The following is a 144,179-nucleotide window of genomic DNA, read 5'->3' on the forward strand; positions in this document are numbered from 1 at the left end:
GCATTCGGATTGTTATTAGTTTTTTTGTTAGTGGAGAAGTGAATGTAGTTTGTTTTACTGATGTTAAGGGATAACTTATTTAGTTTGAACCAGTTTGAAACATTGCTGATTTCATTGTTGAAGGTTCTTGTAAGAGTGTTGAAATCAGGATGGGAAAGGAAGATATTGGTATCATCAGCAAATTGAACATATGAAAAAATAAATATGATTAGTTTACCACTGTGCGCTACTATACCCATTTTGGTAGCACTAGCGCACAGTGTTAATAAATAGGATTTAGTTTACCACTGTGCGCTACTATACCCATTTTGGTAGCACTAGAGCACAGTGATAATAAATATGATTAGTTTACCACTGTGTGCTACTATACCCATTTTGGTAGCACTAGCGCACAGTGAAAACAAATAATATGATTAGTTTACCACTATGCGCTACTATACCCATTTGGTAGCACTAGCGCATACTGATAATTAATAGGGTTTAGTTTAGAACTGTGGGCTAATATACCCATTTTGGTAGCAGTAGCGCACAGTAATAATATATAGGAGTTAGTTTACCACTGTGCGCTACTATACCCATTTTGGTAGCACTAGCGCACAGTGATAATAAATAGGATTTAGTTTACCACTGTGCGCTACTATACCCATTTGGTAGCACTAGAGCACAGTGATAATAAATATGATTAGTTTACCACTGTGCGCTACTATACCCATTTTGGTAGCACTAGCGCACAGTGATAATAAATAGGATTTAGTTTACCACTGTGCGCTACTATACCCATTTTGGTAGCACTAGAGCACAGTGATAATAAATATGATTAGTTTACCACTGTGCGCTACTATACCCATTTTGGTAGCACTAGCGCACAGCGTTAATAAATAGGATTTAGTTTACCACTGTGCGCTACTATACCCATTTTGGTAGCACTAGCGCACAGTGATAATAAATATGATTAGTTTACCACTGTGCGCTACTATACCGATTTGGTAGCACTAGCGCACAGTGATAATAAATATGATTAGTTTACCACTGTGCGCTACTATACCTATTTGGTAGCACTAGCGCATACTGATAATTAATAGGCTTTAGTTTAGAACTGTGCGCTACTATACCCATTTTGGTAGCACTAGCGCACAGTGATAATAAATATGATTAGTTTACCACTGTGCGCTACTATACCCATTTTGGTAGCAGTAGCGCACAGTAATAATATATGGAGTTAGTTTACCACTGTGCGCTACTATACCCACTTTGGTAGCACTGGCGCACAATGATAATAAATATGATTTAGTTTAACACTGTGCGCTACTATACCCATTTTGGTAGCACTAGAGCACAGTGATAATAAATATGATTAGTTTACCACTGTGCGCTACTATACCCATTTTGGTAGCACTAGCGCACAGTGAAAACAAATAATATGATTAGTTTACCACTGTGCGCTACTATACCCATTTTGGTAGCACTGGCGCACAATGATAATAAATAGGATTTAGTTTAGCACTGTGCGCTACTATACCCATTTGGTAGCACTAGAGCACAGTGCTAATGAATAGGATTTAGTTTAGCTCTGTGCGCTACTATACCGATTTGGTAGCACTAGCGGACATTGTTAATAAATAGGATTTACTTTACCACTGTGCGCTACAATACCGATTTGGTAGCACTAGCGCACAGTGATAATAAATATGATTAGTTTACCACTGTGCGCTACTATACGCGTTTGGTAGCACTAGCGCATAGTGATAATTAATAGGGTTTAGTTTAGAACTGTGCGCTACTATACCCATTTGGTAGCACTAGCGCATACTGATAATTAATAGGGTTTAGTTTAGAACTGTGCGCTACTATACCCATTTTGGTATAGCACTAGCGCACAGTGATAATAAATATGATTAGTTTACCACTGTGCGCTACTATACCCATTTTGGTAGCAGCAGTAGCGCACAGCAATAATATATGGAGTTAGTTTACCAATGTGCGCTACTATACCCATTTTGGTAGCACTGGCGCACAATGATAATAAATATGATTAGTTTACCACTGTGCGCTACTATACCCATTTGGTAGCACTAGCGCATACTGATAATTAATAGGGTTTAGTTTAGAACTGTGGGCTACTATACCCATTTTGGTAGCAGTAGCGCACAGTAATAATATATAGGAGTTAGTTTACCACTGTGCGCTACTATACCCATTTTGGTAGCACTAGCGCACAGTGATAATAAATAGGATTTAGTTTACCACTGTGCGCTACTATACCCATTTGGTAGCACTAGAGCACAGTGATAATAAATATGATTAGTTTACCACTGTGCGCTACTATACCCATTTTGGTAGCACTAGCGCACAGTGATAATAAATAGGATTTAGTTTACCACTGTGCGCTACTATACCCATTTTGGTAGCACTAGAGCACAGTGATAATAAATATGATTAGTTTACCACTGTGGGCTACTATACCCATTTTGGTAGCACTAGCGCACAGTGTTAATAAATAGGATTTAGTTTACCACTGTGCGCTACTATACCCATTTTGGTAGCACTAGCGCATAGTGATAATAAATATGATTAGTTTACCACTGTGCGCTACTATACCGATTTGGTAGCACTAGCGCACAGTGATAATAAATATGATTAGTTTACCACTGTGCGCTACTATACCCATTTGGTAGCACTAGCGCATACTGATAATTAATAGGGTTTAGTTTAGAACTGTGCGCTACTATACCCATTTTGGTAGCACTAGCGCACAGTGATAATAAATATGATTAGTTTACCACTGTGCGCTACTATACCCATTTTGGTAGCAGTAGCGCACAGTAATAATATATGGAGTTAGTTTGCCACTGTGCGCTACTATACCCACTTTGGTAGCACTGGCGCACAATGATAATAAATAGGATTTAGTTTAACACTGTGCGCTACTATACCCATTTTGGTAGTACTTGCGCACAGTGATAATACATAGGATTTAGTTTAACACTCCGTGCGTTACTATACCCATTTTTGTAGCAGTAACGCACAGTGATAATTATTATATAGAATTTAGTTTACCACTGTGCGCTACTATACCCATTTTGGTAGCACTGGCGCACAATGAAAATAAATAGGATTTAGTTTACCACTGTGCTCTACCCATATTGGTAGGACTAGCGCACAGTGATAATAAATATGATTAGTTTACCACTGTGCGCTACTATACCCATTTTGGTAGCACTAGCGCACAGTGATAATAAATATGATTAGTTTACCACAGTGCGCTACTATACCCATTTTGGTAGCACTAGCGCACAGTGATAATACATAGGATTAGTTTACCACTGTGCGCTAATATACCCATTTGGTAGCACTTGCGCACAGTGTTGTTAAATAGGATTCGTTTACCACTGTGCGCTACTATACCCATATTGGTAGCACTAGCGCACAGTGATAATAAATATGATTAGTTTACCACTGTGCGCTACTATACCCATTTTGGTAGCACTAGCGCACAGTGATAATAAATATGATTAGTTTACCACTGTGCGCTAAAAAATAATACTGATACGGCCTACTATTGAGTCGTAGACCTAGGCCTAAATATTATTAAAATGCTATTGGGTTCTTAATGTAATTACTAAGTAGGCCTAGTATTTATTAATTAATGTCAATAAAAGTTCGTATTAGTGTAGATTCTTTTTACTGTTGTGAGAGCCTGTGAAAGTAAGCTCGCGGTTTGTAAACTCTACAGTATTATGTTGTCACGCATCAGTGAGCTGACTTACCGAATACCGAAGAGAGTCGATTGAGGCCGAAACGAACCGATGGAGGAACTCTCGTACGGAAAAAAAAATCGCACCCCGGCCCTACAAAACAGCAGTTGCACGTAAGTAAAGTTAGTTGTTATCGTAAGTGGCAGTAGGCCTAGATTTCGAATAAGAACCGAAATGTATTTATTATAGTTTTATACGTTTTCTTATTGTTACGGCTTAAACCATAAAGAAAATACAGTTTGTCATTGCCGATAAAGGAGGCTTAAAGGCTAGGCCTAGCTATATAATAGTACAGTATTAGTATTATTATCTAAGAAGGCTCATCGTGTGGGCCGCGGCTAGTGAGTGAACCTAGGCTAGACCTAGGTCTAGGCCTAGCATTTTTTTTTTACAAATCTGTAAGTTGAAGTTCGCATAACTCGAATTTTTATACCAGTCCCATTAGATTCGACCTTTTTAGTTAGGCGGAGTCGACTGAATAGGCCTAGGCCTAGGCCTATCCTATACATTATAAATTTACAATGTCAACAGGCATTAAATTAAGATTTTTAATTTTAAGAAACTGTTAACCGCCCAGTGTGTAGGCCTAGTGATCTTTGAAAAGTTCAACACCATTAATCCTCCTGAATCATTGTACTACGTAAATATAGTGGATTAGCTCTGTCTAAGTATAAACAAACTAGGCCTAGTAGGCTAGTTTGACAAAAAAAGTGCAATGTGCCTAAATATGGGCACATCAGATTTGTTTTGTCACATACAGTTAGTCAGACATTCCTACTTATCTATTGTATAAACGTATACTTATTCAGTGGAGTACAAAGTTTATATTTTAATTACATACAATGTATATTCATACAATACATAGGCCTAATACAATAATGTATAAATAATCATACATTTTTCATTTTCGATTTTGAATTCACCCTCAAAGTAATTTTAATTAAAGCTTTCTCTTTATAATCTTTTTTTAGAGGATTCTACAACATGTCTGAAAGCATGTCAGCTGAAGAAGGGGGTAAATGAATGAATTTTATGTTGGCTATTATTGATATTGTACATGGAAACGTAGTAGCATTTTAATCCAGTTTAAAGTTAAACAATGTGGAATGTATAAATAACCAGGTCATAGTTAATCTAAGCTGAGTGACCCCGATAAACTAGGCCTATAAATGTAAAAATTATTTTATAATGTCATATTTCCACGTTAAATTGAGTTTATCAGTAATTACTTAAAATGTTCTAATTATGATACATCTTTCTATAGGTAGTGAAGATGAAGATGATGATGATGGAGATGAGTCGGCGTCGATGAGATCCAGATTGCAAACAAATGAAAGTAATAACAGAAAAGAAGGGATAAAACAATAGTCCTAATATTTTTAAGACATTTGTAGGTTATAAGAAATCGTTAAACAATGATAGTACCGTACATAGGAAGTATTTGATAGACTGAGTTGCTTTAGTAATAATAGCGAGTTTTAGTTCTTCGACAATTAAATTTCTGGAACAATTTAACGTGAAAGTAATATACATGAGTTGCGCATGCCTAATCCTATTCATAATGTTTAAATTCTTGTTTATCGTTCCACAGAAACAAATACCCATGTAAAGCAACATTTAATAATAATAACTTATGCTCTCCATTAATTTAACGATAAGCAACTGCAATTGAAAAAATAGATTGCATTTAATACAAAACATATCAGTATTTTATTGCGAAACACCTCTTTTTATTAAACTAATAATACATTACGAATTAGATGGTAAATACCTTCTTTAGAGTTTTATTATTCCTTTCACAAACAGCTTCTTCATTATTATTGCAAACCAGATGAACAATCAAATCAAAAATGTTGTTTAAATAATGACTATTTGTATTAATACCGTGTTAGTTAACTAATCCCCTTGCCACTGTAGTTGATATAATGTATTGAGAAGATGACTTCATTTAAGATAAATAGCTGATAAGATACTCTTATTAAATTTTAGATCTTTCAGAGGATGAATTCAGGCAGCTGATTGTGGACTTTGCAAAATGGTATGATGGCCTTGGATTTCTTGGAATGTTAAAAATTTTATACAAAGACATTGCTAATGATAATCAAACTTTGGAAAGAGCAACTGATGTGACAGAATTGTTGTCCCGTTTAGTTGGGCCTGCACAATTGAATCGTACAAATCTGACACTTTTGTATGACACCGTAAAAATAACTAAACAATCTGGTTTTAAGTCAACAATTAAAGAGAAACTGTATCACTTCCAGAATATTGATAAACTCAAGGTAACATCGTTCACAAAGCACAGAATAAATATTCTAAATTTCGGCAAAGTACTTACTGATTCCGATATAAACACCTTTGATACAATATGTAACTTTCCAATACTTAAGCAGTATAAAGACAGTTGGAGCTTAATTACGGATCTTGAGAAACGAGGAAAACTGGAGGAAGAAAATATAGAGGCATTTAGACAAATCTTACGGCAAAATGGAATGGACGCGGCTGAGAAGTGTTTTATTGATGGTATGCTACAATTTAATTTATAATACAAAAGGTTTAATAACAGAATACATTTCTGTGTAAATAAATTACCTCCACTAAAAATTAAATGAAATAAAAAAATAAGATATAAAACAATGCACAATGTATAGGCCTAGCATAAGCAACCGAAATTCAGGTTATAAATTCATTAAGCGTAGCATCTCTACATTGAGTTCGATGGACAGTTCTTGAGACAGAAATTAAATATTCGGCAACTAGATAAGTAAAATCTCTATTATTGCTAAATGGAAAGGTGTATACTGCAATAATCATTTAAAATTAAAGTACTGTATATTATTGGGGATTGCTAATTAAAATGTGAACATTAAAACTGTTTTTGTTTTACTCTAAAATATGTATATTTTGCAGATGAACCAGGTCAATTGAAACACCCATCAAAACAAAAGAAAAGACCAAAAAGTAGCAAAGGTAAGTTTTATTCATTACCTTCTTAGACGTTGGAATAATATTTGTCTAACTAAAAATGTTATAATTTACAAGTAATTCTCTGTTGAAAACTGTTTATAAGTTCAGAATATTTTGGTTTTTGGTTAGTATTCCTCTATGATAGGTACACTTTATCAATTCTAATGTAAGTTGTTAAGAATCAGTGGTTTTGAGAATATGATAGTGAGTTGATTTCAGACAATAATCCAGTATAATAATGATATTATAACTTTATTAAACTGATTTTTATTAGCCCATCAGTTATCATAGTTCATGTAGGCCTGGAGGCATTAATGGTTAAATTATAACTGTTGAAGATTTATTTTATATTATTATTAAAATGTCAAGTATCAAATTTTATTTTGGTTTTGGTACAGATAAACTCGGTACATCAAACAAAAAGACTCAATCAGAGACAGAAGATATGTATTCAATTATTAGCGGCAGAAAAAGCCAGTTACTATTTTAACTCTGGTATTTTATCTGTTTTAATGTAAGCAATTACAGTGTAGTGCTTGAATGGACAACACTGATATGGCATGATTCTTAGGGAGAAGCTTGTAGTTAAAAACAGCCTAAGTGGCTTAATTAGTCTTTAGGTCGACGTAATTCAGATCACTGAAATGTTAACGATTTAAATGAAAATGGGTTAAAATTAATGCTAAAAGTCATTGAAATAATTCAACGATTACAATGTTGAGTTGGACCAAGTTCAATTTAAATCATAAAAATTGACCAATCAAAATGATTCACAAATTACGTCATGAACAAAACGCGTGCATGCATACTTCTTTATTGTCACAACGCGACAATTTTTCACCTTTTTCGTATACTTTTGAGGTCAAACTAAATTATAAAAAAAAGTTAATGTAATTGTGTAAATGTTAGAGATATTACCATAAACATGTCCTAGGCTAGTTTGTGACATCAAAAACCCTAAACTTGATACAGTCAATAGAAAACCATTCATTTACAGTATTTTAAAATGTTGTTATGTAATATTTGTACATGGGCATATTATTTACATTCAGATAATGTATTTTATCTATAATTACTGATAAGAGAGTTGTGAGTTAAACCATATGCATTTTAATATTGACTAATATTCAAATAACAAATATAAAACTAAATGTAATAATTTTTCTTTCTAGGCAATGAAATGTGCCCATCTCAACCTAAGCAGCAAAAGATCAGATCTAAAGGTAAGTTTTTGAATTCTTAAATCAATTTGATTATAACTTACCGTTTAGTTCCTATTCTTGAAATGTTGTAAATAGGCATACCACATATATCTATTTCTGAAAAATTTCCAAAACCTTAAATACCATAATTTAAAAGTTTAAATTTAAACAAATATATAGTAATAAAATGCTTTTGATGAACATTTTTTAGATGAGATTATTCGAGAGTACCTCTTTGAACAACAAAGGAAGTTTTGCATCAAAGCAAATGAGTTTACACCAGCAATTATGCAGTCACGCTATAAGGTGGACATGGCTCATATGTTCACCGATCTTGACATTATGAAAGAAAACAAAAACAAAATTTATCCAAAACCGATAAAACTAGGTGAGCTTTTATCTGTTATCAAGTCTAAACCTGCTTGCAAAGTTCTTATAGATGGCGAAGGTGGTATTGGAAAGACGACATTACTCAGATATCTGTCTTATGGATGGGCGAAGGAAACAGATCTCACTTTCCAAGGCAACATTTTATTTCTTGTTAATATCAGAGACATAAACACTGGTGAAGATATCCTAGATGTAATGGTGAAATGCATAAACTTAAAGCATTTCAGTTTGAAGACTGAACTTCCAGCAAATCCAAGAATAATTAAAAAATTCATCCTTGATCATGAAAATGAAATAGTTTTGTTTTTGGATGGGTTAGACGAATTAAAGATTGGAGTTGATGACCCGATAAAGCTGATCAAAGGAGAAGAATTAGGTAATTGTGTAGTGATACTTACTTCACGGTCAGAAGACATAGATGAATACATAAAAGAAAGTGATGTGCATGTTAAAGTTAAAGGATTTGAAAGAAACAACATAGAGAAATACATTACAAAGCACTTTCAATATTTTGAAGCACCAAATTTAGGAGAATCTTTAATTGAAGAGCTTCAGAAAAATGTAGTACTTACTTACTTACATTAAAAGTACTTTTAATGTGCAAAAATCCAATGCTGCTTCTCATCATTTGTATCATGTGGGAGGAAAAACGAGAAATTCCAACAGAAAAAGCAGCTCTATTTGAAGAAGTATTTCGAAGTATTTTAAATCAATACAACAAAAATGGAAAATATCAGAAAATTCATAACTTTGAAAGTACACCAAACGAATTAATTGACGCAATTCTTGTACTAGGAAGAGGGTTTTATGAAAGTCTCAAAACCAACCAGTTGTGTATCAACAAAAGAAGCCTAAAGGGAAGTAAAGATGCAGTCACATTGGCTTTAAAATTGGGGTTTGTGTATCAAGATTCACCACATTCCAAATATGGGTTTGAAGAAACTTTTGCAGCTCCTCATAAGTTATTGGTAGAGGCGTTAGTAGGATTTTATTTTTCTAAAGTAAGTCTGAAGACCGCTGAAAGTCAACAAAGTGCACAAATGCAACACAGAAGGAATATAGAAAACGACTCACTGTTGGAGGAATGCGAATGGCGTAGTATAATAGACAATGATTACTTGAAGGTTGCAAGGGAGTTTACAATTGGCTTCTTAGGCTCAAAGGCTGATACATTCTTGAATCATTGGATAACAAACAGTTTAACAACATATCGCAGCTTAACTACACAATTATGCATCGTAAAGGAGGAGCACAGAGTTGGTGTAGTGAATGCACTTAGTGGTTATCTAAACATGTCAAATTTATCAATAAAACCGCAAATTGATAAAATATGTGCATCACTAATGAGATGCGTTCATTACATGATTCCAGATCTAAGAGAAGATTACAATTTTTTAGAACTTTTAAAAAATATACACGGCATAGGTCCTGTATTTTCTAAACAATTACAGGATTGTTTTACAGAAACAGAAAAACTTGTTGAAATCATTTGTAATGAAAAGTCATTAGAAGAAAAGGGCATAATGCTAGCTCATATTATGATCGCTGTACCAAAGCAAGGTAAACTTCTGGAAAGAGTTCCTGAAACGTACGATGATGATGTTATTGAGCATCTAAACTCAGAATGTCAGAAACTAAATTTCAAGTACAACATAACAGATATTACTTTGGAACACAGTCGTCCAACTTCTTTGTTTTTAATCCACTTGTTGAGTTATTCACCAAGACTTGCAAATTTGACTTTAAACAAATGTTCAAGTCAGGTAGTACATGACATGCTCAAAGAAGTCACTAGTAGGGGTTGTAAATTAGCCTTGGAAGAACTGTTTATCTATGATTGCAACCTTGGCAACATTGATGGCTGTTTATTCGCTTCTTTCTTAATGCTCACCCCAAAACTTAAAGGTTTGGATATGATAAACTGCAGTATATCGGGTGAATTTATGAATAATATGATTAACAAGTGTTGTTGTAGTGGACATAAATTGCTATTAGAATGCCTTATCATAAGAAATAATCTATTGGAAAATCTTTGTGGTTCTTCGTTTGCTTCGCTGGTGGTTATAGCCCCAAAATTAAACGATATCGACATGCACAACTGTAAACTGTCAGGTCATGTGCTCAATGATATGGTACAATCTTTGCCTGGAAAAATTATAGGGTTATCTTCACTCTGTTTGAGTGGGAATAACCTTAGTCAGGTTGATGTTTCTTCTTTAGTTTCCTTAATAAAAATGAGGCCTATCTGGTTTGACATTGATGTTAGTGATTGTAATCTCTCTGGTGAGATTATTAATGCTATGACAAGTAATTTATTAAAACGAGGAGTGAAGTTCGAATTTCAATCAATTAATTTGAGTAGGAATAACCTTAGCCAGGTAGATGGTGGTTCTTTAGCTTCCTTAATAAGCAGTAACTCGACTACAGACTTTGATGTAAGTTATTGTACTCTGTCTAGTGAGATTTTCAATTCTATGGCAAATGATTTGTTAAAACGAGGAGTGGAGTTCAGATTCTACAAACTCAATTTGAGTGGGAATAACCTTAGCCAGGTGGATGGTTCTTCTTTAGCTTTCTTATTAATCCAATGTATCCCATTCCCTGCAGAGATTGATGTTAGTTACTGTACGTTGTCTGGTCAGATTATTAATGCTATGGCAAATGGTTTAATCTCAAAACAATTCGATTTCTATACACTTAATTTAAGTGGCAATAATCTTAGCCAAGTTGATGGTTCTTCTTTAGCTTCTTTGATAAGCACTTCCTTGTACCCTGGGGATTTTAAATGTAGTGACTGTAATCTATCTGGTGAGATTATTAATGCAATGACAAATTATATTTCAAATCAAGAAATGAAGATACATTTAGGATCACTTAATCTGAGTGGGAATAACCTTAGCCAGATTAATGGCTTTACTTTAGGTTCCTTAAGGAGCATTGACAGTTTTAATTTTAGTAACTGTACTCTCTCCGGTGAGATTATTAATAATGTGGCTACAGGGTTATTGACGCACAGAGGATTGTACTCGTTTAATGTCAGTAGGAATAATCTTAACCAAATGGATGGGGTTTTTTTAGCTGTCTTAATAAGCATTACTTCCAACCATGCAGATTGTAGTGACTGTGCTCTATCTGGTGAGATTATAAACGTTGTGGCAAACTATTTATCGAAACCAGGGGAGAAGTTGAAATTATGTTCACTTAATTTTAATGGAAATAACCTTAGCCAGGTTGATGGTTTATCTTTAGCTTCTTTGATAAGGATTTCCTCGTCCGATGCAGAGTTAAATTTTAGTGACTGTACTCTGTCTGGTGATATTGTTAATGCTATGACAAATGATTTATCAAAACGTGGAGAAAAGTTAAAATTACGTTCACTTAATTTAAGTGGGAATAACCTTAGTCAGCTTGATGGTTCATCGTTAGCTTCCTTGATAAGCATTTCCTCGTCCCATACAGAGTTAAATTTGAGTAATTGCACTCTATCCGGTGAAATTATTAATGATATTGTAACCGAGTTATCAAAAGGGGGAGAGAAGTTAATATTACCCTCACTTGATTTCAGTGAGAATAACATTATTGATTGACGATGAAAGAATAAAAGATATAATCCTAGGCCTATCAGAGAACCAAGCAATTATTACCCCATACTTTTTTATTTTAGTGATTGTGTTCTGTTTAGTGAACTTGTTATTGCAAAATGTTCAAATGAAATATTCAGGTCGGCTCTGGTTTGTGGTAATCATAAGCAAAATCAGTAGATGTTAATTTTCTTCATTACTGTTTGTTATTTCTCCTTAACATCACATGTGTACATGTAGTTGATATAAAGTTATAGTATTTTGTTGTGTATTATTTTAATTATAAGATAAACAGACCTTAGTGGACTTCATCAAATTGATTATCTGTATTTATATATTATTAATAAGACTTTATCACTTGTTAGCAATGTTGCAAATAATTAAATGACGGAAAAACTACAAATAAATACATGACATTAATACATTTTTATTTCTTGAAATTTTGCTCTAGTGTACTTTTAATTTTTCCAAATACAGTATTACTAACATTTCAACAAACATATCGCATCGAAAACACGTTGCTGGTCAACGGAATGGGTTATGTGAGGTTTTGTCAGGTTTTGGTAGTTTTTTAACTTTACAGTTTAGTATCCTTCGGGTTTGAATGTTGATATATGCGCTTAAGAAATCTTATCATTATCTAATTGTTAACAAGCAGTCGCTTAAAATTGAACAAAACGAGTATGATGGTTTTTGTGTAAGTTCACTTTCAAACGAATAAAAAGTTATAATAATACAATATTATAGTTATTTATTACTATCAGTTATTAGACATTTTGAAAATGTGGTTTTTCAGTATGCAGCCCCCGAGAATCCCATTGATTTTGTTTTTACCTTTTCTCACCTCCATTTACAATGATACAAAATGGAATAATCATATTCAACAACACCAACCGGAAATGTATTATTGTTATTAACCGATCCACATCGGGGAAGAAGGAAAGACGCCATTTTATTACTGACCCTGATTACAATTCACGAAGGTAAGTGTTGAATGTCGAGTGAATACGTTTATATATAAATATTTATATTATGAGATTTTGATACCAAATACCAAAATACATAGAATGTACATGTGTAGGTGACTATACTATACATCGGGTATTGTTAATATGCATAGGATATACTGAGCCTATTCTAACACTATTAATTTATGAACTTATTAAATTGATATACATTTTAAAATTGTACACCTAACTGTTGTTGATCATGATGATAATTGTCGTATAATCTTTAAAATTGTAAGGATCAGTCATATAATACTATAGTTTAACACGTCCTAATCATTGAGCTATAAAATAAATCTACGTGTCACATCCTACATTAACTTCAATCTTATAACATTCCAGGCTGGATCTTACATACTGCACTCAATGATTTTTTTTAAATATTAATAATAAAGTAATGATTGCTCTCAGTTAAAATTAAATATTAATATGTTTAAAGATAAATAATATTAACAGCTGCAGCTATAAAAACAATAAATATTTACATACTGTACAGTAAACCTATGTGTTCGTATGAGGCATTTATAGCTAAGACTAAAAAAATGTTACTTTAATTATAGAAGTGGAATATTTTAAAAATTAAGCAATTCTCTTACAGGGGTTTATAAAACACTGAAAGCATGTCATCTGAGGAAGCTGGTAAGCTATGAACCTTTCAGTGTGTGTTTTCTGACGGCATAATATATTTGTAGGCCTATATGAAAATAATAACAGCTTAGTTCAGTAAGCTAAAGTGGAATGTAAATTCCGTTTTTCTCTAAAAACTCTTCTCTAGGAACTATTAAGGCCTAGTGTAATGTTTTTCAAGTTATATAAATATATATATTTTTCCTTATTATCCTATTATGATAAAACAATTCATTCATTGTTTATTATGCTTTGCTAAATAATTTATCACATCTGTACACAGGTAGTGAAGATGACGATGATGAAGAAGATGAGGCGTCATCGTCGAGATCCATACGCCAACCAGACCAAGGTAAATATACGAAGGAAACACTGAAATGTATGATACCTCCTGAATAAAGATATCAATATTATTGCCAGTGGCTACTGATTGATTCGGAGTGATAATATACATGTGTTTTGTCTACCTACTGTACGTTGTAACTAAAGTACTAAGTACCTGTACTAAATTTACAAAAATATGTTGACTGATTTACTTTTTGTATTTACCATGGACCTATGTTCTTGGTATTGACATTTAAAAAAGTTACATATAAATGACGGATCCAGGGAAAATGAAAATATGTATGAATAATATTACACTATTATATCAATAATAACTAGAGGGCATTCTGAGAGTGCACACTTCTCCCCCTACAGTACACATTTCCATCCTAAAACTCCATTATGTTAAGAGGCCTACTGTGTGTTGAGCAGGCTTGATTGCACTAAAAAGTATTGAATAGGAGTTTGGTGTATGTATATGCAGTTAGCTTCTTGCTTAGAATCATCTTTTTATTACTTTTATTTTTATTTTTTATTTATTTAATTTTTATGAAATTATATTTTTATTTTTTGTGACGTGCAAAACAGCTTATAATGTATTATTATTGAACTGTAGATCTCTCAAAGGATGAATTCAGACAGTTAGTTATGGACCTTGCAACATGGTGTGATGGACGTGGACTTCTTGGAATGCTAAAAGTTTTATTCAGAGACATTGTGGATGTAAATCAAGATCTGCAAAGAGCATTGAATGTAACAGAATTGTTAACTCATTTAGTTGGGCCTGGAATATTGAACGAAAAAAATCTCACAATTTTGTACGACACAGTGAAAGTAACTAAACAATCTGGTTTTACGTCAACAATTAAAGAGAAACTGTATCACTTCCAGAATATTGATAAACTTCAGGTAACATCGTTCACAAAGCACAGAATAAATATTTTAAATTTCGGCAAAGAACTTACTGATGCCAATATAGAGTTTCTTGATGGAAGATACAACTTTCCAGAACTTAAGAAATATAAAGACAGTTGGAGCTTAATTGCGGATTTTGAAATTAAAGGGATACTAAAAGAAGAAAACATAGCATCATTTAGAGACGTTTTGCGGCAAAGCGGAAAGACGGTGGGAAAGAACGTGGCTGAGAAGTGTTTTATTGATGGTATGCTAGAATTTAATTTAAAAATGTTGTCATTACAAAAGAACTGATATTAAGTGGTCCACTTTAAATTACATAAGATAAGAAAATCATAACTAAGTAAAAACAATGCACAATGTATAGGCCTTCAGACAGAAATAAAATATTTGGCAACTGGATAGTTAAAATCTCTACATTGAAAAGTGTATACACTAATACAGTTCACTGTAATTCTCAAATCATTTAAATCTAAAGCATATGTACCATGGAGGAATACTGACCACAAATCTGACAAATATGAACATTGAAACTGTTTTTTTTAAGGTAAAGCGAAACAGAAGAAAGGACCAAGACGTAGCAAAGGTAAGTTTTATTCAATTCTTGGCAGCTGGCATTTATATTTTTATAAATTAAAATTATGATAATTTATAAGATATTGCCTGTAGAAAAGAGGGTTTATAAGTTGAATAATGTTGATATTTGTTATTGTTTCTTTTGCTTATCTGAATATTGAAGTGTTTCTTCAAAATACCAGACTAACAAGCACAAATGTGTGATACTCGGGGTACCTCAAACGGTCAACATCCCTTTCTTCATTCGAATAGGTATGTCTCTACACATGACATAAATATATCATGGAGTAAAATTAAAGTTGCTGGAGTGAAAAGGTCACCAATAGACTATTCCTGTTGTCCTATTCAGTGTGACCAGTGTGTTATGTGATCGGCAGAAGTCTTCTATTCTGTGCGCTAACTTTGATTGTATTCTATGATTTGTAAGTGTATGCTTAAAGCGTAAAGAACTAGTAGGACTTGAAAGTTGGCTCAATAGTGTCCAGATGGAAGAAGATGAGAAGATGAGTCCTAGCCTCGGGTACCCCGAGTAAAAAAAAATGTTTTAGGCCTAATGTAGGTCAAAGTAGCAATGGAAGTGACGGTACATATCTCTTGTATGTTAACAACATGAGATAGATTTTGCCACGCACTTCTGACGCAATTTACAGTGATGGCTGTACGGTACGGATATCGTAAATCTCGCGATTGTTCTGGAATCATAATGTCCATCCCTAATAAATACGTTGTTGAAATATGGTTCTCGGTCATGTTGTCCTTTAACTTGTGTATTTTATCTGTCTAAATGTAAAGCAATTACAGTGTACGGTAGTGCTTGAATGGACAGCACTGATATGGCATGATTCTTAGGGAGAAGCTTGTTTAGTTAAAAACAGTTAAAGCCTGTTTTCCGGTGGATGATTGACAGCAAAATGGGTAAAAATCAATGCAAAAATCATATAAACAATTCAGCGATTGCAATTGTTGAAGTTGAACCGAGTTTAACTTAAATCATTAAAATTGACCAATCAAGTGGTTCGCATATTACGTCGTGAACAAAATTCGTACAATATGCATTGATACAGTACTTCTTGAATGTTCACAACTCGACAAAAAACAAGCTTAAGTCAAGTAAATTACAAAAAAAGTTAATATAATTATGTAAGTGTTAGAGATATAACCATAAACCTGTCTGGTTAGTTTGTAGCATCAAGAACCCTAAACTTCAATAGAAAACCATTCATTTACAGTATTTCAAAATATTTACATTCAGATAATGTTTTTTATCAATAATTACTGATAAGAGAGTTGTGAGTAAACACTATGCCTTTTAATATGGCCTATTCAAATAACAAATATAAAACATGTACTAATTTTTCTCTCTAGGCAATGAAATGTGCCCATCTCAACCTAAACAACAAAAAATGAGATCTAAAGGTGAGTTTTTGAATTCTTAAATCAATTTGATTATAACTTACCGTTTAGCTCCTATTTCTTGAAATGTTGTAAATAAGCCTACCACATATATCTATTTCTGAAAAAATATGTCAAAAACCTTATAAATCTTAATTTTAAAAGTTTACATTTTTAAACAAATATAGTAATAAATTGCTTTTGATGAACATTTTTCAGATGAGATTATTCGAGAGTACCTCTTTGAACAACAACGAAAGTTTTGCATAAAAGCAAATGAGTTTACACCAGCAATTATGCAGTCACGCTATAAGGTGGACATAGCTCATATGTTCACCGATCTTGACCTGATGAAAGAAAACCAAAGAAAAATTTATCCAAAACCAATAAAACTAGGTGAGCTTTTATCTGTTATCAAGTCGACACCTGCTTGCAAAGTTCTTATAGATGGCGAAGGTGGTATTGGAAAGACGACATTACTTAGATATCTGTCTTATGGATGGGCGAAGAAAACAGATCTTACTTTCCAAGGCAAAATAGTATTTCTTGTTAATATCAGAGACATAAACAGTGGTGATGATATCCTAGATGTAATGGTGAAACATATAAAATTAAAGCATTTCAGTTTGAAGACTGAACTTCCAGCAAATCCAAGAATAATTAAAAAATTCATTCTTGATCATGAAAAAGAAATAGTTTTGTTTTTGGATGGGTTAGACGAATTAAAGATTGGAGTTGATGACCCGATAAATCTGATCAAAGGAGAAGAAATGGAAAATTGTGTAGTGATACTCACTTCACGCTCAGAAAACATAGATGAATACATAAAAGAAAGCGATGTGCATGTTAAAGTTAAAGGCTTTAATTCCGAAAACATAAAGACATACATTACGAAGCACTTTGAATATTTTGAAGCACCCGATTTAGGAAAATCTCTTATTGAAGAACTTGAACTTAATAAATACAGAAGGAACAAACACCCGGAAGTGTATTCGATGTGTAGAAATCCTATGCTTCTTCTGTCAGTTTGTATTATGTGGGAAGAAAAGAAATATCTGCCAACAGAAAAAACGGTTTTATTTGAAGGAGTATTTCGAAGTATTTTAAACCAATACAACAGAGAGGAAAATAATGATCAGAATATAGATGATTTCCAAGATACACCAAGTGAATTAATTGACGCAATGCTTGTATTAGGAAGAGGACTGTATGAAAGTCTCAAAATTAACCAGCTGTATATCAACAGAAAAAGACTAAAAGGCAATAAAGACACGGTCGCTTTGGCTTTAAAATTGGGCTTTCTGTATAAAGATTCACCGACATCTAAAGACGACTTTAGAGATGCGTTTTCATCTCCTCATAAGTTACTATTAGAGGCGTTAGTAGGATTTTATTTCCATAAATTAAGTCTACAGACAGGAGAGAGGTTAAGTAGGTCTTCTGGTAATATGAATAAAAAAGAGATTATGGAAACCGACTTACTGCTGGACGAGGGAGAATGGGATAGTATAATAGACAATAATCACCTGAAGGTGGCAAGAGAGTTTGCAATTGGATTCTTAGGCTCTAAGGCTGATATGTTCTTGAATCATTGGATAACAAATAGTTTAACAACATATCGCAGCTTAATAACACATTTAAGTATTGTGAAAGAGGAGCACAGAGTTGATGTAGTGAATGCACTCAGTGCTCATCCAAGCATGACACATTTTTCAATAAAGCCGCATATTGATAGAGTACGTGTGTCACTAATGAAATGCGTTCATTACATGATTACAGATGTAAGAGAAGATTACAATTTTTTAGAACTTTTAAGAAATATTCACGGTATAGGTCCTGTATTTTCTAAACCATTACAGGCTTGTTTTACAGAATCTGATAGACTTGTTCAAATCATTGGTAATGAAAATTCATCAGAAGAAAAGGGCATAATGCTAGCTCATATTATGATCGCTGTACCAAAGCAAGGTGAACTCCTGACAAGGGTTCCTGAAACGTGCGATGATGATGTTATTGAGCATCTAAACTCAGAATGTCAGAAACTAAATTTCAAATACGATATAACAGATTTTACTTTGAAACAAAGTTGTGCAACTTCTTTGTTTTTAATTCACTTGTTGAGTTATTCTCCGAGACTTACATATTTGACTTTAAACAAAAGTGGGGTAGTACATGACATGCTGAAAGAAGTCACTATCAGGGGTTGTAAATTAGCCTTGACAAAACTGTGTATTTATGGTTGCAACCTTGGCAACATTGATGGCTCTTTGTTCGCTTCTGTTTTAATGCTCACCCCAAAACTTAAAGAAATGCAAATGACCAGTTGTAATATATCGGGTAAAATGATGAATAATATGATTAACATGTGTCGTAGTAGGGGACATAAATTGCTATTAGAAAACTTTATCATAATCGATACTCCTTTGGAAAATCTGTGTGGTTCTTCGTTTGCTTCGCTGATGGTTGTAGCTCCAAAATTAAAAGTTATCTGCATGCACAACTGTAAACTGTCAGGTCATGTGCTCAATGATATGGTACAATATTTGCCTGGAAAAATTTTAGGGTTATCTTCACTGTGTTTGAGTGGGAATAACCTTAGTCAGGTTGATGGTGGTTCTTTAGCTTCCTTAATAAGCATTAGGCCTTTCTGGTTTGGCTTTGATGTTAGTGATTGTAATCTCTCTGGTGAGATTATTAATGCTATGACAAATGATTTATCAAAACGTGCAGTGAAGTTTGAAGTAGTTTCACTTGATTTCAGTGAGAATAACCTTAGCCAAGTTGACGGTTCTTCGTTAGCGTTCTTGGTGAGCAGTTCCTTGCCCATGTCAAAGTTAAATTGTAGTGACTGTAATCTCTCTGGTGAGATTATTAATTCTATGACAAATGATTTATCAAAACGTGCAGTGAAGTTAAAATCATGTTCATTTGATTTCAGTGAGAATAACCTTAGCCAAGTTGATGGTTCTTCTTTAGCGTTCTTGATAAGCATTACCTTCCCCTTTCAAACTTTAAATATTAGTGACTGTACTCTGTCTGGTGAAAGTATTAAAGCTATGACAAATGATTTATCAAAACGGGGATTGGAGTTAAAATTACCTTCACTTAATTTAAGTGGGAATAACCTTAGCCAAGTTGATGCTTCTTCGTTAGCGTACTTGATAAGCATTTCCTCGCCCATTACAGAGTTAAATGTTAGTTACTGTACTCTGTCTGGTGACATTATTAATGTTATGACAAATGATTTATCAAAACGGGGAGTGAAGTTAAACTTATGTTCACTTAATTTCAGTGGGAATAACCTTAGCCAGCTTGATGGTTCCTCTTTAGCGTACTTGATTAGCATTTCCTCGTTAGTTACAGAGTTAAATGTTAGTGACTGTACTCTGGCTGGTGACATTATTAAAGCTATGACAAATGATTTATTGAAACGTGAAAAAAAGTTAAGATTAGGTTCACTTAATTTAAGTGAGAATAACCTTAGGCATCTTGATGGTTCTTTGTTAGCTTCCCTGAAAAGCATTTTCTCGTCCGATACAAAGTTAAATTTGAGTAATTGCACTCTACCTGATTCATTACAGGCTGGCTGGCTTAACCTGACCATTGGCTACCCCACGAATCATGGGTTGATTTTAATAGCCCTGATCTGTCTTGTTAGTTCTGGTTTATTGATATTTCTAAACACATTAACTTGTCACTGAAAGGTATAAGTGACACCAAAAGACACGCCTACTTTGGTATGTTTACTGAATAAGTAATTCGTTCTCAAGAATGTGACCTTCTCAAGGTTGCATGCAGCTTTACCAAATTTTAGATGGGTTTTCATTATTTTGTCTATCTAATACTAGTAGATAGAAAGCTAAATTTATTAAAGATGTATTGTCCCTTGAAACACAAAAATTGAAAATCAAAATATTTAAATTGGCCATATCAAAGTAATATTAAAGTTATTCACTTTAAGTCGAAAATTTGAGCCAAAAACAAGTTTACGTAATAACCAGGTAAATTAGTTTTCATTTACTTTTCGTTTGGAAAATCGTCGCGAGTTAAAGTAAACAAAGATTTCAAACCACGAGTATGCATTATGCATATGCTAATTAGGATTGTTTACAACTCGTCACGGTTGAGAATGTATTTTCACACAGATCGCGAAGAAGTTTTATGATTATGCATACAGAGTAGCCAAACAAGCGCGTTTCATTATGGGATATGTTTATTTCTTTATTCTGACATAAAATCATAGGATAAACACAATAAAGTAGCGAGACGGCAAACTTACTTCCATTGTGGTCCTAAACAAATATAACAGAAAAAACAAGAAAACCACACTTAATTGTATTGAAGAGGAGCTTTGAACAAAATATGTTTTTTGAACAAAAAAACGTCTGTATTTCAGTTAAATGATTTTTTTTCCGACTAATTTTTGGTGAAAGTTAATAACTGTTATGATACTTCAAAATGACCCACTTTTTTTCGAAATCTTAATTTGTTGTTTTTTTTTGGGAATTAGTCAAAGGGACAATACATCTTTAATAAAAAAAAATAGTTTCCTCTATTATTTATTCTATTATTTAATTATGTGATCCCTATTGTTAATATATAAATCTTTCTTGCTTACTTATATTTGAGATTGTGTGTGTGTACCAATCTATAAAAAAAAACCAATCTCAATAATAATAACTTTTAAAATGTCTTTCTCATAATAAAAATTGCTCGCAAAGCACTTTGAAGTGTCAAATCTTTCAAATCATTTTGCTTAAATCATTAACTTGCGAAATTGTCATCTTCATGTTTGATTTTGACAACGTCATCATACCAAAAAATTGAAACATAGTTATTAGATCCCATAATTTCACTGTATATACTGTACTATAGCTATTCATTAGTAGTCATAACTCAGCATATAATTAATAAGCGTATAAATGCATCAGGTCATATATGGCATATATTATGTATAATATATACATCAACTTTTTTGCGCTCGTTATTTTAACGTACGTACCTATAAGGGCCCTACCAAACAATAAACACTTTAAAATGTTATCAATCATCTAAGACACTGTGAAACAGAGTAGGTTTAGTTTTACGAAGGTCAAGCATTTTCAATATTGGAACCGACAGAAAACGTACAAGGAGAACGTCCTTCTAAAACCTTTTTACCCGAGTCATTATCATTCCGAGAACCATCGTCTACACTTCCTAGAGGGGGAGAGAGCAAAGCGAGCTCACCCTCTAGTATTAGTAATTAGTTGTGCTACCCAATATTTATAATGGGTAGCATAGACTTAATGTGCATGTCATACCAAAATACTATACTTTTTTTTATCAATGTGTAACATATTTATATCGGTAAGTTGTGCTACCCACTATAAATATTGGGTAGCACACACTTATGTGCATGTCATACCAAAATACTATCCTTTTTGTTAATGTGTAACATAATTATATCGGTAATTAGTTGTGCTACCCAATATTTATAATGGGTAGAACACACTCTATGTGCATTTCATACCAAAATACTATCCTTTTTTATAAATGTGTAACATATTTATATCGGTATATAAGTTGTGCTACCCAATATTTATAATGGGTAGCACACACTTATGTGCATGTCATATACCAAATTAATATCCTTTTTAATAATGTGTAACATATTTATATCTGTGATTAGTTGTGCTACCCAATATTTATAATGGGTAGTACACACTTAATTTGCATTTCATAGCAAAATACTATCCTTTTTATTAATGTGTAACACATTGATCGGTATAAGTTGTGCTACCCAATATTTATAATGTCAGTCTATAGGTACAGTCATAACATGTTTATAATCAACATTTTATACGACTGCATTTATTGAGAATAGAAAAATGTACAGTGAATGAAAATTAAAGTTTTAAAACTCTTTTAGTTAGTTATAAACTTTTGAATATTGATTGTAACTAAAGATACAGTATACAAAAGTAACAAGGATTCATCATTAACTGCTATGTTTAATCCATGTGTTACCTTGACATATGAAACCCAAGAAAATAATGATAAATTTAGCATGTTTCATTATAAATATAGGGAAAATTATCAAACACCATTGATGAAATTGATGAAATCAGAGCTTCTAAATTGTAAGCTTCTGATTGGTGTATTACCTGATAGTGACCCGCCTATATACAAGATGATGTTGTCATTTAATTAGCAAATTTTAAGACCAACCTGAAGGCCTAAGTCATTATAAACATATTTGGGTAATTGGTTTATGCCCTAGGCTAAAAAGTCCAACAGTCACGTTAAGCCAGGCTTCGGCCTGTAATGGTGATATTGCAACTGATTTATCAAACGGGGAGAGAAGTTAATATTACACTCACTTAATTTTAGTGGGAATAACCTTATTGGTTGACGATGAAAGAAAAAAAGATATAATCCTGAAGAGGCCTATCAGAGAAACTAAGATATTATTAACCCATATCATACCTACTTTTAAGATAAATAGACTTTATTCAGCTTCATCAAATTGATTATCTACGGTAACGGTATGTTATTGATTAGACTTGATCACTTGAACTTTTGTACTGTAGTAATGTAGTAGTAATCATAAAATGATGTTGGAATAAATACAAATAAAGACATTAATAAGTTGCTTTTCCTGAAATTTTGTTGTAGTTTATGTACTTTTTCATTTCCCTAACTAAAATTTCAACAATCATCGAAAGAACTTTTGTAAAATGGAATATCCAGTTGTCTGGAAAATAGAAAGATACATTGTCTTACTGAATTTTTTTAAATTGTTTTTGTTGAATATGAAATGTTAATGCTGCATAGAGTAATTTATATTTACTTTAGACAAAAATTGGATTAAAAAAAATATTTACCTGAAAAAATGTAATCTAAAGCAAACAAGACCAACAGCCATAAGTCGCGTGCTCTCAGAAAAAAATGAACTTCCAAAAAGTAATGTACTTTAAAACTTTGTCAGACCGACCGACCGACAGACCGACCGACATAGTGAACTATAGATTCGCGTCCACGAGACTAAAAATAGTCAAATTGACTGGAAGTCAATGGGTTTCTGGTTGAATTAGGCCTAAACCGTTTGTTTAGTCTTTTTATAAGTAAAACATTTTTTAGCCTTTTTTTCTACGGAAGTGATAAACTTATTTTATTTTTTTATGTTTTTATTAATCTTCATTTTTTATGGTTTTAGGGGACAATAATACATCTTTAACTACCTACTACAAGGCCTACATTTTTGGTATTTTTTTTTTTTTCCAAATTATCAATGTTTTTTATTGACTGTACTCTATTTGGGGATATCATTAATGTTAAGGATTTATCAAGAAAATGAACCAAAGTTAGGATTACATTCACTTGGTTTCGGTAGAAATGACCTTAGTCAGGTACTGATGGTGCTTCTTTAGTTGTCTTTGTAACATTACCGTCTTGGTTTATCTGGAAGGATTATCATTGCTATGGCGAATGCAGACAAGACGAGTCCAACTTATGTTCACATGTCTGGGTACAACCAAAGACTTTGGAAAAGAGTGGGGTTAGTCAGGGGGTATGGAATCCTTTCTCCACCAAAAATAATCTTCCAGAAACTACTTTTTCCATCAGTTCACCTTTCGAAAAGAAAATCCGGCTCGGATCACTTCTGATTCAGCCTATGCTTAATTTAAGTGGGAATGACCTTCACAGGATCACTTCAAAGTTGAGTGAATGTACTCTATCTGTTGAGATAATTAATTCTATGACAAATGATTTATTAGGACGAGTAAAAATATTCACTTTATTTGCAAGAATAATCAAGTTGATGGTTCTCAGCTTTTCTAATAAACAAATTCTGTAAAAGTGCTTAATCATAATAAGACATAATTCGCTAATTATGAATTAACTCATGTTTAAAAATTCGTAAATTATCAAATAAAATAGCACAAAGAAATGTGTGTGTGTGTGTGTGTGATTTTAAATCTAAATATGTAAATTCGATTCCTAAAATTGTAGAGCGTATTTTAACGCCACCATGCTCCTTTCATTAAAATGTTTTATCCTCTGCCAATTCAATCATAATAATAATGTAGGCTGGTATGTCGTTTATATGAATGTCGTGTATATTTTTTGTTAAAAGCAAACTTTGACTTTATTTCATATCTTGATAATATAAGGAATGAAAAAAAATATGTTGCCATTTTTTCTAAAGAAATTTAAAGGACCAAATTCAAGATGGCCGCCAATACTCAAATAACCCTATTTAAAACCAGAATATCACCAATAACACAAATTATGAATGTGGAACAAGTCCGTTTTGATGGTATTACACATTATACAATCTTAACTATGTATAGCGATAATCTGTCGGCCATCTTGGATTTCAAAATGGCCGCCACTAAAAAATAAATTTAAATAATTTTTGTTGTTTCAACACAATGTTCTAAAATAGTCACTTCTCATAGGATTGTCTAAATATAAGGCTGTCTAAAGTTGTCAATGTTCTCTATATAATAGATATATAATACCCCTACTATGACCCTTGAATTACCTAATCGTTCAAACTTGGAGTTGCAAAAGTATGGAACAACTTACATTGATATCAAATATTCAGCAACAATTAATTCTAAATCTAAATTATAGATCTCATTTCTTTTCATAAAAGTGAAACTTGTATTTCAATGTTTGTATCTCAGACAGGACCACAATATAAAACAAGTGTATTTATACCTTACTGGCAATTATACCCGCCACAGGGCGGCTTTCTAAATTAGTTTAAAGCCTTCTCAGACCCCAGTGTCCCTATACCCGCCAACCTCCACCCCTCTTCAATAACATCCCACACTCTTTTTTAAAAACAAATTCTTCCCAGGACAAATGTCAATTCAACTTTAGGGTTAGGGGTATACATAGCTATGATAGGCCTATGTTTTAAGTACGTTGTAAACTGTGTAAATGAATAGGTGTCATATTGGCTGATATATATAATTTAGATACTGCGGCCCCCAGCCTTCTTTCTCCTATCACCATCCCAGCCACAAAAACAAACTCCTCCCATGGACAGTTCAAATGTAGTAACTTTTCCTAGTACAATTCCAATCACGTTATACTTCATTACGCCAGTATTTCCGCCCCTCTTCCTCCCTCCCAACACATCCCAGATACTGGGTGATTGTGTTTAAGACGTTTCCAGTACAAATTATGTTAGCCATCACTACCAACTCATAATCCCTCAGTGCCTGTTTTCAGATGTAGTTTAAAACATTCCCAGTACAGTTTCGGTCTTAGTGACAGGCGTACATCCCCACCCCCTTTCCAGGGCTAATTAAAATACTTTATAACAATTTCCTACCACACAGTTCTGGTCAATTTGATAGCTTACTACCCCTAGCCTAAGCAAAATTAAATTCCCGGTACAATTGCGGTCATTTTGATACCCCATATGCATGGTTACGTGCTGAAACAGAACTAACATCGAAAGTGAGGAAAAGTGGGCCATTTTGACCACATTTTGGCCCCTAATGCTTGGTTCCCACTAGAGACGCAACAAAACGACGTAACGCAACGTAAGTGATTGGACCAATCACAAGCGATGCATTTATTTGACGGTAGTGGGAACCAAGCTTAACTTAGATCCTAGATGGCGGATGATGTTCAAATTAGAACTTTCCCGGTACAATTCTGGTCATTTTGATACCCAATATGTAAGGTTATGTGCAGTAACAAAAATTTGTATAACGAACAAACAAACAAACGTACAAACTCTCTAACTTATAATATAGATTGTGAAATCCTGTATAAATATGGTGTTCAATAATAAATGCGTTATTGCCATGTAATTCAATGTCTGAAACTTCAAGGCCATGGTCACCAGTATGGTTGGTAAGTTTTCAACCTGTCAACTTTTGGCAGAAGCTTGAAGAAAGATACAGCTCATTCACAAGCTTCATGGGCAGCATTAACTCCCACTTCTCATCTTCTACAATCTCAACCGATTTCATTAGATGTACCTTAAAGTTGACCACCATTATACACTGGTTTGATGAGTGCACATGGTTGTGGTATAAAAACTCATGTACTAGGGAAATACAAGATAATGCCTGGTGATGACTCTTGCCCGAGATGAGTGGAGGTGGACAGAGATGACATCAAGAAGCAATTATTTCGACCTGGTGAATTATATGGCTTTTAAACATGTAGCATTGTGAAAATAGTGTTGCGGCCAGTGCATTTGTTGTATTGTATCACCTATACAACAGTGACACAAATATCTTAAAAACTCTGCTTTCTCTCTACAACTTCTGACACTTTTCTCGAAAAAATTCAGACAAAGAAAATGATTCTAAGTGACGTATCATTTTGTTTGAAAAACGCTGATCATAAAGATATTAACTTGAATACAGAGAGATGTGGTTAAACTATCCCTATATGTCAGAGACACAAGACAACGATATCTGCACACATGGAAAGTACACATGCTTTTATAAAATATTTCTTTGCTCATGACCACCTGAACTATGGCCGGTTACTTCAGCTGTATCACTTTCAACAGATTACTGATATTGGAGTTTATGAGACGACATGTATGTGTGACAAAGGGAATTGCTGGATTTACATCAATTGATCAAGGTCATTGAGCATGGTATCATTGGAATAACACAAATTAATAATTTCATCAGAGCTGGCAAATCTAGTTGATGAGTTTGAAAGCCAACATTTAAAGAGAGATGATATCTTGATTAATGAAGAATGCTGCAAATCCCACAGAGGTGTTTGTTGGCCATGGCATGATGACATTGGACAGAAAATGTTTGAGGCATTGGTAAAAGTTTTGTAGAAGGCAAACTATATGGGATCCTAAGAAAAGGATGAATATTGGCAAAAAATATATATGACGGTGAATACAGGTGACAAACTTATCAAAGTAAAAGAGGACTCCAATAGAGATTCTTTGTCGTATCACATAGTCAGCTGGTACAATACTGTATATAAGAACGTATGAGCATTTGGGGGTGAAATGAGGTATTGATTGCAGTACTTTTGCCAATTTGTTTCTGAACAAGCTTGTTGGGATCACAGATCAGTCTGTTGAAGTTTGATGGATACAATAGTAGAGAACGAAGGAAGGTCAACTTACTATATTGCATGCATAATATATGCATTCAAGACAGCGCACTGATTAGAAATATTTCATTTGGCAGAGTTAGTTAATCACCATGTTGTTGTAGGCATATCATTTGTGTCATTTCAATCTAATTTAATTTAACTTACACACGTTTTAATAAGAAATTTAACCCTTTTTAAAAAAATGGCGGCCATTTTGAAATTCAAAATGGCCACCATTTTGTGTTAATAACCGTGTTGTTGTCATAGGCCTATCATTTTATGTGATTTCAATCAACGTCATAACTTGCACATGTTTTAATAAGAAATTTAATCCATTTTTTTAAAATGGCGGCCATTTTGAAATTCAAAATGTCAAAATACTAATGAATATAGGTTTATAATAATTTTTATATAGCAGAGAACCCATATAGCATTAATTTTAACTTAAAATATTATTCATAATGGGTGTTACTTTGTCCAATATGGTACATTTATTGGATATTTTACGTATTGGCGGCCATCTTGGATTTGACACCCTTAAGCTTTTTTAAAAAAATGGCAACATATTTTTTTTATTACTTTACATCCTAAAGACACTAAATCAGCTGGAATTTTGCTTTTTAACAAAAAAATGACACGAAATTACATAGTGGCCTACACTATAAGCTGAAATATCTAACATGCGTTTTTCACCTACATACACAATGATATAAAAATGGAATAACCATATGCAACCAATAGGAAATGTATTGTATTAATTAATTGACCCACACAGAGAAGGAAGGCAGTCGCCATGTTATTACGGTATTTCGTTGTACAAAGGTAAGTTTGAATTCAAACTTTGCATGGGGGTGTCACTACAAGGGTACAACTGTTTGGGTTTTTAAGGAAGAGGGGTTTGAATTGATAATCAAACACAGCTTTAGAGCATGGATAATATACTTATTCTACCATGCTTAGAGCTTACCATTATTATTTTAACAATATTATTTATTTCGATTGCACATCGTGGCAAACGTAATGTTATAGTTTTTCTATAGTGTCACGATTTGTAAACAACTGTGTATATCTATATCAGTCATGGTGACGTGTCATCCATCATCATCTATCATTAGGCCTATGTGATCTTTGTTTGTTTATGTTGGTATTTTATTGTAATTTTAAATAACGTGTGACGAAGGCTTAAATGTTCACTCTAAATATATGCAATATATGACATAAACGAACTGCATATGAATCTAAAAAAGTTCATTAGCGAAAACTATATATATATGTAACCTTTACTATTACACGACGTGCAAAACACAAAAGACTCAAATACAGGTACAAAATATAGTGTGAGAAATTGCTTTATTGATGTTGCTCACTTAAGGCTCTGACTGCGAATGCTCTTCCAAACCATTTGCATTAAGTTTAATCATTATCAGAACAAAGAAATTACACTTAATTACTAAAACAGGAATTAAAGCTAATTGATTAATGGCCGAAACAGATATCAATGACCAAAAGATTATATAATGGTTAATCCTATAAACAAATAGTGGACCACAGGCATTTCCAGATTACCCTATGGGGAGTAAATGTGGTGTCTATTCACATTTTAAGTCAAAAACAAATCAACAAAATACTTAATAGCATTCCAAAATGCTGTAAATCAATTAAAAGTAAAATAATTAAAAAGCTAAAAGTAATGTATGCCACATTCACCCCTCCTTTGAGGAAATGGCACCTGACATTTCTTTACAAAATTTAACAGCACATTTAACATAACACTATGCTATTAAAAAAATAAAATAAAATAAAAGATAAACTTTAAATATATTACTTCTTAAAATCATAGTTGAAATCCCGGTATAGCATGATGAAATACAATTATAATGAAATATTGTTTACGGTAATCTAATAACATACTGTATTGTTTCAATTTAAAAAATACGGAAAATAATACTTAGGTTAAAACTATTGATAAAAGATATAGGCCTACAGTGAAATAAAAATAAATGATATAATTATAAAAGACACACTATAAAACGATATACAATTTGTCACAGATAATTAAAACTCAAGCAGAGATAATGACATTGACTGTGGTTGATGGGTTATAGGTGTAGTTAGACTTTCACTTAAAATGTGTTGATTTGATGTAAAGCCATATCTGTCAATATTTTTACGGGTTCGAACTGGTCTTAGTGGTGTATTTGTTGTATCAGATAAAGTTTCTGTGTCACTAAGATTTGTACTAGGGATGTTGTTGCTAGGTATTATATTTTCTGTATCTGGTGTTTCTTTCTCAATTTCAGTTGGTACCCCTTTCCCTTCGGCTTCTGAATTGTCGTCAACCGGTGGAGGGTCGACAATAAGATCAGCCTCAACATTTATAGGAAGAAACATACATTTTGTTAACAGATTGCGGTGAACAGTTCTAAGCTTGTCATTTTCTGTATTTGAAACGGTATAAACTGGAACATCTGGGTGTTTAGAAATTACTATATAAGGAGCTGATTCCCATTTATTTGCTAGTTTCTGTGTACCTACAATGTGTTTACGTTGCACTAATACACGGTCACCAGGTTCTAAGACAGCATCAATTGTTCCTTTATCATAATTTTGCTTTTGTTTATGTCGAGCTTTTTTAAGGCTATCTGTTGCAGTAGTATAAGATAATTCGAGGCGATTTCGCAACTGCATGGTTTACATATTCTTCATAGGAAGCTGGGTCGGAATCGGATTTAAGGCCGAGAATGACGTCAATTGGTAATTTTGGGTGACGGCCAAACATTAAATAAAAGGGAGCATACCCTGTTGAATCATGACGAGTTGCATTGTATGCATGAACCATAGGGCTCACAAATTCTTTCCAGTTCAATTTTTCTTTGGAATCTAAAGTACCTAACATGTTCAACAAGGTGCGGTTGAATCGTTCAGTTTGTCCATTACACTGAGGATGGTAGGGTGTGGTTCGGGATTTTTTAATGTTACATAATTTGCAAAGTTCCTTAATTAAATTGCTTTCAAAGTTTCGACCTTGGTCTGTGTGAATTTTGGTGGGAATACCATAATGCAAAATAAAATTTTCCCATAATAATTTTGCTACGGTTTCGGCTTTTTGATCGCGAGTAGGGTAAGCTTGAGAATATTTAGTGAAGTGATCCGTTATTACCAGTATATTTTCATACCCGCCTTTGGACCTTTCTAATTTTAGGAAGTCCATACCAATTATCTCCATAGGCTCTGAACTAGTTATATTAACCATAGGGACTCTAGTGCTAATTGGCGTCTTTCTAAGAGAACAATTCTTACAACTTTCAACCCAACTTTTGACAAATTCAGTCATTTGGGGCCAGAAAAATCTACGTCGGACAAGATCGAGAGTACGTTCTATGCCTAAATGACCACCATTATTGTGCAGGCTTTCCAGGGAGAGTTTGCGCAACTCACAAGGTAACACTAATTGATAGGTTATGTTCCCATCTACACATCTAGACCTATAAAGTAAATCATCACGCAAATGTAACTTATTCCATTGTCTCAAATATAATTGAATTTCATATGGGTACTTATTTCTCTTATTTAGTTGATTGTGATGTTCAAGTAAGTATATTACTTGAGCGATATTAGGATCATCCCTTTGAGCATTAATGAGCTCCTGTTTAGACAAATGGGGTAGCCTAAAGGAACCTGTTGCAAGGGGAGTGTTATTGTTGGGATCGAGTGTTGAATAGGAACAGTTTACATCTACGGGTGGAAGAAACGGGGTAGGGTCAGTTAAATGTCCATCGCAAACAGCTTGTACTACTTGAGGGGAGAGAATTTTGCAGGGGTAAGATGAGTTGGGTAATTTTAACGGAGTAGAATCAGAATCAGTTCTAGATAAAGCATCAGCTGCATCGTTATTTTTTCCAGGCACATATTTAATGGCAAACTCAAACTGCGATAAAGCAGCAACCCATCGTTGACCGGTGGCATCTAATTTGGCTGTTGTCATTACATATAAGAGGGGGTTATTATCTGTATAGACTGTAAATATGTTGCCTAACAGGTAATCTCGGAATTTGTCGGTTACTGCCCATTTCAATGCAAGAAACTCTAACTTATGGGCTGGGTAGCGAGATTCGGAAGGGGTTAAACTTCGGCTTGCATAGGCGATAACACGTTCATTACCATTTTGTTCCTGACTGAGAACTGCACCTAAACCTACTCCTGAAGCATCGGTACGAACTGTAAATGGTAGAGCATAATCAGCATAACTAAGAATGGGAGCTGATGTTAAAATAGAAATTAAATTATTAAAGGCCTCCTGACAATCACTAGTCCAGATAAAAGGTTGGGTTGGGTAATGGTTTTTTCCTCTTTTCTTTCGTTTAGGGTCGCCCGAAGTCAATCTATATAGTGGGGCAGCAATTTTAGAATAATCCTTAATGAACCGACGGTAATAACCAGAAAAACCTAAGAAACGTTGTACATCACGTCGATTAGTGGGAGTTGGCCATGTTTGAACTTGACTAATTTTGTCTGGGTCAGTGGCAACACCATGAGCTGAAATTATATGACCTAAATAACGAACTTCTTTTTGAAGTAGATGACATTTGGATGGTTTAAGTTTAAGACCATGCTTTCTTAAGCGTTGAAGCACTAGTTCAATACGGGCAAGGTGTTCTTCAAATGTTGAAGAAAAAACGAGGATATCATCTAAATATAAAAGTAAAGAAGAGTAGTTCAAATCGCCTAAACATGTTTGCATTAGTCGCTGGAAAGTAGCAGGGGCATTTTTTAAACCAAAAGGCATCCGATTACATTCAAAAAGACCCATTGGCGTAGTAAATGCTGTTTTAGGCTTGTCACGTTCCTCAACCTCTACTTGCCAATACCCAGAAGTAAGATCAAAAGCGGAAAAATATTTGGATTTACCTAGTGCGTCTAATGCATCTTCTATACGAGGTAAAGGAAAAGCATCGCGTACAGTCTGTTGATTCAATTGCCTATAATCAATACAAACTCGGATCGACCCGTCACGTTTTCTAATTATAACAATTGGTGAGGCATACGGACTAGCACTTCGTTTTATCGCACCTGACTCTAACATTTCATTTAAAACTTGTTTCACATCTTGGTACTGTGATGGAGGTATACGTCGGTATGGGAGACGAAATGGTGGGCTATTACTGTCTATTAAGGGGATGGAGTGTTTAATTGTTGATGTACAACCGAAATCTAAAGAATCTTTTGAAAATACATCAGAGTAATTGTGTAACAAATTTGTGAGTTGAGATTTTTGATGTGGATTGTCAAAATCTGATTTGGATAAGTCAAGTTGTGATAGAGTTTCATTATCTGTGACCCTTAAATTACTCATATTACAATTCACTGCTAGCCCTGGACTTAAGTTATTGGTTTCATTTATGCTGAAATCATTATTATCAAAGTCATGCAAATTATGTACGAAAGATACCTGTGCAATTTTACTGTGCGGCGCAATAGTAATTGGCCGTGAAAATCTATTACATAATCTAATTGGTATCTTTCTGTCGGCGGTGACACAAGTTATGTGGGGTACAATATGAATTGATAAATGTGAAGAACTTAAATTGTCTACTACACATGTATAATTATAACCTGCTCTGTAAACTGGTGGACCTTGGCACACCAAACTAACTTCTTGGCCAGGCTGTAAAACATACGGTGAACGACCAATATATTTAGCATAACCAACCGTTTTATTTTGGTCACCTATACTACTATTGCATATTATAGATTCAACAAATGCAGTGTGCCATGAACTGTTTTCATTCTTAATCCTATCCATAAATTCATTCCCATACTTTTGCTCTTGGTCTTTTTTAGATGCTCGAATAACATTTGTGCCCAAGAGTACAGGTACTCTGGACCTATAGGTATCATTGGGGACTACAAAAGCAGGCACATCTTTGTAAATCATATTTAAAATTTTAACTGTTATAGGAATAGTACCAAGATAATTTACATTTTGCCCATTAGCAGCTTTGATATTTACATTAACATGATTTAAATTTAGTTTGCATAATTGTGGATGAGCTTTCCACAGAGTTTCAGTAATTGATGTTACCTGGGATCCGGAGTCTATTAACGACCTATAGGTGATGCCATTAATTTCTACAATATCTTCATTAGCCTCTCCTATAAGAGAACTACGAACAGAGGAAACATTATTAGAAGTAATTACATTGTTAAGGCTTACTTGTGGTGTTGGTCCCACGGTGCACCTCTCCACCGTGGAACATTGTAGTTTAACGGCGGCATTCTGCATCCAACAGCAATATGACCTTCTTGTCCGCACTTTCTGCACCTTATAAGTTCTTGATTTTCATATTGTTGTTGTTGTTGTTGGGCGCTCATGAAATCAGGTCTTGCTTGGGCTTGTTGTATAGACAGCAGTTGTGTAAACTGTTCTTTTAAATCGTTCATTGATTTTGTCAAATTGTCTAATTTCGTTTTTTCTGGACGGTCAGCTTGATTTGACTGTTGTTGTACATTTTTTGTAGTCTTGTTCTCTCGTTCCATAAGACGAAGCTCTGCTTTTACCTCTTTGAATGTCATAGATCTTGGTCTCATGGGAGCAAGTCTCTGCGTTACATGCGCATCTCTTACTCCCCTCATAAACTGTTGCGTCAGCATATGGTCACCATCAACCATTGGATGTTGCACCCTTTCTTCCACCTCTCTCAGGACTGCTTCTAGCTCTACGGCATATATTGAAGGAGTCTCTGCTGGATATCGGACTCTTTCATAGAATTCAGCGAGCGGATCCCCGGCAAAAAACGACTCACCAAATTGCGCTTTCAATTCCTCAAAGGCGTTCTGTGGGGTCTGTTCCGTTTGCGGAAGATTTAAAACAAGTTTTCTTGCCGCTCCCCCTAAATACCGCACTATGGTATTAAATTGTGCCTCTATTGGCATCTGAGTAACATTCACTAAGTAGTTAATGTCTCTTACCCAGTCATCAATGTCAATTCCGCTTCCTGCTCTTCCGGTAAACACTGGAACATTCTTTACTTGGTGATACAACGAATGACCAGTACCTGTGTTTTGTGTAGGCCTAGATGGCGAGTTCAAATCAGGGTGCTGCATTGTCACCTCCTCCATCTCATTTTCAAGTGTTTGCCTTCTTGCACGTCGTCTTGCCATTCGATTTTACAGTAAACCGACAATTTTGCAGCCAACAAATTAATAAAATAAATATATTGCGCTCAAATTTGATTTTACTGGTCCTGGCAGGATCGCCAAATATGTAACCTTTACTATTACACGACGTGCAAAACACAAAAGACTCAAATACAGGTACAAAATATAGTGTGAGAAATTGCTTTATTGATGTTGCTCACTTAAGGCTCTGACTGCGAATGCTCTTCCAAACCATTTGCATTAAGTTTAATCATTATCAGAACAAAGAAATTACACTTAATTACTAAAACAGGAATTAAAGCTAATTGATTAATGGCCGAAACAGATATCAATGACCAAAAGATTATATAATGGTTAATCCTATAAACAAATAGTGGACCACAGGCATTTCCAGATTACCCTATGGGGAGTAAATGTGGTGTCTATTCACATTTTAAGTCAAAAACAAATCAACAAAATACTTAATAGCATTCCAAAATGCTGTAAATCAATTAAAAGTAAAATAATTAAAAAGCTAAAAGTAATGTATGCCACATATATATATATATATAAACAAATCAGGCAATGAACATTAATTCGAAACCGCCCGGTGATATACTGAAATTTAATTAATTAATTTGAAACGATAAAGATGAGGAAATCTGTGAGAATGAGAAAAAGTCGCCCCAACCGAGACTCGAACTCGGACCGTCTGCTTGATATGCAGTTGTCCTAACCATTAGACCACTGGGGCTTTCATGGTATTGTTCGAACTCGATTGGATAGCGACTCTTTAACATTCTCGGCGTGGTACGGCGGAACAGCACTAGTCCTCAGTTATACGCACGCGCACCAGAGATCAAATTGATACGCCCTCATCTTACAGTATTTTTATTCACGAGGCGGGATCTCCGAAGAGATACTTTTATATATATAAACAAATCAGGCAATGAACATTAATTCGAAACCGCCCGGTGATATACTGAAATTTAATTAATTAATTTGAAACGATAAAGATGAGGAAATCTGTGAGAATGAGAAAAAGTCGCCCCAACCGAGACTCGAACTCGGACCGTCTGCTTGATATGCAGTTGTCCTAACCATTAGACCACTGGGGCTTTCATGGTATTGTTCGAACTCGATTGGATAGCGACTCTTTAACATTCTCGGCGTGAATATATACTGAGGCAATCAATATCTAACAAATTTTTATAATTTCAAAACATGTTACAGATGCATCAGCTAAGTTTTCCCTTTTAAGTGATTGCATTTGCCTTTTTAATTCTCTTTCAGAGGATTTTAAAACACTGAAATGATGTCATCTGAAGAAGGTGGTAAGTTATAAATATTATTTTGTTTTTTATTTGATAATGGTGGTGTGGAGAAATAGGTATTAATCAGTACCGTAGTACAGTAGATGATCCAAATCGTAAGAGTATTATATAATTATTGATCATCCCTATTAATTAAAATGTTATAATATATCTTGACTCTATAGGTAGTGAAGATGATGATGGTGATGATGAAGATAAGCCGGAGTCGTCGAGATCCAAAATGCAACCAAACCAAGGTAAATAACAGAAAAAACACTACAAATAGGCCTAATATATTAGGCAACAAGGCCCAGTTATGTGATAAGTTGATACTGACAAAAAAATATCTGAAGAGGATCACGTCAAAAAGGCACATTTTTTTTATTCCGAAATAGAAAATGATGATCCCAGTGATGACTTTGCTAATAAATTATATTAATAATTGTTTGAGTATTATAGTTATTAAACTTTAAAAAATTATATTAAATTAAATATTAACCTAACCTTTACTGTTAATTGAGTATAGTATAGTAGTATAATTACACCAAAGTAAAGACAAATTGAAAAGAAAGAAGGAACTTAAATTTGTTTGGTATATCTATTCAATAAAAATCTTACACAAACGTCAAACGTAACAATGAAGAGAAATGCAAAACAACTATAGTTATATCCCTGATTACCAGGTAATACAATAAGAATATTTTTAAATTATAAAGATAGCTGATAAGATACTGTTAAACTGTAGATCTTTCAGAGGATGAATTCAGGCAGCTGATTGTGGACTTTGCAACATGGTATGATGGCCTTAGATATCTTGGAATGTTAAAAGTTTTATACAAAGACATTGTGGACGATATTCAGACTTTAGAAAGAGCAACTAATGTGACAGAATTGTTGTCTCATTTAGTTGGGCCTGCACAATTGAATCGTACAAATCTGACACTTTTGTATGACACTGTAAAAATAACTAAACAATCTGGTTTTAAGTCGACAATTAAGGAGAAATTGTACCACTTCAAAAATATTGATACACTCCAGGTAACATCATTCACAAAGCACAGAATAAATATATTAAATTTCGGCAAAGTACTTACCGATTCCAATATAAACACCTTTGATACAATATGTAACTTTCCGGGACTTAAGCAGTATAAAGACAGTTGGAGTTTAATTACGGATCTTGAGAAACAAGGAAAACTGAAAGAAGATAATGTAGAAGCATTTAGACAAATCTTACGGCAAAATGGAATGGATTCAGCTGAGAAGTGTTTTATTAGTTATGGTATGATATACATTTATTTATACGTACACATATTAAATCTTAACCTAATATATTGACCTATATAAAAAATAAGGAATAAACAATTATTAATAACTGCTGTGATAATAAATGAATTGTACTTTTTCTTATATTTTATTAATACACTACAAAGAAATTGGACAAATCTGTTTCACATAACTTGTTTTGTTCGCAATAGGTGAAGAAATGAGCCCTGTATCACAAATACCAAGTCAGCGGTTTAGTTACCAAGGTAGGGAAATGCAAGCTTAATATTCTTACGTGTCGTTACTATTTTATGCAGTCATGGAATTATCAAATCATAGTAACTATTTACTTTTTATTTTTAAGAATGTTTTATTCTATTCTATATTTTTATCGTAATATCTAAATAACTTAAATTGTATCTCTTTTTATATAATTAACATTCTAAATACTTTATAATAATGTATATTGTATACTTGTTTTAATTTCATTTTCTGTCCACAAAAACTCGTTAAATAAATCCTTGCTATATATTATTTGTGTTTAACCTAGCAAACTAGTTTAAACCAACCAATAAAAGCATTCAACCCGCCCATATGTTCTGTGATTGGTTATTCATTTAACAGCAAATTAAAACAAATTGCTAAAGGTAATTGCATTTTTAAATGTGTACAATATTAATGAAATGCTAATATAGTTAAACGAGACAATTTTGTTTTTAGTAGACGAAGCAATGAACCCAACCGAACCTGGAAGACAAAAGGTCAGAGACAAAGGTATTTAACGTTTACATCAATTGTCGATATTTTCTTTTTATTTAGGCCTACATAATATATACAAACAAGAGTTATTACAGTGTTATAAGGAAACCATGAGGTAGTTTTCAAGAAATATAGTCTCCATTGATTATGTGATAAATCCATCGAGAGCGAATTTAATTTTATTATTACATATTTAATTCAAATTCTGCCAAATCTGTCTCAAACGCAATATGTAGACCTACCAAGTATTTTAAAAATACTAATCATATTTTTTTTGCCTTTCTTTAAATGAATAAAATAATATTTCCTACTTCTGAATGAATATTAATTTTCAGATGATATCATTAGAGAATACCTTCTTAAACATCAAAGACAATTTTGCATCAAAACCAATGAGACTGTACCTGAATTTAAGCAGTCACGATTTAAAGGAGACATGGCGAATATGTTCACAGATCTTGACCTAATGAAATTAAACCAAACAGGTTCCAGCCCGATACAATTAGACGAGCTTTCATCACTTATCAAGTCGACACCTGCTTGCAAAGTTTTTATAAACGGAGAAGGTGGTATAGGAAAGACAACATTACTCAGATATCTGTCGTACGGATGGGCGAACGAAACAGATCAAACTTTCCAAGGCAAAATATTATTTCTTGTTGATGTCAGAGATATGGAAGCTGGTGAAGACATCCTAGATGTCATTGTAAAACGCATCAAACTAAAGCATTTCAGTTTGAAGACTGACCTTCCAGAAAATTCAAGAATGATTGCAAGCTTTCTTCTCAATCATGACAATGAAATAGTCTTGCTTTTAGATGGATTAGAAGATTTAAAGATCAGTGTTAATGATCCAATAGGTTTGTTTAAAGGAGAAGAATTGGAAAATTGTGTAGTGATACTTACCTCACGCTCAGAAAACATAGATGAATACATTAAAGAAAGTGATGTGCATGTTAAAGTAAAAGGCTTCAACGGGGAAAACATAACTAAATATATTACGAAACACTTTTCGTATTTAGGAGCATCGTATTTAGGAGAATCCCTCAATACAGAACTTGATCGTAAAAGATACCGACCTATTAGACATCGAGAAGTGCGTTTAATGTGTAGAAATCCCAGGCTGCTTCTGTTAGTGTGTGGTATGTGGGAAGAAAATACCTATCTTCCAACTGAAAAATCAGTTTTATTTGAAGAAATATTTCGAAGTGTTTTAAATCAATACAACAAAGACGAAGAGAATGGTAAAAAAATAGAGGAATTTAAAGATACACCGAATCAATTAGTAGACGCAATGTTTTTGTTAGGAAGAGGACTATACGAAAGTCTTACAATCAACCAGCTATATGTCAACAAAAAGAAGCTGAAGGGTAGTAACGACATGGTCACATTGGCATTACAATTAGGGTTTGTGTACAAAGATTTACCAAATTCCAGATACGGTTTTGAAGAAACTTTTACAGCTCCTCATAAGTTATTAGTAGAAGCATTAGTAGGATTCTATTTCTATAAAGTAAGTCTACAGACTGGAGAGAGTCAACATAGTACAATGATACAAACAAGAAATATAGAAACCGACTTACTTCCGGATGAATGTGAATGGGATAGTTTAATAGACAATGATCACCTGAAGGTGGCAAGAGAGTTTGCAATTGGCTTCTTAGGTTCTAAGGCTGATACATTCTTGAATCATTGGATAACAAATAGTTTAACAACATATCGAAGCTTAATAACACATTTAAGTATTGTGAAAGAGGAGCACAGGGTTGATGTAGCGAATGCACTCAGTGCTCATCCAAACATGACAAATTTGTCAATAAAGTCGCATATTGATAGAGTACGTGTATCACTAATGACATGCGTTCATCATATGATCCAAGATGTAAGCGAAGATTACAAATTTATAGAACTTTTAAGAAACATACGCGGTATAGGTCCAGTATATTCTGAACCACTACAAGCTTGTTTTGCAGAAACTGATACCATTATTAAAGTTATTTGTAATGAAAGTTCATCTGAAGAAAAGGGCATAATGCTAGCTCATATTATGATCGCTGTACCAGATCAAGATAAGCTTCTAAGAAGAGTTTCTGAAACGTGCGATGATAATGTTATCGAGCATCTAAACTTAGAGTGTAAGAAACTAAATTTCAAATATGACATAAATAATTTCAGTTTGAAGAAATGTTCTGTAACTCCTTCACTTTTAATTCACTTGTTGTGTAATTCTCCGAAACTTAAAACTTTAAGATTAGACGAATCTGTTACGAGTAAAGTAGTTAATGAAATGTCAAAAGATATCACTAGTGTGGGTTGTAAATTACCCTTGAAAGAACTGGTTATCATTGGTAGCAGCCTCAGCAGCATTGACAGCTCATTATTAGCTTCCTTCTTAATTCTCAACCCTACACTTAAAGTTATGAGCATGGTTAGATGCAGTATATCAGGTGAAATTATAAATAATATTATCGAAAAGTGTTGCAGTAGTGGACAAAAATTGCTATTAGAGAAACTTGACATCAGCGATAATGTTTTGAACAATCTTGATGGTTCTTCGTTGGCTTCGTTAATGATTGTGGCTCCAAAATTAGAAGTTCTCGATATGCACAACTGTAGGCTGTCTGGTCAAGTGTTCAATGATATGGCAAAATCTTTTTCTGGGAAAGTCTCACTGGAATTAAAAAAGTTGATTCTCTATGACAACAATTTAAGCACAATTAAAGGCACGTCTCTGGCCTATATTATGACAATTGCTTCCAAACTTCAGCATTTTAAAATCTCAAGTTGTCATCTATCTGGTGGCATTATTAATGCAATTGCAAATGATTTGTCAAGACGACAAATGCAAATTACTAATGTCATGCCCGTACAGCAATGCAATAATGTACAAATGGATCTTATGTATCTTAATCTCAGTGGAAATAACTTAAGTACTATAAACGGTACATTATTGGCGTCATTATTAGGTTCTGTATTTCAGGTGTTATTTCTTGACATAAGCTTTTGTTGGTTATCAGGACACATACTGAATGATATGATGGAGAAGTTAATTAAAACAACAAATCAATTCAAATTGAGAGACCTCAACATAAATGGAAATTGTCTTACTAACGTTACTGGTTATTCCATGGCTTCTATGTTTACCACTTTCTCCGAGCTTGATACGCTTACAGTCGAAGAAAGTGGTTTATCAGGTGTTATTATCAATGACATGGTTAGCCAATGTGTAGACAATAAAGTGTCGTTAAAATTGAAAGGTTTGGATCTTAGTGGTAATAACCTAAGTGAAATCAGTGGATGTTCACTCGCTTTACTATTTGCTATTTCTCCTGAACTGAAAGTCCTTAATATGCGTAAATGTAGTTTATCAGGTGCTGTTATTGACAATATGATTATAGAGTGTATTGATAGACGAGTAACAACAAAATTAAACATCCTTTTAATGAGTACTAACAACCTTAGGCATGTGAATCCTTCACAATTAATCTCTGTAGTAGACATTGCTCCAAAGCTGGAGTACTTTAACCTCTATAACTGTGCTTTACCAAATGATATAAAACAAATCATTTCAAGTAAGTTTTCTAGAAGAGGAGTATATGTAGACGTCAAGAAAGAAATAACAAACAACAAAACAATGAACATAGTATTCCAGAACAGTAAAACAATCCCGTTTGTCGTCTCTTCCAGCCCCTCAAAAGGCATGTTAATAGTGCAACCATCAAGGTTAACAATGTATTACCAGGGGACAATCGAGTAGTAATAATTCTTGCCGTAAATGGCATAGAGTATAACTTACTCGATTATTTTTTCAATCTATAAGTAGTGTGGACTTGGAGAATAATTAATACCATATTTTCATAAATCAGTTATATACTTGGCATTTAACGAACATTTTAACGAACCAGATTGATAATGAAAAATGTAAAAGAAATGTTTTAAAACAATTAATGATAGAGAAAGCAGTAAAAGTAAAAGAATAACTTTATTATAAATGGAATGGGACTTGCGATTGAATGGTTAGCAATTAAACGTCTGAAAATACCGATATAAGGAATCTAATTTTTACTTATTACTTATACATAATAAAATAAAATGACCTGCCTAAAGAAAGTTGTAACATTTATTACAATTAAGTGTAAATTTAAGTGAACACTCCAAGCGATCAATCAGTTTCTCGTTGTTAGATGAGTATGAAATAATAATACAATACAATGATGAAATGGTTGTGTTATTTGTGTTTTATATACTTTTAATAATCACAAAATATAAATGGTTTGATGAATAATAATAGGCCTAAAGTATTAGTGTATCACTTTTAATTAAGTATAAATGTATATCGCAAATCATTAATAATATTTTCAATAAATACAATCACAATATTGTATCTTGTTGAATTTAATTTTCTTTGTAGTGTGATGACATCATTGTAGTTTTTTATGCAATGGTTTTTAATTGACCCATGTAACCAACACTTCAGCAAACACATTGGTATCGAAAGCACACTGCTACTTCCTAGATACCTGTTACTTCGAAGAAGTAGGCCTACATTTTTGGTATCTGATGTTTTATTATTATTATTTTATTTCATGAAACTGATGATGGTGATTGCACGGCAGACTTATCATCCTACATTATTGTACTAATTTACAAAATGTTACTTGACTTATTTAACTTGACCAGGTACAGGTTACGTTTGATTCCGTAATTTCCAGTTCAACAATAAATGGCAACACCATCCGTTGTTGGTGTGGGTTCACCTTCACACTAACAATTTAGCTTAAAATGTAGGCATTTCACAAGAGGGGGTTCAATTCTTGCACTTGACTGCACACATACGTTTACAATACTAGAACAAAGGAATAACCATATTCAACGTCACCATTAGGAAATGTATTATGACAAAAACCTAATTATAATATTCATTGTTCGACCCGCATCAGAGAAGGAGATAACCGCCATTTATGACAACGGTGCTTGTTTCACAAAGGTAAGTTAGGTTTGTATGCTAAGAATACGTACCGTTTGAAACAACAACAACATGTATACCTCAGTAAAGTAAACAGTTGTTATTAGTAGCTTAGTAGTTTAGAGTATATAAACCATTCAGATCTCACCCATTTTGTATTTAATCAAATAAATAATTTTAATAATAAATAAATTGTATATGTCTATACTATTTTTATGAACCTAAGTTGGCAGTTTCAGCTGAATAAGTTTAAAAGATTTAATTTATTTCAAAAACTATTATGTGATTGTTGATAATTTAAATTTGATAATTTTTCGATATTTCAAATCATGAACGTGGAGATTTTTTTACAGTTACTTCTGAATTAGTAATAATGTAACAGACAATAAACATCAGATTCCCGTACAGAGACAATATACAGCACATACAGTTTCTGTTTCTTGAATACAACCTTTCTCCTACTATGCACCATGTATGCACTATTCATTGCCTGTTTTTGTTCAATTTCGTTATGTTAACGCTAGACATGTACCGTGTAAGAGAATCTGCTGTAATGAACCACTGTAGGCCTATAATACTTGTGCGTGCGAATCGGGAAATAGTCAAAGTGTTTACAACATGAACGTACTTTGACCTATTATGATGTGAAATCAATAATCAAATATTTTCACTAATGGGGTACAAAGTACCAGTATGTGGCAGTTAGATACTAAAATAGTGTCTAGTTATAGTCATTTTTTAATTTCAAAATGTTTAAATTTGTTAACGATATATCCCGTTCTGAATAATGTAGTTTTATCTTTCCAATTTAAACTTCTTTTTCAGAAGATTCTAGAATATTGAAAGCATGTCATCTGACGAAGGTGGTAAGTTTTACTGTTTATATTGCATTATATTCTAACTATAAAACTATATCATTTTACGTTTCTGCATTGTATCTTTTATCTATAACTTGTTTTAGAGTTATTGTTAATTATAATTATTTAGATAGTGAAGATGAAGATGGGGATTCGGCGGCGTCGTCGATGTCCAGATTGAAACTAAACCAAGGTAAAATAAAAGAATAAACTTGAGAGAAATGTTCAATAGAATATGAACCCTTTCATTCCCTCATGACTATAAGAGGAACACCAGTCCTACATGCCAAATTGGCAGAAAAGCAGTAGCTTGGTGGTTGCTATTTAATCCAGGGTTCAATCTTGACCTAGTGACAGCGTTATAACTCACGACTCTTTCAACTCTACTCCCTAGCCTCAAATGAGACTTAGTTTATAAGCACGATAAATTGTAATTGGCGAGTTGTTCGCTGTTGGATGCTCATGGAATAACAAACAAAAAGTATGGTGATGTACATTTATCACCACACAGTTGTTAGATAAAATTATCAAATTTCTTGAATTAAACCGTAGGTCTATCTGAGGACGATTTCAAGCAGCTGATCGTGGACATTGCAGCATGGTATGATGGCCTTAGACACATTGGAATGTTAAAAGTTTTATTCAAAGACATTGTAGACGATACTCAAACTCTGGAAAGAGCAACAACTGTAATAGCACTACTGTCTCATTTAGTTGGCCCTGGAAAGTTGAATCGAAACAATCTTACCATTTTGTACGACACCGTAAAAGTAACTAAACAATCTGGTTTTACGTCAGCAATTAAAGAGAAACTGTATCACTTCCAGAATATTGATAAACTTCAGGTAACATCGTTCACAAAGCACAGAATAAATATTTTAAATTTTGGCAAAGAACTTACTGATTCCAATATAGACTTCCTAGATGGAAGATACAACTTTCCAGGACTTAAAATGTATAAAGACAGTTGGAGCTTAATTACGGATTTTGAAATAAAAGGGATACTAAAAGAAGAAAACATAGAAGCATTTAGGCAAGTCTTACAGCAAAATGGAATGGAGTCAGCTGACAGGTGTTTTATTCATGGTAATAATACAGTCCAATTTAACATTTCTAGTTTAAATTTTTTTTCAATAAACAAAAATGTCATTAGTTTATGACGATAATTATATGAAAACAATAACAATTCAAAATACCTAAGTATTACTTTATCTATGGTAATTCTAAACTTCAATAAATAATATGCTTATTTTACTTAAAACGTAATTTTAATATATAATTTGTTAATAATATTATTTCATGTAGATGAAGAAATGGGCACATCACAGTCAAAAAGACAAATGATAAGATACCAAGGTAGGCTTATTAAACGTTAGTTTTATCTTATTGAGATTTATGTGATTTTGGAATATTTAAAACTGTTCTATTTAAAGCAAACATTATTTTGTTTTTGTAATATGGTTATCGTTATTATCTTCTTAAAGATGTATTGTCCAACAAAAACATGAAAAATGAAGATTAACTAAATCAGACGTTGAATAGGGTATTTTGTAGTTTTAATAAAGTTGAAAAAAATTTTTCACATATAAAATTTGACTATATTTTGCTTTAAATTACAGTTTTTTTATGTAAATAATTTTTTTTTTCGATTCAAATTTTGTTCAAAGTGGATAACAATTATGTGACAATAAAATGGCATATTCAACAAAATAAAATGTTAAAAATTATTTTTTTCAGGGGGACAATACATCTTTAAACTGGTTAATAATGTATAATACATTATAGTAATATTTCATTTTGTTTATGATGTGGACGAGGAGTGAAACTCATTTGTACTATGCTTTCATTGTCAATCAACTTGTTAAGAACGCAGGCAAAATCAAACGGAAAAGAATAGTTTTGCTTTTGAATGTTAAAATGGTAATATAAATAAGATATAAAACATACATTGTTTTAAACTTGCTTTATCTAGACGAAGATATGGGCCCTTCCCTACCAAAAAGACAAAAGATCAGAAACAAAGGTAGGCAATATTAAATATACAAAATTATTGCGTTTATATTGAATATTTGAGGTTTTACATGACATAAATCTATTTTGGTGATATTTATTAAACAACAACATGTATCGATGAATATAAAATATTATCTTCAGATAATTTTATTTATCTGTTGTTTTCTATAGAAATGTTCGCAATATATGTTAGTAATACTTTTCATTTCAGATGAGATTATTCGAGAGTACCTCTTTGAACAACAACGAAAGTTTTGCATAAAAGCAAATGAGTTTACACCAGCAATTATGCAGTCACGCTATAAGGTGGACATGGCTCATATGTTCACCGATCTTGACCTGATGAAAGAAAACCAAAGAAAAATAGATCCAAAACCGATTAAACTAGATGAGCTTTTATCTGTTATCAAGTCAACACCTACTTGCAAAGTTCTTATAGATGGCGAAGGTGGTATTGGAAAGACGACATTACTTAGATATCTGTCTTATGGATGGGCGAAGGAAACAGATCTTACTTTCCAAGGCAAAATATTATTTCTTGTTAATATCAGAGACATAAACAGTGGTGAAGATATCCTAGATGTAATGGTGAAACGCATAAAATTAAAGCATTTCAGTTTGAAGACTGAACTTCCAGCAAATCCAAGATTAATTAAAAAATTCATCCTTGATCATGAAAATGAAATAGTTTTGTTTTTGGATGGGTTAGACGAATTAAAGATTGGAGTTGATGACCCGATAAATCTGATCAAAGGAGAAGAAATGGAAAAGTGTGTAGTGATACTTACTTCAAGGTCAGAAAACATAGATGAATACATAAAAGAAAGCGATGTGCATGTTAAAGTTAAAGGCTTTAATCCCGAAAACATAAAGAAATACATTACGAAGCACTTCAAATATTTTGAAGCACCCGATTTAGGAAAATCTCTTATTGAAGAACTTGAACTTAATGAAGAAGAAGAAGAATGTGGGGACAAACATCCGGAAGTGTATTCGATGTGTAGAAATCCGATGCTTCTTCTGTCAGTTTGTATTATGTGGGAAGAGAAGAAATATCTGCCAACGGAAAAAACGGTTCTATTTGAAGGAGTATTTCGAAGTATTTTAAACCAATATAACAGAGAGGAAAATAATGATCAGAATATAGATGAATTCCAAGATACACCAAGTGAATTAATTGACGCAATGCTTGTATTAGGAAGAGGAATGTATGAAAGTCTCAAAATCAACCAGCTGTATATCAACAGAAAAAGACTAAAAGGCAATAAAGACACGATCGCGTTGGCTTTAAAATTGGGCTTTCTGTATAAAGATTCACCGACATCTAAAGACGACTTTAAAGATACTTTTGCAGCTCCTCATAAGTTACTGTTAGAGGCGTTAGTAGGATTTTATTTCCATAAATTAAGTCTACAGACAGGAGAGAGTTTAAGTAGGTCTTCTGGTAATATGAATGAAAAAGAGATTATGGAAACCGACTTACTGCTGGACGAAGGAGAATGGGATAGTATAATAGACAATGATCACTTGAAGGTAGCAAGAGAGTTTGCAATTGGCTTCCTGGGCTCTAGCGCTGATAAATTCTTGAATCATTGGATAACAAATAGTTTAACGACATATCGAAGCTTAATATCTCAATTACGCATCGTAAAAGAGGAACACAGAGTTGTGGTGGAGAATGCACTCAGCGCTCATCTGAGCACGTCGAATGTATCAATAAAGCCGCATATTGATAGAGTATGTGGCTCACTAAAGAGATGCGCTCATCATATGATCCAAGATGTAAGCGAAGATTACCAATTTATAGACCTTTTAAGAAATATACACGGTATAGGTCCGGTATTTTCTGAACCACTACAAGCTTGTTTTGCAGAAATTGATACACTGATCAAAGTTATTAGTAATGAAAGTTCATCTGAAGAAAAGGGTATAATGTTAGCTCATATTATGATCGCTGTACCATATCAATCTAAGCTTTTGGAAAGAGTTCATGAAACTTGGGGCGATAGTGTTATTGAGCATCTAAACTCAGAATGTAAGAAACTAGATTTTAAGTATGATGTAACAAGCTATAGTTTGTATCAAAGTTCTGTGACCTCTTCATTTCTAACTCACTTGTTGAGCAAGGCGCCAAAACTTGAATTTTTGAATTTAGACGAATCTATTACAAGTGTAGTAATAAATGAAATGCTAAAAGAGATCACTAGTAGGGGCCATAAATTAGCCTTGAAGAAAATATTCATCCGCGATAGCAACCTTAGCAACGTTGATGGCTCTTTACTAGCATCTTTATTAATGTTCATCCCAAAACTGAATAATCTTTGTATGATAAAATGTAGTTTATCAGGTGGAATTATGAATACTATGATTAAGAAATGTTATAGTAGTGGACAGAAATTGCTATTAGACGCCATTGATATAAGTGATAACCTTTTGGACAATCTTTGTGGTTCCTCGTTAGCTTCATTGATGGTTATGGCTCCAAAATTAAGAAATCTCGACATGCACAACTGTAGACTACCAGGTCATGTGTTCAATGATATGGTAAAATCTTTTTCTGGGAAAATCTCATTAGAGTTAGAAACATTGAACATCGATGATAATAACTTAAGTACAACCAAAGGCACTTCATTGGCTTATATTATGTCCAGGGCTCGTAAACTGAAGTTTCTTCAGATTGAAAGGTGTAATCTATCAGGCAATGTGTTTAATGATATGACAAATAGTTTATCAGGTATGGATGCAAAATTAGAATTACGTTCACTTAATTTTGCTGGAAATAACCTTAGCCAATTGGATGGTGCTTCTTTAGCTTCCTTAATAAGCATTACTCCCAAACTCTCAGACTTTAGATTGAGTGACTGTACTCTGGATGGTGAGATTATCAATGCCATGTCCATACACTGTTGTAATAGTGTACAACTGGAATTAACTTCTGTCGATCTTAGTAGTAATAACTTGAGCACTATCAATGGTACACTGCTGGGGTCATTATTGGGTTCTGTTTTGCAGACGCTAATGCTTGACATGAGTAGTTGTAATTTGTCAGGACAGATAATTAATGATATGATGGAGAAGTTAAGTCAAACATCAAATCAGTTGAAATTGAATGACCTCAACATGAATGGCAATTGTCTTACTAACGTGACTGGCTATTCCATGGCTTTGTTATTTACCACTTTCTCTGAGCTTGACACGCTTAGAGTACAAGACAGTGGTTTATTAGGTATTACTATAAACGACATGGTTTTACACTGCGTAGACAGTAAATTATTGTTAACATTGATAATTTTGGATCTTAGTGGTAATAACCTAAGTAAAATCAGTGGGTGTTCACTCGCATCACTATTTGCTATTTCTCCTGAACTTACAGTTCTTAACATGAACAAATGCAGTTTATCAGGTATTATAATAGACAATATGATAATAGAATGTACAAATAGAAGAATAACAATGAAGTTAAACGTCCTTGGTATCAGCTGTAACGATCTTAGAAATATCAATCCTTCACAACTACCTTCTTTAGTGAATATTGCTCCAGAGATATACTACATTAATCTCTATAATTGTAGTTTTTCAGATGATATGAAACAATGTATTTCAAGTGAATTTTCAAAAACAGAAGTGGATGTAAACTTTGATGAGGATGATGAAGCTAATGATGACTAATAGGGTTCTATCGATATAGAAATCGATAAATCGATATCCTTGAAGAATAATAAAAACCTACAGTGTGACTATTATAATATTATAACCAAATTATAATCAAGATACAAACCAAGGTGTATCTACTATAAACAAAAATGAACTATTATGGGTTGTGTTGGCTTAACAATATTTGTAAAAGAACCGTGTGAGATAATAATTGTTTTTAGGCCTAATAGTTTTAAGGTTTCAAAATGTAAATCAGTAGCGTACTCCTTTTCAAGTCTACTTTATTATTGATACTGTACTAAAGTCGCATATCTTATCAATCGGCAAAATATCGTGTAAATAAAAATCACTGTTGAACACAGTATATATTTGTATTGAAGTGAATTTACGTGGTAGTGTCTGAGTGAATGGCGAGAGCAATGACATTTGTTCTATACCATACTACATTATGTTTTACTTCCAGTAAAACATGGTTCCCGCTAGGACGCAAGCTAGTTGACCAATCACAATTGACAGTTCGTTCGAATGATGATCCGTAGCTTGAAATTGATCAAATTACTTGCGTTGCGCTAAAGCTCTGTCTACACTATCAAACTAATTTGAAAAAAAAAGTGTGATGTACCCAAATATGGTAGTATATGCCCAGATATGATAGTGATATGACATCATCATGTCCATATACGGGCACATCACATTTTTTTGATAGTGTAGACAGAGTTTTGCGTCCTTGCGTTGCGTCCTGGTATAGTGGGAACCAAACGCAACAAACACGGGACACTTTTAGGTTGTAAATGATCAGCTGTGTATGTGAAATGAAATCGACCACCAGAAAAAAAAAAAGGTTTAAACTGTCTACATATTTTGTTTATATTATACTGTATAATCAATACATTACATTGCGTTTTAAAAAACTCTTATTTTGTTCAGATAAAAGTGATATGTGATTTTCAAAACGTGAAAACAGTTGATAAAACAAGGTGCCGGGCATATAGTATAGGCCATGTACTCAAACAAATTTAATTCAACGGTATGTGTAAACTACCACTTAAATACATTACTTTCTAATATAGGGAAACCAAGACTCAAAACAACCTTCTGCTTGATAAGCAGAATGGTCTTCCGTCAGACTGCACTGGTGTAGTTATACAAGAGAACCTATGCAATAAACTCCTATACTTTACAGGAAATTCATTTAGTATTGAAAATCATATATTATAGTTTAACCTCTCTATGCGGACACTGCATATTAGTAAACACCTCTTATTGTGGAAACTAATTCAAAGGCCTGTTCTTCCATTCTAACGAATGCATTTGGTACCTCATGTAAACAGACACATTTGATGTGTATTGGAATAAGTTGAAAGTCAGTGTTCTGAAAAAGTTCTATATCATCAATTAGATTGAATTACATAATATGCTTGACTTTTACTTTTATTCTAATTAACGCCATCCTATTAAACATACTGTAATATGACACTATCATACATAGCAGTGTACGTCATAATACATGCATCTAATTAGAAAAAGGAAACAATGTTGTGGAGCTGTGATGTTGCTCTCTAGCTGAAGAAATAGCTGGTAATTGTATGAACTAGATCGATAGAATTTTGATAAATAGTTTGACCTCAAGTCAAAATTAATTAAAGCTTGGTTCCCACTAGGACGCAACAAAAGGATGTAAGCTTGAGTTGACCAATGACAAGCGACAGTTCCAATGAAATTAATTGTAATTGATCACTCACTTGCATTGCACTTACTGTATGTGTTGCGTCCTAGTGGGAACCAAGCTTTAAAAAAAATATGGTCAAACTTGAATATGAAATATATTTGTTTATAATCTATTATGTAAATTTATGATATTTGCACCTTTGGCTTTAACACATTTAAAATAATGAATTTTAAAATTCACAACCATGTAAAGCCGATTTTCTTCCATTTTAAAAGTAATTTATAAATTGTATCATCTTACTATACATTATATAACTTTACGTAGTTGGTGTCTTGTCCATGCCAAACTCTTCCGCTAATTTTATGTAGACAAATTTGGTTGATTTTAAAATAAATGCGTGAATTGCGTATTGCAGTAAAAGTGCACCAAATCCTTTATAGAAACCTGTAATGCCTTCCTCGTAACGTATAACCGTAAAACAATCCCAGAATCCATAGTACTGCGTTGTGATTGGAAGCACTGACAGCCCGTCATCTGTGTTATCAATAATTGTTCTCGTGCCTTGGAGCAGTAATCGGTGGAGGACAGTCTCCACGGGATACAATGCTGTATCTATGATAAGATGTCCAGTAAAAGCTGAAAAGAGTTCAGGAAAGTAGGCGTCAAGCATTGATCTTGCCGCAGGTGTTCCCTCGTTGTTTTCCATGTACTTTTTACGTTGTCGCTGATGAATAAAATATAACATTGTGTACTGGATTGCTGATGTGAGAATGTATCGAACAAGTGTTGAGATGGTTGACGGTACTACTAGCGAAAGAAGTGGGATCATACGTGTTGTCTGAGGTACGCCCCAGCCTGTAACCCGACAAAATCCTTCACGAAGACAATCAAATGGTCCTGGACATTCACTCGCAATTTCACTCTGAAAATAAACAGTATGTAACATTTAAGTACATTTCATTCAAGTTTATACCGACAAACAATACAAAAAAATATAGCAGAAAATCTCAAATAAAATGGTAATAGAAAGCATAGAATAAATATAATTTAAACTACTAATGAGTGTGCAATGAGCAAATAAGAATCCAATTGGTGATTATTTTCTTGCTTTTTTTATACATGTATTTAAGCAAATTGCCAAGGATAACTTTAAGCGAATTCATTCACTATCCTTCCTAATGGAGTCTTTGGCAATGGTTTAAATTGTCATTGTCATTAGAAAAAATCCTGACACTGACAGGACTTGAACCCAGGACCCTTGGATTGGTAGCCGAGCATCATAACTACCAAGTCACAACTCCACTCTACTCTTTCAGTTATTACTGTATATTCACTGTTAAAGCAGTAATTTAAATTATTTTTAGGGTAGTATGATATAGTACCTGCACTGTTTCAACAAGACTGGCAGCATACACCGGTAGAGTCACAACACAGCTAATTGCTTTCAGGATCACATGACCAATGAAATGCTTCAATGAACTATGTGAATGCACGTCTCTGAAAAACAGGGTTAAAGTTTAGCACTCTTTTGCATTGGGAAGAATATGTAGTTTCAAGTAAATTTACACCACTAGTTAAGCATTGTGTACACTATCAAATTGTATGTGAAAAAAAAATATATGGACATGATGATGTAATATCACCACAATTTCTGAGCATATCGCTACCATATTTGGACACATCACACACACTTTGATAGTGTAGACAGAGCTTTAGTTAATCACTATGGTAATGAGTCAATAGATTTGTAATATTGTTATAAAAATGTATATGTATCAGCCACACATTGTAAGGTTACAAATTTGATTACAAAACTGTTTTATTGCAAAATACATTGAAAGGCAATAATTATGAAGAGGTAAACTGTATAGGGATGGACTGTTAAATTAAAATCTGTCAATTATTTTATTTTTCAATTTTATTTAGAGAGGAAGATTTCCAATAAAAAAATTTAAATTGATAAGCCTTACTTTGGGAAAGGTGTCGCTTCACTGATTACAGTCTCTGTTACCATGCCGATACCTTGTACCATTATTGTACTTGGGATTCCCTTCCACAATGCAGTGAATCCCTGTTAAATAATACAAATAATAAATAAACAATTAACTGTAATGATAAACAACAAGGTACTTTTTTACAAGCCAATGAAAAAATACAAAACAAATACAGTATGCTTGCTATTATATAACATCAAAATTTAGAGTAGGATTGTATAATAAGCTCTGTCTAAAACTCTATGTGACAAAAATATGTGATGTGCCCATATATGGACACAATGATTGTCATATCACTACCATATTTGGGAACATCACATTTTTTGTCACATAAAGTTTTAGGCAGAGCCAAGTTTGATAGTGTAGACAGAGCTTTATAATAGTGCCATGACAAAACTTGTTCAGTTTGGAGGCTCATTTTAATTAATGAACACTGGGACTAAACATTCAAACAATCTAGCTTTGATCCTTCAGTTACCACTTTATCATAAACCTCTGTCTACACTATCAAACTTTATGTGAAAAAAAAGTGATGTGCCCAAATATGGAAGTGATATGCACACATAATGGTAGTGATATGACATCATCATGTCCATGGTCACATCAAAACACACAGCTTCTGGGAATAACAGAAGTGTGGAAGGAACAAAAAGAACAGGCAGAAAAAATTTCTCTGTTGATGCACAAACTTCAATGACATTTAGCCTCCTAATGGTTCTCTTTCTTATTGGTGCTCTGTACTATTGGTTTGAAATAAGAATAAAGACATGTGCAGATGGGTAAACATTCTTGGGCTTAGTAGTAGTAGACCATTGCTGTGTAATTGTAAAAACGTTTTATAAAAAGTAATACCTGATTTCTTTGCAGAGTTGTCATAACTTGAATTACCGTGAAGGGGGTTAAGTGGTAACGAAAACTCTGACAATTAACCTGAAAGAAAAAAAAAATTAAAAAATTAGTATCAAATTGTTCATATTGTTTAATAATAAACTCAGGAATAAACATTTTAATTAATTTACCCAAAAGTGAAGCTAAAATAAATTCAAGATAATTAAAATAATTTAAAAACAGATGTATGGATTCTGTACATTTTCATCTTTAATCGGACTACAGTATAATGCACTTGTCAATTGTATGACCCACTATACGATCCCCAGGAGAGGTGCATCATTTTTCTGATGTGCGTCATACCTTATGAATAGCATGACACACCCGTGCGTCAAAATTGTGACTTACCTTTACGTGACCATGACGCACCCATTTTGACGCACTGTGATCATGTTGTTTATGATATTTTGAGTGGTAAAGTGACAGACATTGACATCATTCATTGATGTGACGTACCTTCTAGGTTTTTTGACGCACCCCTGCATCAGTAATTATTTGTAAATGACGCACCCATGACGCACCTCTCCCGGGGGTCATATAGTGGGTCATACAATTGACAAGTGCATAAGAGTGGATGTGCTACTGTTTTACCTGGCATTGTCTTCTAAAAGCAATCAATGGATGTGACAGCACATTTTCAGTTAACAGACTTGCAATGCCGATTCCAAAACCTGCATACCGTTGGAAGTTTTCTAAATAAACAGGTGAAAAATGTTTATTTTTATTATATCATATTTCATTAATTTAAATATAGGATTAGCCTAAACTAAATGAAATTTATTAGGCCTAGGCTAGCCTAGATTACAAACTCTTCTGTATTGAAATTACAATAGTACTACTATTGTAATTTGTACTTGTAGTTTGTATAACACAGCACAGAGCAGAATATTGAATAATCAGTCAGTATTTAAGTACGGTACAATAATAGGTGTAGCGTGTGGATTAGATGTAGCTGCTATGCTCAATTTGAGCCACTTCGTAACCATACAGTAATATAATACTAGGCCCCTAGGCTAGGCTACCTAGTTACAACGATCTAGGCCTAGCTAGGCCTAGCCTAGGCCTACACTAGCCAACGAAACCCGTCGCACGATGTTTAGGCCCTAGAATATAAAGCATACCTATTTCATGATGTTTTGGTGTCGCTTTCCTGACAGCATCCATAACGTTTTCTTGGGCTAGATGTAAAGGGTCTGTTTTTAGAGTAGCCCGGTTAAATACAGTTTGTTCTGAACCAGGAATCCTCTTTACGCCCATATTAATTATAAAACAAAAAACAATCAGCGGCTAGCCGGCCGAAAGTTAAGTCGAGAAAGTCGAGCGAGGCTCGAGCGAGCATGCATAAGCTGCTATGGGCAGCCGTTGAAGCCAAATAACAATACTACTGTACAATAAATTGATTTGTAATAAACAATTGTAAGTTTGTTTATTGTTTTTATAAAATCTATTATATTTATATATTCTATAATAGTTTAAATAACATCAACAAGAACACGCATACATGGTTTCCATCACATTAAAATTATTATTATTTTGCCAGAACAATGCGTTTACAAAGAGTGTGTACCATCTTGGCTGCTGGTGCCTCCAATTTGTATCATCACTGGCTTTAAGTGTTTTTATCTTTTTATCTTGTCACGTTTAGTATTTATTCCAAATAAAATTATACTTAATTCTGTGTCTGTGTTCAAATTTTGGCATTTTGACTGGCATTATTGATTTTTGTATTTGAAAAAAAACATATAATGACAATCGTGGATGTATCTTTTCTTGTTGAAATTATCTTGGTATTTTCTTAACTCTAAAATATAGACCGTGTAAGTCTATTTTGTGTAGGCCTATGCTTGTTGCTGCAGGAAAAAGAATGCTGTAATAGGCCTTAGCTATATATCTTATCCAACTGCGAACAAACTGTCAATACAGCAGTCACGGTATATTCTAGATACTATCTTTTGAAAAGTGCAGTTTTTCAATTTTTACTTGATTTAAATGTTTAGAGAAGAACGTTTAAGCGTTTAAATTCATAAGATCAGTGTTTGTGAATTGTTAATAATTATTATGATTTTCATTTTAAAACTTAAATAAATTCAATTTCAATTAATTTTATTTCGGAATATTTTAGCCATATTAAAAAAAAAACTCTAAGCTTAAATATATAGAATACTTCTTCATGGACGGAGCATATGTTTTCAAACACAAGCAAAAAGCATACTCAAATAGATATTTTTTGTTACAAGAAACAAAAATTAATAACACAACAGATATATTTTAGTTTCGATACAGTGTTCGATTCTGAAAGTTCATGGAATGGCGGAAGACATTTTGTTTACATCATTGAACATGTATTGCTGATGTACGGAGATAGGAGTGGATAACTGTGAATATAATAGGTCTATATAGGCTTACTGCAGGAAATCAACAACCAACCTACATTCGTAAAGTACTGGTTGTTGGATATTGTTACAGGAAAAGGGTTGTTTTATTCAATAGCAAGTGTATTCAGAATACCATCACATTATTTGCATACACTTTGTACACAATGGATAAAGTTTTGACAGGTACAAATATCACGACAGACGATATGAGAGATAATTTGATTTTTGTTCTATCAGTGTATATACCATTGGATGTTGTCATTATTACTGGGAATGCGCTTGTTCTTTTTCTCTTTCGACAAACTCGACATTTTGAAGAGCCACAATTTGTTTTACTAGCCAGCTTAGCATTTGTGGACCTACTCACAGGAATTTTCGCCGTACCCATGTTTATGTGGGGTCACATCTCAACAAGAAGATCACTGTACCTACCGAGCAAATGCCACATACAGTACCTTCCTTCAACGATCTTTATTTCAATTTCTTTTTGGCACCTTTTGTTAATCACAGTGGATCGTTACGTATCTATAATGAAACCGCTACATTATCATAAACTTATAACTCTCCACAGAATCTACTTTTCTATTGCTTTTTCGTGGATTTTGGGTTGCTTTTACGGCACCTTGCCATTTTTCTGGGAAACTAAAAGAATTGAAGGAATTTTCTTATGCTATCAGCCAAGTCGACGTCACGCTTGGATAGCTCAAAGTTACGTAACTTTAGTCATAGTGTCTATTGGTACTCTCCTATTGATAATAATGTACTTCATAATCGTGTTAGAAGCAAGGAAACATAAAGCAAACATAGACAGTATTTCCTTAAGCACACGTAAGATTGTTCGTAAAAGATTCAAAGCGGCTAAAACGAGCGCTTTGATCGTCTGTGCATTCGGTATAACGTTTTTGCCTTACGCTCTGAAACCGGTCGTATATTCTGGATATCAAAGATCTGATATGTATTGGTATATTCTGCTTGCAGAGGTTCTGGTGAATACGAGTTCGGCAGTGAATCCGTTTATATATGTGTGTCGTCTGCGGAAATTTTCATATGCTCTACGCCGTCTTTTTAACAAAACGTCTACCAGAGCTACAAAATCAACAAGCGGCACTTCTTTTTAGTAAACATTTGTTCTTGCACCGGCATCTACACTCGCTGTGACATCTACCCCATTTGTTTGTGCAATATAATTATGAAACGATTTAACAGTTTTGTTTATGACCAAGTATACTGTAATGTGCTTAACATAATAGTATATACTGTATAATATGCTTTGAAGTATTAACATTTTAAGTTATACAATGCCTTAGCGAAACTGTTCACTTGGCAAACAAAATAAAAAAATTAACATTCTAAACGCATATTTTTAAACTTCTGTATGTTTTTTTTTAATCTACGCAATTTCATCTTCATCCTGTTCAATCTACATTGACCAACAATGATTAAAATAATCGAATGCATATAATCATGGCTTTTGTTTGTTTTTTTTTAAAGGCGATTGGACTTTTAAAACATTCTCATGTAGTAAGCCTACATCTCATAGCTTCGTTAAAAAGACAAAAACAACAACAAAAACAAAGCGCCTCAAATATTTGGAAAATCCAAAATAGTCCACAAGTTCCTTTCTTTTCTGTTAGAATAGATTGGATAAAAAGATATAAACTAGTAATTATTAAGATCCGAGTTTTTACTTTTAGTATAATTCTGATTATTTCCTTCTGAATATTTAATGTTTTCAGATTGATGAGATTGTTTTAAAAAAAATACTAAAACAATGCTGAATAAAGGATACGTTGTATTACAAAATAGGCCCTTATCTCATTATCAGACATGACACCGTACAAGAACCGGCTGTCTGTGAACCAACCAGGCTTGGCAAAGTTTATGGTAGTTTAGAAGTTGTAAACTGGTACTAGTTATATAAGGAAACGAATTATTTGACTTCAGAATGAACAAACTATGTGGATATTATAGTTACATAGTACAAAAGTAGAAAATTAAAGTAGGACAGTGATATTTTTCATTTAAAACCGATAACTACATTATCATTCCTCTTTCCGAGGGGATCGGTTGCTGTTAAAAATAGTCTTAATACAATTTATATCATCTACCCAAATCATACTTTCCAGATCCTAAAGAAACAAATATGATATCAAGTGTATAATTCTTGTTCTACGGTATTATTCCTAAGCACTCTTTCAAGCTATTGACCTTGAACTAATATACGCGTCGAAACAATTATTTTAATTTATTAATATCATTTTAGATTGTGTAGGCGGTAAGTATAATAGAGTAGGTGGTGCTATATAAAACAAAACAATTGTAATACAGTTACAAAATAAATGTTTATGACATTAAAAATGTATATCATGCGAATGTATACAATTATATTAATTTTATTTGTGGACGCAACGAATGCTTTTAATCGTAAGCTAATTATGATACCGATTTATACCATAGCCATTACTCAGTTATGAATATACAATGCTATTAAAAATTACGAGGTAGATGTCTTCATATTTAATTAGCAAGCAATACGTCATTACGACGCGGAAACCCCAATGCGTGTTTCATTAATTCAACTGAATCGACGTATCCATTAGCAACAAGAATATTTTATCATAGATAATACATACAGTTCTGTTAAGACGGAAACGTAACGAGTAGCTGCTATTCTTTGACAATTTTAAATTATAACAACAACATGGCGAAGAAAACGATTTGTACATTGTTCCTGTTACTAGCTGTTGTTTTCGTACATCAGTCTAATTGTTTGACACAATCGCAGATAAATTATTTGAAACAAAAATTGAATGAACGCTACAACCAAGTGGGTTATTCGGAAAACAACATCGGCTTTGAATACAGTGCCTCTGATACGTTTGAAAGCGACTCGAAACAAGACAAGCAGGAGGAGGATACGAACGAAATCCAAGAAGATGATGATGATGATGATGATAATGATGTACATGTAATAAACGTTGATATACGAATGCCAAATGTTCAACCGACGCATGTAAGTAAAAGCCATATCTTAATAATATGTCTCTGGATAAAACCTATTTTTAAATGGATACAACAATAAATGTAACATAAATTACGAAAATAATTTTTTTCTTTTATACCATATAAAGTTTATATATTATATCTATGATTTATAGCTTTTCTGATAAACTATCGTAAAATAAACTATACTATCTGTATGACCATGGAGAAAAATGTTATCAACAATGTGTTTTGAATGTTGTAGAACGCGCAGCTTCAATCATTACAAAATATTAATTTATATGTAGGAGGCCTATATACCTACTACTTACTCAAAATGCGAAGAGTTTTAACAATCTATGCTAAACTGTACAATGTATAGGCCTATAACAATAACGGTGAGATATTCACGATTTTAAATAGTGGCTCTCTTCTTTCGGTGTCATCAGCTAATTTTAAATGGGATGGGGATATGCAACACACCAGTGGTGGATGATTAATAATCAAAATAGCCTCTCGAGTGGACTTTATGAACACCGCCCACGAATTACGTCAGTGACTGCGAATAGCCATACTAGTTGTGACGACTTGCACGTACATACGCATAATTGTACTTTGATATTAACAATGATTTGTAATATTTATTTCTTTCTTAGGAAAATGAATATTTTTGTCACGCACTTGAGATGCCAATAGATCGGTCTGTTTTTATAAGTGAGTAGAGCTTAGGCATATATTATATTTGTAAAAACCTAAGACTCAGATATCAGTTTGTGAACATGCGCAGATGATTTTTACGCTTTTAATACTTCATAATTAATCAGTTAAATTATATGAGTCTACAATTCATTCCTCCGGGGGGACACAACATAACCTTTAAAAAGCTCATTTAATTACTTAATATTTCTTATAAGCATTGATGCAAATATTATTGTGTAACCTATTAATCAATAAAGTAACCTAACAATCTTATCGAAATAGAGTGTGAATTAAAACTAAAAATCATCAGCACTTAATAATTACCGTTCTTTATAGCACACTTTGACGCACGATGTATAACTATAAAGCTCTGTCTACACATCAAACTAGTTTGACAAAAAAGTGTGATGTGCCCAAATATGTGTGATATGACGTCATCGTGTCCATATGTGTACATCACATTCTTGTCACAAAATGTTTGATAGTGTAGACAGAGCTTAATTATTATGTGCTATATGAGCATTACACGCATGTTACCCGCCAGTTACTACCTGTAAACCTTTATCATAATGTATGCTTTTACAATATTTGTTTTATTTTTTAAGTTGGTTATGATCCCCAAGCTGAAATGGGTACAGCTCATCATATGTTACTCTATGGATGTAGTAAACCAGGAAGCCGTAATAACACCTGGTATGTACACCTGTATACAGGCGCGTTCCCTGCGTTCAATTCTTTGCATTGTACTCAATGGTTTACAGCACCGTCTTCCGTTCACTAGCAAAAAAAACGCAAGGATTTAGACACAATTAAGAGAGTTGACCAATGACAAAGCGACAGTTCGAATAACCCATTGCTTGTTATTGGTCAAATCAATTTACGTTCTTGCGTAGCAAGCTTTATGGATGCTGTCACTATACTATTATCAAAGCTAAATACCATAATCACAGTGTAATTGAAGTTATTAACTAACATTTTCATCTGGCTTTTGATATCTTTAGCACTTTCATTCGTCCGCGCGCTGGTTCTTCTGTTTATTATTTTTGCTGTTTTATGAAAAATAAAAAAAGAACGCCACTTGTAATTTCGATCCTGGAGATGAAATTATTTCAAAATGTTCATTTGTGTAGTTGACTAAATTCATTATCCATCGTTATTACAGTAATTAGGCCTATGCCTTGTATTTTACAAGTATACCGTACTGATACAATATGTTTTAATGTACTTGTTAGGAACTGCGGTGAAATGGCAAGTTCCAACGATGGACCAGTATGTGACGAAGGCTCCAAGATCCTGTATGCGTGGGCAATGGATGCCCCTTCACTTGAACTACCAAAAGACGTCGGCTTTGAAGTTGGTGGTGATACTGGAATCAACCAGCTAGTTCTACAAGTTCATTATGGCGAAATTGGGGACAAAATTAAAGGTAAATAGTAAATAAGGCATGAATTATATCAGTTATGAGAAAAGGGAGAGAGATACATGGTGTTCACACAGCCCATTACGTTATAACGTGTATGTTCATGCAATTTAATATTGTTGAAGATCATGAGTAAGACTTCTCAGCTCCGTGATGATAAATTCGGAAAGATTTTCAAACGGAAACTGCAGCAGTGCTACGATGTTCATAAATGGGCCATTTGGCATCTTTAATATTTAATAAACAAGTCTTTATAAATTGATACTCAAAATTCTATATATTATCAATTATCGATTTGCTGATGTTTTTAAGTATCGCGATGGATGAAAAGACTGAAACGAATGAAAAGGTAATTGGAACTTTGGACTAATAGCCCTGAATTTAATCACATTAATTACATCATATATTATTGTGCGAGCAGAGAACACAAAAGAATCAGTAGTTGATAATAATATACAGTATTTATGTTATCGAGGGAGATCACGTACATTTGTTGATAAAATGTTTAATTTCCATGTTTTTTAGTAATTAGGTAGAGGATATTTAATTGTTGTTTCTTAAAGAAATGAGTTAGACGAGTTGTTACTGTACCAATTATTATATTATAACAATTTATTTTCACAGAACACTTTATCGATGACTCTGGAATAACGTTAAAAATTACTGATCAACCGTAAGTATATTAATTTACTTTTATAGTTTACAAGCTTTGATTTTTCATTAATTTTATTTTATTTACATCATAACGATTTTTTATGTTACATAGAAAAAGGTTAAGTGCCGCTGTGTATCTACTTGGTAGCGAAGGACGTGTACCTGGACATTCAACAGGTAAGATGATGTCTTATAAACTCTTTTTAGTAAACCATCCAATAGTTGTATATCGTAATCGTTTAGTCAGTTTGTTTTTGTTCAAACAAATTGTGATATGGAATAATTATTTAATTTTGAAGAGATTGAAATAATGCCGCCCATAAAAACTTGAAATAGATTTTTTTTTTCGAAATCGGTCGATTTTAAATAAATAATAATTTGTACAATCTTTTTGTATACACATACCGTACATTTTATTGATGGTCGTTTTCATCTTTTATTATGTTATGGATATTCTGTAATTTATCTATAGAATAAATTAAGCGAAATACAAATGTGAAAGATATACAATTACACTGTTCACTTTAATATTCATTTTATACAACTATTATCTTTAAGTACACATGGAGTCGGCGTGTTCATACGAGCACTCACAGGTCCTTTATCCGTTTGCGTTCCGTGTTCACACACACAAACTTGGTAAGTTGGAATTCAATGCAAGCCATAGTGCGTATAAGGAGCAGTGCTCCTAATAGCATATCGATGCTGGTGTGGTAAAGCTCTGTCTACACTATCAAACAGTTTGACAAAAAAAGTGTGATGTGGCCAAATATGGTAATGATATGCCCAAATATGGTAGTGATATGACATCACATTTCTTGTCACATAAAGTTTGATAGTGTAGACAGAGTTTAGAAGGACAGAATGTTCGTCAAATAATGTGCAACAGTGTTTAAAGTTTAATGAATATAAAAGCAGTCAAATTACAATTACAATCATCTATGAACACACGTTAAACATTTTCAACCTTACCCGTACTCTGTGAATAATAACATATCCAACAACCTTTATTGTAGCAGTTGTTGTCAATATAATACTAATAAGTAAAATTATTTTTTAAAAACCTCAAAATTCATATCTTGAGAAATAAGCACGGGAGTACTACTAAAACATGTCATTTTGCTTATAGAGTTTCTTTGTACTCTTGCACTTAAAATTTACAACAATAATGTCATAAACTTAGAAGGTATTGATATCTGTTTTTAGGCTTTTAGGCTTCTTATAGGCTTACTTCTATACCACCATTAGGCCTATATCGAAATGGCACTGAGAGATGAGCAGAATGGCGAATAAACAACCGAAACGTCGAGACGTTCTCACTTTTTAGGCCTACTTTGTTTCCCGTTTCAGAAGGGAACACAAGATGTAACGCAAAACCTTAAATACATCTTTGCTTCTATTCTAATATTATATCCCTCCTTTGACTGAGTGCTGTTTGTTGACATTTTCCATTTCAATGTGGCACTCTGCGTCATCCACATAAAACCCATTACAGCCGTACTCTCTCTGGCAACGTATAGCACATCTCAAATATACAGGCGTGTTTAAACGTGTCTTATCGCCGACGACGAAAAATCTCGAAATAAGACGACTCAATTCTGAATTAAAATGGAAAAATATACAACATATCCTATTATTATTAGAAGTAAAGAACACATTTGTTAATAATTAAGAGGCATTATTTTACGAGGCGCCGTTTGGGACATAAATAGAACGTTTTTGTCAAGACATTTCTTTTTATTCTGTTGACAATATTGAAATGTCCAAAACGGCGCTCTGTAATTTATAACCTTTAAAGAAAGATAATGACTAATGAAATATAACAAGTAAATTTTTTTAATCTGAAGATCACGTACGGCAAGGTTCAAAGTTCTGTCTTCTGCGATGCCATTACAATATAGGGTATTATATTGTTTGAAGGTTTGCGTAGCGAAAATAAATATAAAAACACATTAGACACAGAACATTAATTCTAAAACCGCCCGGTGATATACTGAAATTTAATTAATTTATTTGAAACGATAAGATGAGGAAATCTGTGAGAATGAGAAAAAGTCTATCTATATATATATATATAATAATAATAATTTATTGGAAACTTCACTTTTACAACAGTGGCACACTTTGATGATAAAGGTGCGTCCAAATAATAACATACAAGAATAAGTAAAATTATTAACTTAAAAATAAATCAAAATGAATGAATGAAACACAAAACATAACTCTTACAAAAACAAAAAAATTAATACTTTAAATCAAAATAAATAAATAAAACAAACTTAAGAGGAATCAAAATAAATAAAAATGTTTAAAATACACACAAAATAAATAGTAAATTTAATTTCATGGTATGAATCAAAATAAAGAGTATAACGGTGTGTGTAATACTCAACACTAAAGCATAATGAATAAAATAAAAAGACAAAGATTACTAAACAGAAATCAAAATGACACACAAAAGTTGAAAAGTAATTCAAAACACAACAGCATTGACATTACAAGTTTAAAAGAACATGGCGACTTTTTCTCATTCTCACAGATTTCCTTATCTTTATCGTTTCAAATTAATTAATTAAATTTCAGTATATCACCGGGCGGTTTAGAATTAATGTTCTTTGCCTATTGTGTTTATATATATAAGTACCTATATACGTGGTGTACCGCAAACTTTATATCAATATAAGGTATACTATATCAAAAACTAATTTTAATAATTACTTTACCTGTTTCACAAATGAAAAACTTCGACAACATATTCTTAGACGGCACATCACGATCCTTTAAATATCCGTCTGTCGACAGTTTAACCCCAGCCGCGATGGCGTCATCACTATCTGGCTGCCCAGGTTCCCAATTTAGTATACTTGAATCAAGTTGCTCTCCTGTTTCCCACATCCAATTTGAATCGACAGATTTGTTCAAACCTGCTTCTCGAGAAAGACCAATAACAAACGAGGTATCTGGATAGTTTGTTTGCATAAAGTTGACGACCCCAGTAACTTCTTTGACGGTCGTTAGGCTGACGAGATGTTCACCATACGACGTACAGAATTGCTTTGCTTCTATCCATTTAAGCCGGTCGTAATACACAACGGTGTACCGTGAGCCGTCGTATATCAATTCAGAATCGCCTTCTGATTATGTTAAAAAAAATAATATTATATAAACAAAAACTGTATCAAATTAATCATTACAATTTATTATATTCATTTTTAAAAAAATCACAATGCTCAAATCGTAATTCCTTTTTTTCTCTTTCGTGGGTGTAGCCCACTTTTATTCATTATTCCATTCCATGACAAAGACATACAAAGATTAAATTGTGTTTAACACATGTATGTACTAAAATAAGGTTAAAAAAGATATTATATCTTTTTAAAACATAACAAATTGGTTATATTGGCATATACACTCTTATAAAATTTGGCCAACGTGTTGAAGCGTTGTTTTTTTGTCTATATTTCTTTCTTTCTTTCTTTTTCATCTTTATGTTTTATAGGAAAAATCCGATAAGTGTACTAAAAAAGTTACTCCAATATTCTTTTAAATTTTCTCAATATAGAAGAAATAAAAAGAAAGAAAGAGAAAAATCAAATCGTAATTACTATGTATTACATTATGCGCCAACGCATTGTAGTCAATTTCAACCAATGAATTAAAATTCTTTAATTTGATAAATTGCAGAAAAAGAAAATGTCTCCAACATATGAAGGAGTATTTTAGGCCTTGTATGCCTAACATACAATATCAGCATTCACATATGGTGATTACAATATCAAATTTTCTATTTAAAAGACAGCACACCCGGTACACCAACTAATATTTCACTAATTACAATATTATAATATCGATTATCGTGTGATTGATACGGTAGTAATTTGAGTGGCAACTTTACCTGAAATTCTATAAATTGCCGTCTCCCCTAAAAAGATAGAGTAAAAAATATTATTTATGAAGGAACATATTATCATGCATACTACTGTAACATATTATCATGCATACTACTGTAACATAATAGAAAGAAAAAAAGTAAGATGGTAATCATAATTATAAATTAAAAATATCAGAAATCTAAACAATAATCACATTAGCACAATGATAAAATTAACATAAAATATTCCCTTCCCCTTATTGTTATTGAGAAAGAAGAATCTAACACCAGGATGCTGAGCTCCGGAGATCAAAGGGTTTATCTGCAGCTGCGACATGTCTGCGCGCGCCGCGAACAATATGTAGATAGTACAGTTATGTTGGTATTTGTCGCATCAAAAATCAAAAGACTGTTATGAGTTCCTATCTTGGCAAGGCAAGCTCAGTGTCCTGTTGTTAAATTGCCTTAGTATAATATTTTTGGCCTAAATGTCGTACAATCCTTGTTTACGTAATACACAAAATTAGTTCCTGATTAAACCTGTTCCCACTAGGACGTAAGCGCAACGCAAGGACGTAAGCGCAACGCAAGTGAATTGACCAATCACAAGCCTGTCAAATTAGTTGCGCTTATTATGAATCTTAGAAGAGCATTATTGAACCTTTTATTAGGGTGTAAAGTTGCACCTTTATTTAGAGGTTGAATTTTGCTCCTTTGGGGAGCTGCTATTGTTGCATTTCGTTTGCACCTTTTAGGGTAGAAAATTACACCTTATATGGTGCAAATGGGAACTCCAAAGGAGCATTATAGCACCCTTTATCAGGGTTCAAAATTGCAAAGGTGCAGTTTAAAGGGAGCTGCTATTCTATCTATCTATCTATCTATCTATCTATCGGTTTGCACCTTTTTAGGTAGAGATTTGCACCTTTTTAGTGTATACGTACTAATAAAAACCAAGCCAAATGGACATCACTTGTGTACGAACACCATACGGTCATTCTTTTACAGATATGAAATAATGTCTTACCTTTTTCACAGATGAATGCATAAAGCATACAAAGGCATAATGCCAACTTTGCCATGTTGTTCTCAAAACTATTCAAGCTAACAGGTTTACAGCTACAGCTCACTATGTCGGCCGGTCGGTTGGTCGGTAAACACTAACTTGAGCACGCGACTGCAGCCATGTATATGGCCTTGTTCGAATCCAATGCAAACCACCTTAGTTTAAATTTTCATCTGAATTACATCATTACTGTTTGACAGTTTTATATGACTGTGTTGTGTAGGGATAATTTAGTAAACTAATAATGGTAATGAAAGAATTTCAGAATTTCTTTCGTATTTTTTGTGTGAATTAAAGTACGATAAACCCTTCTGGCGATAGATATAATATTGATTCATTTTAGAATTACAATACATATACATATAGTTTATAGCTAATAATTAATGACAGTAACACATTTTGGAATTAAATTAGAAAAGTTGAGGCAATTTTATCGATTTAATTAAATTTCACATTAATATGATTGCATTAAATTTCTAAATAGCATCAGTTGTAAACTAGTCTGAATTAAACTTTATGTAATAAACATGCCATCTTTATTGCTTTTTGATTACATTTTAGACTTACAATACAACTGCATATAGTTATTATTGTGACATATTGATATCAGTAACACATTTGTATTAGATCATAATTTTTGATTACTTTTTATCGATTAGGCCTATATTTTTAAAAAATTTCAAATTAAAATTATTGAAAAAAGGTCTAGAGTTTATACTATCACTGAAAAAATTATAACTTACTATACGAATTGAACTCAAGCAGTACACGCTGTCTCATATTATATTCAATATTTCGGCAATAACTGTATTCATCAGGGATAAATAGTTTCTTTAAAATACAAAATAACGCTTTACAACCAATCTAAACATGAAATCAAGTATAAAGGGTCTTTCACACCTGTTCCGGCACGGTTCCGATCCGGCGCCGGAAATTCCAATCGAACGTCAATGTTTCGTTTTCACGCGGCAACGCGCATATCGATTGCGCATAGCCTAGCCGCATGGAGCGTTGTGAAAACGAAACATTAATGTTCGATTCGCCGGACCGGAACCGTGCCGGAACAGGTGTGAAGTATCTTTTAAACAATCATAAATGTATTTTATATTGTCAAAGGTCCTTCTTATTATGAATACAGAGACATCCGTTTAGTTAGTCGATAAGTATTAAATAATAAACTTTATTTCAGAAATTTACAAGCTATATAAAATACATAAGAAGAAAATAAAAGCACATCATCATAAAACATAATTAAAAAAAGTTCATATAAATAAACAAAATCCCTGAGAAGAGAGCCACACAGCCTCGAAAACCTTGTATCGGTATATTACCCGTTACACTTTCATTCTGCTCCATTCATAGGCAAAGTAGTTTCGGCGTACCGTATACGAAACCAACAATGGACTGAAATTGGACGACAGGACCCACATAAGCCAGAGGTAAGCTGAGATCATCATTTCAGTAAAAAGATGTTCATTGCCTCAGATGTAAACAAAATTCGCTTATTATAACAAAACTGTAGCTCTACAGTCTCCACAAACCATTGTTTTATACAACATCTATATTTGTCATGTGAACAGGATTGCCAAGAAAGGTGGCATGGTTATCCTTAGAAATTTGCCTAAATATCATAATGACATGATACTATGTGAGGACAACAAATCAATATTTCCATTTTTTCCCAATTTCATGAAATTATCATTTTTGAAGTTGCTTGTGCTTTACTTTGACGTGTTTCTTTCCTTTTGTGTACAGTAGCATGCTTTTTCATAATAATAGGTTCATCATTTGCTGCGATTATTGTTGCTAAAAGTAGTTCATAATAATAATGGCATAATCTGCATTTTCTTATTTGTATATTTGTTTATTAATTCCACTTTATCATGGGTGCACAGCATACAGCAAAATACACAATAATGTAGGCCTAGATAGAAGATTTAGCTTTACATGTTATATATTTAAAATATTATAAAATAATAGGATTGTACTACCGTACAAGGATCAAACTTGTTGTAACACGGTTACTAAACAACTTAAACAACTTAGTGCGAAGATTGAAAACGATATTTTACCAGTATTTACTAGTCGTAAGATAGGTGACACCTTAAAACCTAAAGAAATGAAACCCAGAATCATTAATTCACAATGCGTGGTGTACAAATTTCAATGTGGTTTGTGTGATACAAACTATGTCGGTTACACTTGCCGACACCTTTACAAACGCATTAATGAACATAACAAAAGTATTATAGGCGATCACCTAAAACAACATGGCATAACTGGTGATATCTCAGAATACTTTAGAGTCTTATCTAAATGTAACAATAAGTTTGATTGCCTAATTAAGGAGATGTTGTGGATCAAAGAGATAAAACCTACACTCAATAAACAATCGGATTCCATCAAAGCTAAATTGTTTATCTAACTCAGTAGGAGGAGCTAATTACTTAATTAGCCCTCAATTAGCATTTCCTGTCACCAACTTTGGTGCTTAGTGCACATAATTATTATTGTTTTGTATTCACTTGATCTTGAAAATGGTTCTATGATGGTACCGAAACGTCGATCTCTCTTTTTGTCATTAAATTTTATATTGAAATTATATAGTAAACGTCTTTTAATTCGTAATTTGAAACATGACAACCAACTTCATCTGTTCAGAAGTCTTGAGCGATGCAGTCAAAAGCTTGTTAGTTGTGAGTCATCTCTTGACTTTCTACAACTATGTCAAAATACCGGGGTTACCCCAACATTTGCGAGAGCTGATCATACTAAACGTGAACGTTGGAGAACATCTTCTAAGAAGTTTGAACAGAATATCATTGAGGAGGAAATTAAGCTTAAATGTAAACACCTAAAGGAACTGAGAAAGACGATGAACAAATTGTACCTGGATATTAAGAACATGTGTTCTTCTTTTCGATACATCTGTATACTTAAAACGATAACAGAACTAAGGAGAAAACAAATGGACGGTGAACTGCGTAATCACTCCAAGAAGATCGCACGCCTATTATACAAGGATCGAGACATAGACGAACACATTACCAACTTATCTTCGTACCAGCTTTCCTTCTTCCAAAAACTGGTTCTTAGTCGTGGCTTACAGTTCGCCTTACCACATCAATCACAACGTAGGGAAATTTTAGCCAACTTTGAAAAGGCTTACTGGCGTGTCGAGAAGAAACTAAATAATGAGGATATGAAGGAGCTCACATCAGCAACTTTAAAGTCGATTGCTCTAAACTACATCGAACGCAAGGACCCATCTCCACCTAGGTCCCTGAAAAGAGCATTGGGACAATTGAAGAAAAGGGATGACATTGTCATTACTAAACCTGACAAAGGTTCCGGAGTCGTTATCATGGATAAACATCATTATGACCAACTTCTTAGACAATCGTCTATAAACAACACATCTAAGTTTATACCCGTAAGTAAGACACAACCTAAGTCTAGAGGTAGATCAATTAAGCATTTCCATCCTCTCTTAGAAAAGGAGAAGCAACTATCTAATATTGTTCGTAATATACTACCGAAGGAAGTAGCATCTACACTAACATCACAAGGCTCGAGGTTAGCCCATCTGTATGGTCTTCCCAAGACGCACAAAGAAAATCTATCTATTAGGCCAATACTCTCAGCCACTGGCACTTACAATTTTAAATTAGCACAATGGTTAGATGAGAAGCTAAAACCATTAGCCAGCAACAAATACTCTATACCAGACATTTTTGATTTTGCTAAAGAGTTACGTTCTACTGAAATTGGTTCAGATGATGTTCTGGTCTCTTACGACGTAGTTTCTCTATTCACCAATGTTCCACTTGATGAGACCATTAACATTCTTGTTCATAAGGCCTTTAAAGATGACTGGTTTAACTCTGAACACGGTTTATCTATCGATAAACAAGGTCTTAAGGACCTACTTACAATTGCGACCAAAAATCAACTTTTCCAATATGATGGTGATCTATACGAGCAGGTTGATGGCGTAGCCATGGGTTCACCGCTTGGACCACTGATGGCAAATGTTTTCATGTGTTACATTGAAGATACCTTACAAGCAACAGGGAAAATGCCGCAGTTCTATCGTCGCTACGTTGATGACACAATCGTATTCATGCCAAGCCAGGTTTCAGCACAGAATTTTTTGAACACTTTGAACAATTCACACGATGCCGTTGATTTTACAATGGAAATTGCTAGAGATAACTCAATAAATTTTTTAGGTATGACTATCTCAAAAAACGATATATCTCTTGAAACCAAAGTATATAAGAAATCCACTAATAAAGGCTTATTATTACATTATGATAGCCATGTGGATATCAAACATAAACGTAATCTAATTCACACAATGCTTAATAGGGCCTACAAATTGTCATCTACGCATGACATTTTCCTATCAGAGGTTGATAATGTAACAAAGATTTTTCAAAAGTTGAATTATCCTTTAGATCTTATTAGTAATATTGTTAAGGCTTTCAACCAATCCATTAATACTTGTGTGACTCCTAGTAATACTAATGAAGATATGCTAACTGATGAATCTCCCCAGCCTATTAGGATTGTACTACCGTACAAGGATCAAACTTGTTGTAACACGGTTACTAAACAACTTAAACAACTTAGTGCGAAGATTGAAAACGATATTTTACCAGTATTTACTAGTCGTAAGATAGGTGACACCTTAAAACCTAAAGAAATGAAACCCAGAATCATTAATTCACAATGCGTGGTGTACACATTTCAATGTGGTTTGTGTGATACAAACTATGTCGGTTACACTTGCCGACACCTTTACAAACGCATTAATGAACATAACAAAAGTATTATAGGCGATCACCTAAAACAACATGGCATAACTGGTGATATCTCAGAATACTTTAGAGTCTTATCTAAATGTAACAATAAGTTTGATTGCCTAATTAAGGAGATGTTGTGGATCAAAGAGATAAAACCTACACTCAATAAACAATCGGATTCCATCAAAGCTAAATTGTTTATCTAACTCAGTAGGAGGAGCTAATTACTTAATTAGCCCTCAATTAGCATTTCCTGTCACCAACTTTGGTGCTTAGTGCACATAATTATTATTGTTTTGTATTCACTTGATCTTGAAAATGGTTCTATGATGGTACCGAAACGTCGATCTCTCTTTTTGTCATTAAATTTTATATTGAAAATATTATAAAATATCTTATAAAAAACCTCACTTGTTTTAATTTATCTAGATGTTTTATCCGATTGAGAAGAACATGACGATAAAGTATGGTGACATCTTAGTAAGTGAAATATTAACTCTCTCGATTACGAGATCCAATATTAATCAACATTTTGGTAGCAGAAATGTCAGCAGCATAACGTGAGGCAGCAACTGAAGTTGCAAAAATGTCATATTATGGGAATCAGTTTACAATAATAATAATAATAATAATTAGCATTACGTAATTATAATACAGTAGTGTTAATCATTTTACAGGCAGCAAGATGCACCATGGTAAATGATATGGACAAGACCGTTTTCACTGGGTAAGTTTTTTAGAACCTAAACACAATTAACAACCTATACAAATATATTTATGCATTCTGTTGCTTTCCTTCAACGAGTATGTTAAATAGAAAAATTTCTTCTTCCAAAATAATTCCAAGATATCAAAGCCTAAATTAAATGCAAGCCAAAATTTAACAAAGCTTTAGACTCCGGTCATTATTGTCGACACGTACGAACCGCTATTCAGTTATCTCTACAGAGATACGATGCTATAATGAACATTTTCAGAGATAATCTGTTAGATGTATTTACCTACATTGTTAGTTAAGTTTTCAATATCATTATCATTATTGTATTCCTGAACTGCGACCTTCTATAACCCGTTTGTGCATTTTCAACCAAGTATAACAAGTGGGGATCCCAGAAACGTTACATTTCATCCATTTATGAGATCGAAGTGGGACAAATGATCTCAGTCTTTTAGGTCTAAATCATAGATATCAAAAACTCCGTACATTAAATGAGACATGACGCGTACCACCATACAACTATTAAAGGAGTGTACTTGTATATCAGAGAACAAATCTGATCCTTTTTTCTCATACATTTTTTTGTTGCGTTTTTAGAGCCACTTCAGACGACGAAATGTGCAATTTTTACATGATGTATTATACATCGGGTACTTTACCGGACATTGATAATTGCTTTCGAGGAGAGAAATTTCACTGGAAGAAATACTTCAAAAATATTCCCTCTGATGCAAGCAATTTGCCCAAATCAAAAGAAGAATAATGGTAAAAAGTGCGAAATGGGACATTAGGGAAAGCAAGAAGGGTTAATTTAATGTGTTATTAGGTATAGTTTTCTTTCTTTGGTAATCAGACCTGGAGTGTATTTAATTTTCTGAAGCATACATTTATATGGTATTGTAGTATCTGCTCGATCAACTAGGCCTACAACCTTCCAAGAAGCCGCTCAACTTGCTAGCAGGGAGTTGCGACCGTCCGCTGTTGGTAGTAGTTTTCTTTAAATCAAGACCAGTTTTAATGCACCTTTTTAGCCTCTATTCTCTTTTAAATTGTATATAATTACGTTTTTGCCGCCCATTTTGGCTCTAGCCAATTCAAGCAAAGCGATTATTGCACTAATAACCAAGTTCATTGTATATTTTAATCCGACTGATTTTATGTTGAATAAGAAAGATCATATTATTTGTAATGTTATCACAATCATACCTAACATTTTAAACGGTAAAAATTGAATGTACAGAGCCCAAGTCGAGTGATCAACGAACTCCGCCTATAGCTTCGCCAAAGTTGGAAAAGTAAAACCATATTCAACTTAGGTATAGGTAAGCCTATGTGAAACAATGTCAGCCATCACTTTCAACAGAAAGTATCTGACAATAATTGACTTTGAAAAAAAGTAAATGAATAAAAATGGATTGCAATTTCATATTTGATGTGGTCGAAATCCTATCAGTAATACTTTAAAAAAAATGTTCTTGTTGCAATACAGATATGGAGTTGCTTAAACCTATTCTCACTCCTGGTTATTTTTCATTGGTGACCGAATATATTATTATTCTCGAGGGAAAAAAACATAATGATTTGGTGACAAATATTTAATTGCCTTAATGTAAATATAATAAAATACTTAATATATTAATTATTGTATATAATAAGACATTTCAGATAATTACAGTCATTTAAGAAAATGGATTTGAGTTGTTTTAGAAACTTACCACAATAAATATGTTTTGTTACTCTCAAAAAACAAATTCCTGAAAATGTACTGTGCTCAGTTAATGATAGATTATCAATAATAATTACTGTATGATTCGATTTATTTATTCAATTGTGTTTTTTAATCTATTTACAATTTAGTTAACAGTAGGGCCTATGTTGCAATGTTACATGTATATAAATTATAATATTATCATCATGTATATTAATGATACGCGCTAACACTTAACAGCCGTATGTTGTTGACAGTAGATTAAAAATACCCAATGGATTTAATTGACTTACAAATGACTGACTGAATAGAACAACAAAACAATATGAGAGTGTGAGAAGTAGGAGTTTTAAAATGTTAAATAAGTTTCAATGCAAAGAGTATGTCATCAACTTAACCTCGAAATCACATCGTAATTCAGAAGAGTGCTGGAATGCTGCCTTAAAGTCGAGATTCCTTTATATTGGTATTCCAATACGGTTATATTATTTTAACATATAACCATTCAAGTTTAGTTTCTTTTACATGAAAGATTTCAAACGTTTTAAAAAAATCTGCTAAAAAATCGGTCGTCTTGCAGCGTATAGTGTGCAAAGTGTACTCTTTCCAATCACAAGACCTCTCTCAAGACAACACTCAAGACCTCTCTCAAGACAACACTCAAGACCTCTCTCAAGACAACACTCAAGACCTCTCTCAAGACAACACTCAAGAACTCGCTCAAGACACACAGATAGAGAGACCTGTATTGTTATTTTTCTGCTGCCTTTGTTAGATGTGTACTGTGTATGTGTACCATTACACAAGCTCCCTCTCCATTATCTGTGACGACCATAGTAGGCGAAAAACATTCCATCTGAAGATGGTAAGGCAGACATTTGAAGGATCTTTGTACGCCTGTAAACCATCAATTATCACACTGATTAAGCCAATATTGGGCCACCTAATACCGCTTAGCATCAGCTTCCTTGAATAATCGTCCGAATCTTCTCAGCATCTTCTTCCAATTGTCTATTGTTTGGATTTATCTTTAAAGCTGCTTCATAATCTTGTAAACCTGTAAAATAAATTTCAAAACTTACTTTAAAAAAATGAGATGAGAAATTATTAGTCATGAATTAATGTTCCGATTCTTATTAGATCATCACCAGGAATGACAATAATATGACAGGAAGACAATGATAGGCCAGTAGGCATTCATAGACCAGTTTTTTATATACAAAACTGTAACTAACCTTCAATGTATAATTCCAGTTCACAGAATGATGTTCCTCTTCGAGCATGTGACCTAGCTCTAGCTGGTGCATTGGCTAAAACTGGCGGTGTAAATAGCTCAAGAGCCTAAATAAAAAGAAAGTTAAATAAAATGCATAGAGGCCAATTTATATACCAATATATCCTTTTTTCTCATAGTGGCAGCCAAGTCACATCCCTGAATTGTGTTTACTATGATTATAACTATATTACATTTTGTTTTATAGTAGATCAATATAATATCTTTAGTGATGAGTGATTTTACCTTTGAACTGTCTTCAATACATTTCATAAAGTTCCTCAACTTAAGATGACAAGCTGCTCGATTTGAGAATATACTAACATTATTAGGTAAAGAATATAATTTTGCAAAATCACAACCAACACAATCAAGATACACCATTGGCACATAATTACTGCATCATCACCCTAATTCGGCCTACTTTAAAATACCAAATACTACTATTATTATATAATTAGTTTAAGGTTAATAAGTTTCATGGTTTTCACAAGCGCCTTGAGCACTTTTGTGGATATGTGCGCTGTATAAATCTTATTATTATTAATATTATTATTATAATACTGTAAGGATACGATGGTAATTTGCTATCCAAACGAATTGCTAAGTTGTATGCATTAACAGCAGCAAGATAGTTACCAGATTTGAAGAAACCACTGAAAATAAAAAATAATGAAATTAAAACAATTTTCATTTTACAATTAACTATCCATTCCTGAAGATGCAAGATTATTACTCTGTATTATGTAGGAGTCCCAAAGCAATCAAAGAGAGTGGCTTTATCATAATCACCAAACCAGGAGATTAATAAAATACCTATTGTGAATTGAGTTCAATGAAATTCATGCTTTTCATGCAGAGTTAATAGATTAAAAGATTACAGTTAAGATGCAATATCTCAAACCAGTAACTATTGCACCAAAAAGATACATTAAAAAAAAAATTACTGAAGCACCTGAAATAAAACAAACAATTAATAAAGCATTTCCATTTTTTTAATTTGCTTTTAAATATTCCATGATGTAAACATCTACAATTCAGTAGAAATAAAAATGGCATTTACTCCAGCTATTTCTGAATTTTCTATTTTTCTTGTCTTTGTGGGATTATCCCACTTTTATATCCATAAATATTCCTCACCTCTTTTCATATAAAGTTTCTCTTAAACATTTCCTCTAAACTTTGTCATAATATTAATAATCTACACATTTTTTTGTTTTGTTACATTAACATTGTTTTTTTTTTAATCATCTGTTTACAAATAAAATTATCTTTTATCTACTTACTCTCCCTTGTCCTTCAACCACTGAGGATTCTTCTCCTCTGCACTTAAATCTGAATCTTCACAGTCAGCAATGCGTCTAGATTCTGCCTGCTTTTTAAGCCACTGGTTTGAAGAAAAAGTAAAAGTAAACAGGTAAAAGAGATAGTCTACAGTGGGTTATAGACAGAGATTCAACTTAAAGGTAAACATTTTGGCACACATGGCGTTTCATACGTATAGTACTGTTTTGAAAAAAAAGGAGAAGAGAAGAGGTGATTTGACTTTAAATTGGTAAAACGATAAATATTTTGGCACACATGGCGTTTTCGTATGTATAATACTTCCAGCTGAAACAGACAAAAATCAAAATACCGACTGGAAACCTACAAACAAAAAAAGACAATAACTACAGACTTGGGGCAAGTCTAGAAAAGAGGGTTTGAGATAAAGACGGTGCAGACAGTGTCATCATAACCGCAAAATAATGGTATTTAAAAAAAAACCAAAAAAACAAATGATTATCATTGCATTCACAACATGAACAGGAGTATGTTTGGGCCTTCCATATTACATTGAAATATAATATGACCTTCTCCAAATTTCTGATTTTTTAATAGAAAAGACTTACAGCATCTTCATCAGCCTGCTTAGATTCTCTCATAGGCGTGGGAAACACCCGAGGTGTGAAGGTCACTTGAATGTTACCACCCTGCCTTGGTGCTGCTATAGCAACTGTCTCATCTGTAGAAGTATTTAAAATCATTAGTTGACATTATGTTTTTTTAATTCTAATAATAACAACAATAATATGCAAAATGAACGTCAGCAAAGCATAATATTAATTAGTTTTTTACTGGCACAGTCAATGTTAAAAACAATTAGATGCCAATACCAGAAAACAGTTGACTGCGGCAATAGCCTCATCCATGCTCTCTATTCTATTATTTAATCCATTGTTTAATTGATTTTCTATTTGATTCTAAATATTTATTTATTTAAACAAATTTTTATTATAAATTCTATTAATATTTGTTGGTATGTTAATGTCAAATTGTATTTTTGTGAGGTTCCCTAATGATCAAGTTTGGCCGAATGGACCACGCTCGTAAAATATTGTTGAAATAAAATAAATAAAATATTCTGCCGAAACAGAAATATTGCTGCAATTTCTGTGTTAAATGTTGTAACGTATTATGAATTGTTTATATCATTCATATTGTATATTATATGTATTTTTTGGTAAATAAAGAATACTTGATTTGATTTGTGACAATGGTACACCAACCTTTATGAAACATATTCCAATTATTTTCTTCCTTCTGTTTATCTGTTGTATGTTCTTGTATTTCATGTTCTTTCCAATGTTCAATCTCTTCAGTTGCCTTTCTTCTTTCTGCTTCCTTTGTTTCTTCAATTCTTTTTCGTTCCTCTTCATCAAGCTGTATTAATATTTTTAAATTTTATCAAATAATTCTTTCGAACAATAGAGAGTAAAATATATTTGGGGATATTGAGTGGTTTTATTTGGTTTTAAAATCTGAAAGAGTGAACAATTTTCTCACTTAAGATTCATACCGAGAATCTTCTGCAGTTATTGATACACACACTGTATTTATTCGAGGGAGGCATTTATTTGAGGGAGGCGTTTATTTTTTTTTTGGGTGTAATAGTAAAATGATTGGTCAATGTAGATCATATCCCAGTTACAGAATTCTAATACAAATAGAAATGTGTTATAATAAAATGTTGTGTGTATATGCATGTGGTGGGCGTTTTTCCAAAAGATGTTCTTTATTTGAGTTTATTAAAAACGGGGCATTTATTCAAATAAATATGGTATGTCCTCATTTAACTAGTGGCTTCATGTTCAAATTTGAATTGGATATCAATTCTATAGATAGCTCTTAATGTCATTGTAATATGATAAAACAGTAAAATTATTCTCAACATCCACAAGGCAGGCTATAAATTTCAATGGAAATAGAGAGACTTCTCATAGCAGAAAGTTCAGATATACCCACCCTCATTTGCTCTTTAAGAGCATATTTATCAGCCTCTCTTTTTTTGATGGCTGCCATTTTCTTTTCTTCTTCTGCTTTCTTATGAGCTGCTTCCACTGCTAGCTGTCGCTTGCTTTTCATCAACTCTTTGTCACCTGAAAATAAAATTGAAATTAACATAAAACTATTCAAAACTTCAAATTGTGTAGAGATAAGAATCAGAATTTGTATAGCATACATTAAAAAAAAATGGATCAGTAGTACACATTAAGGCTTAGTTTCCACTAAGACACAACGCAAGGATGTAAGCAATTTGACCAATCACAAGTGATGGGTAATTAAAACTGTCATTTGTCATACGTCCTATTCAGAACCAAGTTATAGTTAGACTCTAGAGGCAAAGATAGGGTAAAAAAGGAAGGTGATATTTATAATGAGCATATAATATTCTACAATAATAATATTGTATTAAAGATATTAAATTTACTAGGGCCTAGTAAACTATTTTACCAGATTCAAGAGATGTAAGCCGTGTCCATATTCCAGGTTGTTGTTTGACAAGGTTGAAGACGATGGTTCCTTCCCCAATTTGTGCTGTGCCTTTATTGTCATCTACTGGCTTGAATAACAAGACTTCAAACAGGTATGGAGGATAGTTAACCTAAAAAAAGTAAATCAATAGCGATTACAATGGTAGTATTATTAATTTGTTGATACTGTATTTTAAATATTTAGCTAGCTAGGGCCTACGCCTAATTTTATTTTATCAATATCATTGTATCAATTGAATTTGATCACAAATCAAATGCGTTCCTGACAAAATCAATGAAACGTATGACGTGAACTGAGTGAGTTTATAATACAGTATTTAGTTTTTAAAATGTTATATCCAGTAAGGATTACGATCGAAGCGGCCGCCAACCAAAGCGGCCGCTAGTTCAATAACGGCAATTTGTATGGAACGCCGTGTGCTCTTTGATTGTCGTTGGTTTGTAATCTTTGATTGTCATTGTTTCGACAGGTTTTCTTTACTCGGACGTAAATAACAATCTACATTATTGTAATGTAATTTATTCTCTTTATTTTACAGATTGAATGTGATACGTTCTTTTAAACGAAATGGCGAATCGATGATTAGCCTACTTATTTTAACTAAATGATTTTAAATAAATGATATATATGTTTAATAATAAAGTCAATAACATTCATTGTGGTGTTTGTATTGTATATTAATATAATATATAATAAGCCAATTATTAAGAATTATATACATTTTTTCAATAAAGTATATCACAATATATAGTTTTGTTATTGTATATTAATTAATCAGTAAAGTAACTATACTATAGTAGTGTTCATAATTTGTTAACTTCTTTCTAATTTTTTTTACAATATACATGATTTTATACCTTCAGATATATAAATCAATTTAAAATGAGTTTTAAATACTAATATAAGATGCAAGTGTCTGTACGGTATGGTAATTAATTACGCGAATTTTTGCTAATAACTCGACTGGCGGCCAGCAATAGTGCTGTAGAAGGTGCGCGTTCCTCTGGCGTTTTCGTCCCCACGTGGCTTTATTGAAAACACAAACAATGTATTACAATGGAATAACACTTAATGTAGAACACACCCTATTACTAATAATAAAAACCAAGATTCGATAGTATGTAAATGGGATATAAAGATTCGACAATACCGTACGTAAATTATTATTGCAATACTGTATAAAGATTCGATAGTAGGTAAACGAGATATAAAGATTCGGCAATACCGTACGCAAACTATTAATGCAATACTGTATGAAGATTCGATAGTATGTAAATGAGATATAAAGATTCGGCAATACCGTACATAAATTATTAATGCAATACTGTATAACGATTCAAAAGTATGTAAATGAGATATAAAGATTCGGCAATACCGTACGTAAATTATTAATGCAATACTGTATAACGATTCAATAGTATGTAAATGAGATATAAAGATTCGACAATACCGTACGTAAATTATTAATGTATAGATTCGATAGGAGAGGGTCGAGAAACGTTGTGTCAGTTCAACGTTATATTTTCCCTTCACTACCAATATAATGAGATATACAAAGTTAATTATTAAATGATTCGATAGTATGTAAATATTAAAAATAGAATATAAGATTCGATAGCATGTAAGTTAATATTAAAATACATATAAAATATACATTGATTTAACGGCCGGCAAACATATTATACAACTTGTTATAGAAATATAAAGAAGAGCTAGCTGTAACTCAACTCGCTATAGGCCTAGGCCATGTCGTTGACAACAACAATCCAAGATTAAAGCGCACACGGCGTTCCATACAAATGACAATATTAAACTGGCGGCCGCTTTGGTTGGCGGCCGCTTCGACCATACTCCATCCAGTCTAGGCTAGGCCTAGCCTAATTAATAGCGCAGGACGATCCGCGGAGAGGAGAGGTTCACTTTCTTCGATCAGTCAGTGAATCAGCTTTACATTAGTTTGGCCTGCCTACCTTCAAGTAATCATCTGTTGAAAAAATGTCAGCTTTACTAGATTTAACACCTTTTAAAGGAATTGTAATATGAATGGAAACTTCAGTTTCATCCCACACATAATCCTTTACGTCAATTGGCATTTTATTTACAATTTGTAATGTTAAAACAGAGACAAGAACTATTCTCTTCTTGTTTTGTTTACGATCGTTAAGCACTCTCTCGCCTCTAGAGGGCGTATTGGCTCGTGTGGCTGGCTATTTATACGGCTTCGGATAAATAAAACAAATTCGATATTACAATTTTCCTACTTGATGGAAGTTATTCGCACGGAAGTAAACGTGCAAATAATTAAAACTCTCATGCCGTTTTAGGAAAGAAACAACAGTAGAGAGCTATATTGTGTAGTCGTTTTTTGATAACTGAGAGCTATCAGTGTGTATCATCCTCGTATATAATTGTTTCTTAGTTGTAATAAAGATCACATTATTATAACATCTAGCATGTTATTATAATATATAAATTTATAGGTACCAAAACTAATATTTTTATTTAAAAAAAAATTCGATAAGTATTTTAATAACACTGAAACAACATTCTTAATATAACAAATGATATGTAGTACTACTAAATCAATGTCTAATTGCATAGGACTATGTGTACAGTATTATGATCAGTGTAGTTACAATTCGATAACTGAGCACGCATCTTTTAATATCTACCTCATCAATAATTAGCATTGATATCATATATCACATTGTTGGATATGATCAGTGTAGTCATAATTTGATAACTGAGCACGCATCTTTTAATATCTACCTCATCAATAATTATTATTAATAATCTATATCTCATTGTTCGATATGATCAGTGTAGTCAGAATTTGATAACTGAGCACGCATCTTTTAATATCTACCTCATCAATAATTATTATTAATAATCTATATCACATTGTTCGATATGATCAGTGTAGTCAGAATTTGATAACTGAGCACGCATCTTTTAATATCTACCTCATCAATAATTATTATTAATAATCTATATCACATTGTTCGATATGATCAGTGTAGTCAGAATTTGATAACTGAGCACGCGTCTTTTAATATCTACCTCATCAATGATTATTATTAATAATCTATATCACATTGTTGGATATGATCAGTGTAGTCAGAATTTGATAACTGAGCACGCATCTTTTAATATCTACCTCATCAATAATTAGCATTGATATCATATATCACATTGTTGGATATGATCAGTGTAGTCAGAATTTGATAACTGAGCACGCATCTTTTAATATCTACCTCATCAATAATTATTATTAATAATCTATATCTCATTGTTCGATATGATCAGTGTAGTCAGAATTTGATAACTGAGCACGCATCTTTTAATATCTACATCATCAATAATTATTATTAATAATCTATATCACATTGTTCGATATGATCAGTGTAGTCAGAATTTGATAACTGAGCACGCATCTTTTAATATCTACCTCATCAATAATTATTATTAATAATCTATATCACATTGTTCGATATGATCAGTGTAGTCAGAATTTGATAACTGAGCACGCATCTTTTAATATCTACCTCATCAATAATTATTATTAATAATCTATATCACATTGTTCGATATGATCAGTGTAGTCAGAATTTGATAACTGAGCACGCATCTTTTAATATCTACCTCATCAATAATTATTATTAATAATCTATATCACATTGTTCGATATGATCAGTGTAGTCAGAATTTGATAACTGAGCACGCATCTTTTAATATCTACCTCATCAATAATTATTATTAATAATCTATATCACATTGTTCGATATGATCAGTGTAGTCAGAATTTGATAACTGAGCACGCATCTTTTAATATCTGCATCATCAATAATTATTATTAATAATCTATATCACATTGTTCTATATGATCAGTGTAGTCAGAATTTGATAACTGAGCACGCATCTTTTAATATCTACCTCATCAATAATTATTATTGATAATCTATATCACATTGTTGGATATGATCAGTGTAGTCATAATTTGATAACTGAGCACGCATCTTTTAATATCTACCTCATCAATAATGAATATTAATAATCTATATCACATTGTTCGATATGATCAGTGTAGTCAGAATTTGATAACTGAGCACGCATCTTTTAATATCTACATCATCAATAATTATTATTAATAATCTATATCACATTGTTCGATATGATCAGTGTAGTCAGAATTTGATAACTGAGCACGCATCTTTTAATATGTACCTCATCAATAATTATTATTAATACTCTATATCACATTGTTGGATATGATCAGTGTAGTCAGAATTTGATAACTGAGCACGCATCTTTTAATATCTACCTCATCAATAATTATTATTAATAATCTATATCACATTGTTCGATATGATCAGTGTAGTCAGAATTTGATAACTGAGCACGCATCTTTCAATATCTACCTCATCAATAATTATTATTAATAATCTATATCACATTGTTGGATATGATCTGTGTATTCATAATTTGATATAACGCATCTTTTAATATCTACCTAATCAATAATAATTAATAATACTTAATGTTGGATATGATCAGTGTGATTTTGTTAAATTTACTGTATACGAGAGATCAAGTCGATGGGTTTTGAAAATGTGTTATTCTTTTGTTTCTAATCACCCTATTGATTTGTATCCGTTTGCTGTTTAAATTTATACTTTTAAGAACGCATCGTTTATGATGAACGTGTGCTGTTGTAAAAATAAAAATATTCCATATCTTTTTATGTTTCATATGTATTGTAGGGGCCATCATGAGACATGCTTTGGCTTCTATTGAGGGTCCCAGTTCTTCTTAACAGAATAAATGTGCAGTGAATGAATAATGTGATAAATGAGGACGTGTGTTTTAACATCGATCTATACATACAGACCGTAATAATACTCTTCCAGAAATGATATGTTGCTATAATAGGCCTATGACGAATTTCCATTAAATTAATAATTCAATTAAAAAGGAAATGTGTCGGAAATACTAAAGAACTCAGTAATCTTGTTGATTAATAATTAGTTGTACCATTTCTGATGAACGAACAGAAAACTAAACTTGCAGCCAATCAAAAAGCTGCTGTACTGTATAAGTAGGGAATTTTAAGTAGGAGTTGTTTTAAATGTCATTGGTCTCGGCTAATTAGTTATTGCCATTTGACTATGATAGGCATCTTTATTACCTATAACTATGGGTAGACCAAACAATATTAAAATATAATGACTTCTTTCACTTTTTACAAGCTTCTGACCTAGTTTGTGTTTTAAAATGTCAATTTTGGATAAATTTACAGATTTTACCATGTAAACTGCATAAACTTAATACAAACTTAAAAAAAAACACCCCACAAACATCATTCAAACCACTTAATATTGATTATATCACTACTAGAACTGTAAAAGAAGACAATTTTTGAAATAAATTTATTGAAATAGCTCTAAGTTTGACTTTTTAGGGTGAAAATGTCAATTTTGGATAAAGTTTAAAATTTAAAATTTATTTACAGATTTTACCATTTAAACTGCGTAAACTTAATGCAAACTTTAAAAAAACACCCCACAAACATCATCCAAACCACTTAATATTGATTATACCACTACTAAAACTATAAAAGAAGACAATTTATGAAATCATTTTATTAAAATAGCTCTAGGTTTGACTTTTTTGGGATAAAAAATGTCAATTTTTGATAAATTGACATATTTTACCATGTAAATTGCATAAACTTTAATGCAAACTTTATAAAAACACCCCACAAACATCGTCCAAACCACTTAATATTGATTATCACTACTAAATATATAAAAGAAGACAACTTATGAAATGATTTTATTAAAATAGGTCAAAGTTTGACCTTTTTGGATAAATTGACAGATTTTAAAGTGTAAACTTTACAATGCAAAAAAGGCCATCTGCAAACATCCTTCAAACCACTTATTATATTAAGACAATATTAATATTTGAAGCAGATATAAAATGATGCATGCTCAGTTATCAAATGACTAGGCCTACACTGATCATATTCGATATTGGTATATAGACAATTAATATTAATTATTGTTGAGGTAGATATTAGAATATGCGTGCTCAGTTATAAAACTATGACTACACTGATCATATCCAACATTGTGATATAGATTATTAATAATAGTTGTTGATAAGGTAGATATTAAAAGATGCATGCTCAGTTATCAAATTATGACTACACTGATCATATCCAACAATGTGATATAGATTATTAATATTAATTATTGATGAGTTGATATTAAAATATGCGTGCTCGGTTATCAAATTATGACTACACTGATCATATCGAACAATGTGATATAGATTATTAATATTAATTATTGATAAGGTATATATTAAAAAACTAAACAGATCATATCCAACAGTGTGATATAGATTATTAATATTAATTAATGATGAGGTAGATATTGAAAGATGGGTGCTCAGTTATAACATTATGACTACACTGATCATATCCAACAATGTGATATAGATTATTAATAATAATTATTGATGAAATAGATATTGAAAGATGGGTGCTTAGTTATAAAATTATGACTACACTGATCATATCCAACATTGTGATATAGGATATTATTAATAGTTATTGATAAGGTAGATATTAAAAGATGCGTGCTCAGTTATCAAATTATGACTACACTGATCATATCCAACAATGTGATATAGATTATTAATAATAATTATTGATGAGGTAGATATTAAAAGATGCGTGCTCAGTTATCAAATTATGACTACACTGATCATATCCAACAATGTGATATAAGATATTAATAATAATTATTGGATGAGGTAGATATTAAAAGATGCGTGCTCAGTTATCAAATTCTGACTACACTGATCACATCTAACAATGTGATATATGATATTAATAATAATTATTGATGAGGTAGATATTTAAGGATGCGTGCTCAGTTATCAAATTATGACTACACTGATCATATCGAACAATGTGATATAGATTATTAATATTAATTATTGATGAGGTAGATATTAAAAGATGCGTGCTCAGTTATCAAATTATGACTACACTGATCACATCTAACAATGTGATATATGATATTAATATTAATTATTGATGAGGTAGATAAAAAAGATGCGTGCTCAGTTATCAAATTATGACTACACTGATCATATCGAACAATGTGATATAGATTATTAATAATAATTATTGATAAGGTATATATTAAAAAACTAAAAAGATCATATCCAACAGTGTGATATAGATTATTAATATTAATTAATGATGAGGTAGATATTGAAAGATGGGTGCTCAGTTATAAAATTATGACTACACTGATCATATCCAACATTGTGATATAGGATATTATTAATAGTTATTGATAAGGTAGATATTAAAAAACTAAACAGATCATATCCAACAGTATGATAGAGATTATTAATATTAATTAATGATGATGTATCTATATTAAAAGATTTTTGCTAAGTTATCAAATTATGACTACACTGATCATATCCAACAATGTGATATAGATTATTAATAATAATTATTGATGAAATAGATATTGAAAGATGGGTGCTCAGTTTTAAAATTATGACTACACTGATCATATCCAACAATGTGATATAGATTATTAATAATAATTATTGATGAGGTAGATATTAAAAGATGCGTGCTCAGTTATCAAATTCTGACTACACTGATCATATCGAACAATGTGATATAAGATATTAATAGTAATTATTGATGAGGTAGATATTAAAAGATGTGTGCTCAGTTTATCAAATTCTGACTACACTGATCACATCTAACAATGTGATATATGATATTAATAATAATTATTGATGAGTTAGATATTTAAAGATGCGTGCTCAGTTATCAAATTCTGACTACACTGATCATATCGAACAATGTGATATAGATTATTAATATTAATTATTGATGAGGTAGATATTGAAAGATGCGTGCTCAGTTATCAAATTCTGACTACACTGATCACATCTAACAATGTGATATATGATATTAATAATAATTATTGATGAGGTAGATATTTAAAGATTCGTGCTCAGTTATCAAATTATGACTACACTGATCATATTCATCAATGTGATATAGATTATTAATATTAATTGTTGATGAGGTAGATATTCAAAGATGCGTGCTCAGTTATCAAAATTATGACTACACTGATCATATCCAACAATGTGATATAGATTATTAATATTAATTATTGATGAGGTAGATATTAAAAGATGCATGCTCAGTTATCAAATTATGACTACACTGATCATATCGAACAATGTGATATAGATTATCAATATTAATTATTGATGATTTAGATATTTAAAGATGCGTGCTCAGTTATAAAATTATGACTACACTGATCATATCCAACAGTGTGATATAGATTATTAATATTAATTATTGATGAGGTAGATATTTAAAGATGCGTGCTCAGTTATCAAATTATGACTACACTGATCATATCCAACAATGTGATATAGATTATTAATAATAATTATTGATGAAATAGATATTGAAAGATGGGTGCTCAGTTATAAAATTATGACTACACTGATCATATCCAAAATTGTGATATAGGATATTATTAATAGTTATTGATAAGGTAGATATTAAAAGATGCGTGCTCAGTTATCAAATTATGACTACACTGATCATATCCAACAATGTGATGTAGAGTATTAATATTAATTATTGATGATGTAGATATTAAAAGATGCGTGCTCAGTTATCAAATTATGACTACAGTACACTGATCATATCCAACAATGTGATGTAGAGTATTAATATTAATTATTGATGATGTAGATATTATAAGATGCATGCTAAGTTATCAAATTTTGACTACACTGATTATATTTGATATTGCGATTGATGATGATATATTCATATAAAGAGTTTGTTCTTCTGTACAATACTCACAGTACTTTTTAATCCATCCACATGAAGAAGAGACACAAGAAGAGTTGTTTGAAATTGTGAAGCCTCACAACCTTACTAATTGTGATGACATTTAATATAATATTACAGCCATACACAAACAGTAAGGTAGTTAGGGTCACTACAATCTATCAAAATAATTAACATTAATTAACTGGAAACATTGTTAATTATCAGTTTGAGTTTGACTTTTGTCTCTTTTGTTGTAGAATTGAATCTCTCTTTATCCATTGCTTTCAACCTGAAAATAAACAGGCCTAATACCTTGCCATTAGCAATGAAATCAACTTACACACTAATATTTTATATAGATAGGCTGTCTATGACCCCCCAGCCTATCCCTAGCTAGGCCTATGCCTCTCTATACCATTCTGCTGGCTAGCTAGCAAGGCCCTAGGCCTAGTCCTATAATTAATAGCACAGGTCTCATATAGATAGGCCTAGAGTGTTTAGACTGAGCCTGGTTATATGCCTATTTATTTAACTAGGCCTAGGCAGGCATAATCAGCCTAAACTAAGGCCTAATAAACTAGTCTAGGCCTAGGCTCTAACTAGAATACATAGAGCTAGCTAGTTAGGCTAGCCTAGGCCTAGCTACTTATTAGCTAGTAAGTTAAAGTAGGCCTAGCTAGCTAGCCTACCAGTTCCCTAGTAGGGCCTAACCAGGTGGGCCTAGCCTAGCTAGTAGTAGTACTGTAGGCTAGTAGTACTAGTAGTAGCCTACTAGGCCTAGCTAGACTAGGCTAGCTCTATTAGTAGTAGGCCTAGGCTATAGGCCTAGTAGCCCTAACCCTACCTAGGCTACTAGCTAGATAGAGAGATGCTAGCCTACCTAGGCCTAGGCTAGCCTAAGGCTAGGCCTAGCCTAGCTATACCTAGGCCCTAATCTGCCCTTTTTGGAGGCTAAAATATTGTCTAAAATAAGCTATGACCTACAAACATAGCTTAACTATCTGTTAAGGGTGACACTTATGATGGGTAATCAATAAAATATGCTTCTAAATCTACCTTTTTGGCTTGCAATCTTAATATCCAGTCTAGCCTAGGCCTAGGCCTGCATGGATCAGGTAGCGAAACGAACGAAGTGAGAGCAGAGGAGAAGGAGGCCTACTAGGGGCCTAGGTTTCAGGCAGAAAAGAACATCTCGTGTTTGTGAAATTATGTATCTATTTATAGTTATTTTAAAATATATTCCTAACATTTAAAAAATTATATATATTACTGATAATTAATTATAAGAATGATACTCTACCTAATGATATAATCAATAAATGTATTTTCCGTACGAAATTAATTATATACGAGGATGGCATAAGTGATAGTTCTCTGTTATCAAAAAACAACTACATAATATACCTGCAGTAGATCAAGAATATTACATCATATTTTAATATAATATTAAACAAAATGCTAAGGAGTGTCCAAGGAATTCGTTTAGCCCAGGTTTGTGTTGAAATGATAGTTATAGAAAGTAGCCAATAATGCAATTTTAAATGCTATTTATGTGATAGTGTACTCCCTACATACTTACTAACTGGCTAGGCCTGGCTTAAAACGGCATGCATTTAAATTCATTCAGGTCTCCGCGGAAAACAACTCTTTGCAGGCTTGGTTAGACTATAGTCAATTCGTCCCTCCTTGACATTTTTGTCGTATTCAATTACTGTAACTTTTGTTTTGTTGTATGCCTAAAACATGGAACTATAAAATAGTAGCTCCATGCCATGCCTAAAATATATACTAATTTTTTTCAATTACAAAATTCTAATTTAGCCTTGGCTTTTTTTTTTGCAGAGGCTTCTTCCAAGTGCGTCGACAGCAGCAGTTCAATGTAGGCATTCATCTGGTCTGCCAATGAATACTGTTGTAATGTTTGTCCCACAACAGGAAGCCTGGATTGTTGAACGAATGGGACGTTTCCAAAGAGTGTTGCAACCAGTAAGAAAGTGTGCTAAATATTTATTAGAGAAATTCAATCCAAAGTACCTTATACACTAAGACCCACTATACGACCCTGGGAGAGGTGCGCCATACCTTATGAATACCATGACGCACCCCTGCTTAACAAAAGTGACTTACCTTTAGGTGACCATGACCTACCCATTTTGACGCATTGTGATCATGTTCATAATATGGTGGGTGGTAAAGTGACGGATATTGACACACCATGTGTCGTACCATCTAGATTTGTTGACGCATGCCTGCGTCAATAAGTATTTGTAAATGATGTATCCATGATGCACCTCTCCCAGGTGATATAGTGGGTTATACAATTCCATTAAGGTGTATCAAGAGATTTACAGTAGGCCTACAAATAATTTTGTGTTTTATACTCTGATGATCTAAAAAGTGTTTTATTTTGTTACAGGGTCTGAATTTCCTTATACCAGTGCTTGATCGAGTAAAATATGTTCAAAGCCTAAAAGAAATTGCAATTCCGATTCCTGAACAAAGTGCTATAACAATCGGTACAGTAAAGCTCTGTCTACACTATCAAACTTTATGTGATGTGCCCATATATGGACATGATGATGTCATATCACTACCACATTTGAGCTAATTTGATAGTGTAAACAGAGGTTAAGGAAATAGAGATAATTTGATAGTGTCATACTAATAAATAGTATTGTCTAAACAATTTCTACATTATTATTTATTTTCAATCCCAACAAATATGTTTTTTTATACTTGATTCGATATAATTTAGCTCAAAATTAAACATATTTTGTATTATTTGTATTACTTGTAGATAATGTGACTATACATATTGATGGTGTTCTATATCTACGAGTGATTGATCCTTATAATGTAAGTATGTTAAGATATAAGAATGTACAACCGTGTAGAAATCAATACTAAACAAAGTTTAATTTGATTGATCAGTCGATTGTTAACATTTTTGGTTCCTATACAGTATGTTTATATGTAAATTGTAAACAAATAATTCAAAATATACAAAATATATAGTCTAATATTATCATACAGTATATCATAATTAGTAAAAATATTGTTTATAAGAATATTGTGTAGTTTATAAAATAAAATGTATATGTGTCAGAATTCACTGAATTTGAGATGTTTTTGCAGTGTACCTTGTTGTTGTCTTTGGGCAAGGTGGCTTAGTTAGCTTTTGGGTGAGTTGTTAAAGGTCTTTTACAAATATTCCAATCTTGTATTTGAATTTCAATGCAGGCTAGTTATGGTGTAGAAGATCCAGAGTATGCCGTCACCCAATTGGCTCAAACAACGATGAGATCAGAGATCGGAAAGATCCCATTGGACACTGTATTCAAAGAAAGGGAGTCGCTTAATTACAATATTGTAGGTACGTATAGTCTCTCCAAAACCAGATATATTTGACAAGCAGATGCATTTTGAATAGTCCCAGGTTTTTAGAGAATTTGTGGTTATTTGATCTAGAGATCAGTACAAGTAAATACAAATCAAAACAAATTACTGCAAATCAATAAGAGTCAATACAGATCAACGTAAATCAATACAAATTACTGAAAATCAATAAGAGTCAATACAAACCAATGCAAATCAATACAAATTACTCCAAATCAATAAGAGTCAATACAGATCAATGTAAATCAATACAAATTCCTACAAATCATTAAGAGCCAATACAAACCAATTTAAATCAATACAAACCAATGTAAATCAATACAAATTACTGCAAATCAATAAGAGCCAATACAAACCAATGTAAATCAATACAAACCAATGTAAATTACTGCAAATCAATAAGAGTCAATACAAACCAATGTAAATCAATACAAACCAATGTAAATTACTGCAAATCAATAAGAGTCAATACAAACCAATGTAAATCAATACAAATTCATACAAATCATTAAGAGCCAATACAAACCAATGTAAATCAATACAAACCAATGCAAATCAATACAAATTACTGCAAATCAGTAAGAGTCAATACAAACCAATATAAATCAATACAAACCAATGCAAATCAATACAAATTACTGCAAATTAATAAGAGTCAATACAAACCAATGCAAATCAATACAAATTACTGCAAATCAATAAGAGTCAATACAAATCAATGGGTACTTGAATACTATTTATTATCTCTGCAGAGGCCATCAATAAAGCAGCTACCGAGCAATGGGGCATCCGTTGCCTTAGATATGAGATCAAAGACATTGATGTACCAGGTAAGGTGAAAGAAGCTATGCAGATGCAAGTAGAGGCAGAGAGGAAGAAAAGAGCAAGAGTTCTGGAATCTGAAGGTGAACTTACTGCAACATATATTCCTTTAAAAAATGCCAAGTGTTGAAATTAGTCATTGAATTTTGTCCTTTTTCCCCCATAAGGAATAAGAGAGTCAGAGATCAATGTAGCAGAAGGAAAGAAGAGGTCTGTAATCCTGGCTTCAGAAGCCATCAAAATGGAACAGATCAACAGAGCTACTGGTGAGGCCAGTGCTATCATTGCAAAAGCCAATGCCAGAGCAGAAGGTCTTAAAGTAGTAGCTGAGGCCATTGGAAGTGAAGTAAGTTGTGGTTGTTGAGTTGTCTTGTGATCTATACAATCATAGGGACGTAGAAAATGAGATGAAAATTAATTAAGTCTGTCTGTCGTTGATAAGAGTGGCATGTTTCTTCATGAAGGATGGTGTGTGCAACCTGATTGGATGTTACTCTTGTAATGTGATACCAAGAAAATTTGCACTTTTTTCACAATGTTTTGTGTGCAGGTTCAAGGCCTTCCCCGATCATAGTTCTGGTGATAAAGACTGTAGGTACATTGTAGACTTCTGGCTCTGCAAAATCCTCACTTTATGGAAAGATTCTAAAATTAAAATAGAACCCACTGTTTTTTCAAAAATTCTTTTATTGTAATATATTGAGGTAAAGAAGGGTGAATTGAATTTCTTTTATTTAAGATTGTAGTTTAGTTGTTCTGATTTTTAAAAAGATGAATTCCCCTACAATGTTTATCTTTATTTTATAGCATGGTGGAAGTGCAGCATCATTGAATGTTGCTGAGCAGTATGTAAGTGCGTTTGGTAACCTAGCTAAAGAGACCAACACTGTATTACTACCAGCAAACACTGGAGACATCAGTAGTATGGTTGCACAGGTACCGTATGCCATTATTGTAATAGTATTGATTTGCTATTCATTTGTACTTGTTGAGTTGAGTGACTAATCAGTAAATGGGATGACTTGAGAAATTAAAAAGTTTCCCCAGCGTCGAAAGTGCCTTTATTTTAGCAATACGCAGCTTACAACAAACAGTTTAATCTCAAGATGATGAATGGCGTTAGATGTTACATGGTCATGTGGTTTGATCTTCCGATGATGATGATGTGACGCGACGCAGTGACAAACATGGTGTGCATTATAAAGGGGAAACCCCGGCCTGCGCTGAATTCAGTGCAATGTTTACCTTCTAAATAAATTACAATGCAATTTCCGGGGACCTACTGTAGGTCTATATTTCTAAAATGTTCTTTCTTACCTCTGTCCCAACCATGGTGGGGCTGAGGTGGCAGACTATATTATATTTGCTTCATTACGTTAATCCAGCTGGGTAGTTAGGCCAGGGTTTTAGGCTGCCAAATAACGCTTATGTAGACTTCTGGCTCTTGTGCCCAGTTCAACCTGGGGGGTTATCCTGGTCCCTCTCAACCCTTGACGTTGTGGACAGATGAATGAGCAGTGTGTAGTGGCAGCTAGGGAGATAAATACATACTTTTACATCAATTTTTTGGTTTCAGGGTTTAGCAATCTATGGTAACCTCAATAAACAAAATGCCCAGAAGTCTTTGTCAGAATCTGCAGTTGATATGATAGATGACAAAACAAAAGACAACGGCCAAATGAAACATGAGTACAACACCGATGAGTATAGCACGCCAGATGATACAAAATCAAAAAGCGATCATGATACGTTATGATCAAGTGTGACTTGGCTTAGCAGTACATTTTATAAATGTTTTTAAAGTAAAAGTAACGAATTGATAAAAAATGCTGTAAAACTTTTGAATGGTGCCGTAATATTCTTGATTTGAGTAACTACCAAACAAAGATGATCATTTTTGTTGATTGATTTTGATCATAATGCAAGTGTATTTTTATTAAACGAAAACAGAAAGTTTAGCGATAATACAGAAGGTACATAAAAATGTAATATAGAAGATAAATATGGGTATCTTCACTTCACTAAAAACAGCCTTGCTATAATCTACACTAATATAAAAGGCAGCATAATTACTGTAGTGTAATGCAACGGAATAGAAATTAAAATTTCTCCAGGTCATTATGTAAATTTTAGGCATTTTTCGCAAGGAAAAAGTATATAAAAATATAGGAATAATTAATACTGTACTGTTTCAGTGCAAACATTAATTATCTTATAACATTACAAAAATGGCACTTCATCAGGTCGTCACAAATTGAAAGGTCCCAAAAGCTGGTTTGCCACGTAGGGGCAACGAAAGTGAGTTGACCAATCACAAGCAAAATTCGGATGATCCATCGCATTGTGATTGGTTAAATTAAGGATCAGCTCTGATCTTTTCTGAAATTACCTTACTTCAGTAATTTTGGCACCAGGGAAGAAAGAGTCGCTTCATATTGCACACTTATAGAAATGGACAATAATAATATTTTCGGGAAACAAATTAAATATTTGGGATGAAATTTATGTCAATATTTAATGCTAAATTAATGTTGGCGTCTAAATAGAAATGATCCACTACTAAGTGTTTATTGTTTAATAGGTGGGTACTTTTTGAAATAAATAACATACATGAATATTGTAAGTGTTTGTTATGAGTCAACCAACAGCAGAACATCACCACTATTAAGGAAGTATGTGATAGAATAACTTCATTGACACATTAAACAAATAATAATAAATAAATAGTATAATAATTTAAGTCCCCTGAAAAAAAGAATTTTTAAACAATTTTTGTTGAATATGTAATTTTTATGTCATATAATAGTTATCCACTTTGACCAAAAATTGGATCGAAAAACATTTATTTACCTCTGAAAAACTGTAATTTAAAGGGAAAATAGTCAAATTGGCTGCCAGCCAATGGGTTTTTGGTTGAATTTAGTCATTTATTTTGTCATTTTATAAGTGAAACATTTGTTTTTTCTGTTTTTTTTTTACGAAACTGAATAACTTGATTAAAACTACAAAATCACCTATTCAAAGTCTGATTTTATTAATCTGCATTGTTCATGTTTTTGGGGGACAATACATCTTTAATAATAAATAACATAACGAATAAAATAATATATCTTTGCTTTTATTTCGTGATAGATCCACAAAAAGTCAAACTCGATGCCGACAGCTGATTATCTGTATTGAAAACTTAAATGATATACAGTATTCAGAAAAATGTTCTGTCTTAGTGAAGCTAATTTTATAAATCATCTCACCGCATAAAGCTCTGTCTACACTATCAAACTAGTTTGACAAAAACCAAATATGTTAGCGATATGCCCAAATATGGTACTGATGACACCATCATGTCCATATATGGGCACATCACATTTTTTTGTCACATACATTTTGATAGTGTAGACGGAGCTTAAGAATGTACAGACAAGATAATATGATATAAATTATGTATGTATTTCGCCCTCATACGGCGGTGTTGCTGATTATTATTATAATATTATTATTGTTATGTGCAGGTAATATTATTTATTCAAGGATAAATGTTGTTACAGGAAAAGCGTCTTTTAGTATCGTTTCTTTTGTTGAATGATCTGGCCAATCAGTGTTTAGCAATTAATACTAATAATAATCTTCTTGAAATTCGACATCTTGGAAGAAGGAAATGGTAGGTAAATTGACCCAAGGAATGCAGTTGGAATGAGTATAATTTACTGCTAATAATTACTATTTTGAGCGGATAATCGCAGTGTACTTATAAAATGAGCCTACAGTAATAATGATGTGAATACACCAGTACATAAGTCTTTGGTTTGTATTGACGAGGCTTAAAGGGAGTTAAATACATGGTTTTTCTTTGTATAAGTATTATGCAGCATCCGGAAGTAGGCTACTGCCTATACCTATAATTCTTCCACACCGCTTTATCACATGAGTATATTGTTTATTGTTTTATTCTTCATGATTCAACTAGGCCTACACAGTAGCAATTTTTCAATTTAAAACTTTTATTTTATCAATCAAAATAGGCCTATAGTATATAAGCCAATTGCAATAAGCTTATAGTATATAGGCCTATTGCAATTGGCTTATGCGGATCCGAATCCGACCGTTCGTTCGTTACGGTTCAAGTGTTTTATGCGCCCCCAACTAAATATATCATTGGTGTTCTTCCGTGTATAATAATTAGTTAAGGTGTCTTTATTAAATAAAGCATAGCATACAACTTACAACTTAATTTCATTGCAGTTAAAAACGAAACGTTTAAGAAGAAAGGAATCAAAAAAGGAATTGATAAAAAAAACACAAAATAAAAAATACAGTAAATAATATACAGCAGGCCTATGGTATGACCAGGGAGGTATAAAAATATTATTTTTATACCTCCCTGGAATGACAGTGTCGATTTTCTTTTTTTATTGTGTTATGTAGGTTCGATCCACTTTTATTTCTTCATCAATAAAATGTTCGTTTACAATGCATTGCACTTGATTAATGTATTATTATAATACAACTGACATTAAATAACTTTCAATACATCTTATATCTCACTCCTTCACAATGTACGTATAGTTTAGCACAGAATTCTTTTGTTTTATATAACTATTTTTATCTCTTTCAGGCAATCAAAAAATATTTATATTTTACTTTACCTAAATATCAATTTTATAAACGTTAATGTTATACCTTGCTAAATTGTTACGGTCCATATCTGACCACATTTTATTTGCCTTTTCTTGATTAAAAATTCACTATTGATAACTCAGCAGTAAACATTAACCATGTTCATTTTTTACAAGATCGACCAAGTCTATGACTGACTTTACTTTTATAAATACAGAAAGTTAAAATGGAAAATATTTCATTAGTTTTGACATCATATTTTCTCCCATGTAACTTCCTGAGTAAATGAAAAACATGTTTTCAGCATAGCGCAGCATTTTACCCAGCAATTTTTTACTTCTTTGCATGTAAATAACATATGCTTTTCTTGTTCAACCTCCTCATTACAATAATCACAATAATTGCAGTTGTCGATTTTCTTACAGAGTTTTCAAGTTATGATATTTACATTGAGTGTTTCAAAATAAATAATCGCTTTTGTTACTCAGTCAATACACAATAATATTCTGTAAGAGAATCGATACTGTGTCATACCATAGGCCTGCAGCTGTATTATGAACAGCCGTCGCAATTCCAGAACCGAATGCGTTTGATCATCATAATAGTAACGAAACGAACGCGTTCATCGTGTCTATTATAGACACGGATGAACGCGTTCGTTTCGTTTGTTATATTTTAATGGTTTTTTTTATATGCCTTTTTTTGTATGTTTACATTTTATGTGTATAAGTTCTGCTGTGAATTTGTCTTCTTTTGGTCCATTATTTTAATGTTTCAATTTTTGTACTACAATATTTTTATAAAATGTTGTTCACTATACTTGAATCTATTTATGACTGAACTTGGAACAACGTTCGTATATATATGATTTTTATTTTATATACATTTGTAATCATTTATATTCTGAATGAATTATTCACTACATTGTCACGGGGTAAGAATCATGACAGGTTCATGCTCTACTGAACACAATATTTTCTGTTGATTTGTCTTGTCCCGTGTCCCGCTTGTTCATTTTGTGTCCTAGGCAGACCCGACTCAATATCCTGTATCTTTCTGGGATCCTGCCTTCTTCCTTTCCCCCCAGATGTATTGATATTTGTCTATGTTATTTCTTATTTATTCCATTATTGTTTAAATCTTAAAAGGAAGTAAATAAATGTTATTTTGAATTGAATTTTCCAGGGTATAAATATGAATGTACAAACGCGTCGACTACGATTGATCACGTGTGGAATTTGCTTCATGTTAATTTATTTATGGTATGGCAACAAACTTTTCATCATTTCCAATGGATTCATATTTTTTTTCTTCAATTATTCGTCTTAATCACAAAAGTACAAAGCAATACAATATGTTAGTTTATTACTGTACATATAATAACCTTCATATAATAATTTTCGTTTTATCTATTTTATTTTACAATTTTTAATGTGTTTTTTAAGTACCCCAATGGGATTAGGCCTATGTATATTACTTTTTGGGATATCAATTGAACACTGAGTCCTAATTGTACTGTTTTTAAGAATATATTGTATATATTGTTTTTATAGTTAATAAAAAAAAAATCAATCAATAAATTTGGCCATAAGCTGCATTCACACGGTTCGTTTTATGGAGCAGAAGTAAAACGGGCGGGGTCTATAAAACGTTTTTTTTTGGTCCGAATACTGTACTCCAAAAAGGACAAACTTGATTACGTAATAATTACTATAAAATTCACTTACCTTTATTATTTTCACATTATATACTTTTTTAGTATCATAATTTGTAATGGAAGGTTATATTCCAACAATGGTGAGAAGAAGAATAGGCCTACTGAATTGCATCTATCGGAACCACCGAGTCTCCAATCTCTGCGGGAATTATTCATGAAACCATGGAAACAAAATATATCGAATTTCCTAGATCTAAGGTAATTAATTATGAATTATGATGATACTTTTTTTCAAAAAACTAATTTTACGTCAGGGAGCTAAGTTTAAAGAGGCAGCTGATGTTTTATTATACCTCACGTAATTTTATACTTATAAGTTCGTTGAGAACATTGCGAACAAATACATTATCGAATGGGACTCGAACACAAGACCACCCCAGATCACCATAGTACACAACTAGGGAAGATTGACATCACAATTGCACTCGATCTTTCCTTGTCCAGCGTATTTTTACGCAGCTTTGCGTCAGGCCGCTAAGTTAATTGGCCAAATATTTTGCTCTACTCTGACGTATAGTTTTACTGCAAACCAAATTGAGTGTTATGATTTTTTTTAGATCTGAGTTAAAGAAAACTGTCCACACAGAAATGATTCTCAATCGGCATAATGTCCGGAAATCTCAGCGTTTTAATTTCACGTTTACAAAAGAAAAAATAACCACACACGAGTTTTTCTACAAGTTGCTGCACTGGGTATGTTTAGCCTACAACAATTATTGTTTAGCAATGTGACTATTGCCGGGAAAAGTGTGCTGATGCAGGGATTTTCAATGGAAAATGGACACTTTGATAGTTGTGATCTTTAGATTCCTAGAAAATTAAGACCTAAGACATCTTAGTCTTCTAGATCTAGAAAACGTTTTTAGACCTGGTGTCTAGAAAACTAAAATCTAGAAAATTAAAACCTACGATATCTTATCTAGATCTAGATTCTAGAAAACCAAGATAATTGTTTAAAAGTGAGTTGTTGTACCATATCAGGGGTAATATTTTATTTAAATGATTTTTTAAGGGTTAGAATGAGATTATTCTATTACCACTAAAGAAGGTTTATTTCTATGATGGGATGAGATTTTCAGTAAACATTTTAGATTTTCTAGTAAACAAATGGTTAAATGCTGTCGAACTAATATAGCGCTGTTAACAATCGGCAGATTGTCCCAAAGCGCTTAAAAAAGAGGAGGATGAGAGAGAAAACGGATTAATTAAAAATTGGTGACCATTTTAAATTCAGATTCAGATAACAGATAACATTTATTCAGATAATAATGAATGAACATAAACAAAATAAGATATTAAAGTGATCATAGATAAAGCAGTAAATGGTAGTCATTATTATCATGGATCCCTTCTAGAAGTTACAACTTGTCTCGCAGGGACCCACAACAAAACACATTACTAAAAAATAAAAATAAACCTAGAGTATATAATTATATGATTGAGGATAGAAAAAATTACAGTATAATAACATAACTAACATCTTCTTTATCAAAATTATTTAAAATTATATTTATTTTAAACAACAACTAATATTTTATGTGTAAACTTAAATTTATTAAAATTAATTAAATTATATTTATTTTAAACAACAACTAATATTTTATGTGTAAACTTAAATAGGACCTAATATAATAGTCTAGCAGAAGGAATGTTTAAGTGAGAAGTTCTTAAATTGTAATTGTGCAATTTGGTACGTTTACAGAGCATATCAATCATAGAAATAGGAAGTTGGTTTTTAAAATAATTTTAAAATTGTTAAGTGCCTATTTCTATGATAAGCTCATAATCAGCGGCGCTTCACATGCCAATGTCCGAATTTGGTAAACATTTTATATATTCATTTGGATTGTAATGTATTTTTAAGTTCAACTTTTACTATTTGTTTTCTTTCTACCTCAATCTTTCAGTATTCTCCTGAACAGACTGAGTACAAAAGATGTTCCATTGTAGGAAATGGAGGAATATTGAATGGAAGTAAATGTGGTCATGAAATAGATCAAGCTGACTTTGTTATAAGGTAAGGACTATTGCATTCACTTTAAGCGCCGACTACTTGGACGTTAATATTGGTTTGCACTGGGAAGGACGCAACGCAATGGCGTACAGAACGCGTAAGTTGACCAATTACGAGCCTCGGAGTATTACTATCGCAGAACGTGCTTACGTTCGAGTGCTTGTCTAAAGCTTTGTCTACACTATCAAATCAGTTCAATCAATCAAATAAAAATGTGTTCAATATATATGGCATCACATTTTGTTGTCGCATAAAGTTTAAAGACACAGAGCTTTAAGCTTGGTTCCCACTAGAACGTAACGCAAGGACGTAAACGCAACGCAAGCGTTTTAACCAATGACAAGCGAAGTTATAGACAGTTAGCAATCACAAGCGAATAAGCCATCGCTTGTGATTGGTCAATTCACTTGCGTTGCGTTACGTCCTTGTCTTGCGTCGCTAGTGGGAACCACGCTTTAGTCTCAACGTAATTTGCAGAAGACGAGCGTACGTACTACTAGTACTAAATATTAGTAGTCTATTTTGCATAAGAATATATTACTCCAGTAAGTTTTTCGAGATGCTAGACTATCACCCGATTCTGTCACTAGATATATTCTAACTGACTATTACAAGTCATATAGAAACGAGTTCCTGCTGTATTTAATATTATGTTAGTTAGTAATGACGAAAGGCGTGTATTTCATTAATTTAATTCAAGGTGTTGTTTAAACATCCACTTCTATTTGCTTTTCCTGTTTCGGATTTGAATCACAAGTAAACGTTATCAAAATAACATTTTATTAGAAAACCTTACTCTATACAGTGATCTTTAAAAAATGTTATTATATTACAATATTTAAATCACCGTTACCTTTCCTCCTTTTTAGATGCAATGCACCACCAATCGGTCGCTTTAAAGAAGATGCAGGTGTTAAAAGTAATATAACAACAGTTAACCCTTCGATTATTGTGAATAGGTGGGTATCTAAAGGCCAATTTCCACAGACGAGCGGTAACGGTAAGCGGAAAACCGCATTAAATCTTGTCCTACGTAGAATCTGTATCTATCCTGAGCGGAAACCATCCGCCCGTTATGTATTTGTATGTGTACCGGGCCTACGTGTAAATGTTCATAGGAATAACATAGATTCTATATTGTTATTACCGTTATCGCTCATCTCTTTGTAAATTGGCCTTAAAACTATATGTATGGTATGCAGTATTATATTCATATATATTTATACTATTTCATGCATCATGGATGAAGGGAAAGAGACCATGAAGCCATAAAGATGATTTTACTTAATTCCGTAGCATTTTACCCTTGTTAAAATAATCTTAATTTTGGAAACTTTAAAACCGTTTCAATTTCGGCTATTTCTCACCATCCACACACTCGAGAGTCGCTATAGGCCTTTCATAATATTGAGCAATATAATCTTAGCAAGGTATGACGGTTTGGTTCCCAGGACTAGTACGCGACAAGGACGTAAGCGCAACGCAAACGAGTTGACCAATGACAAGCGACAGTTCAGATAATCCATCGCTTGTGATTGGTCAAATTATAAATTAAAAGGTGTCTTCTGATTAGTATATGGGTTGGTTGTTTGTTGAATAGTTCCCATCGTTCGATCGGGGAAACGTGTTGACTTTGCATTGTGAATAAACAGTTGAGTGGGGAAATCCCGTTTCGGTTTGGTGAGTCGAATCAATATGGAAGGAAGTACTTCTGAATTTTGATAATCCGAGCGCTTAAATATTTCCGCGTGGATGTTAAGTTTTCACCTGTATGTTTTTTTTAAAGATATGGTAGAGCAAAAAACAAAGGTCAACAATCCCGGCTGATAAAAGACATGAAGGAATACAACAATTACATATGGTTTCCAAGTTTTGCGGCAAAATGGATTTATGACTTGAGCATTAAATTAAATAAATTACTAAACAAGAATTTGAAATCTGTAACATTTGTACATGGAAATCCAAAACATTTTAGAGAGATAAAAGACTATTGGTCGAAAAAACACATGTACAAATTGTTATCAACAGGTTAGTATGCATGCAATGACTTAAAGGTTAACTCCGGGAACGTTTTTGATAACAAGAGAAATCAGAGACATTTTTTTCGGCTACTGGGTAGACAATTTTGAACAAAGAATGGCATCTACACTCTGTATTGAAACCATGGAAGTAAACAATATATTTACCTCCATCCATGTTGAAACTAATTATGTAACTTAATGTAACGACCAATTAGATAACATCGAATCTAATTGTTTCATTTTTTGTTCATGTTTTAGGCTTTTACATAACAACGGCTTCACTCTTATTTTGCCAAGAGGTTCATTTGTATGGCTTTTGGCCATTCGCTTCAGATTTACACAACCGCTCGACACCTTACCACTATTTTGAGGATGTAAAATTAACTAAAGCATCTCATGCTTTCGACAGTGAATTTGATAAATTGCTTAGTCTACACAAGGATGGTGTTCTACAACTCCACGTCGACGATTGCTAATATCAGTATTTACTTAATAGTTCTAAGCATACAGATATATTTTTTATCATTTAAAGCAAAGGCTAAATCTCGTACTTTGCAAACAAAGAGGTCTGTTTCTCCTAATAAGCATAGTCTACACAAAGGTTTCTAAAACAAATTACGAATTTAATTGTGTTTCCTTTAGACATTATTGCTTTGAAAACTGTGTATTAATTATAACTTGTTATCGCCAACTCTGATGACAGTATAAATACAGCTTTACATATTAGGTTTTTTTTGGGAGAGAATATAAATTGTAGAAATACGTTTTATGATTACTGTATAGTGTACAGTTGGTCAGCCTGCTTTGTTTTAATTGATGAAAAGATAATCTTGACCGTTCATAGCAGCTGATTTTCTTGTTTAGGACTTAAGTTAACAGTAATATAGAGACTTGTAAGTTGGAGGTTGTTGGGGGGGGGGGGGGGTGGGGTTGTGGGATTGGGTGTCATCTCACTGCTTCTGAACAGGGGCGGTTCCAGGATTTTGAAATTGAGGTTGGAGTGGGAGAAGGCCTACTTATTACAATGAAATGCTGAACTTAAAATAATGTCCTATCTTTTGCATTGTAACTACAGTATATCAATTTAGCACCGTCAGTCAATGTTGAATGCCCTCCAAAGCTGGACAAATTAAATTGGATAATAACAAAGCATTACAGTACCCTGTCCATGAAATAGAAGAATACTTCAGATTTTAGAACTGTTAAAAACATTTGGTGAAGCGCAATATTTTGTTTTATGGTGTATTAGGAGAAATAATTGAGATATTATATATAATATAAACTAAATAGAAACATTGGTCCCTGTCAGGAGTCTGGTTAGATTTAATTGTACAAAATTTATTTATTTACAAACATAATCAAGGCTTTATTTGCTTTATATCGACTTAATAAACTACTGCATTTATGTTCAGTAAACCTTTACACTATATATTTCCTTCAATGCTAGAATTAGTTTAATGATTGGAGTAAGCAATGCTGTTAATACAGGTAGACTGTAATACTGTAAATAATAGGACACGTCCTGGACTTTGACAATTCCTAGTATGCTTAACATTCCTTTGCTTGTTGGTGGAAGACATCTTGTTCTCCAGTAGAGCAAGATATTATGATAATGAGATAGGTCAAAGTTCAAATACACAAGCTGGCTCTGTAAGAAATATTTGTGTTATTTAAATAAGAAATAAATACAGTAGTAGGTAGCCCAAACAGTTGGAACTGGTTTTCATTAGGGCCCTGCATTTTATGCTATTTAAAAAACAAAGTCTAAGTCCTAGTCATTACTATTATTAATCAAACAATTTAGAATTTTAAAGCCTCAATTCTAAACATCTCAAATATTTGTCACACTAAAGCCATGTCTACACTAAAAATGTGATGGAAAATCAGTCATGAATTGTGTGTGCAGAGTACTTACAAGTTTGGAGTTGAATTCATGTACATTTCTTTGGACAAGCACCTCCATGTTCTGAGCTTCAATTAACATTGATACAATCAAAATAGTCCAAGATCCAATGCACACAAGAAGTGAAATCCTATATATAAAATAAACTATTAGTATTAGTAAAGTAGTAGGTTAGTAGCTTGGTGGCTAACATGCTTGCCCTTCAATCACAGGGTCCAATCCTGACCTAGTGCCAGGGTCCAATCCTGACCTAGTGCCAGGGTCCAATCCTGACCTAGTGCCAGGGTCCAATCCTGACCTAGTGCCAGGGTCGTCCTATCCTGACCTAGTGCTAGGGTCGTCCTATCCTGACCTAGTGCCAGGGTAAAATCCCGACCTAGTGCCAGGGTAAAATCCCGACCTAGTGCCAGGGTAAAATCCTGACCTAGAGCAAGGGTTAATCCTGACCTAGAGCAAGGGTTGTAGCAATAAAATATTATAGGGTATTATAGTTTAAGATGTTTAAAATGATTAAATACATATTATAATACTTTAAACATTACCAGCTTTTAATTCTCTTTGGCGTGAGCTTACTCTTTGCCAGCATGTTGTCAGCGAGAAAGTAGAGAAGAGTTGCCAAGCCAGCAAGATAAAGAAGAATAGCAAGCTGGTATGAGGCTGGGGTCTTGGACAAGTCAGTCCCTAGTTCTTCTTCTATGTAGTTCTGTTGTAAATGTATTCATTATTAATTTATAATAAAAAAAGAAAATCAATTATTATACTGTACAATATTTTTGATTAATATAAAACAGCTACATGATGAATAAATACTTTTATATCTATATTAGGAAACATTTCTAATCAAATTAGAGCATGTGTTTCAGGCCATATTGAGCATTTTTTTAAAAACAATTTTGGCCTATAAAATGTAACATTGGACATCTGAATAAAAAAAAAATTGATTTTTAAAATTTGTCATCATAGTTTGTCGTATTCTTTACAGCGTAGTATCTCCCATAATTCGTCAAAGTGACAAATCAAAATCTAGTTTAATTTTTAGTTTTGTAAAAAGTGTTTACCAATAATCTGTAAAATCCATCGTGCCACACTAAACAGGTTGAGTTGAAATTGTCTTGATTAGACATGTCCAGCGGATGCATAGATGAGAATGATTGCAGTTTCTTGTTGCATTCTATGATTGTATTCAAAGTATTTCCTGGTAGATTAGAATAAATAAACCAATAAATAGTATACAAATAATTAATGCTTATGAGTTAAATGGTGAGAATATTTCATTCGTTGAAAAATTGACTGCTCTCATTTAACGAGGTGGAGCCGAGTTAAATAGAGCAGTCAATTTTGAATGTAATATTTTCTCCATTCAATGAATACAAAACATTGATTATTTGTTTCATAACACACCTACTTTATTCAAGTTATCCATTGTAAATCATTGACAAAGGCTAGGCCAGGAAGCTAGGCTCCAACTTTAGAGTAGGACAGTTATAGACGGCGCGCATAACAAGATTTCCGAACGTGATCAGTCAACGTCGCATGGCAAATATTCTCAATATGTTTAGATGAACGTGTATTAGAGCCGTTCACTATCACCATTAGATATCACTTTTTATTAGATATAGGGCTAATTCCAAATGAAACATGTAATTGACCAATCAAATTGCAAGAATGAATCAGGTGTGGTATAATACACTATTGTGTCCTCACTCAAGGTGTAATTAAAAGTAAATACATTCAATTTTCACTGACAGATGAAGGGTTAGTGTTACCCGAAAGCTGTACCATTTCTTTCTGGCTGTTTTATCAAACTTTATGTGACAAAAAATGTGATGTGCCCATATATGGATGATGATGTCATATCATTACCATATTTGGGCATATCACTACAACATTTGGGCACATCATACTTTTTATCACATAAAGTTTGATAGTGTAGAATAACTAGTTAAGTGTAATATTTTATTTTATTAATTTTTTTTAATTTATTCAATTATGCCATTCAAGTGGGAACAAAGTTCTAAATATACAAAATGCTGGCATTTACCATGTAAGAAATGAAACAGTTGATACACAAAACCAATGATGATAAAAGCCATGATCACAATCATATGTATTTCTTTTGGCGTCAACCTCATGTTGTCCATTTCAGGCCAGATACTGACCCCTCCACCTGGACCAACAGTGGAAATCTTTGATTTTGCAATTCTGTGCTTCTCTTCTAAAATCTTTTGTTTCTGCAAGGCTTTTCCTTTAACATTTAAATAGATAAATAGAAAAAGAAAATAACACACTTCGATAGCAACTTTTCATGAAATACTCAAATGATGATGACAATGTTTTTAATAGTAATGCACTTGTCAATTGTATGACCCACTATACGACCCCCGGGAGAGGTGTGTCATTTGTTCGATGGGGATCATTATGAATACCATGACGCAGCTCTGCTTACCTTTAGGTGACTATGATGCACCCATTTTGGCGCACTGTGGCCATGTTGTTCATGAAAGGGTGGGTGGTAAAGTGACGGACATTGACACATCATTAGCATTGATATGACGTACCATCTAGTTTTTTAAATAATTATTTGTAAATGATTCATCCATGACATCTAGTCGTAGAGTGGGTCATACAATTGATAAATGCATAATAATAACAATTGTTAGTATTCAATTACCTGGAGTCATTCTTAACTGTGCTAAACTGGGACTTACTGAAACTTCTTCATTGTCTGAATCATGGGTCAATTTCTTTTTTACAGCAGACATTGGTGTTAAGAGAGAGGTCTTAAGTCGATTCTCCTTTCCACTAGGCCTAGGAGTTAACTCTTTTCCACTAGGCCTTGGGGTTAAAGGCGGCCTCTTCAAATGCATAATCATTGGTGAGCTTTCAAAGAATCTTTTCATTCTCGTTACATCTGCATTCTTTTCATCTTGACTGCTGGTTGACCGCAATGACCGATTTGACTTGCGAGTTGATGGTGACCTTGAGGGCAATTCTGCTACAGGAGGGTTTGATAACTTTAGTTGACCAGACATTGAATCTTCCAGCCAGAAATACTACTATCAATACAATAGAAAAAAAATGAAACCGGAAAGCTGTTTTAAATCAATATATTTAAAAAAGACAATATTTAAAATCAAATTAATTGCTATGTGAGCTGAACAGCAACTGTACTTTCTTTCTTTAACCACCAATCTAAATGTACCTTTTTACTACACCTTAACTATATTATTAATTAAGGCTTTAATGCCAATCTGTAGCCTAGCCTAGTAGGCTAGGTTTATTTTATATGAGTGAACCTTAAATTAGGCCTAGTAGTAGTAGTACTAAGTAGTAGTATTACTATAGTAGGTCTAGTCTAGGCTAGGCCTAGTAGTTAGGCCTACCTAGCCTACTAGTCCTAGTCTAGCTATATCTAGGGCCGGCTAGGGCCTAGACTAGGCTAGAGTAGTACTAGCTAGGGCAGGCCTAGGCCTATACTAGGCCTAGCTAGCATAGTTAGGCCTAGGGCCTAGGCCCTGTTAAGTAAGTAGGTAGTAGGACAGGCAGGGAGACTTAGTTAATATAAAAGGTGAGGTCTTTTAATTTTATTACCAGACATAGAATAACAGTTATATAAAGTCTAAAAAGTGACCAAAACATACAAGAATCAAGTTTTGTATTTTCCGCTACTTTCTAGTCTGTGCATTACAGACAGCATAACATAAGCAAATTATACTCTATAGACAGTCTGGAAATAATAAGCCTATGAAAAATTATTTTGGAACTTTAGATGGCGCAATTTTTTAACACAAATGGCGGAAAAGTTAAATTCCGACAGCGGAGTATAACAAAAACATTCTTTTTGAACTGTAAGTAATAATAATACCTAAGTTTGCAGTTTAACCAAGGCCTACTAGGTAAGTAGGGCCTAGGCCTAGCTAGTAGTAGGCCTAGCTAGGTCTATTATTATATTATTAGGCAAGAGGAGGGCTCTCTACTAGCAGCTAGTAGTAGGCTAGGCCCTAGCTACCTAGGCGGGGTTCCAGGACGATTCGGCCCTGAGACGATTCGGCCCGGGACTATTCGGCCCACTTTTAGTGGGACGTTTCGGCCCAAAAGTGGGTCAACCACCTTGCGGGCCGAATCATCCCACATTTATGATTTAGCCTAGACAAAACCAATGACTGTTAATTTAATAATGTTATATAGGCCTATTATATTATAGGCATAGCCCTAGGAGGTCTAGGCCTTCACTACAGTAGTTTTTTTTTCGGTTTTTATCAATTTTTCAAAGGTGTTTGAACTAAACCATTATGTATTTAAATGTAAATAATTCTTCTTATACCGTCGTGTTTACAAACGGTATCGTTTTGTGTAAGTTTAGTCAAGTTTTTTCCGGGAAATTTGGTGTTTTGTTTGCTAGGCTAGGCCTAGGTTGAGGACGAAAAACGAATTCTCGGCCAACCTACAGTAACTAGAGTAGTAGAGAAACAACCTGGAAAATGTATTCCATCTGACTGTACGTCATTAATGTTTTATTATTAATTTAATATAAATCAAACGTTGATACAAAATACATTTCTGCCCTAACTAAACAGCGCCTACTCTAAAACACGATTGAATGGCAGAATATTAATCAATTATAATAATAGGCCTATTGCTATATTTATTATCCTTTATTTATTTAACTTGTGAAGGAGTCTTATGAAAACGTCTACGAAGATAGGGCATCCACGTGTCTTGGCCCACTACTCATTCTCCTATAAATGAATAGGCCTAAAGAAAAAAAAAACATACATTATTTAAACATTAATTACACTTCTTGTCGAAGTCAATAAATTGATCGTCTCAGGGTCGAATCTTCCCGGGCCGAATTGTCCCAGGGCCGAATCGTCCCGGGCCGAATCGTCTCGGGGCCTAATCGTCCCGTTACCTGCTATAGGCGAGCTATATATTAGGCCTACTATTCCACTAGCTAGGCAGCTAGTATAGTAAGTTAGCCTGCATCCTCTAAATAAATATGGACATGATTTTCTAATAAAACATTATTCATTGAAACATTTTTTAAATCAAAATAGGAATTATATTGTTTATTAGAAACTTTGTCATTTAAAATGGCTGAATCTGTTGACCACAACAAGACATTCGATGAGATTTCACAATCATTCAGAAATGGAAAGCTAACAGTTCCTCCAAGTGGCATCCATGTTTTCATCAATGAGAACAAAGATAAAGAAGAAGTCAATATACTCCTTGAACTACAAAGGTAATGCATAAGGTTTACGATGATATTGGTCATGTTTGAAATCGGTCGCATCTAATTTTGATTGTGATAAAATCAACTTCCGGCATTTTGTATAGTGCGCAAAATTTTTATAAAACGATTTGTAAAAAAAAACACATTAAAATTCAAGATAAAATGAAAACACAAATTATTTATAATTAGGAGATAACCATTTATATTTACTGTACAAACGTCAATAGTATTATTACTGTAGTATTTCTATATTTAGACGATTGTAAAGTTAACTAAAATCATAAAGAGCGTTTTAATTAAAAACATCTATAAACGACGATGAAGTATCTAGTGCGCCCCATACAAATTAGCGCAACCAAATTAAAACTTGACAGATATCAAACGTTACCGATATGGTAAAAAGTGTCACGACGCTCCATACAAAATACCGGATGTTGATTTTCTCACAACCAATATTAAACGTGACCGATTTCAAGCGTGATAGATTTATTATACCTCCATGGGTAATGTATTTTTGTTTAAGATTTTTTTGCCAAATGTTAACTTTAGTTCATACTTTTTATCACCAAGGGTTTTTAACATGCAAAGAAATAGATGATTTAACCTAAAATATTCCTGAAAATTGTCATAATAATTGAGCTGGAGAATCACAAAAAAAGGATGTGTGCTGGTGGAATAGTCTGGGATCCAGACGGAGTTTTGACTTAATATTAGTAAAAAGATAAATATTTTGGCACATTTGGCGTTTAATACATATACTACAGTACTTGAGCTTGTAATCTGTATTTTCAGACAAAAATCGAAACGTCTAAACTAACATAAAAAGACTATAAATACAAACTTGGGGCAAGTCAAGCTGGTGGTACTACAGTCATTATATAATATTTTAAAAAAGCAATAAACCAAAAAAAACAACTAAAACATGACTCAACCTTAAATTTGATAATGACATATTTACTTTGCATATCTTTTTTTCTAATTCACTATCTTTATTTTTATAACTATTTAAAAACAATATAAATTGTGTTGTTTTTACAATAGGTTAAAAGAATGGATTCAGTCTCAAACTTTGGAGTTGGAAACAGTGTTAAAGTTAAGGAAAACGCACACCCCTTCCATGGATGTTGATGATGCTGATGATGTTGAATACAGGTTAGTGCTCAGTCATCATTTATATATATATATTATCATCTTTGGTAAAATAGTAGCATCAATTTGCGTTCTGTTATAAACACAATAACGGGTTATAAACACAATAACAGAAGCCATAATTGACCGGGTAAGGCAAAATGTTTACAACCATTGTACAGCGGGCGGGTGAAATTTCCTCGCTACAAGTATTAAACAAAAAACTAGAAATAGAACATCACGCTATGATTGATAAGGTCGATGAACTCGAACAATACAACAGGCGTTGCACGGATGATGAGGACATCATTCATTTCAAACTCTCATTACATGACAGTCTGTTATGTCGCATCCCCAACAATACAGTACCATTCATGCCATTCTGTATTTGGCTCAGTAGATACAGTATAAGTTCTGTTCACCCTTTCTTTTCAACATATATATCTTTATGTAATTTTACAGGATAATGGAGTTACAACATAAACTGCTGGATGTTACTGCATCAAATTCATTGAAAGAACTTGTTATTAAAAGGTTTGTGTTTACAGTTGTAAAGCAATTAAAGTATTTAACCATTTACTTACGACGTATCATTTGTGCGGAGGGTTTATCATTTTTATCTCTGTTGTGTGTGCATGGAAATAGCGCCGTTCCACATTCAAAATGTTGAATTGATATTATTCAATTCAATCTGACTAAAATGTATCTTGTGTGAATTCATGCTAAGTGGAGGGTTTATCATTTTGATATCTGTTGTTTGTGCATGCACCATTCCACCATACCACATTCAGAGTGATATACTTTCAGTTGCAAGCATGCCACTAAATGGTCTGGATATCACAAGCATGACTCGAACCAAGAGCCTTAAGTTTGATAGTGTAGACACTTTTTTTAAATCTGTAGATTCACTTTATCTTAAAGAGGTTCCCACTCATTGACCCATGGTTTCCTCATGGGCTGTACACTAAATGTTTAATAAATACATATTATCATATTATTTTTAAATGTTAGAATTCAATGCACTGATGCGTTGTTAAAGATTCTTTTCCCTCACAACAAAGAAGACAAAGTTAAAGACCAGCAGGTGTACATTGACTTGGTAGACGAGCAAACAAAGTTAGTGACTGAGATTCTAGGCCATCAAAAGGCTATTGAAAGGACACAGAAGGAGCTGGACAGTGTACGGCAGGAAGCAATAGGTAAGACAGGGCTACTCGCTTATTCCAGCCATCCGTCAACAAAACATTTTGGTTTTCTAGTGTGATGTGCCCAAATATGGTAGTGATATGACATCATCATGTCCATACATTATATGGTCACATCAAATTTTTTTGTCACATAAAGTTTGATAGTGTAGACAGGGCTGTAAGGACATTGAGTAGGATAAATGATCCTCAGATGTTAGTAGAAAACTCACAATTGCTGCTTTTTTACAACTTATTTTTTGTAGCTGTGAAGCAGGAAAATCGGGTACTAATGAGTGGATATCAGCAGATGAAAGCAGACAAGGTGAAAACCAAAAAAACAAAAAAAAGACAGAAACAAGAAGAGTTGATGTGAGTTGAATAATCATTAAATATGACTAAGAGTTGATTATAAAGAGATGCAACATTGGATCATCCATTGTGTCAAGATTGACTGGGTGCTTACGTTGTATTCTAGTGCGAACAAAAAAAACTCTAGGTAATAATTAGTACTAGATAGAATCCTTGGAACCTTGAGAGAAGTATTGATTGTTTTTTAAAAAAAGTTTGAGGATGGCTGATGATACAAAATACAAAACATAGTATTTTAAATCCCTCCTCTACCCCTGAACATGTATAGTTTATTCTCTACCATGAACATGCATAGTTTGTTCTCTACCATGAACATGCATAGTTTATTCTCTACCATGAACATGCATAGTTTATGCTCTACCATGAACATGCAAAGTTTATTCTCTACCATGAACATGCATAGTTTATGTTCTACCATGAACATGCATAGTTTATGCTCTACCATGAACATGCATAGTTTATGCTCTACCATGAACATGCATAGTTTATGCTCTAACCTGAACATGCACAGTTATGTTCTACAGTATCTAAACATGCATAGTTTATGCTCTACCCTGAACATGCATAGTTTATGCTCCACCCTAAGCTTGCGTAGTTTATGCTCTAACATGGACATAAATAGTTTATGCTCTACCCTAAACATGCTTAGTTTATGCTCTACCATGAACATGCAAAGTTTATGCTCTACCTGAACATGCATAGTTCATGCTCTACCCTGATCATGCATAGTTTATGCTCTACCCTGCATATTCTTATTTTATACTTTACCCAGAACATGCATAGCTTATGCTTCACCCTGATCATGCATAGTTTATGCCCTACCCTGAACATGCATAGTTTATGCCCTACCCTGAACATGCATAGTTTATGCTCTACCATAAACATGCATAGTTTATGCCCTTTCCTGAATATGCCTAGTTTATGCTCTACCATGAACATGCATAGTTTTTGCATGTTCATACCCATACACAGTTATGTTCACCCTAAGCTTGCATAGTTTATGCTCTACCTTGAACATGCATAGTTTATGCTCTACCCTGAACATTCATAGTTTATGCTCCACCCTAAGCTTGCATAGTTTATGCTCTACCCTGATCATGCATAGTTTATGCTCCACCCTAAGCTTGCATAGTTTATGCTCTACACTGAACATTCATAGTTTATGCTCCACCCTAAGCTTGCATAGTTTATGCTCTACCTTGAACATGCATAGTTTATGCTCTACCCTGATCATGCATAGTTTATGCTCCACCCTAAGCTTGCATAGTTTATGCTCTACCCTGATCATGCATAGTTTATGCTCCACCCTAAGCTTGCATAGTTTATGCTCTACACTGAACATTCATAGTTTATGCTCCACCCTAAGCTTGCATAGTTTATGCTCTACACTGAACATTCATAGTTTATGCTCCACCCTAAGCTTGCATAGTTTATGCTCTACACTGAACATGCATAGTTTATGCTCCACCCTAAGCTTGCATAGTTTATGCTCTACACTGAACATTCATAGTTTATGCTCCACCCTAAGCTTGCATAGTTTATGCTCTACACTGAACATTCATAGTTTATGCTCCACCCTAAGCTTGCATAGTTTATGCTCTACACTGAACAGGCATAGTTTATGCTCCACTCTAAGCTTGCTTAGTTTATGCTCTACCATGATCATACATATTATATGTCCTACCTGAACATGCATAGTTTATGCTCTACCATGAACATGCATAGTTTATGCTCTACCTTGAACATGCATTGTTTCATTTTAATTTACTTTTAGAAATGTACTTTGCTTTTTATGCCGATTTTTCACTAGGTGAATTTGTTGAAAGCCTCAGCTTTACGCATGCGTAGAGAGGTATTTGAGAAGATGCAAACATGATTACACATGCATATAAGCTGACGCTATCGATTTTAGATAACAAATTCGCTTAGTGGAAAACCAACTTAAGCTAATTGATCAGCATGTTTTATTTAAGGGCTAGTGTTGCCCAAAAGCTCTTCTAACTTTTCTACTTTATCGTTTTGATTTAGCTTTTCGCTTTTTTTTTTAAATCTTCATTGAGATCCAGCCACTGATACCCACAGCATTGTCATTTTTCAGTTATTTGCCTTTGGATTTATATATATATATATTAATAAATAAATGAAAATTATATACATAAAATATGTTATAATAACAAAAACATTTTGTATTTTTTAGACAAGAAGAACTGGAAGACATTTCATCCAAAATAACTATTACACAGCACATCTTGCAAGCATTGATAATGGGAAGTGGTGTTAATTGGGCTAAAGACCCAGAATTACAGCAACTGTTAATTAGTCTTGGGAGACACTGTGGATTTATCTAAGTATTAAAACTATACTATATTTTTGACATAACTGCTTACTATGCACTGTTAGATGGTAATAGGGACTATGTCGATTGCTAGCCTATTACGTCATTCTTATTATGTATATGCATATGCGCTAGGCGACTGGCATGGCGATTGGCACATCGACTATGTTACCACTAAATTTGCGACCCTTATATTTTTCGCCATAACTGGTTACTATCATAATTAACATGCACAGAGTCAAATAAATAGTGTGTTCTGCGCATGTCAATTATGCTATAGTAAACCAGTTATATCGAAAAATAGTAAAATCTAAATTTGGCACTTTTTAAAAAAAAATCCCTGTACTACAGGGAAATTTTCGAAAAATGCAAATTTTCAACCCTTATATTTTTTGGCATAACTGGTTACTATAATAATTGACATGCACAGAGTCAAATAATGTGTTCTATGCACATCAATTATAATATAGGATAGTAACCAGTTATATCGAAAAACAGTAAGGTCGAAATTTTTATGAAAAAATCCCTGTACAGTGACATTTTTCGAAAAATGGCAAATTTTCGACCCTTATATTTTTTGACATAACTGGTTACTATATTATAATTAACATGCACAGAGTCAAATAATGTGTTCTGTGCATGTGAATTATGCTATAGTAACCAGTTATATCGAAAAATAGTAAGGTTGAAATTTTTGTAATTTTTTGAAAAAATCCCTGTACTGAATATAAGGGTTGAACATTTTTATATATGTTTACGTTAAATTAAAAAACAATTTTGAAAAAACATTTTGTAGTTGAGTTGATTCTTTCATGACAAATGCAGTTGATTGAATCTTTCGTGATTTTCTTGTGTATGATTGACCAAGAATGTTATGAAAAAACAGTAAAACTGACATATCAAAAATTATAGTCAGTAATGTTAATAAAACTTTCTACACAATAAAGAGTACTTATATGTACTACTAAAAGGTTTTAAAATCAAAATAATATTATCTACACACGAGAAGAGCTCAAACAATAACACGTTTTGTTGATTATCTCAAAACTTTATGCAGTTGAGTCATTCTTTCATGACGGGGTACTATAGTACAGGAAATTTTTCAAACAATTGCCATTTTTCGACCCTTTTATTTGTTGACATAAATGGTTACTATAGCATAATAAACATGCACAGAGTCGAATAATGCGTTCTGCGCTTGTCAATCATGCTTTAGTTACCAGTTTTATCGAAAAATAAAAAGGTCAAAATTTGGCCATTTTTTTTTTTAATCACTGAAATTTTCGAAAAATTCCCATTTTTCAACCTTTTTATATTTTTGACATAAATGGTTACTATAGCATAATAAACATGCGCAGAGTCGAATATTGGGATCTGCGCATGTCAATTATGCTATAGTAACTAGTTTTATCCAAAAATAAAAAGGTAGAAATTTTGCCATTTCTTGAAAAAATCCCTATACTATATAATATAAATGGTTATTATAGCATAATAAACATGCGCAGAGTCGAATATTGGGTTCTGCGCATGTCAGTTTTGCTATAGTAATCAGTTTTATCGAAAAATAAAAAGGTAGAAATTTGGCCATTTCTGGAAAAAATCCCTGTACTATGGCCTATACTATAAATGGTTACTACAGCATAATAAACATTCGCAGAGTCGAATATTGGGTTCTGCACATGTCAATTATGCTATAGTAACCAGTTTTATCGAAAAATAAAAATGTAGAAATTTGGCCATTTTTTGAAAAAATCCCTGTACTAATAGTACAGGGCAATTTTCGAAAAATCCCGCTTTTTCGACCCTTTTATTTTTGGACATAAATGGTTACTATAGCATAATAAACATGCGCAGAGTCGAATATTGGGTTCTGCGCATGTCAATTTTGCTATAGTAACAAGTTTTATCGAAAAATAAAAAGGTAGAAATTTTGCCAGTTTTTGAAACAATCCCTATACTATATTACAGGAAAATGTTCGAAAAATGGCGATTTTTCGACCCTTTTATTTGTTGACATAAATGGTTACTATAGCATAATAAACATGCGCAGAGTCGAATATTGGGTTTTGCACATGTCAATTTTGCTATAGTAGCAAGTTTTATCGAAAAATAAAAGGTAGAAATTTGGCCATTTCTGGAAAAAATCCCTGTACTATAGTACAGGGAAATGTTCGAAAAATGGCGATTTTTCGACCCTTTTATTTGTTGACATAAATGGTTACTATAGCATAACAAAAAAGCGCAGAGTCGAATATTGGGATCTGCGCATGTCAATTATGCTATAGTAACTAGTTTTATCGGGGAAATTTTCGAAAAATGCCGCTTTTTCGACCCTTTTTGGACATAAATAGAAATTTTGTCATTTTTTGAAAAAATTCCTGTACTATACTATAAATGGTTACTATAGCATAATAAACATGCGCAGAGTCGAATATTGGGTTCTGCGCATGTCAATTTTGCTATAGTAACTAGTTTTATCGAAAAACAAAAAGGTAGAAATTTGGGCATTTTTGGAAAAAATCCCTGTATTATAAGTACAGGGAAATGTTCGAAAAATTACGATTTTTCGACCATTTTATTTGTTGACATAAATGGTTACTATATCATAATAAACATGCGCAGAGTCGAATATTGGGATCTGCACATGTCAATTATGCTGTAGTAACTAGTTTTAGCGAAAAATAATGGTTACTATATCATAATAAAAAATCCCTATATATTGGGAAAATTTTCGAAAAAAATGTTTGAAATAAATGATCACTATGGCATAATAAACATGCGCAGAGTCGAATATTGGGTTTTGCACATGTCATTTAAAAAATGGCTATTTTTCGACCCCTTTATTTTTTGACATATATGCTTACAATGGCATAATTTAAAAAAAATCCCTGTACTATTGTATAGGAAATTTTCGACCCTTATATTTTTTTATATAACTGGTTACTATATCATAATTAACATGCGCAGAGTCAAATAATGTGTTCTGCGCATGTCAACTATGCTATATTAACCAGTTACATCTAAAAGTGAGTAAGGTCGAAATTTTTTTGTTACTATATCATAATTAACATGCGCAGAGTCAATTAGTCTGTTCTGCGCATGACAATTATGCCAAAATACCAATTTTCAACCATTTTTTTCATAACTGATTACTATAATAATTGAAATGCGCAGAGTCAAATAATGTGTTCTGCGCACGCCAATAATGATATAGTAACCTGTTATATCGAAAAATAGTAAGGTCGAAATTTTACAAGTTTTTGAAAAAATCCCTGTACTATATAGTACAGGAAAATTGTTTCGAAAAATGTCAAATTTGCTACCCTTATATTTTTTTATATACTATATCATTAATTTAACATGCGCAGAGTCAAATAATGTGTTATAGTAACCAGTTACATCGAAAATACTAAGGTCGAAATTTGGCAAATTTTATGAAACAATATTTTTTTATATAACTGGTTGCTATATCATAACATGCGCAGAGTCAAATAGTGCGTTCTGCGCATGTCAATTATGCTATTAGCATTGTTCGCATTATTCTGCGCATGTCACAATATATATAAGTAACATGCGCAGAACAAATTATGTGATTTTGCGCATGTCACATTATATTGAGGTAATATTTGCAGACCATAATCACATCAACCCTTGTCTCCTTTCACTTGAGTCGGCTAGAAACTTGTATATATTGTATATAAAACGCATAGCATAATAATATGTGGTGTTTAATAGTGGACTTGTTTCCTGTTTTATAACCGATAATGATAATAATTGTAATTAAATGATATAAAGATACATAAACAATCAAAGACTATGATATATACAAAACTAAATAAGTTGTTATTGTATTTAATGAGGTGTTTCAATGTACAATTATACCTATATTTCCAATTAAAGTATAACAATTATAGTGGTTTTTATTTCATATTTATAGAATAAATATTGTATAACATTAACAGCCTAATTAATATTATTCATCTTTTTGTTTTGTCTCTGTCTGTTTCGAATTGCACTCGAGCGTTTGAACATATTCATTATCGAAAATAGCAAAAGTGATTAAAAAAAGATTCACCGTATACTTTTAGATAAAATTATAAGGCCCATTTACAGTAGGACGATAACGATCGACGATAAATATATAAGCATGCATATTTTTTACATAAAACAAAAGAAATTAGAGAGGATTTCGTTCTATAACTATAATTTGGTAATCGTTATGCTGTATTTGATAACAATAATATTTTTAAAATTCCAATCAAATGACGTCATGATAAATAAAAACAATAAAATCGTTGTATTGTCACGATATTATTGCTCTTACTAATCATGACGTCATTTGATTGGACGTGTGAAAATATCATTTTCTTCAAAGGAAGCATAGATGGTTATTCTAGAATGAAAAGTTGTTATATTTCTTTTGTTTTATGTATGAAAAATGCATATTTGTCTATTTATTGTCGATCGTTATCGTCCTAGTGTAAATGGGCCTTTGTCTCACTGTCACAACGCAAGTGAGTTAACCTATCACAGTTCGGTGATCCATCCTGTCGTGATTGGTCAAATGTCTTGCAGTGCACTTACGTCTTTGCGTTGCTTCCGAGTGCGGGAGTTCAGCGTACTCGTCGATTATGCTTGGTTCTCATTATAATAGGATGCCACGCAAGATGTAACCACACCGCACAGTCAATGACAAGGAAGCGAGTTTGGATAATCCATCGCTTGTGATTGGTAAAATTAGCATCAAGCTTTAATTATAGTTTCAACGAACGAATTTTCATTTTTAAACGAATTTATTAGGCGATTTATACCGTCGTAGTTTACATTCATGTTTATTTTTTTTAACAATAAAGCTAAGTTAAGCCTTTCAAATAGATTTTTGTTTTTGGGAATTACTTTTATCGCTAAGATTTTATACAAAAAAATTGATATTTCAATAGAGGGGTACATTACTCAAAATTTGCCAAACCTTAATTCTGTAGTATTTGTCCATAGTATTTAAAGAACAAATTCTGCTCATTATAATCTTTTTAATTCATTTCCACGTCTGTTCAATAACTTGCCTCCAAATGTTAAAGATAGTCTATTTTTTCCATCATTTATATATTCACTTAAGAAAAACCTACTTCAAATACCTGTCTGAACTCAATGAAATTTTATTTTAAACTGTTGTATATATTTGCGTTACTTTTTCTGTATTTAAGTTTATTTCTTTTTTACACTTTAGGGGGTCGGAGAGTCACTCGATAGTATTTTGTTTCACTTTTTGACAACCCCGTTTACCTTCTAAAGTGCTCTGTACCTTGTGATTTTTTATTGTTTATAAAAGATGAAACAATTGAAATGAAATGAAGTTTCCATTGGACGCAAATGTAATGTAATGTAATGAAGATCAGAGCGCTGTGGACTGTGGATGTAATTGACCAACCACGATGCATTGGACCATCCGAACTATCGCTTGCGATTGGTCAACTCACGCGTTGTGCCTAAGTTGTCGCGTTATATGTATATGTGAACTACAATGATCACCCATTAAAATAATACTTGAAAAATATACGAATCGAAACTTATTTGAAATAAAACAACATTCCTAGAGTTGCCAAACGATGGTTTTGTAGCCGACCATTTCTTACTTTCCAATTAATAATTAAACGACATTTACAATATAAACAATTGAAAGATTATATACAAAACTAACTAACTAATCATTAAATTTGTTATTTAATTTGTGTTTCTAATTGTAATTAGTCCTATTTGGAATTCATATAAATTTAAAATTAACCTAAAACCAACAAATTATGTTATATTGCATCACGTGATCAGATTTTATCATCGTTTCGATAGTGCGCAACAATGTAATAGTCGTGTAGCACGCAATGCTATAGTTAATGTTTTATGAGAGATCATACATGTTTTACACTAAGCCTACTTTAAAATGTTCTCGAATTTCACTCGTAACATTTACAACCGATTGCTGTTATTTTTTTTTAAAAAACGTGCGTCAACTATCTGAATACTGACGATGAGAACAGCAAGGTTGACGTGTTTGCGTCCAGTTGCCTTTGCAGCTCATTACTACTGCTTTCCAGCCCAATTATTAATTTCAGACAATTACAAAAAACACGTTGTCAGATGTTACGTAAAACATACATACATAAACGATTCGTTACTAATTATTGTAGGTTGTTGAAAATAATGAATTAAGGAAAAATAAAGTATGTTCATTTGAGCGCGGTTAACAGTCATAATGAACATACTCATTTAACGCACGTGCACAGGCCGTATGTTTGTAATTAACATGGTTTATGTACAATAGTGAAATTACATTGACAAAACTATTTAATAAGAAAAATTGGCCTAGTCACATGTGTACACGAGTCTTCAAATCTAGTTAAGGATACGAGAATTTTACTTAGCAATTAGTTTTCTAAATAATTCCTCTATGGTCTACATAACATCTACAATGTAATCGGGTCTTTTAAAAATATAAGTCTAAAAAACGAAGCAGGTCTAGGCCTACTTCTCAACAATTAAACTTACATAGTCTAATAAATTTTGCCATTATCATGTTGTGTAATTACTGATGAATGATAACATGACATTTAGAAGTTTTAGAACGAGTAAACATACATTAAAAAAAAGTCACAGCCTTATTAAAAGGTCGCAATGTATTGGTAGGCCTACATTGTAAATAAATCTGCTTTGACGCATTTTTCGGTTATTCTTTTTTTTATAAAGGAATTAATTTCTATAAATTAATTTTAATACATTTCGAGTTTATTGAATTATGCGTTGTATATAAAAGCAAGTTAATTTATAAATTAAATAATACTAATCAACCTATTTTTTCTCTGCATTATAATGCAGTTCCAAATATGTCACGAAGACGCCTATTATACGATACGTATACCAATAGTTATAACTTATTTTTTCATTGGATAATTAATAACTTCATCATTTTAAGGCGCATGCGTATTTGATTCGTCCATAGAAAATTCACCTCAAAAGATACTACAATACTTAATTATAGTCGAAGTCATAAATTTAGACTTTCTGTTGATCATTTAAAGGAGATAAAACCCGTTGCTGCCTTTACAATTGCTTTCATTCTTGATTGGTTTGTTGTAACTGTAACCGTATCCATCTTTAACAACATTTCAAGTTATTGGAAACTCAGCTGAATAACAGTAAGTACTTTAATGAAGAACTTTCTCTTTTAAAAAAATTAAATTGTTAAATAATTTTCTATTTTGGACGCTTTGATCTTTCTTACAAAAGGAAAAAGGAAAGAAAGAAACACCATGAAACGAAGAAAATAGTATGATCAATTCCTTTAGGGGAGAAGAATGTTGTTGAAAAAGGTGTAACATCTTAGTCCACAGCGCCTTTGATCACTTGTTGCTGGAATTGGCGCTTTACAAATTCGTATATTATTATTATTATTATTATTATTATTATTATTATTATTATTATTATTATTATTATTATTATTATTATTATTATTATTATTAATATTTAATACATTTAATAAAACAATTTGGTAATACGCTACAGATAAAGAAGATTTGTTGATTGCTCAATTTGTTGTTCATAATCAGTTCGATTCATTTCTTTTTCACTACTTTGATCTTTATTTACTAATTTATTAAGATATTTTAACCATGTTGTTGTTAACGAATTAATCACGTGAAGAATAGATATTGACCAAAAAATAATAGACAATTTTAAGCCTCTTCTTCAACAACATTCATTTTAAAAATGAAATTAACATTTAACCCATGGGGTTATTATATATTATAAAATTTAAACAAAGAAATTCACTCTTCCGACAGTTTAAAAGATTAAATGGAGCCTAAAAATGTATATTTTCAAACATAGGTATGTAGAAGACATTTTACATTGTACCTTATTATTAATGGCAGTAAAATCAATCCTAAAATATAACACACAAGTCAATAATAAAAAATAAACGGCATCGGACGTTTTTGTCATACTCTCTCTTAAAATTCAGTCTGAGGAGACCAACATTTACTCTTGGTAGTCAATATTGTATAGTTTTTAATTTGATGGAGAAAGTTTTGGGAATTAATTTTTTTTTAAATCCATCTGTTGAAAAAGGTACGAAAAGTCAACGCATTTATTTAACTCCAATAAACATAAAATTAATTGAAATGAAATACAAAACTATTTCAAATGTTAAATGGCAATAGGACATTTTAGACGCATTTCATTATGAATACCATCTTTAAACACTTCATATGTATTTGATAAAAACGAATACAAAATGATAGCTTATTTAAATAAAACATAAGTTGATATGCTTTCTTATAAAAATATAATAAGAAAATTCCGAAACAGTAAACCGGGTTATTTCTTGTAAACCACCTTGAAAAAACGTTCATAATTCACATAAGTTTGAGTAAATGTTTTGGCACAATATTATACAACATTGTCACGGAAGTTTTAAATATAATTTAGATTGTTTATAATTATTGAATTATTATGTACATAATTATGTTAATCCTTTTAATAATGACCTTTGTTGTAAACATGTTGATGTTTTCAATTTCAGTTTTGTGACTAACAGCCATTTAGTTGTTTATGTTTGTTAACATAGTCACTATTTTGTTATACAATTTCCATTTACACTAGGACGGTAATAATCAACGGTAATTAAGATTTATTTCCATACATAAAACAAAAGAAATGTTTCTTTCTAGAACTACAAGATAACCATTTATGGTGTCTTTGATGAAAATAATATTTTTTTAAATCCAATCAAATGACGTTTTGATTAATAAGAGTAATAATATCGTGACTTTACAATTATTTTATTGTTTTTATTGGTGATGATGTCATTTGATTGGATTTAAACAAATAGTTTTAGAATGAAAACTTTCTAATATATGTAAGAAAAATGTATACTTGTTTATCTATTTATCGTCATCGTCCTAGTGTGTAGCAACCTTTATACATACTTTTCGTACGAGCAAACATTGTTTTATATTCTTTTTTATTCTGAAGGTTGTATGAGAATAATAATTATATAATGTTATTCTTTCTTCTTCCCCAATTATTCGTCTCTTCTGAATACAAAAACGAAAAACAAATAAAAAACGAATTACATACACATTTTATATATAATTTTTTTTTCAATTTCAATCGTTGCGCGTATATAAATAAATATAACATTACATTAGTATAATACACACTCAAGCAAACGAAATTGTCCATATTTGTATACCCCTGAGAATACAGATTAATTTATAATAATTATGCTGTTGTAATTAAACTGATTCATAAATAAACTCAATTAAGTAACGACAAAACATTGATTTTTGCTCACAATTAGCTAATTATGATTTTAACAATATTGATTGAAGTTTGTTATTAATTTCACTTTCATTAGATGGCGGATAAACCTTTCGTCGAATCTATTGAAGAAACATGTACAAAAATGTCCTCTGAACAATGTCAGACAACAGTGCTCTACGGTGTTCCGATCGCTTCACTCATCATTGACAACAAGGAGCGACTGTGCCTAGCACAAATATCGAATACGTTGCTCAAGAAGTTCAGCTACAACGAGATACATAACCGCCGCGTGGCTCTAGGGATAACTTGCGTGCAATGTACTCCTGTGCAACTTGAAATTCTCCGTCGAGCCGGGGCGATGCCGATCTCATCCCGTCGCTGCGGAATGATCACTAAACACGAAGCAGAACGACTCGTCAAATCGTTTCTAGAAGAAACAAAACCCATAAAGCTACCGGATAATTTCACCTTCGAAGTACAGCATACGTGTTCCTGGGGATGTCAGGGGAACTTTATCCCAAGTCGATATAACAGCTCACGAGCTAAATGCATCAAATGCAAATTCTGTACTGTATATCTGTCACCAAATAAGTTCATCTTTCATTCGCATCGCTTGCCAGAATCTAAGTATCAGCACCCAGATGCTGCTAATTTTAACTCATGGCGACGTCACATAAAGCTGGCTAACAAGAATCCCAGCAATGAACTTCTTCATGTGTGGGAAGATGTTAAAGCAATGTTTAATGGAGGAAGCCGCAAGAGATCACTTTTAACGTGTACCAAAGGTTCAACTAACGCTATGCCCGCTGTGTCCTTTTCATCGTCAGTGAAAGGTTTGCGGATCGACCCTACGCCAACATACTCACCAATCCGCACGCCCATGTACCCATTTATGACACCACAGTTTATTCAGAAGTCATTTCAAAATGTTGGTCCCGAAGCTTTCATACCATTTATTCCGTCTCACAGAATGCGGATAGAGTCGGCAGTTGGAGGTCCTGATTATACGCATCCATTTCCAATCAGCCCTTGGAAAATGGCTCCATTCGCACTCAATTCGCAAATAATGAGTGGACCGTATTTAGGAAAGATGGGATCTGTTGGACACGACCGGACATGGCAGGACTTGCACGGTGCCACGTTCAGGCCACTTGCATCTAATGATGACGCGGAAGAACCACCTGTTTCAAAGCTGCTTGCTTCACATCATGTATCAGCATTCACACCAGTTGAACATCAACGGATCATTGATGACCAACAAGATCCACTGGTAAAAGTGAACGATTCTAGTCGCCAAGAATCACCCAGGCGTCGACGACTCTATGCCGCCGCCGATAAATACCATGCAGCTGACAGCATTCACAAATATGACTTTCGGATGGATGTCGCTGATCAAGTAGATTTTGTAAGTAAGCAGTGCGTGTATGGGGTAAACAAATAGGGTAGAGTGGGCCTACCGGTATTTTGTTAAAACGTAATTGATGGAGAATTATTTTTTCAAGAATTTATTTGATAACTTTACATGCTATTTGTTAGTAAGTTTAATGCGTGCAATCTTTGCGGGGTAAATATAGGCCTAATAGACAACGCAACTAGTGTAATACTATTTATGTTAGATCTAACATAAATAATATTACACTATTACACTATAAAGGCACCATAAATATATTCTTCTGACTCTATGTATTGTTCTAATTTGATTTTTTATGAGAAGGTTGAACCCAATTCATTTCAAAGTATAGTAGCCAGATTTATATGCTCAATATTGGTTATATACAAACTTGTTGGCCTTTTGGGCTTTTAATAAACATAGTTTGATCTTTTAAATTGAAGATTCAAAATTGGTTTCTTTTACACATCATGTAGCCAATGTGTAGGAAGTGTGAACATAAACAAGAATAAAATAGGGCATAAACAAACATATCTATGACTAATTGATTATAATGCCATTCGTTCAATTGAGACGAGTTGGTATTAAGTTATTAATGTATAATTACTGTTGTTGTGGTACATGGTTAGGTAGACCTGTCCCTACTGATTATGCGCCATATACATTTCAAACCGACCTGATTAAAGGCAATGGTGAATTTCGTTTGTTATTAAGGCATTGAGCTGTATTTACATTCGCGACTTAGTAGTTAATTTTCTTGTAATTAAATCTAAGCTGGAGTTGCATTGTTTGATTTTTAGATATTATACCAAATAACTTTGATATTTACGTAATATAGCATCCCTTGTGATCTTGGTTGAAGAAATGCAAATGCATTGAAATGAGAGAAAAGTGATTAGCCTATATTCTAGCATTACTAATTTAGTTTTATTGTAATCATAGACTAAATGTGTTGACAGTTTTGGCGAAGAACGAGGAAGATGTTTGCCAACAATCCGTACTAAAACGAGGGCTGCAAGTTTTGAAGGTATTTGTAATGTCTGTTTACACGTCATATTTACTCCTCTACATCATCAAATCTGTTAGTGTAACCTGGAATTTCGAGTCAGGGGAATAACATGTGACTCACTGCCTACTGGTCTGAATTGCGCACAGGTGTGGGCACTAGTGTAAACCGCAGCTATGCAATCGGCACGGGTTCAATTATCTTCTCCGGATTGTATCCATATTAAATAACCCATTCCATCCTTCGGAAGAGGAGTACTTGTCCATCTCAGCCCCTCTCTGGACAGACGAATGAGAGCCATTTGGTGGCAGTGAAGAGACCCGTATGTGTCGTCCCAAATGTGTACAATTCAGACGGCCCAGTACGCTGTGAGTCACCGGTTATTATTATTGACATTATTTTATCTTCATCATTATTGAATCATTCTTCCCTTCGTTCTCATTCTCGCCATCCATTCTCGTGTTTATCTTGACAATCGACCATCCACATCATCAATCGTCATTTTAATTGTCATCACAATCATTCATCTTTCAACTTAGTACCTTCAACGCCATTCTCACCATCCATTATACGAACAGAGGAAGATTAAAAATTAAACGAAAAGTCAGATTTTTGTTATCGTTTTGATCGTCAAATAAATATAAAAAAAAAAATGTAACTGTACTTTACTTTACAATGATAATTTAGTTCAATGTAAGAATAAAAATAAAAATTGTTTCAATTCATTATTATTTAAATTAAATAATGAAAAGGGAAAAACTCTAAACCCCGTTCTACAAAGATCGATACTTTCCGCTGACTAATACTACCTTAAGCAAAGTGTTATTCGTGCCAGTTTGCTCAGCCGATAGCTATATAGTGTGCGCCGGGCTTAAGTGGCCAAATATTGGCCCGCCTTCTATTAATAAACCAATTCAGTATATCACACACGAAGTTATAACATTTATTGAGACTTTTTCTCACCATTAAACAAACAAAACAATAATAAAACAGATACGAAGGTACTGTACGAATCCGACCTGCAGAGAACTTCATCAAGTAGGCCTAGTAATTATTTTTTAATTTTAAATTTATGTGTTATTGGACTTAAGACATAAAATTGTTAACAACCTACACGCGTAAAGTAATGGCTAGTGTTATATAATAATCTGTAGAGTTTACGTCACATAAAACTACTTGCGTCGACCCAATTGTTAATTTCTTTTGAACAAATTTTGTTTATTTCGTAGATCTATAAATTAAATTAACAATTTCGAGCTAACAAATCAACATGTAATAAAACATATATTTCATACAAAACTCTTAATAAAAGGTAAGGTTTTATGGTTTTACAGACCAAGGCTAATTTACACTTTGTGAATTTAATTCGAGTTTTTATCCGATTTTAATGACCTAACTCCGCATTCAATGTTATACATAATATTCATTGTATTGGTCCTAATGAACAGTGGCCTTTGTTACAAATACAATACTTTCAAATTTACTGTAAGATTCTAATCAAAATTGTGATTAAAATAATGGTAATAATGTTTTGCATCAAATTATGCAAGGCTTTATGTTTGGAGTTTAATGGTTGTTTAATTAGAAACGTTTTTATCTAATTTGACACAACTCGTACCAGATAGCCTCAATGGTTTTCTAATTAGCTGTTTAATTATAGACTTTGCTGTCTCGGTATGTCGTAAATTGTAGACTATTTGGAAGAAGCAATTTAACAAAATCATTATACTTTTTAATCTTTATTTTGATTACTGTATTTATTTTTACTATCTGTATTGTAGAAGTAATGTTTATGAAAGAAAAACTTCAGTCTATTGAATCGTACATAAGCCTTGCAGTAGGGCATACCGTTTCCGACAATGGTTTGTTTCAATAGGCCTACTCATAAAACATCAGCATTTTTAACTTCTTTTATATTATAAACTTATTTACTGTGATACTGCCAACATAACAACGGTTTAAATATTTATTGTATTTATTTTTTTTTTTCGCTCTAAAAAATCTTCTGATTCGTACAATTTAGAATGTTATATAATAATGAATTAATTATACTTAATAATGTTAAATTATAACTTAAATACGAATAAAATAAACAAAAACAATGATCGTACGATCGATTGAATGAACGTCACATACAAGCCCTACCAAAACTGTTTCTTTTCGATAAGCACCGCCGTGCCGCTCGGACAAAGCCGCCTTTAGTACAATAATAAAAATTAATATTGAACATTTTATAGCAAAATTATGATAAATAAAATGGCATTAAATTGAGAAGATATCCATATAATTATATAAATATACTTCTTCTCTTTCATTTAGATTCGTCATCTGTAAAGGATCAAGATTTGAAACAACTTTCTAGAAGTGAACTAGAAGCTAAGCTCGAAGGTAAGTACTACAGCACAGTCAATAAGAATCGAGTCGAATAAGTAGCACAGTCAAAGAAACATCGCTGCGGAATAAGTAGCGCAGTCAATAAGCATCATAGTCGAATAAGTACCACGGTAAAATAAATAGTGTAGTCGAATAAGTAGCACAGTCAAAGAAGCATCGCTGCGAAATAAGTAGCGCAGTCAATAAGCATCATAGTCGAATAAGTACCACGGTAAAATCAATAGCGTAGTCGAATAAGTAGCACAGTCAAAGAAGCATCGCTGCGGAATAAGTAACGCAGTCAATAAGCATCATAGTCGAATAAGTACCACGGTCCAATAAACAACGTACTCGAATAAGTAGCACAGTCAAAATAAGCATCACTATTAAAAAAGTACCATAGACAAATAATATTGAGTCGTTTAATTACATTAGTAAAATGAACATTGCAATCGAATAGATATCAAAATAGGCATTACAATTAAATAAGTGCCACAGAGAAAAACGCACCGCAACCAGAAGAGCGTCACAGTCACGTCACGTCACATAAACACCTTGCCATGTAACAATAATCTAAAAACATCAATTTTATATCACATAATAGAAGAACTTTAATGTAAAACAAATTACAGAGTTTTTAGAAATTTGTTATCTTCGATTGATACAGCATTTATTTATTGCTGGTAATAAACTATATTGGTTAATAATATCTCCATTTTACACTGTTCAATTAACGGATAATAATTACTAACTACTAATAAGAAATACGTTTTATCACCACACAAATCTTAGTTATTTTAAATTGTGAGTGTTGAAGATAATTATAAAACTTAACTTACAACTATTCTTCTAGCCTTGAACAAGACTTAACAATCTCCTAAAAACGAAATAAATATAAAGTATATATTATTTGTCAGTAGTTAAATTTGTTATCGGCCAATTAGATAGTAATAACAATACTAATGAGTACAAGAAGACGTATGTGGGTGGTAGTACAATGATAGTAATATAATACCGGATGGTGTTTAATTGGGGAAAATTCTATATGATATAGTTTAATTATGCTTACTAATAAGTTTTTCTTTATGAAATTTTCTATAAGTAATATTGATTTTTAATATTCTGTATAATAATCATATATACTAAAAATAGTACGTAGTGGAAGATAATTGTATAACTTTATGATAAGCGCCATATAGATATGTAAGCTTTAATTTATTTTAATTAACGAGATTCATATCAAAATGTTCAATTATCTTGATTGCCTAAGAAAACACAAAACAAAATTGCTGACGCGCAGTGAATTACCAATCTAAATCGGTCTAAACAAAATGCAAACTAGCTTAAAAACAGGGTCAGTCGGTCTGACTTTTTTAAAACATGATTTTGTGTTCATGAAATAAAATAATACTAAATAAAAACAAAATAGAGGCACTGTAGAAAATGTAACTGTTACTAAATAATATATATAATAATAGTTTTACCAACAATAGATTTAATCACATTTCGAGTAATTAAGATTTAACTTTATTTGGCTACAATGCCATCGAAAGACAACAACAAAACTGTGAACACTGATGAGAACAATGGAGGTGAATTTTTAATCTTCACATTTTAATCTTTAAATAATAATAATAACAAAAGTAATTTATATTTTTCAGAAGCTCAAACAGCTCTCAACAATATGTCGTCGTCATCAAAAACGTCACCAACAAGCGCATTGGACTCCGACAACTAAAAAACGACTCAATTTGTTTGCAATAGTATTGGTACTCGAATACATTTCTTGAGACTTTACCTGTTATAAATATTAGTTATGTGGTAGAATATTAACAATTACTCGATACTTTCTTTACTTGTTACCTATCAGAGAGAAGCGTGTTCCGAGAGTTTGAGTCACGCCCTCTATGTTATTAAAATATTGGTAATACTTTATTGAGAAAAACTCAACTTTTTCAGAATAGACAATAATATTAATCTTGTTGAAATGTTACCTATTGTAGGCATATACTGGAAATGAATGGTAGCCTAATAGTATATTTGTAATTTTCGAAAAAAAAATAGGCCTACTTATTTTTTATTAAAAAAAAATTTAACCTTATTTATAGAAGGTGACCCTAAACAGCGGTTCCGCTGTCTTAACCGCTTGGCCACTCACTCTCCTACAGTGTTTTGTAAAGGACAACACGCCGTTTTCATAAATTCCAATTTAATAATAATGGAATAATCTATATTGGTAACTTGATTTCTATATGAAGAATAAAACTAGAAAGTAGTATATATGGGAAGGATCTAGGTTGTTTGTGTTTGGTACGGAATCAGATCTATTATAATTAAAATATAATAATTGCTCGTGAATTATATCATTTACAGCGCCCTCATTCAGGTAAATTTCAGTGACGTCATCTTCAAAGAACACTTTCGTAAGGTACTGGAGACAAAATACTCAATAACTAAACTGAAGTATGATATTTTTGAAGCTTCGAAAGACATTTAATCATTCTTAATGCATGTTTTATTTTTCGTGCTATTTCGTACTTAAAACTCCGTGAATGAAATGGTCATTTCAGTTTAACAAGGCCATATACATGGCTGCAGTCGCGTGCTCAAGTAAGTGTTTACCGACCGATCAACCAACCGACCGACCGAAATTGCTGAACATATACTCTATATATTTGTACTCTAATTTCATCGAAAATAAATTTGACAATTTTGAACATTTTAAGCGCGCGTTATATGCGCTACGCACGTAATTGTATTGCCATATGGTGAAATATGACCTGAAATTGTATGAGTACCAAATTTTATTTAGTTGTGATTCATGCCTGTGAAGATATGATTACAAACGTGATTTCGTTAAATCGTGCGTAGACCGCGTACTTTTTGATTTCGCACCGTGAAAAACATAACCACATCGAGTCCTGGCCATGATGAATATACTCTGAAAAATTGACTTAGCTAGAAGGTCATATACAAGTTAGTGTTTTCCGACTGACGACGGACCGTCCGACCAACCGACCGACCGACCGAATTTAACAGTAGGAATATCGTGTTGCTTTATTTTTTTTCCGTTTTGCAGACAATTTTAGCCACTGGGTGTATTCGCACGTGCAGTTGACAACTACCGTATACATTATACACCCATATTTAAATTTCAATAGATGTGACAAAATAGACAGAGAACGATTCGTATCAACTTGTCATCTCATTACGCATCGATTTAGATTGATTGATATTTTAGTAAGCAATAATTATTTCAATGTTCTATATGAAACTATTATATGTTCCCATTGGTGACGTACGTGCTATAGTTATTGTCTAAGAGATAATTTCTCATATATCTTCTACAATGAAATTTCCGCGAACACGTAAATATGTATGTATAATGAGGATACGCGGTTCTTATTAGACCCAATAATACTAGAGCAGACGATCGCCGTGGGCCAATCAAAAATAAAATTATGTACTTGGAAGGAAGTGAAATATATTATGACTATATCAGTATACGTTACGTATATTAATTATCCTGGTTTGAGACAGTTTGAAAGGGCGTTCGAGGGTTCTTTTCCGTTAGCATTTGCAAAAACTGTTTGATTAATACGTTACAACTTCATCGTACACGTCCCATTAGTATCAGTGAACGATTGATGTTTATGTAAAACGTTGTAGTTAGAAAAAAAAACCTAATACATAATACAGGTTAACTTTGTGATGATAAACATGAATATGACGCGACTCTCAACAACGGTTCGTTTTTCGGAATTTTTTTTAGACTCGTTTTTTTAAATTAACATCCACTAAATGAATTCTACAATTCGATATAAAGCACTATAATTTAGTTCATTTTTTATATTGAATAATTTAAAAAATAATTGATAATAATACATTTTATTTAACTAATTGTATAAAATCGGGTTTTTTGTGTGTAAATCTCATAAGCAAGAGTCTTTAAAGGGCTGTTCGTTATTCCATTTAAATTCACAGTATTGTTACATGGACAAACTATACTTTCCATCCTTTAGCTCAACACATTTTGAGTCTTTAACAAGAATTGTGCATTACTTTTAAAGTGAAATTTTTGACAGAGGATGTTGGCAATGATGCTTGTTTCTGAAAAAAAGTACTACAAAATCAAATTTGGAAGATGATACCAGAGCCATATATAGAGAGATTTACGTCATTGCATTCACGGATTTTAGAAAGTCACGTGGTGTGCACACCGGCCATGTTTGTGTCCAACTATGCCTATGTAGCGTATGGAGTCGAGTCATTTGCTTTAAAAATGTATAACATTCACAAGGCTTTAAATATCGAATTTAATATCAAAACAATCAATTTGTTTAAAGGCTTTTGTTAAGATAATAACGAAATCATAAAGTAACTGCGAACATGATTTTAAACAAGAAAATGTAAAAACAATGCATTACTATAGAGAATCGCTGTACAAACTAAACGCGCACGCGTAGAGCGTGCATGGAGCGCACAGCCAGAGCCGTTCCGAAATTGCTATTTTTGTTGTTTTAAATCATGTTCGCAGTAACTTTATAATTTTTTTATTATTTTAACAAAAACCTTTAATCAAATTGATTGTTTTGATATTAAATTCGATAATTAAAGCCTTTTGAACGTTATACATTTTCAAAACAAAAGACTTAACTCCATACGCTACATAGGAATAGTTGGACACAAACATGGCTTCTAATCCATTCGAAGTCGTAACTCTCTCAATATATGGCTCTGGATGATACCAGAGCCATATATATAAAGAGTTACGACATTGAAAATTAGAAGCCATTTTTGTGTCAAAGAATTCGCACGCTGAGGGCGCGCGTGTCTCTTTTGTATAGCGTTTTCCTATAGTTCATGCATTATTTTTAGATTTTTTTGTCTATGAAATAACGCTTATATTCCGTTTTTATTTTAGTAATTAATTTTATTAATGGTATTAATTTGGTAACATATATATATTGTGTCTATAATAACAAAAGAATAAATGCTAGGGCCTACATGCAAGTCAGGATACATCAAAGCATGAACCAATACAAAAAACACACAAATTCACCCCTCTTTTTATACAGTATATGGCTCTCTGTGTGTTTTTGACACAAACTTTCAGAGACTCGTTCATCATTTCATTTGTAATAATTTGCCTTTATTATTTTAATATTGTTCATACCCTATTCAATATATTAACAAATATATCCACGACACTTTATTATTTTATTTAGTCATCAAAGCATGCATTATGAATTGAAAATATTACATAATTGTTATTAATAGGACGTAGTTATGAGATGTTTCGTTCCAAAATCAATCAATCGAACTTTATAATGTACTAGCGCACGCGCGCGCAATATTCTTTGCCGCAAGTACTTCTGTACGCTGTGCACATCGATATTTCACCGTAAAATGTGCAATTACATTTTTTTAAATATAAGAAAAAGTTTAAAGTATTTTCTTGCTCCTATACTTTACATGCATTAACGGAGACAAGTTTGACACAAATTGATCTGCATATCACGTGACTATAATCCAATGTCGTAACTCTTTATATATATGGCTCTGGATGATACATTACAGCAGCGCCCTCTATATACCTTTTTGGTCGCCATCTACATGTTTCGGTCACTGCGCGCAAAAGAATTGTGCGTAGTAGACGTGATGGAAACCTTACATGAAGATACGATATTATTTCTTCATCGTGTCTTAAAATGATAAATTCAATTTTAAAGATTTTTTCTAATGTTAAGTTTTAAAGAGGGCGTGATCCAAAACAAGACATTATGGGATGATATTTAAGGTGAAAGAATCCATGATACGTGTCAGTTGTGGTTTCTGGGTATTAGCTAACGTCATGAGTGACGTTAGTGTATGTGCCCAGTATGACATGAATGAAACAATTCTAGAAGACAAATAGCACGAACGCATGCATAAATGTTTGTTTTTATCAATCGACTACTACAATAAGTAATTTGTAATGTCAATCACACCTCATCAACAGTTTTACCTTCATTTCACGAGAAATATATACCGTTGACAGACAAGATAATCTAATTGTAAATCTTTATCTTAAGATTCATCTTATAATATATCATCTATTGTATCATAGTAACATAAACAAAACAAACATTATAGAAAGGTAAAACGGACTACAAACTGAATTATATATCATTTAGTCCCTATGGATGAACGTATTATATTACAATCGATATGACGACCATTTTCATAATTTCAAGCAGATATCTTATAGTAATTTTTCTTTCTTTACAAACCTGTCTGAAGACAAAAAATGCTACAATATGGTTTACAGATAGTTAGGGATCTTATTTCTTTGACGTTTGTTTCTAATGACTTATAGACAATTGTAAAGATCCAATAGTTTCAAAGAATGTTTCATTAAATGTTTTTCAGAAGTTGTAAACGTATTTGCCTACAATTTTATAAAGATAATAATGACATGGAAATAATCGAACAGTCAATGTTGAGACTATTAGATAATGATAATGTTTTTTGTATAGCGCCATTCTACCGATCTGGTTACTCATGACGCTGAGGACTTAAGTCTACACTATCAAACTAGTCTCCAATATCAAACTAGTTGGACCAAAAAAGTGTGTGCCCAAATACGGTAGTGATATGCCCAAATATGGTAGTGATATGACATCATCATTCAGGGCACATTACATTTTGTTGTAACTTTAGATGTTACATTTTTACGGTTCATAAGATACAGAAAATTGTATGCGCAGTAGATAATTTGAATTTTGATTTCAATTAAGCAAAAAAACAAACAAACAAAACACAAACAATCCGGTTTTTTGTTTTACTATAATCATATTTTAACGCATAACCTGCAGGTTGGCTGGTATCTGGAAGCAACTGGCAGTCAATCACCAGTAAACCCCTGGCATGGGTTTTACCTTTATTGTTGCATACAGCATCACATACAGAGGCACTAACTTGTGGAACGAACTACCCAAATGGCATTAAAATGTTAACTAGTATTGCTATGTTCTAACATAAAATTCATGATATGTTTGTTCCTGGTTAATTCATTTTCTCACAGCATTTGATTTGTTATTATCACTGCTTTATTTCTATTGTTAGTATTGTTATTATTATCGTAACAATTATTATGGTACTGATTTTATTTATTTATTTACATATTTATTTATTTATTTCAAATGTAGGCCTATTCATTTAAATGGGCTTTGCGTCTAAAGCTTTTGCTTAAAGATTAACCCCATTCATAACTTCAATTAATTTTGTATTTACTTTATATTTAATAAATAAAATAAATTATAATTATTATGTATACTCTTAATCTGAGATTGTAAAAAAGGTTATATATATCACTAGATAGTATCTAACTGACTATTGCAAGTCAGTTAGAAAGTATCTAGTGACAGAATTAGGTGACTGTTACTTTACACATCTTTGAAAAAATACTTTCCTAATAACTCATTTTTTATGTTCTCTATTGGATGTCGTATTTTAAAGTGCCATCGATCTACTAAAAAATAAACCGTCTTCAAAATGTATATCGAGTCGCCAAAAAGTTGACAAAAATGAATTTATGTAAGCTGAGAAAGTAGAACATTTAATGAACACAAGCATTACATGTATGTAAAGCCAGTGACTTATATAGGCTAAAGATAATGTTCTACTGGCTTAAGTTACAGAATCTAAACGCGTGTGTTTTACTCTTTTAATTTATTAATCTATTTTAATAGTTTTTCTTGCTGAATTAAGCAGATAATCGAACGTGGAGAGTATTACAGTATAGCTGGAGGGAATGGCAATCAGGTGAATACGCAACATACTGTATACCATTCTGAACATAATAATATTATGTAATATAATGTTAACTTGTACAATTATATAACATCCATTGATCGAAAACCAATTGTTTTAAAAATAAAATGATTATTAATATATATGTTCTTTTAAGTTTAACTATTGATAATTTTGTCTCTTTACTGTAATAAAAAAAAGAACATTAATCATGTATATTTTTGGTTGCCTCATTTCGTAATGAAGAGGATTATACTGTACTTATAGTTCTTTTATATTTATAGTTATTTAAGCAAGCCAAGATATGAACACTGTAGTTGTCATTATTGGATAATAAAATGAATCTGTATCTCTATAAAGAAGAGAGAATTGTTAACGTTTTTTTTTTAAATTTCATAATAATGTTCTTTGAAATGGTCTATGGTAAAAAAATAATTTAGAAATATAACAGAAGTTTAAACGTTACTTTATACATTTTTTTGATTATTGAATAAGATAACGATAAAAATGTGCTTATATAAATAATATCAGTATTAAATTGAACGGTGAAAAGGAAAGAGTGTTATAGGGAAGGGTGTATCCTTGAAGGATTAAAGATTTCTCTTATGATATTATTATATTCTATATTCAGATGGTATGATTCCATCCAGATCTTGAGGTCGTAAGGTGTGTAGTATGTAGCATGTCTTAACTTAAAGCTAACCGGGAAAGAGTTTGCGCGAAAATGCCGAAATTCCAGTTTCTATAAAAATAGTAACATAACTGTAATATTAAATTTAATTTCTTGGTTCTTGAGAAACGCAATTTCACATTATTGGTTTACGGTACATCATGCTGTATATGTTTTATAATAAATTTAGTAAGCAAACAATATGAAAATGATTACGTTTTATGCATAGATCAGCATGTTAACAATTGGAGTATAAAAGACATACAAACACTATCTATTGGAAACTATATTCCTGCTCAAGTTTAACAGTCACTGTATAGATTTATTCACCACGAGATGATAATTTATGGACAGTAGAAACCTGAATGTTTTAAAGCCCACGTTTAGAGTCGATAACATCCCTCAATTTTCGTTACTAATAAATAGCCTGCACATAAAATCAGGAGTTCATTATGTTTGTAAAAACGGTGACATTTTCATTATGGTTTCAGGGATGAAGTAGGTGGGTTCAGTTTATGATTGAGTAGAATAATCAGGAAGATTGGTTTTAAAATGTTTCATTTACTTGTGCTTTTCCGCTCTACCATATTCAGAATGAAATGAGTTGTTAACCAATCAGACAATACCGCAAAGGCACATTGGTTAATTCAACATCCTGATTGGTTTAATCATTGGTAGGGCATCTGTGTGTTATTTTGGTGGAAAGCGTGAATTTTTTGTTGATAGTCATCCTCAATCGAAGTTCAATATAATCTATTATTAATTTAATTTTAATCTTTTTTTGATTTTCAAGAACTTACATCGCGTGTCTGCTGCGCATTAGTAAGCATGAACGCATGACCACTCTTTGACTGATCTCAGATTGGTTGCGAAAAAACGTAGAAACTGTGTTACTACGCATAAAGCTCTGTCTACACTATCAAACTAGTTTGACGAAAAAAAGTGTGCCCAAGTATGGTAGTGTTATATCCAAATATGGTAGTGATATGACATCATACATGTCCATATATGGGTACATCACATTTTTTAAAGGTAATGTAAGATAGTGTAGGCAGAGCTTAAGCGAAAAACTGAAGGAACTATGTATGAATAATACGCATGCGTATAAGCTGACGCTCGGATGATTCGCTCGACCAAATTCGCCTTGTGGAAAACAGGCTTTATGAAAGTTACACTGAATAGGAGGCCTATCATGCGATGTTTAGTATTGCAAAAGATGGTTACTTTCTCTTTGCTAACATAAATGTTCATTAGAGGTCAAAGTGAATGACAACAACCAATTTACTTTTCTTGTTTCTTCGTATACATTGCAAAAATCATGTCATTTCCTTAGGCCTATGTCTTTAATTTAAATGATTATACATTATCATTCGGTTTTATCAAACAATTTTCCACAGGGTTCGTGATAATTAGTGCATGACTGTATAATTATCGAGCGAATGAGTACACCGGAACTTTGACATTATTATCCATTTTTAAAATTAATCAGTGTAGTAACAGTATTAATGATGTGTGATTACCGGCATATCGTTAGTGTGCATTTAGCAGATAGTACAGCACATGCAGGGCCTAATTTGTTATAATGGTTAGTTAATAATAATTATGTGATGATATAATTAAATTAACTTTAATTTTCTAGAAACTTTAAACAGCCGAGAAAAATGCTGAAACAATCAGTATAATAAGTAAATGTATAACGTAATGATAATAAAATAATAATTTAAAAAAATCAAATAATATACACAGTAATAATTTTCACTTTCAACCTTGAAGAGGAAGATAGTCATGAAATTAATATCTTGAAAATATTAATATAAACATCATAAAAAGCAAGTGACCTTCGACATTGATTCAAGATGTGTATCATTTTTTCGTTGAATAGAACAGTCAATCTTTCAACTCGTAAACATTCATTATTTGTATACCATTATCTGTGCCAGTTCAGGATGATGGAGTTGAGATACCGTAGGCCTAATACTGTAGTTAACATAACAAACAGCGTAATAATGATCAGTTTAGCCATTGTTTTAAATTTAGATTCACATGATTTAGTGTACACATTTTTGACGAGCAGTTTCATCAACAACAGTTTATATTTGTTATACATTTTCTTCATAACAATATTTCAAAATACATAGCACCTGCCTACATTCTAACAGTAAATCAAATTACAAAAATAACAATAAACTACCTCATTTCCACTGTTATCAATGCATTAAATTACGTCTTTGTGGAAAACGACAAATAAGTACACAACAAGTTAATGCTTGGATGATTATGTCTTTATAGCATGTGTTGAAATGGTTTACTTTCATATTTTAGATAATGTTTAGATAAGATTTAAATTTTCGATTAAACCGAGAAATCGTTTTATTTATTTTGAAGTGGGTAATTTACTATGTCTAGTATATAATAATACAATTATATAATAAAATGTAATGTAAAATTAATATTATTATTTTAAGTAAATTTGTATGTGTAAATATTGTATTTGACAAAGATTAATATTAACATAGCAAAACTGCAAAATATTGTTGCTATGCTCTTGTTAAGATGTCGAGCTGTGCGGTTTTCAGCCATGAAGATAATATTAAGCCGGCTTCTAAGATATTTGGTTTCAGCCGGACACCGTGCTATGTGGAACGTATTGGTAAGGAACTTATTTTTTACTCGGGGTACCCGAGTCTAGGACTCGCTTATCTTCTCCTCTTCCTCTTCCATCTGGACACTATTGAGCCAACTTTAAAGTCCTACTAGTTCTTTACTCGTCGTCTGACGGCTCTGAAACATGGCATGCATATACTCTAGGATAATAGGTGAAAAAAGCTATATAGAGACAATTTTCGTACTTCAACCGGATGCAAAATTATTATAAACATGGTTCCAATCGAAAAAAGTGCGATTTATAAAGTATTACTCCTCCCTATTTGTTGTAGTATTGAGCTGGGATTTGGCATGGGTATACAACAGGGACATGTCCTCAAAGCTATAGAGCCGGATTTTTAAATTTCAAACCGGATGCAGCCATATGACGTCTCGAAGATGGTACCCTGCCAAACGATTTTCGTCGTAATATAGATGTGTTTGGTGGTGTCATTTCATGTCTTGACTTGGAGAATAAGAATATATACAGTCAAACCGATTTATGATATTGTGACGTCACTTATGCTCCCGCTTTCAATTGAGATTTCATAATTTACCGTAATTATGCCATTGGGACGTATGGGACGTAACTTTTCGGAATATAGCCGTATTTGGTAGCGAGATTATTGATGTGATGTGACGTTACATCCCCTCTTATGACGTCATTACAACTTCTTTTGCTGTACCCCGAGTATCGCACATTCGTGCTTGTTTATCATGTAACTCACAATCATTTAGGCATAAGTGTAAAATAATTGTATAAATGTCAACTAAAATTGATTTAGGCAATTTTTATTTGATAATGATATTAAAGATTAGTATGTAACAATAAAAGTTAAAAAACAAGTTTTTTTCGATCCAACTCGGTCCCGCACTACTTCCAACACTCATCAGTTGTGTATCATTATTGGTAGTCTTTCCTTTTTCGAGGATAAAATATGGAGATATAAACGAGAAAAAAAGAATGAAAAAAACACAAAGCAATATTATCGGGACGTTGTAAAAATTGAAAAATAAACTACAAATGGTATTTTTATGCCTTTTGCCTCTTATCAGAGTACATTTTAACCGTCAGTCTGGTAATACACAACATCTCAAGAGCACGTTTTATTTAATGAAATTGTTTAATTAAACATTACATCTTACTGTGGGCGTGATCTCTATGATTTCTTAATCCGTAGTATTTCCACAAACGTGACAAACCAAAGTGTAAGTAATCTGAACTCTCTTTAAATTAATGTACTTTGGATAAATTACACACTTACTTTACCAATAATGAGTATTGATACGTCATAAACTGCATACAGTAGCAGCTACTGATTTTAAAAATATAATTAGTTGGAAACTCCTTTCTTCGTTTCCATTTTTAAATGACAAATTTAGACCTAAGTAACTTAGTGATTAATGTATGCATAATTGCTCAAAATGCCACAGAATTCTCTTGTCGTGTCAGCGTCAACTATCATGTCTGCTGACGCCAACCTTGCCCTCCAACTTGGGTTCTGTTTATGTCTGCTGGCCATTACCATACTTTTCTTTAAAAGCGTCAATTTTGTCTCAGACAAAACGCGTTTGAAAGAAGAGTCAACGTATAGTGTCAGAAGACAACGTTGTTTTCTCAGGTTATGACAGCGCTTTTTTGAAAGCCATCTGTATGCTGAATGGTGGAAATGGCACCGTACAAGTATTGGGTGAAAATGCAGTGTGCCGAAACAATTTGTGAAGAATATGTATGTCCAGTTAGCTTTTTTGGCAATATTTCTGTAAACAGGGTAATTTCATTCGATATGCCCCAATGATACTGTATATCATTCAATTGATTTTTTTGTTCTTTCAATACAAATCAAAAAAACTTTGTTATCAAAGGGGAAATTCATGATAGACACATATACAATAAGAACAAGAGTGAACAATTATCTGATAACTTTACCATTGAATGTATATATAATTTGGTATTATTATCGTTACCTAAAGGTGAAAGGAAAAGACATGCCATCCTTAATGAAAGTGAAGGAACATTTTAAAAAGCCAGATGATAAAGAAATACAAAGAAATGACTGGAGGTCCTCGATCACGTGTATTGGTAAACAACATTAAAGGTCATTTGTTTTGTCCTATTTAGCAAATCAATCTGAATCAATCTATTGTTTCATTTTGGTAAAAGCACCTATTTTTACTCAGTAATTTCCGTTTCACGGTGTCTTTTCAATTATAAATACCTATATATTATATTTAAGAACATCTTCCCTATATTAAACAGAAAATTGATCACTTGTTTTCTGAACAACTAAACATTAATCGAGCACAAAGAAAGTTGCCTAATCAGAACATAATTATTATACTAGTTCAAACATTCAGATTGTTGTTTTAGGCCTAAGTAGAAATATTATTGGAAATCCCCGATTTCGCATCATTACAGTTTCCGTCACTTTAAAAGAACTACACAGTCGTTTTCGTGGCGCATTTAGGCAGTTATATTCAAGAGTTAAGCGTTAGGAAACTGTATCACGCCGAAGCATATTGTTTACTACGGCTGAAAAAATGGGTATCTAGATACTCGGACTTGGCATGCGCAAACCCCAAACCACGTCTGGAAGAAGAGAATCTATGCGATGTATGCAGACAATATTCTGTGAGACCTTTCAATAAACCATGGCTGTCAATTTTGTTTTCCTCTATGGTAAATATTTTTGGGGAATGGTGTGTAATAATGATAATTAATTGTTTAATTAGTGTGTACGTTTGTCGGCGGCGGGAAAATTAGAAATGTTATTTACTGGAATATCGGGGTATGTGGGTCACTATGGTCTTAATCCAGGAATATGTACAGTACTATTGCTTAGTTTACTACGGATTGTTAAACAAAATCATTGATGATAAATCATTATTGCTTATATTAAAGAGAATATCAATTTAAAAAAGTATAATTTAATCAAGGAAGAACAATAATTAAAACTGTTACGTCAAAAAAGTTGAGCGGCGTTTTTTGTAAGCAATATTTCTTGTTTACCTTCTTTTTATTCGTCTTTTAGAAACACTGTTTCTTTCATTAGAAAATCTTTCTAATACAACGTCTTTATTGATTTATTGTACAGAAAATATACAATTGGAATTTCCATTACCAGTTAATTAAACTATTAACCTTTCCAATGTGTTTCTCTGACGTTATGTTGCCAGAGGAAATACTCAAAACTGGCGTTTTTAAACGTTTAGTCGTCTTGGTCCACATCAAAGAAATATCGCACTGTGCTTATACTCTAAATAAGTAGAATAGCTAATTACTATAATATTGAAATTTATCTTGCTATGTCGTAGAGTTAAATTCAATAACAAATCAAAAACGAAAATTTAGTAACAGACATCACAACCAGTAAATTAAATAGTATAACTCTCCCACAACAATGTAAAACAGCCTTGAAATCGACTTCAAGACATTTTAAGACGCCTCTGGGGATTTTTTTTAGGAACAATTTTTCCCAAACATAACCGGACGTAATTAAACAACAGCGCTCCCTTTAATCGGTCGGGTGAATATTCAATGGATGCGATTGACTTTTCAACTTTTTGACCGACTGGGCTCAAGTCGATTGAAATGTTTCAATCAAATTTTCTAGCAC

At 32.7% G+C, this 144,179-nt stretch overlaps 14 protein-coding genes across 18 annotated transcripts; 10 read left to right on the plus strand and 4 right to left on the minus strand.

Annotated features, from left to right (window-relative positions):
- Positions 1-3,607: 3,607 nt before the first annotated feature.
- Positions 3,608-21,439, plus strand: LOC144854668 (uncharacterized). Its single transcript, XM_078712606.1, has 7 exons — positions 3,608-3,868; positions 4,727-4,770; positions 5,020-5,091; positions 5,745-6,278; positions 15,316-15,354; positions 16,710-16,760; positions 16,956-21,439. The coding sequence occupies exons 1-7, from the start codon at positions 3,807-3,809 to the stop codon at positions 20,435-20,437; spliced, it is 4,284 nt and encodes a 1,427-aa protein (XP_078568732.1). The 5' UTR covers positions 3,608-3,806; the 3' UTR covers positions 20,438-21,439.
- Positions 12,844-42,630, plus strand: LOC144854670 (uncharacterized). Its single transcript, XM_078712607.1, has 7 exons — positions 12,844-12,878; positions 36,252-36,292; positions 36,457-36,528; positions 37,017-37,553; positions 37,750-37,803; positions 38,258-38,311; positions 38,632-42,630. The coding sequence occupies exons 2-7, from the start codon at positions 36,271-36,273 to the stop codon at positions 42,051-42,053; spliced, it is 4,161 nt and encodes a 1,386-aa protein (XP_078568733.1). The 5' UTR covers positions 12,844-12,878; positions 36,252-36,270; the 3' UTR covers positions 42,054-42,630.
- On the plus strand, positions 13,502-15,062 carry LOC144854511 (uncharacterized). The gene is made up of 3 exons (XM_078712463.1): positions 13,502-13,541; positions 13,813-13,881; positions 14,470-15,062. The coding sequence occupies exons 1-3, from the start codon at positions 13,523-13,525 to the stop codon at positions 15,060-15,062; spliced, it is 681 nt and encodes a 226-aa protein (XP_078568589.1). The 5' UTR covers positions 13,502-13,522.
- Positions 42,631-43,244: 614 nt separating the features above from the next.
- LOC144854179 (uncharacterized) lies at positions 43,245-50,094 on the plus strand. Of its 2 annotated transcripts, none has more exons than XM_078712076.1 (7): positions 43,245-43,283; positions 44,088-44,128; positions 44,250-44,312; positions 44,672-45,205; positions 45,425-45,475; positions 46,092-46,142; positions 46,344-50,094. In XM_078712076.1, exons 2-7 carry the CDS (start codon positions 44,110-44,112, stop codon positions 49,799-49,801), a joined length of 4,176 nt encoding a protein of 1,391 aa, XP_078568202.1. In that variant the 5' UTR covers positions 43,245-43,283; positions 44,088-44,109; the 3' UTR covers positions 49,802-50,094. The 2 variants fall into 2 exon arrangements, with proteins under 2 accessions (XP_078568202.1, XP_078568203.1); XM_078712077.1 differs by having other exon boundaries at positions 43,262-43,283; positions 44,091-44,128.
- A 545-nt stretch (positions 50,095-50,639) lies between these two features.
- On the minus strand, positions 50,640-55,634 carry LOC144853601 (mitochondrial outer membrane protein SLC25A46-like). The gene is made up of 6 exons (XM_078711331.1): positions 55,459-55,634; positions 54,929-55,029; positions 54,302-54,379; positions 53,426-53,526; positions 52,838-52,952; positions 50,640-52,377 (listed from the first exon to the last, which is right to left on the minus strand). The coding sequence occupies exons 1-6, from the start codon at positions 55,592-55,594 to the stop codon at positions 51,772-51,774; spliced, it is 1,137 nt and encodes a 378-aa protein (XP_078567457.1). The 5' UTR covers positions 55,595-55,634; the 3' UTR covers positions 50,640-51,771.
- A 1,032-nt stretch (positions 55,635-56,666) lies between these two features.
- On the plus strand, positions 56,667-58,064 carry LOC144854160 (adenosine receptor A1-like). Its single transcript, XM_078712054.1, has one exon. The coding sequence runs from the start codon at positions 56,877-56,879 to the stop codon at positions 57,828-57,830; it is 954 nt and encodes a 317-aa protein (XP_078568180.1). The 5' UTR covers positions 56,667-56,876; the 3' UTR covers positions 57,831-58,064.
- Positions 58,065-58,960: 896 nt separating this feature from the next.
- LOC144853700 (putative peptidylglycine alpha-hydroxylating monooxygenase 1) lies at positions 58,961-74,707 on the plus strand. Its single transcript, XM_078711479.1, has 12 exons — positions 58,961-58,987; positions 59,335-59,725; positions 60,351-60,408; positions 60,999-61,086; positions 61,626-61,819; positions 62,438-62,486; positions 62,580-62,644; positions 63,026-63,106; positions 68,767-68,843; positions 72,642-72,692; positions 72,890-72,939; positions 73,528-74,707. The coding sequence occupies exons 2-12, from the start codon at positions 59,414-59,416 to the stop codon at positions 73,691-73,693; spliced, it is 1,191 nt and encodes a 396-aa protein (XP_078567605.1). The 5' UTR covers positions 58,961-58,987; positions 59,335-59,413; the 3' UTR covers positions 73,694-74,707.
- On the minus strand, positions 63,766-67,544 carry LOC144853706 (uncharacterized). The gene is made up of 4 exons (XM_078711486.1): positions 67,366-67,544; positions 66,363-66,389; positions 65,191-65,601; positions 63,766-64,065 (listed from the first exon to the last, which is right to left on the minus strand). Exons 1-4 carry the CDS (start codon positions 67,418-67,420, stop codon positions 63,875-63,877), a joined length of 684 nt encoding a protein of 227 aa, XP_078567612.1. The 5' UTR covers positions 67,421-67,544; the 3' UTR covers positions 63,766-63,874.
- Positions 74,708-74,771: 64 nt separating the features above from the next.
- Positions 74,772-82,047, minus strand: LOC144853701 (dynein axonemal assembly factor 4-like). 3 transcript variants are annotated; one of them, XR_013614407.1, is made up of 11 exons: positions 81,698-82,047; positions 79,686-79,836; positions 79,197-79,330; positions 78,461-78,614; positions 77,804-77,916; positions 77,198-77,298; positions 76,487-76,567; positions 76,158-76,230; positions 75,874-75,979; positions 75,330-75,695; positions 74,772-75,257 (listed from the first exon to the last, which is right to left on the minus strand). XR_013614407.1 is itself a non-coding variant. In XM_078711480.1 (10 exons), the coding sequence occupies exons 1-10, from the start codon at positions 81,818-81,820 to the stop codon at positions 75,598-75,600; spliced, it is 1,134 nt and encodes a 377-aa protein (XP_078567606.1). In that variant the 5' UTR covers positions 81,821-82,047; the 3' UTR covers positions 74,772-75,597. The 3 variants fall into 3 exon arrangements, 1 of the variants encoding a protein (XP_078567606.1); XR_013614408.1 differs by having other exon boundaries at positions 74,772-75,192; positions 75,253-75,695; XM_078711480.1 differs by having other exon boundaries at positions 74,772-75,695.
- Positions 82,048-90,031: 7,984 nt separating this feature from the next.
- Positions 90,032-94,692, plus strand: LOC144853703 (stomatin-like protein 2, mitochondrial). Its single transcript, XM_078711481.1, has 9 exons — positions 90,032-90,120; positions 90,472-90,615; positions 91,046-91,145; positions 91,427-91,485; positions 91,870-92,002; positions 92,778-92,930; positions 93,015-93,193; positions 93,655-93,783; positions 94,424-94,692. The coding sequence occupies exons 1-9, from the start codon at positions 90,085-90,087 to the stop codon at positions 94,601-94,603; spliced, it is 1,113 nt and encodes a 370-aa protein (XP_078567607.1). The 5' UTR covers positions 90,032-90,084; the 3' UTR covers positions 94,604-94,692.
- A 1,937-nt stretch (positions 94,693-96,629) lies between these two features.
- Positions 96,630-104,122, plus strand: LOC144853704 (alpha-N-acetylneuraminide alpha-2,8-sialyltransferase-like). Its single transcript, XM_078711482.1, has 8 exons — positions 96,630-96,648; positions 98,647-98,723; positions 99,221-99,376; positions 99,736-99,871; positions 101,086-101,195; positions 102,062-102,151; positions 102,979-103,220; positions 103,472-104,122. Exons 2-8 carry the CDS (start codon positions 98,656-98,658, stop codon positions 103,687-103,689), a joined length of 1,020 nt encoding a protein of 339 aa, XP_078567608.1. The 5' UTR covers positions 96,630-96,648; positions 98,647-98,655; the 3' UTR covers positions 103,690-104,122.
- A 396-nt stretch (positions 104,123-104,518) lies between these two features.
- On the minus strand, positions 104,519-108,726 carry LOC144853699 (uncharacterized). Its single transcript, XM_078711478.1, has 7 exons — positions 108,708-108,726; positions 107,788-108,169; positions 107,158-107,361; positions 106,175-106,311; positions 105,659-105,819; positions 105,129-105,246; positions 104,519-104,861 (listed from the first exon to the last, which is right to left on the minus strand). Exons 2-7 carry the CDS (start codon positions 108,146-108,148, stop codon positions 104,622-104,624), a joined length of 1,221 nt encoding a protein of 406 aa, XP_078567604.1. The 5' UTR covers positions 108,149-108,169; positions 108,708-108,726; the 3' UTR covers positions 104,519-104,621.
- Positions 108,727-108,890: 164 nt separating this feature from the next.
- LOC144853705 (centromere protein H-like) lies at positions 108,891-116,173 on the plus strand. Of its 2 annotated transcripts, none has more exons than XM_078711485.1 (7): positions 108,891-108,964; positions 110,174-110,361; positions 111,394-111,504; positions 111,943-112,014; positions 112,492-112,679; positions 112,931-113,036; positions 115,234-116,173. In XM_078711485.1, exons 2-7 carry the CDS (start codon positions 110,210-110,212, stop codon positions 115,382-115,384), a joined length of 780 nt encoding a protein of 259 aa, XP_078567611.1. In that variant the 5' UTR covers positions 108,891-108,964; positions 110,174-110,209; the 3' UTR covers positions 115,385-116,173. The 2 variants fall into 2 exon arrangements, with proteins under 2 accessions (XP_078567611.1, XP_078567610.1); XM_078711484.1 differs by having other exon boundaries at positions 108,892-108,964; positions 110,193-110,361.
- Positions 116,174-122,479: 6,306 nt separating this feature from the next.
- Positions 122,480-131,222, plus strand: LOC144853489 (uncharacterized). The gene is made up of 5 exons (XM_078711185.1): positions 122,480-122,558; positions 124,781-126,091; positions 127,019-127,103; positions 129,402-129,470; positions 131,117-131,222. Exons 2-5 carry the CDS (start codon positions 124,781-124,783, stop codon positions 131,191-131,193), a joined length of 1,542 nt encoding a protein of 513 aa, XP_078567311.1. The 5' UTR covers positions 122,480-122,558; the 3' UTR covers positions 131,194-131,222.
- The last annotated feature ends 12,957 nt before the right edge of the window (positions 131,223-144,179 follow it).

This window comes from Antedon bifida, chromosome 10 (genome assembly GCF_963402885.1).
Source record: "Antedon bifida chromosome 10, ecAntBifi1.1, whole genome shotgun sequence".
Classification (NCBI taxonomy): Eukaryota; Metazoa; Echinodermata; class Crinoidea; order Comatulida; family Antedonidae; genus Antedon; species Antedon bifida.

Coding starts and splice junctions, on each gene's coding strand:
- LOC144854668 (XM_078712606.1), top strand. CDS start 3,807: ATGGAGGAACTCTCGTACGGAAAAAAAAATCGCACCCCGGCCCTACAA. Junction 4,771..5,019: donor CATGTCAGCTGAAGAAGGGG/GTAAATGAATGA, acceptor ATCTTTCTATAG/GTAGTGAAGATGAAGATGAT. Junction 5,092..5,744: donor CAGATTGCAAACAAATGAAA/GTAATAACAGAA, acceptor ATTAAATTTTAG/ATCTTTCAGAGGATGAATTC.
- LOC144854511 (XM_078712463.1), top strand. Junction 13,882..14,469: donor CATACGCCAACCAGACCAAG/GTAAATATACGA, acceptor ATTGAACTGTAG/ATCTCTCAAAGGATGAATTC.
- LOC144854670 (XM_078712607.1), top strand. CDS start 36,271: ATGATGTCATCTGAAGAAGGTG. Junction 36,293..36,456: donor GATGTCATCTGAAGAAGGTG/GTAAGTTATAAA, acceptor TTGACTCTATAG/GTAGTGAAGATGATGATGGT. Junction 37,554..37,749: donor GAAGTGTTTTATTAGTTATG/GTATGATATACA, acceptor TGTTCGCAATAG/GTGAAGAAATGAGCCCTGTA.
- LOC144854179 (XM_078712076.1), top strand. Junction 44,313..44,671: donor CAGATTGAAACTAAACCAAG/GTAAAATAAAAG, acceptor ATTAAACCGTAG/GTCTATCTGAGGACGATTTC. Junction 45,476..46,091: donor ACAAATGATAAGATACCAAG/GTAGGCTTATTA, acceptor TGCTTTATCTAG/ACGAAGATATGGGCCCTTCC.
- LOC144853601 (XM_078711331.1), bottom strand. CDS start 55,594: ATGGGCGTAAAGAGGATTCCTGGTTCAGAACAAACTGTATTTAACCGG. Junction 54,380..54,928: donor CTTTTAGAAGACAATGCCAG/GTAAAACAGTAG, acceptor TTTTTCTTTCAG/GTTAATTGTCAGAGTTTTCG. Junction 52,378..52,837: donor GTCTTGTTGAAACAGTGCAG/GTACTATATCAT, acceptor GTTTATTTTCAG/AGTGAAATTGCGAGTGAATG.
- LOC144854160 (XM_078712054.1), top strand. CDS start 56,877: ATGGATAAAGTTTTGACAGGTACAAATATCACGACAGACGATATGAGA.
- LOC144853700 (XM_078711479.1), top strand. CDS start 59,414: ATGGCGAAGAAAACGATTTGTACATTGTTCCTGTTACTAGCTGTTGTT. Junction 61,087..61,625: donor GGAAGCCGTAATAACACCTG/GTATGTACACCT, acceptor TGTACTTGTTAG/GAACTGCGGTGAAATGGCAA. Junction 68,844..72,641: donor AGGACCCACATAAGCCAGAG/GTAAGCTGAGAT, acceptor TAATTTATCTAG/ATGTTTTATCCGATTGAGAA.
- LOC144853706 (XM_078711486.1), bottom strand. CDS start 67,420: ATGGCAAAGTTGGCATTATGCCTTTGTATGCTTTATGCATTCATCTGT. Junction 66,390..67,365: donor TGCATTCATCTGTGAAAAAG/GTAAGACATTAT, acceptor CTATCTTTTTAG/GGGAGACGGCAATTTATAGA. Junction 65,602..66,362: donor GGCAATTTATAGAATTTCAG/GTAAAGTTGCCA, acceptor TAACATAATCAG/AAGGCGATTCTGAATTGATA.
- LOC144853701 (XM_078711480.1), bottom strand. CDS start 81,820: ATGCCAATTGACGTAAAGGATTATGTGTGGGATGAAACTGAAGTTTCC. Junction 78,615..79,196: donor CTCTTAAAGAGCAAATGAGG/GTGGGTATATCT, acceptor ATATTAATACAG/CTTGATGAAGAGGAACGAAA. Junction 76,568..77,197: donor TGGTTGAAGGACAAGGGAGA/GTAAGTAGATAA, acceptor TTTTATTTTCAG/TGGTTTCTTCAAATCTGGTA.
- LOC144853703 (XM_078711481.1), top strand. CDS start 90,085: ATGCTAAGGAGTGTCCAAGGAATTCGTTTAGCCCAG. Junction 90,616..91,045: donor TCCAAAGAGTGTTGCAACCA/GTAAGAAAGTGT, acceptor ATTTTGTTACAG/GGTCTGAATTTCCTTATACC. Junction 93,194..93,654: donor CTGAGGCCATTGGAAGTGAA/GTAAGTTGTGGT, acceptor TTTATTTTATAG/CATGGTGGAAGTGCAGCATC.
- LOC144853704 (XM_078711482.1), top strand. CDS start 98,656: ATGAATGTACAAACGCGTCGACTACGATTGATCACGTGTGGAATTTGC. Junction 102,152..102,978: donor CCTTCGATTATTGTGAATAG/GTGGGTATCTAA, acceptor TTTTTTTTAAAG/ATATGGTAGAGCAAAAAACA. Junction 103,221..103,471: donor GTACAAATTGTTATCAACAG/GTTAGTATGCAT, acceptor TTCATGTTTTAG/GCTTTTACATAACAACGGCT.
- LOC144853699 (XM_078711478.1), bottom strand. CDS start 108,148: ATGTCTGGTCAACTAAAGTTATCAAACCCTCCTGTAGCAGAATTGCCC. Junction 107,362..107,787: donor ACAGTTAAGAATGACTCCAG/GTAATTGAATAC, acceptor TAAATGTTAAAG/GAAAAGCCTTGCAGAAACAA. Junction 106,312..107,157: donor ACTGTTTCATTTCTTACATG/GTAAATGCCAGC, acceptor CTAATCTACCAG/GAAATACTTTGAATACAATC.
- LOC144853705 (XM_078711485.1), top strand. CDS start 110,210: ATGGCTGAATCTGTTGACCACAACAAGACATTCGATGAGATTTCACAA. Junction 110,362..111,393: donor ATACTCCTTGAACTACAAAG/GTAATGCATAAG, acceptor TTTTTACAATAG/GTTAAAAGAATGGATTCAGT. Junction 112,015..112,491: donor AAAGAACTTGTTATTAAAAG/GTTTGTGTTTAC, acceptor TTTAAATGTTAG/AATTCAATGCACTGATGCGT.
- LOC144853489 (XM_078711185.1), top strand. CDS start 124,781: ATGGCGGATAAACCTTTCGTCGAATCTATTGAAGAAACATGTACAAAA. Junction 127,104..129,401: donor GAGGGCTGCAAGTTTTGAAG/GTATTTGTAATG, acceptor TCTTTCATTTAG/ATTCGTCATCTGTAAAGGAT. Junction 129,471..131,116: donor ACTAGAAGCTAAGCTCGAAG/GTAAGTACTACA, acceptor TATATTTTTCAG/AAGCTCAAACAGCTCTCAAC.